Source organism: Phalacrocorax aristotelis, chromosome 2, assembly GCF_949628215.1.
Source record: "Phalacrocorax aristotelis chromosome 2, bGulAri2.1, whole genome shotgun sequence".
Classification (NCBI taxonomy): domain Eukaryota; kingdom Metazoa; phylum Chordata; class Aves; order Suliformes; family Phalacrocoracidae; genus Phalacrocorax; species Phalacrocorax aristotelis.
The window spans coordinates 16,450,883-16,577,580 of NC_134277.1; the positions used below are offsets into that span (position 1 = coordinate 16,450,883).

At 39.3% G+C, this 126,698-nt stretch overlaps 1 protein-coding gene across 8 annotated transcripts; it reads left to right on the forward strand.

The window, feature by feature from the left end:
* The first annotated feature begins 22,415 nt into the window (after positions 1 to 22,415).
* Positions 22,416 to 89,833, forward strand: EPC1 (enhancer of polycomb 1). Of its 8 annotated transcripts, XM_075082495.1 has the most exons (18): positions 22,446 to 22,588; positions 23,340 to 23,443; positions 57,171 to 57,240; positions 66,544 to 66,703; positions 68,087 to 68,232; positions 68,318 to 68,524; positions 68,874 to 69,022; positions 70,366 to 70,522; positions 71,869 to 72,045; positions 72,152 to 72,241; positions 72,327 to 72,475; positions 73,739 to 74,091; positions 79,447 to 79,530; positions 85,983 to 86,101; positions 86,183 to 86,269; positions 86,921 to 87,062; positions 87,178 to 87,544; positions 88,503 to 89,833. In XM_075082495.1, exons 2-18 carry the CDS (start codon positions 23,364 to 23,366, stop codon positions 88,573 to 88,575), a joined length of 2,610 nt encoding a protein of 869 aa, XP_074938596.1. In that variant the 5' UTR covers positions 22,446 to 22,588; positions 23,340 to 23,363; the 3' UTR covers positions 88,576 to 89,833. The 8 variants fall into 8 exon arrangements, 6 of the variants coding, with proteins under 6 accessions (XP_074938600.1, XP_074938596.1, XP_074938599.1 ...); XM_075082499.1 differs by lacking the exon at positions 57,171 to 57,240 and having other exon boundaries at positions 22,416 to 22,588; XM_075082494.1 differs by lacking the exons at positions 22,446 to 22,588; positions 23,340 to 23,443; positions 57,171 to 57,240 and adding an exon at positions 39,566 to 40,018.
* The last annotated feature ends 36,865 nt before the right edge of the window (positions 89,834 to 126,698 follow it).

The following is a 126,698-nucleotide window of genomic DNA, read 5'->3' on the forward strand; positions in this document are numbered from 1 at the left end:
GATAAATTTTTCAATGGTAGAAGAAAAACCACAGCAAAAACTTGACTGTGAATTGTAAGGGTGGCATTTTTCACTGCTGGTGAATGAAGTATTACCCTGAAAGTAGCCAATTTCCATTCTCAGCTGCCTTTGAGCCAAGACAATTACAACAGATCTAGTTTAAATTACAAATGTGCCAACTATGCTCTTTCAGGTTCAAGACATGAAATAATGAGGCTTCTGTATCCCGAAACAACTTTAGACAGATCTCAGCTACCACCGAAGGCATTACAAAACACATGGTCAGGATTCAGAGGAGTTAATCAACATAGCTGGAGAAGGTTCTTTTTCTTCACTGAAAATGCAAGGGCTAGGGTAGTAATTTTAGAGTCTGTGCTGAAGGCAGAAAGCAGAATAGCTAGCAAAAGACAAAGCTCACTAGTGTGAGTGAACAAAGAATGTGTTTCTGTTTTGTTTAGGGAGACAGGAGTACATATTTCTGTAAGTACATAATTCTGTAATCAACGAGATTACAAGATTACAATGAAATTATAACTTAGTAATATTGAATTGTGAGAAGACAAAAAGATCTGAGGAAAGCCAAGGACACAATGAGGACAATAATTTTCTTAATATTTTCAACGTATAAGCAGTTCCTGGAGGAGTACCAGAAGCCAAAAGTGCTTTGGTAAAGCAGACTCACATAGACAGGAACATTTTTATTCTGTGTTGTCAAGAATTGTCCAAAGCAGATGTTTAAAATAAGCAAACAAACAAAACCTCACACCCACACAGCAGTTAATGAAAACTATGCAGAAAAGGGAGGAGAGCCAGAGAAGGAAAGATGTGACTACAACCACATTTCTGGCAGTAATAGCAGCTGTCCCCTGCCACCGCCAAGGTGCACCACGGGTGTATCAGGGTCAGTGCTGTGACTGGCTGAAATGCTTAATGCACCATAAAAGTCCCATAGGAAAATGCAACAAAACTATTTCTAATCCATGCCATTTGAATAAAATGCAGGTTTTGTTGGTTTGGTTGCAGGCAAATTTCTTCATTTTTATTTTGCTTTCATTCAAACCTATCCAAGGATGAATATATTCTCAGATGTGCCTGAGGGCTGTGGAAAACTAAGAAACTTTCACACTCACACACACTGCTAAGGCTGGGAGAGAGAGCTAATTGTGTTAATTATCTTATTCCCCCAAAGCGTCAATGTGATATTGCCTATTTCTGACAACAAATTTGGGTAACAACAGCATGAGGCCGGAATAGTAGACATAGTTAATATCAGTACACCAGTCCAATATAAAAGCAGTGTTTAGACATTGAAAATTATTTTCAGGTAAATGCGTGTACTGCCCACAAATGAGAAAACCCAAAGTCTTCCAAGCTCATTTTTCTTAGCAGCTCTCAGCATATTCTTCTCTTGCCTTAGGCCTCCCTAAACAACTGGCTGATATGCCTTTCCCCTGTAGGTCCCCTGCAGGATGAGGAAGACAGGCAAAATAAACTGCATCCTATTTGCTATTTACCTGGACAACAAATAGCCAATACAGTAAATATCAGTGAGAATGGGGTAGGAATTTACATCAGAATAGGAACTGAAGAGGTTAGAACCAACCTAAATAGAAGATTTCAAATCAAGTGAGCTCGCCAAGATGAGATCGTAACTGCTATACTGAACATAATCACTGCTATGCTAGGTCTTCAGTAACAGCTAGCAGCAAACAACTGAGGAAGAGCACAAAACTGGTACGTATAGAATTTATTCTGACTCATATCTCTACCATCTAGCAAACCTAAACAAAAACTTATACCAAAACCATCATGTTCAACAGCAACTCATAGACCTGTCCTCCAACACGTGCAACCCTATCCAGCTGCTGATACCCCCACATAAACAACTAAACGAGGCTGACTAAGGGTGGGTGCCCACACGGCAAGTGCCCACCTCTGAGCTAGTGACACTGGACTTCCTTTTCAGTCAACAGAAATTCAGTCTGTGCAGCCAGTGCACAGAAGATGGCCTCCACTAGAAAGACACCTACATTTAGTTACATGAATTACCTTTCAAGGCTCCCTATAAAATTAATGGAAAGAGATATGTTTTGTACATATTCTTACCGTTAGCTGGCACATTTCTAGTTTGATTTGTAAGGGAACATTAAACAGAGATTAAATCGGGAAAATCTAATGAAAGGACATTTCATTATGTACACAGTACAAACTGATGTCTCTTTTTTATCTTTGCCGCTGTTGAAAAGTTAAACCCAGCTCTCTGATACAGTATGAAAGAAATCAAGTCATTGTGAGCAATGCGACACTGTGGTATTATTTTTAAACCACATGGAAATACAAAGAAAACATATAAACAAGAAAACATAGTTTTTACTTTTAAGAGCATATATTATTGGTTTTGCAGTAACAATATACCTACAATAATTTAATACAAACACAAAATGAAACATAAAATATTTTATACCTATGAAAAAAAAAATACAATCCAGAAAAGTATGCACTTTTATACAGGTTCAAAATAACTTTTAGCATGTTGAAAAGCAAAATGTTCCACAGCTCTACATAAGGAAGTAATACTTCAACAATAATAAGAAGTGTCTGGTACATTTCAGGATATATACAAATGTTCTACATAGCCAAGCCAAAAATTAGAAGCCAATACACTGTTCCACAATGATCAGACACAAAATGCTGCAGGATGATCACATTTCCTGAAGTGGTAAAACTGAAAGAGCTCTCAGGCTTTGCTAATTCAGTTGGACAACACTGGATTCAGCTGCCTCTGAGCACCATAAAAAACACAGCAACACCTGCATTGGGAGTTTCTGGAGTGTTTCGGTGGCTTCTTGGGTGGTATCTGAAAAGCCAAGAAGAGCAGATCTGTGTAATGTTTTTTGTTTGAGACACCCGGCAGGGGACAGGTTCTGAGCATGGGTGATATGATGGCCACAGGTGCATCCATTTCATTCCCAATTCTCCTGGTCAGAGAATTTGTAATTTGTTGGCATGGGCCATACTGATCCAACTTCTGCGCAGCACCAAGAGCCCCAAAACCCTCCATCATGAGTGTGAGGGAGTCTAATTATCATATTAGCTGCATAATATTTAATGATTACTGTTGAGAAAGCTCTTCCAGGTCTGGAGATGCTGCCAGGTAGGCCAACAGGAAAATTGTGGTTGGGCAGGACTGCCAGAGGAAGGCTGGGAGAGGAAGGAAGGCCGCTGCCTCTCCTCAAGGGCTGCCACCCCCGCGCCTCAGCCCAGCCTTGCCCATCGTGGGTAATGGTTAAAAAGAAAGTGCCACTAAAAAAATAATGATGATGCTAATTATGACAGCAAGCGAACCTGGAGAACGGGGTGCCTTTCTGAGGGATGCGCCTATATATTTAGTACAACAGGACAGCTTTCAACAAAGAAAAGCTAAAATAATGATATTTGATGTGTGTTGCACTGTGTGTGTAGTTTGTCTAGTGTCACAAAATACAGGAAACCCAGGAAACACTAGGGTGTGGTATTCATTAGGCGTGTGTACATGTACAGCCACGCAGCAGTGTGACCGAGGGTGCTTCGGACAACCCCAGCAAGGCCCACGTGATTAAGAAATGAACAATGTAGGATGTCAAAAAGTTAATAAGTAATTTAAAGTTCTTATTGTTACTGGAGCTTTGGGGTCTAATTAAAACAATCCATGATCAAAGCACAACTGTACCTTGCTTCTAATGTCAATAGTTTTCACATAGGCAACAGGTGGTGTATTAACATTGCATGCAAACAAGAACCAGAATTGGTCCCCTCAGGCAGGGGGAAGGGGAATCTCCCTCCTCAGCCTGTACAAAAAAGGGGACTTTGTCAATACATTGGGCTTAATAAACATATAAAGCCCTAAAGAGAATTCTGTTTTAAAATGCGGAGGAGAGGGAGGGTGGTAAGCACACAATGGAACTTTTCTAACAAAAAATTCTCCAATTACAATCAACCTACTTAGATCAAATATAAATTCAAGGTGAAGTTTAACACACAACAATACAGTGCAATAAATTTATTAACTGAAAATTTAAATAGGACTTACTGACTTGCACGTCATTTTCATTATGAATGCCCAGATCTGGTGGGCTAGAAATTATCCCTGAATAAACAAACAGAAACCCCAGCCCCGGTGATAATGTCCACAATAAAACAGAGTAGCATTTACACAATACATTGGGTAAAACAAGAGCAAATAAGAGTAGCTAATGATTTTAAAATACAAAAATATGTAAACTGTGCAACTGCATGTGTATTTTATCAGTTTTCTCTTCATTATACCATATCTTTTCTAAGACACAAATCATGTAACCAGGCAAATAGATGAATGTGATGACTCACTTCAAAAAAGGTAGCTGCTGAACAGCTTGTAAAAACATAGGGACTACGTATTCGTATTTTGTAATTAATACAACAAGGAACACAATCCTGAGCAGATTACTACACTAGACTACAATGTAAGTATTGAATTTGCATATAAACTGCATTTAAATATTTATTGTTGTGTGGTCAAGTACTTGCAGGTTAGGAAATTCCATAACTAAATTTGCACACAACTTTAATTCCTGCTTCTTTGGGCTTTACGTGTCTTAAGGTCTCATGGAAAAAGTAAGGCATTATCATGGACCTGAAATATCTTCACTTTACAGGATGGGAATCCCTAAACCAGAAGCTACTGATAGTTTCATTCTTTTCAAATTGTTGATATGACACAACTTTCAAATTGTGCCTTGGAAATGGATTATTATTTCCTCCTGGTTTTTTCCTCTTTTGTTATGCAGGTCACCACTGTGAGTCCTTTACAAACATGAATTCATGCATTTTCAAAGAGACTTTGTATGATGGATGAGGTCATGGTGCAATTTTATACAGAAGTATAAAGAGACTAGAGTCAGTAGTGGCAACCTATTTTGAAAGTCCAAGGTGAGCTTTGATTTTTCCAGTGTTAGCACTTCATGTGTTCTGATCAGGGTTCCCACCGACTTCACCTACACATATAAGTGGCAAGTCCCACTACACATTGTGGCATTTCCAAATTGTACCTTCCACCACTTTTCCAAATGTTATTGGAGTAACTGGGCCAGGGTCATGCAGAAAGACAGAAATTCAGAAATTCAGTCCTATTGGGGGATTATGCAGCTGCCCTAATCCTTTCTTTTTCTGAGGCATTTTTCTACCTCATTCACTGCACATTCAGACTACATAGTCTGAAAACAAATGATATGGGAATATCACAGACAACACCATTCCCTGAGGATCATGTTTCATGCACTGAAGGGAGCAGAGAACTTGTAGAAAAAGTACTAAGTGACCACCTATTTAAGGCCCATACTCCATCTTGCTTGCAGAAGTTCTCAAAATGAAGGCTGCATACACAACAATTTCTAGAATAAGAAATTTGCAGCTTTAGCACACCTTTAAAATTGGGCTTTGTGTGTTGTGTTTCTTTTGGTTTAGTATGAATATAACTTCTCAAACATTTAAAAAAATAAAAAAGGGAGGAAAATACACATGTACTCTCTCTGTCCTGCCTCTCCAGAAATTTAATCGTGTGGAAACACATTTATGCCACACAGAGTCTGAATAATACTGGACCATTCAGATTGGCAGCATAGACAATATGGCCCAGTAACTTGTTGCTGTCTTCTACATGGAGAAGTCAGAAGAGGTGTCACATACTTTTTCCTGTTTTCAAAGCTATTTGATGATGGCAGATGTGCACATTCACTCCAAGAATTATGGATTAATTCCAGGCTCTCAGAGGAGTTTCTCCTTCTTCTTTAGTCATTCTACTTTTTTTTCTCCTCCTAATCAAGTTCTATTTGTCTTCTTTAATATGCAGCTGCCCAGCAGACTCCAGTCCGTACTCCAGTTTGTACTCCAGTCAGACTGCATCTGCAAGTTCTCCACACATTAGTGGTTGAACAAGGAAAATCTCAGACGTCACCCGTAGTTGTAGTTTGAGCACCACAGCAATTTTCAGTACCAAAACAGAAATGTTAGACGTTCTGCTGAGCTCTGGAGTCCTCAGACTAAGCTACCTCTTTGGCAGCCAGCAGGGAGGCAGAGCTATAGCAACAGCTGTAAGGATCCGATGACCACACTACCTACAAGATGCAGCAGAATAAGAGTCTAAGTAATACATAGGAGCTATGTGGCAATGCAGAACTCTACATACAGATGCAATCTTTCTAAAAATTATAAACCATACAAGATTTGCTTGTAGAAGTAAAACCAATAAATTAGGATAATTTATAGGTAAGAGAAATCTTGTAGTTTTTGCTGAACAGATGGGAATTATTTTTCTGGGCTTATTTGGCAAAAATTTGATGGCAGTCGTAAAAATAGCAAATTCACTTCACTAATATGATTGAGTTTCTGCTGCCAAATTCCAAGTCCCTGCTCCAAAATGTGGCGATGCTAGACCTGATAGTTCTAAAATCTCAGTACCAGGGAAATTAAATGTGAGAAACATGATGCTTTCATAAGGGCTCCCAGGATGATCCTGGGAACTCTGGACCACTGAGACTGAGCTCCATATTGGGAAAACTGGTAGAAACTGTTCTGAGTATAATACTGAAGGACAGATGGATAAATATGGTATACCTAGGGAGGGTGACCCCTCACTTCTGTAAGTATAAAAAAATGTACATTGGGAAAATAAAATGCAATTACATATATATATATAAAAGGATTCCAAGTTTCTATTAATTCCTCCTCCCTCTCCTGAAAAAAATGGAGGTTATTGTGATCAGTTCTCCAAAAAGAATTAGCTCTTAGTTAGTACTAAGTAGATAATATTAAAAACTGTCATCCTGCTCTATGTGTGGATGGTTTGCCCACACCTTGACTGCTCTATCTACCTCTGGCAGTCCTACCTGAGAAAGAATTAAAAAAATAGAGAAAGTGCAGAGAAAGGGGTCAGAGCTAACAAGAGGCATTGAACTGCTTCATTTCAAGTCAAGAACTTGCTTGTAGTTTCCCCCAAAATACAACAGAATCCTTCTTATCCAACAGATCCACTAAAGGTATAGAATTAGGAGTGATTGGAGAATGTGAGTTGGAAATTATTGTACATCATTTCTAAAGTGAAAGGAACTGGGCACTATATTAGAAAATCAATTAGCCATTTACAAATTAAGTCAAACTGGAAATCACTGGATATTACAGAAACTAAAAATATTAATGGCTTTTGAAAATACTGCACAAGTTCCTGGAATGTATGTCCATTAGTAGCTAATGAGCATTGTGAACAAGATGCAAAAACAAGCTTCAGAAATCCCTAACTCACCACCTGTCAGATGCTAAGAGCGTATACCAATGCAAGGATCACTCTATACCTGACCTGTTCCCTATAATCCTCCCTAGGTATCTGCTATCATTAGCAGCAGCAGCCTGACATTTCTTTTCACTCTCTGGCTGTTCTCACTTTCTTACATTACTAAGTGATATTAGCACAGCAAGCCTATGCCAGATAAACAAGGAAAAGCATTCACTGATCTGCATGTGGCCTAGATTCCTGTGCTTTTTCCAGTTTCCAGTAATTGTATATTTGTTATGTTTTCACAACAACGAAAATATTTCACTGATACTGTGAAAACTCTCCTTTTCCCAGTCACTCAGAACTACACTTTTATGGAAGCACCTTTTTCTCTAACATATGTTTAAATTCCACTTTATTATTCTATGTTATCTAAAATTATAATTAGTTGAAACCGTAAGATTATATTTGTCAGAAAATACATTTTATTTCTTAAAGAAATGCAACTAGGCTTCTCACTGATGTCTCCAGTTCCACAAATGGGGTGAAATGCATGTAAGAAAGCATCCATTCCATGCACACCCCTTGGTAGCTCAATATCCTAACCAGACAAATGGACTGCTAACATGGTGATGGAGTCAAAAAAAAGATGTCCCCCCGAATGGATGGCACTTTCTTGAAAAATCCTGTAAGTAATAAAAACTTAAAGATCTGAAAGTAGTGGAATGACAGGAGCAGAGTCTCCACAGTAGAACTTCTTTGTGCACTTTTTAAAAGATTTTCTTCAGCAGGGATATTAATATGGTGTCCCTCTGTTTTAATGAAATTAGTAAGCGATTAATACATTTAAATACATACGTATTATTAGAGGACCTCACAAAACTCTGACTGTGGTTAGACATTTGAATTATACATACAAAAGCAGACTGACATATATACCATTTCTTCCTCTGTCAGATATAATTGAAACTGGCCAGCAGGTTCAAAAATTATTAGGGGTGGACTGCAATACATGACTGCTCAAACTTAATTTCCCCATGAAACCTGCTACAAAGCCCTGTGAGAACTTTAAGGGGAGAGCTGTAGAGAAGGAAAGGAATTCTGGACCCCACGATAATCGAGATGAGCTGAAGTAAAGGGAATAAAAAGACAGTATTAACTGAGTAATGAAAAAGACCACAGAAGTTTTTAAAGAAGCTATTAACTCCAAGGGATATCTCAAAGTGGCATTACTCTGAACTGGAAGGAAATTTTGCTGAAACAACACATTTCTGAAATTCTGAAGTAATTAATACTGTTGCTCAGTTAGCAAGCAACATGTACAATGATGAAACAACGTATTGAAGTATACATCACATGCTGTCCAAATATCAGTCATCTTCAAGGCATAAGGCCTCTGTAAGCACAGACATGTAAGAAAGCTTAGAAAAGAATAATTCTCAATTTACCTGTAGCCATTTAGCAACGATACTTTAACACGTTTGTACACTGAATTACAACACTTAAGTTTGACTTTGATCTTCTTGACGAGTTTGTCAGAAAATAATGAGGTCTTTCATGTCTGTACTGGTCTGGATGACTGCAAAAGGGCTGAAAAATTGCTCTTTATTTCTAAATTTTATCTAATGTTTTTCTTTTCATTTGCATCATTAGAGAAAAAAAAACATATTCTTAGCAATTTTACATCCAAGTATGTCAATAAAGTAAGTATACCAATGAGAAAATGGGCATAAATTGATGTAGGATTGTGCCAATTTGATCTGCAGGTCCTAGATTTTCCTAACTATTCTGCTGCAAAGAACTTGAGCTAGAAAAAGTGTTGACTTAAGGTATTGAAATCGTAAACAATTAGGGTATTGTTAAAAATTCATTAAGTATTTTTAGTTTAAATATAGCTAATCTTTCATTAATTACATAAATATATAGTTTATGTATTACTAGGATCTAATATTATACTTACGCAAAGGACTCTACCTAAAATCTTGTAAGGCAGGTATACAGAATAAAAGTGTTAATGAACTGTCAACATTATTAATCTGAAGTGTTAGGAAGGGGGAACAAATTCATTTATAGGCAAATTCAAAAGTCAATGGAGCCCCAAGAGTAAAACTATACCAAAAATGATCATGTTTTTTAGAATATTTTATCTTATCTAATACCTCCAAAGAAACATTAACAGGTTTAGTATGGGTTTTAAGGCCCATAAAGAAGAATATTCTTAAGATTTTTTAATTCTTTAAGGTTCTTTAAGAATATTCTTAAGCTCTGGAATGCGTTGCCAAGACAGGTAGTGGAGGCCCATCCCTAGAAACATTCAAGGCCAGGTTGGACAGGGCTCTGAGCAACCTGATCTAGTTGAAGATGTCCCTGCTCACTGCAGGGGGGTTGGACTAGATGACCTCTAAAGGTCCCTTCCAACCCAAACCATTCAATGATTCTATGATTTCCAGAAAGCAAACCCTTACTCACAGACTTTTTAAAGCATCTGATTCTTCTTCCATTTTTTATTTAAACCCAGGAGAATTATTGCTACAAAAGTTACACAGGTTCATTTCCTCCTTCCTTTCTTTTCAAGATGTTAAGCTATTAATACTGTTGTAATAAAGCGCATTTCATTTTATGTTGGCTCAATAGTCTCCCAAGTCTATTTGGTGTGTTGTTTGATAAATGAGGAAATTCAATGAAGTGTGAGGTTAACTAGTGATTGATCAAATTATATCCAGTAACTACTGAGAAAAATGTGTTCAGAGTGGGGAGAAGGACTTTTGACTAAGAAAAGTAAGTGAGACTAAAACCAAGGGAACCCAGCTAAGCTGCTTTTTTTCATTGTGACAGAAACATTTATAACTATCCCCTCTGAAAAATGTCTTAAGTCTACCTGAAATAAAGGGCTATGCTAAAGCTTTATAAAAAGCAATGAAGCATGTGGGAACTCAGCTCTACCTTGTGTAAAATAACTGAGTTCAACCCAGTTGCAAGTTCACAGTGCTTGTGAAGTACTTATCATAGAAGTACTACCACTGTTATAAAGTACTTCCAAGCAACATGAACTATCTTAGTTCCTAGTTCACTTTAATACTTCACAACAAGTATGAAGAGACATAAATGATGGTGAAACTACCTGATATTTTTGTGCATAGCTTCATCATCATTATTTCTGCACGTCTAAACAAAAACTGCTGCCTCTCCACTTGCCTCAATTCATGCAACTTTTTGGTTAACAGTAGATGCTAAAGCCTTACTGCTGATTCTCACAGTGTTTCTCCTAACCACACGGAAGTTATCACTCTCTGCGTAAGTGTTCTGGCATTAGTTAGTCCCAGGTATCCCACGTGGCAAATACACAGAAAGTACTTCATTGTTTTTTAACATTTTGTTTTCAAATCAAGTAACTATTGTCTGCACTTGGGTACCATCACCCACTTCCACACAGCTGCAAGGCTGTCGTATGAAAGCTTTCTTTATCATTCACATTTGAGATAACTCTGTTATGTGCTGCTAAATACGGCAGGGTGGACATCAGGGCTCACATTAGAATCTGAGAGCATGAGAAAGCTCCAGTCCAGTTACAAATCAATGGTCAATACTTTGGTCCAGGGATTAAAGCAACCACTGTGGAAACAGGGATGGGAAATGGAAGTTTCAAGGCTGTTGCTCATGATCAATATGTGTGATTCACACATATTGCACCAGGCAATATTTGAACAGGAGATGGGCTGCAGCACTCTTAGCATCTTCAGTAAATGTACAGTTACTGTGATGTATGTCGAAAGAGTACAGAAATTAACTTAGAAGAGAGTATTTCACCAGTCAGTGCTGGAATTAAAAGGTCTGGTGTATGATTTTGTTACAACCTGCGTCAGAAATCAGTTTATTGGGACTGAAGACATACCAGTTCCTTATGAAATACAATGATGTTCTAATGCTCTAGCCATGCTCTCAGTCACTAACTGTCCTAGACACCAAACTGTTCTTCAGCAGATGTAGTTAATCTTGGTGCCAAGCCAGTAGTGCATGGATGGACAAGAACCTAGAACAAGGAAAAAGAAATGTGGCAAAAAGTGGGACCTAACTCAAAGCCAGAGTTCTTATTCTTGAGCTACAGGGTCCTTTTGTTATGGCTAATTGCCAGAAAAGACTAGAAAATCAGGGTATTTTTAATAATTTTGTCAAAGGAGTTTTACCATATGAGGCCTATTACACCAAGCATACATGTGGGCCAGAAAATACAATATTACAGGTTAGAAGACATACCCAGCAATCCCAAGTTTCATTGCTATTCTGGGTTAATAAGACATGATATAATTACAACAAAGTAGATATTCTTTTTATAATTTTTTACAAGACAGGTATTAAAAAGACTTCATACCAGATACTACACTACTGCCTACAGCCAGTCCTTGACAATGTGAAATCATGTGTAGAACTGAATAATGACTTTAAAGCTATTAGGCAACAAAATAGTCTCAAATATATGTAATGCCTTATAGTTTAAAAAGAACCATTGAGTTAAATCCAAAGGTTACTGAGATACTCTTTGGCAAAAAATCTCTAGGTAGATTCTTGAGATTGTTTTGTACATTTGTGCATGCCTACACACATGGAAGAATTTTTAGCTTAATTTTCCCAGGTTTATTGATTTAAACAGTCTGTAGCAAAATGAACAGCTATATAGTGTGGTATCCATTTTCAGGGCTATTTTTCAATCTCCTGCAATCAGATTAACAAGACTCAATGGAAGACTTTTTAAAACAAAATAAAACACAAAAACTAATGCTGTAAAATACCTTTTATTTTTATTTTTGTCTTGATATTTTAGAAGCTGTTGTTCATGGGCCCTTCCTCAGTTTGCCAGCACTATTCCTCACCTCTTTGATTTGAGTTGCACAAAAACCATTATAAGGCTTATTTTGGTGTTTGTTTTTTTCTTTCTATTAAATCTAGTAGTCACAAAGAAAATTGTGTCCCATAAAGTAATTTTCCTTCAAGTTTTGGTGCAGCTACGAAAAAACAGCACTTAAAGGAATTATAAGACTTGGGCTTTTAAACAATAAACTAAGTGGAAACCTACAACATGTAAAATAATAGGCAGAAGTTCCAAACTAAAGACATTGAAATTCAGTTCTTTCTGAGCTGTTTTAGCAAGACTCAAGCTGAAGGGGGGATATGGCTGCTAAGGCCCAATTTGGACAAAGGAGTAAGTTAAAGTAGCTTCAGGGCTGCTCTAGCTGTTTGATGAAGGTTGCTATTACACTGTTGTGCCATCTAGGGATCACAGAGTGCAATACCCAGGGGCATGTTCCAAGAAATTGAAGGCCTGGAAAGTCATGGTTCTATTTTATATGATTCAAGGGTAACTTTAGACAGAAGTCACATCTGCTTTTCTTCCTCCTACTGTTGAGTTACACAAAGAAGAAGGTGGGACCAAGACTGGCCCAAAAATACGTTGTCAATTTAGGGAACATCCTTAGTTACTGTTTGGGGGATGTAATTTCGCTACTCAAGAATAAATGAGAATCCTTCAGAATTAGACTGAAATAGGACACTATGATTTACTTCCCCCTGCCATAACTTGAAGCTCTGAACATAACACTATCCTATGCTTTAGGTCTGCCAAATACAGTTTTAAAATGCTAGTACGCTGCAAGTCTCATCTTTCCAACAGCAGAAAAAGACAAAAAAGGTACAGGCATAGTGTTGCAAATGATAAGAAACAGAAAATTCTTGTGGGGAAAGAACAGAAGACATGCAGCACCTGTGGAACGGGGAGAAAAAGAGCAGTGAAGGTCATGAGAGAAAAAGTAAAATAAAGAGCTATGCAAAAGATTAAAAGAATGGCAAAGCTTCATACAAGAGCATGCAGGGCACACAGCAGCCCTGAGAAGGACTGATAACACAAAAAGAATCTGGCTGACAACAGAAGGATGTTAGGCACTGTTGGAGAGGTAAGGGACATCTGCATCAGCTGATGGATAACAAATGGAGGAATAAGTACCAAAGAGCCTGGGTACATTTGGCATGGGAAAAGGTCTGGAATATTCCTGAAATAAATATGGAACTCAGCTGAGTGAGGACTGGAGACATTTAATTAGTCCTCTGCATATCCACTAAGCACACTGAGGCAGGCCAGCTTAAAGTAATTTTGTCAGGCTAGAGTCAGGAATGGAGACAGGATCACAGTAAAGGTAATCCAGCATTAAAAACCAGTGGATGAACAAGTCTGAAGAGCAAGATGAGAATGTGGTCTATGGCAAGACCAAAAGTCAGGAAGGAAAGGGGTCCCTCATACAAAGTATGGTGGTGGAAGATGTCATAGACTCATAGAACAGCCCAGGTTGGAAGGGACCTTAAAAGATCGTGTGGTCCAAACTTTAATGGAAAAGGGAGTCTAGATGGAATTATCAAGAACCCTGTCCAATTGCACCTTGAAAACCTCCAGAGATGGGGACGCTGTCATGTCCCTGGGGAGGTTGTTCCAGTGAATTATTGCTCTCACTGTAAAAAATTTCTTTCTTATATTAAGATGAGACCTCTCCTGATGCAAGTTGTACCTATTTCCCCTTGTCTTTTCCATGTGGCTCCTTGCGAAGAGTGAGCCTGCACCCTCTTTGTAGCTGCCCTTTAAATACTGGAGTACTGTAATGAGGTTCCCCTGAGCCTTGTCTTCTCCAGGGAGAAAATATCAAACTCCTCTTTCCTCATAGGACAAGTTGTCCAGCTCTTTGATCATCTTTCTTGCCCCCCTTTGGACCATCTCCAGTCTGTCCACATCTTTCTTGAATTGTGGTGACCAGAACTGGACACAATACGCCAGGTGTAGCCCGACAAGCACTGAGTAGAGTGGGATGATCATGTCTCTATCTCTGCCAGTTATGTTCCTGTGGATGCAACCCAGGATGTGATTTGCCTTTCTTGCTGCAGTGGTGCACTGCTGACTCATGTCAGGTCAGGATAGACAGACCTGTCAAAGAGCAGAAATAAAAATTTAGGAGTATATCATAGCCCAGAAGTACATTGAACAGCAAAGGACAGCTATTGCCTAATGCTGACTTGTGGAAAATGTTAAATCACTGCCACTTCCTAGTTGATGGGCCATGTTAGGCCCCCAGTCACTGAAGAGACAGACTGCAAGTAGACTCTTACAGATTTTGCCTGGCCAAAAGAGAAGTAGTCAGTGGCATAACGTTCTCATGGTATATATTTCAGTGTATGCTCAGGTCTCATCTATAAAAGATTCAGTTGCAGTGAGGACCTACTTACATTTTACGTTGCAATATTTTAGTTTAAGAGTTGAATGACAAAAATAGGAACATTTTTAATAGAAGGAGCTTCAGTTCTTAATGAACATGTACTCAGACAGACACCTTTGCTGGCAGTCAATATATTGCCATTTGCTCCCCTTAAAAAATCTAGTCATAAAGCAGCAAATACAGCTGCAAATAACTTTTAAACTATAACAATTGAGGCTAATACCAAATTTTTCAAACTGAACTACTAGCTCTTCCAGGTTTCAATAGTATTCAATTGCAACTAATTAGCCTCTGTTTTCAGAAAATATGTATTCTTAAAAATACACATTTTGATTCTCAAAAATGAATCAATTATAGGCTAAATAATTTTAGGGAAAGTTGCATCAGGAGAAATGTTAGTGGCTATTTACAAGGTAAAAGCTAAGTTTCTATCATCACAAAAGAATTTCCACGCTACTTTTAAAAATTAAGAGGAACCTGAGATTAAATAAGCAGCTATGAAAATAAAGAATATGTTCGTAAACTGTTAAGTTCCCCTTTCTTCCATCTGTGGACTGATAACGTACCTATTTTAAGCTGGCCTATGTGGGTAAGGCAAAACTAAAGGGTTTTTCTGCCTTATACCAGACTGTGAAGCACGTTTCTGTAAGGTTTCATGATCAATGTTGCAAGTGTAGCTCATCACTTGCAGGTGTGTCATTTACAAACCACTGAGAAACATTTGCATTAAGATTTTTGTGTAACAGCCTTAGCCTTGCATGCTGTGCATATTCTCCATCTTTGCTCAGACCAAAAGGTCTCTGGCAATGCTTCTTGGAAATTTACTGTGTAAATAGGGTGTTGTGATCCAGCTGGTAATATGTGTACTAGATCTACCCTGTAGAATATTTCCTTTTGGTCTGATATTTTTTCTTTGTGGAAACTATGGAGCATTTTTGGACAGAAGAGAAAGACTTTCCTTGCCCCTGCTAAGAGATGCTGCTACCATTAGGTCCCGATGAGTGAAAGCAGCAGGGCAAGGAGCACATTTCTTACTGTACATGTCAGGCACAGGAATGAATGTTACTGTTGTCTCTGCAGAACACATAGGGAGGGCAAAACTGGGACCAGTGTAACATAAGATATACAAGACATTACATGAAAAGGCTGCATCCCTGCAACATGGTATGTCTACTAATATAGACTTCCTCTTATTAATTGATCACATTTATAATCAATGAGCTAATTAAGTTTGGTCAGCTTAGTCTTCAGAGCTTTTCCTAACATTAATAAAAAGCTAATAGTAAACACATTGTTGAAACTTAAAAATAGGGAAACTGCCAATAAATGTATACTACAAGTCAGAATCTCTAGAAAGTCGACAAGGATGTGAAAAAGCAAAGAATATTTGATCAGCAAAATTAGGGACAAAAGAAGAAATTTAAGAAAAAATAGGTAAAAACAGGTCGTAAGTATTGTATTTGTTCCTGAGTGGCTTGAAATATTACAGCTGATAATAATAATGCAGGAGAGCAGATATGTCAAATAGGAAATTTCTTATTTGAGAATATGATGGATGATGTAATAATACCAGAGGATGTATACAAACTACTTTGTTTTCCAACAGCAATTAATAATGATATGAAAAAACAGCTACTGTATTCTGATACCTTAAAATAATTAATGCCTTATAATTTGCATCCCGGAATTTCAGAAGAGCTAACCAATTAATGCATTGAGTTTGCTGACCAGAGTTTATGCTGCCTGGTTCTAGTTACTCAGTGAAAGGTACCCAAATTAAAATATTAGCTATAAAAAGACTACAGTTAGTACGAAACAAGGTGAAGAAATTAAAGCTTTTATGACTCCTGTTCATAATCTTGCTGATTCTGGAATTGTAAAGGGCTTTCGTTCAGTCATCTCAGACCTACATATCCTCAAAGTTGTATGCAACTGTAGGCTTTTCTTAAATTCCCCTTGATATACTCTTCCTGTGCTCATCAAGCTTTTGCTGATAACTGGTTTCCATTCACTATGTCACCAGCATCAGAACATTTCAAAAAAGAAAACTGAATTGTGACAGCATTGCCTTTGCCGTACAGATGGTGCATTTGTTTGCAGCAGCAGTAAAAGTGAACACCATGAGTGACTCCGAACAGTTCTGAGACATTTTGAGACATTTTCAACAGTGGTCCTTTATTGCGAGTGACAAATGTGAATTCAGAAAAGAACAGATAAAATCTGTTGAACACATAAACCCGTCAACAGGCAAGTCAGCGGCACACAGATGGACTGCAGCCATTATTCACCTTATCTGAATCCATGGCATTTCTGCTGAAATTTCCTAGGTATAACAAATCACATGGGAAAATGGTCTCCCATAGTAGCTCATCTAATAAAATCCATAAGGGGTCCCCTTAAATGTCAGAAGATGAAAATCTGAGGAAACAACAGAACATATTTAATAAAGAAGAAGCATCAATTGCACGTTCCCTTGTTTTGGCACAACACACTAAACAATTCAACAGCAGTAGCAACAGCTGTATCTTACAGTCTGGGAACAATGCTCGCACAAGAACCATTGTGGACAGAAACGAACAATGTAAGCAAGTGAAAAAGATGCTTTAACAGTTACTTCTGCTTGCAAACATCTCGGTGAATATATATTCAGCATCAATTTTAATACAAGGATGAGGATTCAGTGCTTGGATTCAAAAGCACTGAATAACCTTCCACCTGAAATTCGAAGACCTGGACCAAAGCTGATGTGATTCTCTTTCAAATAGCAGCACATAACAGGGAAAGCACAGACAACAATCCCAATCAAAGAGTTGCCAAATTTAAAAGAAAAGTTTCACAGTAAGCTTTTTTTTCCCCCCAAGTTTCTTTTTTTCTGGCTTTGTTCTGAAATCACACCCAGTATTTCCCCACCAGCTTCAACCAATTAAATATAGACAACTAAAAGTCCAGAATTTTTTTAATAGATCTGTACCAACGTAGAGTGGCTAAAGTATTCTCTTAATAAGTATACTACCAAATAGGACTTTACCTGTGGAGGTAGATTTCATTCTGAAAGGACGTCACATTTTGATTCCTACAACAATTCAACACAAGATCCTTTCCAAAATTCATGAAGACTGTTAATGCATAAAAAGATGCAGGTTATGAGCACCAATGAGTACCAATCTGTACAGTGGATCCAAGTAGATACTTTCAGACCACCATACAAGGATACAACAGAAATAACAGGAGAAAAAGCTATCCTCAGAGATGCGTGGCACACCTTGGCAACCAACAGCAACAGATGTTTTGGAGGTTTATTTCTGTATTTTCAGAAGACTCCCATTCATTTTTGTAACAAAATGCTTTTCCACCTACATTGACTTGGCTCTTTTTCCCCAGCTTTTGCCACTGAACATCACCCCAATACCATCTGAACTGTCACCGGCAGGACTTCTGATGTGAAAAGGATGAATGACATATCAACCTGTGACAATACTGTAATTTAATTCTATTTGGTCTAATCATAAAGTATTTGAAGATGAGGTCCCAACACAAGGAAAGAAATTCAGCAGTGCAGCTTTTGTGTCTGAAACAAAGAAAAACACTGCTTGAAGTAAGATTAATAAGACAAGAAATCCTTACTGATGCTCACAGTACTGTAAAGTTTGAATGAGAGGAAGATAGCAGTGAATGGGTTATTGGTAAAATGCAACTTTGATCAGCTTATTAAGGTGGGCACCAGTACAGCAGCACATATATCTTTGTACAGGTGAAATCAACATTCCAAGAGCAGTGTTAAGTCCTATTGACAGAAGAAGTGAGAAGGTATGACCGAAAAGGGGTTACTACAAAGGATACAGAAATTAACGGGGTAGTTTGCTGAACAGGAGTACCTGTCATGGTAATGCAACAAGAGAGCAAATGAAATTTTGGGATATACAGAAAAAGTATCAGGCGTCACCTTACTTTAGTATGTGGCAAGTAGTGTGACTCTTGGCATATTGCACCTGTTTCTGATGTCCATGATTTGTGAAGCATGAAGGCTGCTGATAAACTGGAGAAGTACTATAGTCACATAACATCCATAACAAAGCATAACTTTTTGTGAGTCTTATATACTCAAGCAAAACTGGAACTTGGACAGAGAGCTGGGATGAGGAGGTTTAATGTTATGAAGCCTGTGATTTAAAGTTGAATTTCAAGTGAGTCAAGTAATCACTGTAACAGATTAGTCAAGATTGTGGTGGATATTTTTATCATGTTACATTTTCAGTCAAGATTGGACACTTTTTAAAAACATCTGTCCTGAGTCAAACAAGAATTAAGCTAGAGAAATCTATGTCCTCCTTTATAATAGTCAGCCATAAATGATCCATTCTTATGCTATAATTTATGAATTTTCCAGCTTACAGCAAATCAGTTTTTTAGATTCTTCAAGAGCAATTATGCAGCTATGTGAATGTTATCTATTGAATAAAAATGCAAAATATTTATGCATTTGGTGATCTTTCAACTGAAAAACATTCAATGCCATTTTTATGAAAACAAATGGTCATTTACATACTGGTTGCAACAGCACTTTGATATCCTTCAGCTATTGCTATCTACCTAATGATTTATACTGACTAAACAGGACTGATAATTCACCTCCTAAAGACATCAGGAAAAGATTGTCAAGAGAAGATCAGTGTACTTTGTTTATGACAAGTGTAGAGACAGAGACCTACTTGGAAAATATGGCAGTAGAGTTAAATCTTTATGGGCAAGATAAAGATTAATGAAAATGAAAGATAAAGACTAATAAAAGCAATTATACTGCAAGCAGAATGTAAAAAGTTCTTTCACTAATTTGAGTAAGATGGTATTTGAATGTTATCAGTTTTTAGCCACTTTTTTTGTCTAAACCCTTAAATATAGCTAGTTTGTTTCTTTGCTCCCATACAGATATTCTATGTCCTTGTTTTTGAGCAAAAGCTCAAGATGAACATTCCCACCAAGCACTGGACAAAGCTTTTTTAAAAAAGAAAAAAAAAAGAAAGTTCAGAATGGATGGTGGTGCTCTTTGGAGTTACTCTGAACAATAAGAAATTTGGGGAAATTTGACATCAAGTCAAGTGAGGGTTGCTCTTAAAGCATGAGAACATATTGTTCAGCTTTTCTTGGAACACTTATTCAGATAAAAGAAGCCACAATGTACATTTCAATCACTATCTCAATTCTCAACATTTAGCACATGATATACACTATTTTCAGTTAAAACCCATGATGAGATCAAACATGAGAGAAAACCCTGGTTTAAACAGTTACCATACATCAGCTCATCTACAGATTAGAAACTTTAAATCAGAAGGAAATTTGGGATAGTTCAGTTTCGTTTAGCCTGTAACAAAAGAATCCAGGCGAATTCTTTCACATTTGCCACACCATAGTATTTCCTCAGACATTCACTAAGGCCTGGCTCATCTGAGGTTATTTACTTTGCAGCATTTAGTCCCAGGTTGTACCACGGCTAGCCACCATACTTAAAGAGTTTGTCACATTGTTGCTGTAGTAAATACAACCTTATCTAAGGTATTTCATGTAAAAGAATTGCAAAGAATCTGCAAATGAGCAGCTGCTACTACTGCAATGCCGCTACTAAATGTGGGAAAGAAAAAGTTTAAAAACCTACAGCAAAAAAAGTTAAAAAACCTACAGCAACATACCATAACAAAGAATGTACCAAGAGGGGTATGAGCCTACAGACCACATCCCTCCTCCAAAGCATAGTTTGCTCTCCTGGGTGTAGCTATGCCCCTAGACAGAGCCATGTGGCCCTTTCCACCTCCCCCACTGCCAGATGCGGGCTGTGTCTGACCTGTGCTAGCACAGGTCAGGTAGTGATGGACACTTCATCTATGATGACATTTCATCTATGATGGACATTTCATCTATGACATTTCATCTGTGGACACTGCAGGGAGATGAGGAGTTCTCAAAAAACAGTCAACAGGACAGGAACCTTCCCAGTGTGCATGGTCATTTTGGTCCCAACCCTCCTGCGTGTTTATCCACTTGTATTAACAAGTTTGAGGTGACCCTTTAGTAAGCAGGTGTTCATATAATAATCGCTGCCACCAGGAGTATAAGTATTATGAATTCCCTAAATATAAGTTAGGAGGGAGGTGCAGATAATTGACACATAGTCCTCAAACTAATGGTTAAGAACAACACTTTTATTCCTATAAATAGCAGGCTACATCTCTTCAGGCCCATATAATTTGAACTACTGTATATCTTTTTTTCTAGGACTTGTTAAGTGCTAGCAGGCCTGGTTTATGATTTTTTCCGTGTCACCCTGCCTTTTGGATCCTTTCATTGCCCCTCCTTTGTCAAACATAAGCTTTGCCTTTGCATCTATGTTTTCAATGCTCTCACAGGCTACTTCCCCACCTTATCTATTTTCTGTCATTATAAAAAAAATTAATGCCAATTTGATTAGACTTCTTCATCTGCTTCTTCATCTGCTGCTTTTTCAAACAAACATCTTTGTGCTATCTTCCATGCTGTCCTTCTTGTTGGAGAAGTTTTCTTTCAACAGCCACAAACCCAACTAATTTTCTTCATCGAATCCTGCCTTATGTCTTCTTCACCACGATGTATACACAGAAACAAGAGTTAGGTTGATGGTGTGTTGCAAACTGTGTGTACAGTCGCATTGTTTCTCTCATCTGTCTATAGCCATCTGCTGTCTTTTTGTCATACTTTTGAGCTCTTCAGGGCAGGAATTATCTTTTTGCCCTATATTTCTATACGGTATACCATCATAATAATAGCCCAGGATTAAGGTTGCTAGATAGCATAATAATACAAACAAAATTATAATGATGACAAAATTTGCTCTAAGTTCTTTGCAGATATTTTTTTTTGAAACCCAAGAAATATGAGGTGGTTCAGGAAGAAAATTCCCAATTTCACTGTTGTTTCAGTACCCCTGAAAAAGGTTTAGAATAGTAGCGGATGGGAATATTAATTGAAGTCTTTTAATGTAGCTCTGGTCAGGCTCAGCAGGTCTGACAGCCTGTCTCCATTGTAACTCCTACTAAAGGCAGTAAAAGGACTCTCACGGGAAATGAATCAGGCCCTACGGAGCCCATGAGGCAGCGTGCAAGAGGAGCCGCGCTATTGCCTGGCAGGACTGGTGGCTCAGGCAGGGGACCACATATTGACATGTTTATGATCAACCCTAGGCATGCCATATTTTGTTATTTATTGTCTTTTGAAGGTGAATGTCAACAAAGTTAAGGGGCTGCAATGCTATCAGGGGTCAAAGAAAGAGAAACAAAAAGATTGTTTCCACAGAAACCGTAATTCAGGCAGACTGCTGTGAACCATGAACGAGAAAATATAAATATTACAAACTGTGTATTTATGTGTGAGAGGCCTAAATTCCGGTGACCACCGGGAATCCTTGTTCCAGCGTCCCGTCTGCGCCGACTTGCTCGCTTACGAGGCTGAGGCATGTGAGGGGGGTCATTTTATCTCGCACTGAACACTGGAAGCGTTCGAATCCGCCTGCCTCTTGGCAGCACAGTTACAGCAGGCACTACCTGACTCAGCTCACAAACTAGAGCCACAGCATCAAATTTCCCAGCCCACTTAATCTGAAAGCCTGCCAAGATAGGTGAAAGACCTTATAAATATGTAAAGCAGGAAGTTCAAATTACACAGTGATGTAAATTCCCAGTGATTGATGCTCTTTTAAAAACAATAAAAATCCTCGAGAAAGTACGACGCGGCGACCGTGCCTCGCTGCCCGCGGAGGCCGGTGGTGCCGCACGGAGTTTGGGCGACGCATTGTACTTTTCGTGCGGATTCTACTTTGGATTTCTACCACTTCCTGGAGGCCGGGGGGAGGCACAGTGGGAGGAACCAAAAAACTCGGTGCCACAGCCATTTTGTTTGTGGGCAGCATGGTAGAATTCTGTCAGTCAGTATAAGGAGGGGTTTTTAAAACAGTATTTATGGAAAAACTATTCCTGCCGTAACGGATGTATCTGTTGAATTTAGTGTTAATTTAGTTCTTTCAAAGGTAGGTATTTATATTTGTAAGTAAATCGACTGTTCGGTGGGATTCAAGCCTCTCCACTTTCCAGGAATCATGGATTTTGTTTCAGGCATGACTGGCTTTTTCAGCCGCGGCTCGGCGGCTGGAGCGCGGCGGGGCCGGGGTGCCGGCCGCGGGGCGGCCCGATGCCGCGGGGAAGGGCGGAGGGATGCGCTGCTCGGCGCAAACTTGCTTCGGGGTCAGGAGTGGGGGCTGGGGCGGGGGGAGGAGGGAAAACGGCGAAGTCTCGGAATTATTTTCTCCAGCTGCCTTTCTTTATTAATTCTCAAGAGGCGGCTGCTTTCATTGAAGGGAGGGATGAGGCGGGGGGGCTGCGTGGAGCCAGCAGTAGTTTTGCAGTGTCACCGAAAACCAGCGCTAGACTTTGGTCCTGTGTGTTTCAAAGGCGGGTGTAAAATGGCACACTGCATTTTTCCAGGCGGCGGCGGTAGCGGGGGTGGGAGCTGGGGGGGGTGGGGGGCGGCGGGGCTGCTGGCCCCGGAGCCCATCGAGCTGCCGCCGGCCTCGGTAAAGTTGTGACCCCGGGGGCGCCGGGCTCCCCCGCCCCGGCCGCGCCAGCATCGCCCCCAGACCCTCGGGGAAGCAGCCTCCTTCCTCGGCCGGCGATCCCGGCGGGGGCGAGGAGAGGAGGGGGTGTGTGGAAGGAAGGAAGGGGAAGAAAAAAAAAAAAAAAAGAAGAAAAGTGTCACTTTTTACATTTGCGAAATATTTTAAGGATGTTCGGGGAGCCCTTTGCAGCATGGAGGTGGCTGGTTGTAGGAGAGCGAGTGTGCAGTCCATATTGTTACAGCCGTTTTGCAAGGACTGCCTTCTCCCAAGGTAAGTTTGCGATTTTAACCAAAAATATTCGTTGCTGCGGTTTTTTTTTGTTGGTTTTTTTTTTTTTTTTTTTCGTGTTTAGTGCTGTGGAGGGTTTTCCTTGTGTTGATGAACAAAACGTAGCCTTGTATTTTTCTCAGCTTTGATCTCCTGTGTATCCCACCCAGCGATGTCTCCTTAATAGCCACAATTACCGAAGTCAGTTTTGTTTCCTCTTTATAATTTTATTCAAGCGAAGCTTAACAGCAATTTAAGTTCAATTTAGGCGTATAAGAACTCAGATATTTTCCAGATGGATTTGGTTTTTCGCTTCTGGCTTTTTGTTTGGGGGGTTTATTACCGGGTAATAAACGGATCGACGACCAGATTTGTCTTTACAAATATAATGCAGCTCTAATACATAAAGAAGCATATTATGTGGCTGCTGTATGGTCTGGTGGTGGCTAAAAGAGTTTACGATGCCATTTGTGATGGCTCTTGATGGATTACTTTGGTCTAAAGTACGGGGGGAATCTGCCCTTGGTATGGTGAAGGTGGAGATTGACATAAGAGGGTTTATATTAAGTTACCTCTCTTACTAAACAGTGACCTTTTTATTTACAAATTAGCGCTCTTGGGGCAATTAGCTTAAAGCATTAGTTATAGAAAGGCTCTTATTTCACCACACTTCATTTAGATGTCTTGGGTTGGGGGGGTAAGGGGTTTGTTTGTGTGTTCTTTTTCCTTCAGGAAGGTACATTTGGGAGACATTTTGTAATTTTTGGCATTTTTCTAGGCGCATTTTTTTTTCCACACGGTGGGAGATCTTTTTTGTTTTGCATCGATCCGTGTTGGCGGCGCTGTGGTGCTCCGGAACGATTTGTGTCCCTGGCTGGGGGGGCCGGGGGGGCCAGGAGAAAGGTGGGGCACGGTTTGATCTATTGTACCTTTTCCTTTTCTCTATCAAGAGTAACCGCCGATTAGTTAGAAAGATGATTAAATTGTATCTCTGAAAAATTGTGATGTTGCATGAACTACGGCCCGGAACAGGCATGACCTCACCCTTTCACCGGTTTGTGTAATGAAGCAGATTTTTATTTATTTTTTTCCAGTCCTGTACCTAGAGATCAGTTTTTTTCAGTAATGAGATTTTCGGCCCCACCCCCAAAATGATTTTACAGTAGCTGCAGATGAAAGGTTTTAAAATGATTTTTCCATACAATATGGAAGGCTTTGGTACACACTTATTGTGCAACTAGTCCATTGTTTGCTTGTTGTGAAGTTAAAGGTTATATTCGCTGCCGGTTATTAAAACTGTGAGGTCCCTCTTGCTTGTGTGCTTGCATATGCAAATTTCTTGATGAGGTCTGAAGGAGTTTGGATTGTGCTTGAAGGCGGGATTGTAAAGCAGGGAAAACCTAACCTAGTCCTTCACATTGTAACAGGATTCACCTGAGGTGGGTGGTTTTTTTCTTTCCTGTTGCTAACTGGAGCATGCGTTTTACATGTATTTAAATAGATATCTATTAATGTGTGTTGTTTTTCTCATGTTACAACCTACATATCACCTTGGTTCTAAGTGCAAATGTTTTAGAAGGCTTTCTGCTGACATCCATATTAGGTGTTTAAGAAAACAAGTGATTAATGCTCTAAGAAGATGGGTGGGAAGACATAGTCAAGCCTGTGATCAGAGCATATATTAGAAAACTCAACAGGTTCAGGAACAAATTTAACATTAAATTTAACACATTTTTAAGGAATCAATGTGCTTATTATTTTGGAGTGATGTGAAGCTGATGATTTTAGATACATTTGCATCTACTTTACTTTTCAATGTCTTCATTGTTTTCAAAGAATAAATTCGACAAATACTGGTCTGCTTGAAAGTTTCTGAACTTCTCATGAGCATTTTAATCTTCAAAAGTGCATTTAGATTTTGTCTTAAAGAAAGTTTGTTCTTTAAGTTATTTAGTTTTATGGAAACTGATTCACAACTTGTAGTAGGTCTCTGTAATGGTCTCTCTGTCTTTTTTTTTTTTTGGAAGGTAAAATTTACTTCTATCTTAGGTAACTACATCTTGTAACCTTCTTCCTGTAAGAGACACTTATATCCAAGAGAGCAGTCAGCTTTCATCATTTCTCTTCTGTCAGACAAGATCTGCTTATTTGAAGTCTTGGCTGGAGAAGAGAGTCCTGTTGGCCTACAACAGTGCAATATGACCATTACATCGTCAGTGTCCTGGTACAACTCTTAGGTCTTGAGGACAAGTATCAGGATATAGACCCTCTTAGAAAGTGTGGATTTTGGACATCTTCCACCTCTGGGACAGATCACTAGTTCACCAGGTTGGCATTTTGGATTATGCCAATGGAAATACAGCCAACTGTTGTTGACACTATTATCATAACTATAAATCTTAGAGAATCACTGGGTTATTTACATCTGAGTAATTCTGACACAACTTTCATTTTCTTTACACTGTATAGACCAATATTCAGTTTGCTCATCCATGGACAATGGTACTGAGCAAATGATAAACTACTGAAGGTAACTTCATGCTTCTGCTCCTCTTGTCATCCTGGACTATGAACATGGTGATTTCTTGTGGCTGCAGCCTGTGCGTGTAGGCCATAAATGAACTTGTTGCTGGTGATATTGCTGCTCAGCGGCAGCTTCTAGCTCAGTGAAGTCAGCGAGAACATGAATGCTGAATAGAAACTCGCTTCACACTTGCTCTTCTTTTCCCCCATTCAGTTGGGTCTACTGTTTAACATTGGTTGTCATTTTGCAACTTTGTTGCTGTATCTGATGAAAGTGTCTGTTCTCACTCCTACCAAGAAGTCATAAGGTGAGAGGAGTGAAGTGCTGGTATTTTGCAATTCAGTGGTTTCCGCTCTTCTGCTTTCTTTCTGAGCCATTGTTGAACAAGAAATAGTTCCCGGCAGATGTGTTGTCAATAAGGAATAAGAATTAAGATTTAGCATCCTCTTGAAGCTAAATAGCAACTAACTTACTGCATCCTGTATATTCTGCAGAAATGCCTGGAAGAGTCATTACTGAGGGGTGGCTCTGTCTTGATTGTGTGTTTTTCCTACCCTGTTCCTTCTGAACTGCCTGTCTGTGGAATACCAGGACCTAAAACATAAGAGATTCTTCTATTTTTTTTTTCTTGGTGGGTTTCTTGATTTTGTCCCCTTTATATTATTGCCTTTCTAAGATGGCAAAACTAATATATTTTTCTCCTAATAGAGTTTCCCTTTTATCTAGAAACTCTATATAGACTCCATACACCTTTCAAAGATATTTGGCTCTCCTGGCTTAAAACTATTTGAAGTATAGCACCCTACTGTAAATGAAATAATATTTTCCAAGATCTTAATTCATTCTGACTGACCAAACTGTTCTGTGTGCCTTCATGACATTCCTCCTATCAATATTACTAGTATTATACTTTCAAATAAGAGGCACAGGGTAAAGATGGCCATCTGTCTCAAATTGCCATAGAAGTGCAGATGTGTAGATCCCAGACAGATTTAACCAGCTTCCAAAGGTAGCCAATAATAATGTGAAGACAGTTCCCCAGGTGTGTGCTAGTGGTATAAAGGAACATCATTTGGGACTCGGTTCAAATAAGGTATAACTCCTGCTTCATTCACTCATATATCACTGTGTTCTCTGTTTTCCTACGGGTGATAACATACCTTGGCAGCTGGGACTTCTGGCTGTTCTAAACTCTTCATTGTTTCCTTGATTCAACACTCAACAGGTTTCAGGAATGGGGGAGAAGGTATCTTTATGTTCTAAATCTTGTGACATAGTCTTGATTCTCACCTTTCTTATTTCATAACTTCGCTATCTGTAGTACTCCACATCATACATGTCAGCGTCGAGTTATAGCAATGAATAATGTTTTTAAAACTTGCTTTAAGGGACACCTGTTTCCCAGCTTCCCTTTGTTTCACCCAACAAAGGATGATAGATTCCTTGCTTGCTTCAAACTTTCATCTTCTAGAAAGTTAGATCCCTCCACACCTTTTTCAGACTGGTATTTGCATGGCTTTTCAGTGTTACGAAATTATCTGCTTTACCTCCTATATGCCAGAGGAAATGGCTTTGGCTAGCACATCTTTCCATCTTTTAGCATTCTTCATATTTCTCCTCTTTTATCAAATAGCTCAAGAAGTTAATTTATATTGTAGTGAAAAGGTCCAAATTCTTAGACGATCCTAGATTTTAAATGCTTTAGTAAATATATGGAGTCAGGGGGAAATATCAGTGCTCTGAAACAGAATTTTTCTGACTTGCTGTTGTGAGCAACAAAGTATGTCTTGGACACACATGCCCACATACCAGTGGCTTCAGCTCCCATGGGCTGCTTTAGATTCTTAGCTAAAGTCATGCTTCCAATGCACCATGTTGCTACTGGACTGTCCTTTGGCCCCAGGAGCAAGATAATACCAACACTACAGATTTCCTTAATAGGAAGTTCTGTTCATAAATTCCCTACTGATAATAGCTAGAGCCTAAAATTGGTGGTCAGAATTTGACCCTTAAAGTAGGTATTGCAGTGCTTAAAAACTAAGTACATTTGCTAAAAACTATTCTTTCTGCTTATCTTTCTGTATAAACAATAGAGAGAGGTGGGAACTGCCAAATAACATGTGAGTACTAGTCTTCATTAGCTGTGCAGGCAGTTGAGATGCTGTTATGGTGGTCCCGCATGGTAAATGGGAAGTTGCTCAGAGGCATACAATACCATACAGCAGAAAACAATAGTTACAGGTGCCATTGTCTGTTGACTGGAGCACCAGTGAAAATAGTAAGAGCTCTAAATGCTAGGCCTTCTGCACTCTGTGGGAATTCAAACCTGGAGCAGGTGGTTTCCAATAGTGGGATGCTGATTCTCCATCTTCTGCTGTTGAAGACCATCTGGATCACTTTTGCTAGGGAAAGGGAAAAGGAGGAGTTAGATGTTTACAATGTATTGAGCACTGGGATTCCCAGAGGAAGAGGGAAAGAGGTGGGCTAGATCTCATCCCTGCTCCCAGGGCTGCTTCATGGATTTTACTCAATAACATTTAAATGTAAAATGTAGGACTCCCTAGGAACAGCGAGCAGCTCCTCCCAGAGCAGTCCTCTTCTTGTCAGATTCCTTTTTGGTTTTTCTCTGGGACCTGTGCTTACAAGTGTATGGTCAGATATTTAGGTAACGAGCCTATAAGGTGGTGTTAACTCATGCTTCAGTGGATTAACAAACAGTAAGCTATGTTTCTGAGTAAATTGGAATCACTGTATCATAAACACTTGATATAGAACTTGCTTTACCTGACTTTAGATGGATGTTGTTAAATCTGTTATCCTAGTCATTGAAAAGAAAAAGGTCAAGCCAATCACCCCAATTAAAAAAACCTCCAGATTTTTGATTCCTGCTGTGATAAGAACCATAATTTAAACTTCACTGATCTCCATCTGCCTATTATGACTAGGTCAGATGTGAACATCTGCACTTAATCAGAAAAATCTCATGCCCCAGTGTTTGCTTATACTGACTTGTGCATGATTTAGGTAATGAAAAGTTAGCTCTTAATCCTCTCTCCCCTTCAGAGGTTTAAGAGACTTGCTAAATGGAAGTAAGACCTCCCTGGCCTCACAGGTGTGTGCATATTGAATATTCATTAACACAAATAAGAGAGTTTTCAATGTTTGTTCAAACAGGTTAAAAGACAAGGTGACTCAGATCTGGGCCTTTCAGCATTATAGGCATCCCTCAGGTTCTGTATCTGTTTACTAGGAATCTTGGTGCTGTCATAACCTTATGACTAAAAGTCTGATTTCTTCAGAGGGTCCTTTTACCTGAGAGCTTTTCATCTGTAATACCAGGCATAGACTGGGCATGCTACCTGGATGAATTAGTTCAGAGAAATTTTTCTTAAGAAAAATTTAAAATGTAATTTCAAATGCTATAATGCAGAGCAGTTGTGTTCTTTCTGATGGTCTTAAAGGTATCCATACAAGACAGAATATCTTGATGCCTTTAGACAATGTGATTGTGTATTCACAATTCAAAAAAAGTGCCACAATCGGCATTTTTTAAGGAGAAGCCATGCTGGATAACAGAGAGGGGGGAAAAAACTTACGTCTGATGACTCTGCATACACATATTCTGTTTGGCCCATACACATTCATAACCACATAATGAATGAAGATTCCGTAAGAAAGTATTCTGATTTTTTTTGTCATCTCTGAATCAATTTCCAAGCTAAAAATTGGATATCGCAGGAATCTGTGGGACTTGGAAGCTTTAGTCAAGCAGACTTTCCAATGAGCTACTTTAATGTGAGCAACTGTTTTCCTTCCCATCTTCTATGTTCTCCCCAGATATTTTTTTTTAAATCAGGTCATGTCCTTTGTGGTAACACCCTTCTTGAGTTGCTTACACATCAGATGAAGTTCAGCAGACTTGGCACTTGTGACCAGCACCTGGCTTGTGCATAGGCCCCTGTGTTAATGACAGTGGTCTGTCTTCTCTTAGATCAACAGCGTCAATCAACTGTAAAACTAACACATTAAATAATAAGAGATCGAGAACAGAGTGACTGTATCAGAGAGGGGTGAGGGGGTCAAAGCCATAACTGCTTGTACTCTAAATGATATGAGAAAACAAATCAAACAAACAAAAAAAACCCCAAAACATCAGAACAGCCTTATCAGATCAGTTTTGTATTCAGATCTAGCCTATTCTGCTAGATATATATATTCAAACTTAGCTCATTAGCTTTTTTTCACTAATACAGCATTATTAATTTGAGTTTTCTGAAGTGTGTATATAAATGTTTGGTTGTAAATATGATCATGACTAGTTTGTATCTCAGAAGACAAACAATACCTTTATAACACACTCTCATGCTGAATTTAGAAATATAAATCAAACTACAGTGTGTAGTGTAAAGGAATCCGCATCTGAGGTTGAAAGACTTCTTTTGTATTTTTGCAAACTAACAACATCAGACTTTTGAAATCCAAAAGCTGAGTTATTTGTGGTTTTTTTCCTGTCTTTGGAAAACTGTATTTACCTTAAGTAAATATGGTATAGCCTGTGTTAGGTACTTAATAACACAATCCTATTAATTTGATCTGGAATTCATTTCATGAGGGTTTAGTCATACTTTTAGGTATGTAGGTAGATCCCACTAACATAAAAAAACCCAACCCAACCAACAACAACAACAAAACACCAAAACCCAACTAACAGCCAAACACTTCCCCCACCCACCCCCCCATACCAAAAAGGCCAATAAAAACCAAAACAGCTGGATGACCCCCCCACCTCCACTCCAATGCGAACATATGCACTAGGGAATGTCTCTTCATTCAAGAAACAAGTCTGTACCACAAGTCTTATGGTACTTTCCTGCACCAAAAGACTTCTGAAGTCTAGCTAATTCCTAATTAGGTGTAGATCAAGGTTTTCCTGAATTGTCTGAGGCAACCCTATATACTACTTTCATTCTGATTCAGGAGCTGCAATTTAAAGCATTTGACATCATAGAGTAGATCATACTATCCAGAAGCTCTGAAGCACTTGCAAGTCGATCTATAAAAATTGTTTCAAGAAATAAATCCTGTCTTGGCAGTGTTTATGTAAATGATTTAAAAACAAAATTTAAAAAGTTAGAGCATATAACCTTAGCTGGATTGAATTTGCTATATATTTGCACATACATTGAGCCATGCAATTAACAGTGTAGTAGTAAACTTTCTAAAGTTACACAAAGAAGCGTAGCTTGCCCCCAGTCTATGTGCTCCTTTACCCCAGGTTAGTGCGTGACCACTGCGGCAGCCCAAGGTTTATATGGCAGTGTGGGGTGGGTGTATGTCTGTGGCAGGGGTTATTTTTGTTCGTTTTTAACTTAATGGTCACTGGAAGGATTCAGGACAGTGTGCATCACTATGCCTACTGTCAGACCTATGTACAACCATAATTTCTCAACTTCTCCACATTTTTAGCCTTTCACCTTATTCTATGCAGAATACCACAGGGATCTATACTTAGCTCTTTGATTAATGAATTAGCATTCTGTTGGAAGGTGGAGCTTTTTTACTTGGTTTGGCGTTTTTTGGTTGGTTGGGCTTTTGTTTGCTGTTCTGTTTTGTTTGAGTTTGGGGTTTTTTGGTTGTTGTTTGGGGTTGGTTTGTTTGTTTGTTGGTTGGTTTTTTTGCAAGGCCAATCCTTTACATTTCCAGCAAGAAAAGGATAAGATTTTTGCTCTTCTACTGGAAATGCATAATCATATGACTAACTTCACTTGACTCAGAAATTATTCGTGTGTTTTAAACCAATGTTTGCAGAAGTCTACGCCTAAGTAAGAGGTGGCTAGCCTATCTGCCCGGGTCAGATTTTATCTACCTCAATGTTTTTAGTAGAGTAATTAGCATGAAAGAAGAATAAATTGTGATTTTAATATTATTATTTTGTATTTCAGAATACAAAATGTTTTGGCTAAAGGTTTTTTAAAAAATGGAGCATAAAGTCAGACATTTGTTGATATTTTTATCCTTTTTCTTTTTTTTTTTTAAACATTGCAAAAGGGTTACATTTTAAAACTTCGTCTGTCTTACTTACTACTTAATCCTAAAAGATTATTTTGTGAAATGAGTTGTTGAAGATGACTAAAGCAAGAATTCAAGGTGTGTCTAGCATAATATTTTGGAGGAAATACATATTATGGAATGGAAGAGTAAAGCAGAAACTCATAAATCACCTTTTAACCTTTACATTTCTCAGGGTAACTATTCTGGATCCAGTAAAACTTAAACAAGGAAAGACATCCTTCAATAGAGAAGAGTCTCAGCGTAATTTTTGTCTTTTTACCACTGCTATATCTAACAGAATAACTGCTTCCACTATTACATGTTTTCCATACACACATAAAAACTTAAGTCTTCTGAAGAAGCTGTATAAAGGAAGCTAATTCCTTTCTGACAGTACTAAAAACCTCCCACAAACCCTTTGCAGAATCATAGAATCATTAAGGTTGGAAAAGATGTCTAGGATCATCAAGTCCAACTGTCAACCCAACACCACCATCCCTCTTAAGCCATGCCCTAAAGTGCCATGTCTACGCATCTTTTAAATACCTCCAGGAATGGTGACTCTACCACCTCTCTGGGCAGGCTGTTCCAATGCCTGACCATTCCTTCAGTAAAGAAATTTTTTCCTAATATCCAATCTAAACCTCCCCTGATGCAGCTTGAGGCCGTTTCCTCTTGTCCTATCACTAGTGACTGAGGAGACCAACACACACCTCACTACAACCTCCTTTCAGGTTGTTGTAGAGCAATAAGGTCTCCCCTCAGCCTCCTCTTCTCCAGGCTAAACAACCCAGTTCCCTCAGCCTCTCCTTGTACGACTTGTTCTCTAGACCCTTCACCAGCTTTGTTGCCCTTCTTTTGACATGCTCCAGCAACTTGATGCCCTTCTTGTACTGAGGGGCCCAAAACTGAACACAATATTCAAGGTGTGGCTTCACCAGTGCCAAGTACAGGGGTACAATCACTTCTCTTGATGCTTTCAGACACATTTTAGGTGAGAGAATGGTAAAATGGGCTCTGCTTGGACAGGTGATGTTGGGACAAACACTGAATCTGTAAAATAATAATCCTAAGTCACTAGCTCCTCTTGCAGTCTTTCTGCTCCTCTTATGGAAGCAACTGCCTCCACAAACTTTAAGAGCTTAGCTATAGCTGCAAAAGTAGAAAAGTGGTAATAGCTTCCACTGCTCCTCTGTTAGCTTTGTTTCTTCTCAGTAAGAGAAGTGATGGCTAGTGGCTTTTCCTCCTCTCTTGGATATAGCTCAGTGGTATAACACCTTTTGGGTTTAGCTTAGTTTCCCTGAGGGTGCTGGACTCCATTTCTGAATGTGTATGGCTGACAATGCATTCCCCATGTAAGATTACGCCATTATATTGGCATCTAACTCCTTTCATGCATGTGGAAAATGTTGCCTGTTATATATGTACTTGAAGCTATAAAACCCCACTCATACACAGTATGTAATCAGTCAAAGAAAATAAGAAATCCTTCATTTATAGACTAGTTTAGACACTAGTCTTATAGGCAAAGGTTTTCAAATATAGCATATGGCAGTGTAGTACTGTTTGGAGTGCATATTAAATTGCACATGCAGTTTTATCATTTTCAGATCCTTTTTGCACAGGTTTTACCATTCCAGGCTACTATATTCTGCAGCCTTCACAAACTGGATCATGTGAAGGAAGAGGGCAGTGGGAACGTAACTTACAACATGGGTCTTTTCAAGTGGCTTTTCTTCTGATTTATGTAGTTCAGGTTTTTTGCTGAGTTGCTAAAGTATCTGATCAGATTCCAGCTTGGTACCCAGTGCAGCTTCATAAGCAACTGTGCTGGTACAAATGAAGGAGCAGTGTAACTATGGTGGAAAAAGAAAAAATGGCAGAGTAAAAAGCAGGACTGCAATATCTTAAACCAATACTGTTAACGAAGGCAACACACAACACAGTGATAGTGTCCTGTGGAGAGCCTGGGAAACTACAGAACTGTTGTTCATTTCAGCCTATCTCGTTTTTGTTAGCATTACCTAATGCAAAACAATGTTGTCTTGTGATTTCCTGCATGAAACCCGTTGATCACATGGCAATTCCTTATCCAGTTTTAAGTATGGCCACTTGCAACAAAGTGTTAAAACTTCGATTCTGTTGCAAGAAAGCCAGCTGCTGTGTGTCTGTTCTGAATGTTAAAGACACAACTACTTTTGTAATGCTGCTTTACTGGTCATTTCTAGCAACATACTGCTCAGGAGAATAACAGTGCTTTTATGGTGGAAAAATCGCACGCTCATGTTTAGCGCTTCCAAGCTTCTTGTTTTACCAGGCTGTTGTTTCTCCAAATTTAAAAACTTTCAGGCAGTTTTAGAATCTAAAGGATTGTGTTTACTTACTAGCTGTTGAACGGTAATAAAAATAGGAGATTACATACAGTATTATCCCTTCACATCTCTGTTTGTTATTCTGCAGTGTAAATTGGAAGTGCTTACAAAAAGTAAAAGGTAACTAAAAATTTTGGGCATGCAGCACATGTATGTATCTGTTCGCTACAGAAGCAAAAATTCATACATATGTAAGACAAATTACTTTCCCCTCATTGAGATGAGAACTGAGGAAGATATTTACTTGGTCACTACTTCAAATTATGATTCAGAAAGAACTTCAAACAAGCTTTGTACCTATTGCATCTCAACCACGAACACCTAAAATAACTAAGTGAACATATGCCATTCTTTGAGGTGCCAAAGCAATGAAATACTGAATTATCTTTCAAAAAAAAAAAAAAAAGGCATAAGCTATCACAAAGGCATTCTATGCCAGTTTTGTACTATGGTGTCTGAACTCTTTAAATATGTTTGACAGTTCCATTATCTCATTTAAAACAGACAGTTGACACTAGCAAATAAGGTGAAATTCACTACAAATTACATCGTTCATTTAAGGTTGAAATCTTCATGCTGTTAAGATAATTTCTATATGCATCTTCTTACTACTGTAATGTGACATTTTATAAAATAATGAAGAACCTCTAGTGTCATATTTGCCTACATTTATCTCATTTTTATCCAAACTCTGGGTAGCTCACTGAGATAATTTAAAAGAATATAGCTATCTGTAATGTTATGAAACATAAGCAAACAAAAAAAAGATAGCTGAGAAGCAAATTTGAACAGAAGCATCACTAGCAAATATAAAATACGAATACATACAGAATCCATGCTAGTTTACTACAGAACAAAAAAAGCCACCTACATCTTTCCAAATATCCCTAAGAGTAAGTCATTCTGGAAAGAAACCTGGGTATGGTAATGTCATAATATGTAATTTCCTAATAATTGATTACTGAAAGGGGGGACGGGGGGATACCAGTGATACTTCTTATCAGTTCAGAGTAGTCAGCATTTACGGAGATAAAAGGCAAAAAACAGGTCAACAAAATTGCTATATAAATAAACAATGAGTTAGTGAGTTCTACAATAGTAGAAGCAGGGTGTAAAGTAGCCCCAGAGTGAGAAAAAATAAAAATTGCAGATATTTATGGATATGCAAGTTGGTGTATAGTTTAGTGTACTCATAATATTCTGCGGTTTATGAAAATATGGTACCATATTCTCTAAGCGAGAACTAATTTTAAATGGCTGGCAAATGAGAAACATGTTTTACCTTTAGCATGTTCTGTTTTTAATTGTCTGCTACAGTTTTAAGTAGGTACAAGAAAAGTATGGCCAGAGAAAACTAATGGACATAAGGGGTCAAATGTGCTTGATTTCTAATCCCACTTTGACTCTGCATTTCAGTGTGTCATTATTTGGGCGGGGGGAGGGGCATGGAGAGGGTGGAGGAAGTAAGTTTAAAAAACAAAAACCAAACAAAAACCCCTCTTCCACTGAGGCTGGAGAGTGTAATGACATCAAATGTTCACTGTTAATACGATGTATTGCGGTGGATATTTATTTTCTCAAATAAACAGATTTTTCTTAAAAGTAGAACAATAGAAAGCTCTCATATGCAATATCAGCCTTTATACTGTCCTTTATTTCAACCTTTAACTCTTTATTTTATACTTGCCTTTATATAATATACTTAAGTGGGGATAAACTCCTAATAAAAAAAAATGAGAATGTTAAAAAAAGAGTTTCCTAGAAGTTGAACTACTGTCTCCTAAAATTTTATGTCCTTAGAATAGAGTTGCTTGATTCCAGAAAGCACCAAAAATGACACACAGTTTAACCTATATGCCCTTTATGCATAGCTATTTTGTGACTAGAACCAATGATTGCTGTTAGAATGGGAGACAATATAAAGCCCATGTTCAGAAGACCACAACTCATGCTTAAAGAAACTACTGAAAGTCTTTGCCTCAGAGAGGTTTTAAGCCACAAAACTAAATAAATACTAAAATTGGTAAAAACTTGTCAAATGGTACATAGAACTTGCAAACCAAAATAGGAAGTTAAGTTTTTGAGCTTCTCACACCTGAGTTAGATGATATCCCTAGAGACCTCTTTCTGTAGCTGTATGGATCAAATTTTTGGATCTTGGCCCTTAATGCCCAGTCTGAATATAGTACTTTTGAATGTATATTGAAATGGTTATATTTACCACCTACATAGCCGTACAAAGTGATTTCATTTTAGTAAAGCTTTTTCTTTTAATTAAGTCTTTTGAGATCATAGAAAGATGGAGCGTTAAAGAAATGCCTCCAATGTTAAAGATTAATCTCAGCGGTTTGTACAAAAAAAGAACAGCAGTTCAAAATGCCGTATTCATTATATTTCAGTTACCTTACAGTTCATTAAATTTTAGTTTTTAAAACAGATGCATAGCATTTTGGTACAACAACTGAGTTTACACTTACTGATCTTTTACTGAGAGCTGGCAAAGAGTATTTTGGTCATTAGTTAATCTAAAATTGGTATGTCTCTCATACTGTCATAGTGCAGCACTGATGTCTACAAATGTAACATAAGCATTTTGGTAAAAGCTACAAAATGGCAAAACTTAAAATACATCTGCATACGGTAACCGAAAGGAAGGTAAAACAGAAACATCAGTGTGTTTATGTTCTATACTTTTACCTGTTATCACCTTTACAGAACAGAAATTAGGGCTGATGTCAGTGTTTTCAAATCTCAGACTGTTCATCTTACTAGAAAATTTATTTAGATAATTTTAAGGACTAATCAACTTCTGCTACAGAATAGGAAATTGCAATCTATCTTACTGGCAAAAAATTAAAAGCTGATGAATCCAAGAGTTTCAGGCCAAAACTCCTTCTTAATGCATACCGTCCTGTTTGTATCCAAATGTTATTGTCCTTTCTGCTTGTCCTGCACTTTTCTCAAGCCTGTGGTACGGTTAGAAATACAAAGGTCAATTAAGGATAAGTTTAAACTTGAATACTTTTTCTTTAGTTCAGGATATTTTCTATGCTTTGCTTTTCATGAGATATCGTTTTTCTTTCATCAGTGGAAGTCAAGAGTTATATTTAATGGCCTTAGTTGTTTTTGCTTAGCTGCCAGGTATTTCATTTTCATTTAGTGTTTTAGGTCAAAGCCAATCTATGATAGTGAATTGCTATGGGGTTTCTTTTGTCATCAGCTTATCTGCCTGTTAATTAGGTAAACTAAATTATTTAGCGGAAAACTGTATTTTATGTGCAATTTGTTTTAGGATTACTATTTCTAGCTAGTGTGCTTTAAGCCTTAGCTAGCATAAAAAGCAATATGCAATTTTAACACTTGGTTCTGATGTAACTACTACTGAAACAAATTAATAGAATGATATTCCTTAGTTCATGCCACTATCCCTTAAAAAAAAATATATATCAACCCGCAAAAAACCAAACCCCCTCCCTAAAAAAAAAAAGTCTCATTCTCCCTAGCAGCTGCCTTCCACCTCATTACCCATTTGCAACACAGAGAGAATTTCCTGTCCCAGAGAGCTTGTAAAGCTAAATGACTTGCAGGTGAAACAATCTGGGAGACCTATGGGGAAGTCAGACACGCCAGTAGTTGGCTTGAAACTGCTGTTAACAACTGCACCTAGCAATGTTTCATCCAGTGGCTAGGAGTTGTTTAAGGTCGAGGATGGTGGTGGTGTTATTAAGGAGGTGATGCAATTAAAAAAATGGCTTTTGCTTTTATTATAGAGGTATCAGATTTTTAAAATTACCAAGCAAACGAAAGCTTTTCTAATCCTTTTGTTACATTCACATCTTACTTCTGAAAGTTCTATTTCCCAGGGCTAATATGTAATAAAGAAGTAGTTCTGTCTACTGATTCTCATATAACAGTAGAAAACTACAATATTTTGCTTTAGAAGTGGAAGGAAACCTAAATTCAAACAAAACACAATTTTCTCGTACTTTTTAGTTAAAGTAAACTAACTTTAAGAAGGTAGCTTTATGATTTAACTATAGAACTGGAATTACACAACTATCTAATGCAAGAATATAACATAAGCATATGAAGTGATCCATAACGAGACAGCTCTAGTGATGGCCTGGGAGAAACAGTTTTTGACATTTTTATGGCTGTGCTGTGGCAAACTGGGGCGCGATGTGGAGACAGTGTTGAGACAAGCGAGGCTCTAGTTTCCTACTCCTTGCTTATAGCAGAAAACTGCATCCATTTAATCAAATCGTTGAGACATAAACTAGCTTACCTAATGAGACATGCTGAAATTAGTTCTGGCCTTTGCCTGTAGCGAGCTCGCTGGAACGGGTAACGGGAAACTGAAATCCAAGCAAGGGTTAAAGCAGTTCACGTGTCTGCACTTCGCTACCGGCCCAAGTTTCTGACAGCCCCAGAGGAACAGGCTGGAAACACTGTGGTGGACGTGACCGGTTCTTACGGTTCCTCACGTTTTCGGGGAGGTGCCCGTTTCTCCCCCATTTAGCACGATCGCCAACTCGGTTCCGCGGTGCGGGGAGGGACGGAGCCGGGCGGGCAGGTGCCGCCGAGGGGGCCGGGGCTGCCGCCTCACTCCGGGAGAGGGGCCGCTGCCGCCCGCCGCGGGGCTCGGGCTGGACCCTGAGGCGAGGAGCGCCTCCCCCGCCCCGAGCGGCCCCTAGGCCGGACCCCCTGCCCGGACATTGCCCCGGGGCGCCGCGCCCCGAGGGAAGCGGGCGGCCCCGCCGCCGCCCGCGTCGGAGTAAGTTCGGCGCTCAGGGCAGGCTGCTTTTCGGCCCGGTGACCGGGAACGCGTGGGCCGGCGCTTTCCTGCTCCCCTTTCCCAGGTCTCCCGTAGCCGGGAGGCTGTCAGGGAAAGGCATTGCTCCTTTTACCTCAAGGAGGCTTACCCTCCGGGGGTGGGGGGAGCTGGGGCCGGCTTACCCCTGCCGCAACTCAGAGGCAGGCGAGCGGAGGACACGGCGTCCCGCCTGCCCCACGCGGGACGGGGCCCCGCGGCGATCGGCTGCGCCGCCACCGCCCGCCCGCAGCGGCCCGTGCCCGCGGCCCAGCAGCTCCGAGCCCTCCCGCGCTCCCGAGCCCGCGCTCTCGTGCCCGCGCCGCGCGCGCTCTCCCCCGGGCGGCGCTGTGCCCGCGCCCCTGCGCGATGCAGTGTGGGAATGGCTGTGGCGCTGGGGTTGGCTGAAAGAGGCGGCCAGTCGAGGTTTAATGTCCGCCATGTTGGCCGTGGCGTATTGAGCGGAGCCGGAGCGGCGGAGGAGAGAAGCCAGCGCCCAGCCCAGCCGCGCCAGCCGGCGCCGCCGGGCCCCGTGTCGGAGTGCGCCCCGCCCCGCCGGGGGAGCCCCGGTCCCTCCATGAGAGCGCTCGGCGGGGTCCGGCTCTCAGCTCGGAGCGCTCTTGCTGTCGCCCCCCCCTCCCCAGCCGGAGCCGCCATCGCCGCCTAACATGAGCAAACTGTCGTTCCGGGCCCGGGCGCTGGACGCGTCCAAGCCGCTGCCCGTCTTCCGCTGCGAGGACCTGCCCGACTTGGCCGAATATGCCTCCATTAACCGGGCCGTGCCGCAGATGCCCACGGGCATGGAGAAGGAAGAGGAGTCGGTACGTGAGACCCCCCCCCCCCCTCGGCCGGGTCCCTCCATCCCCCCCGCACCCGGGGCCCCCACCTTCGCCTCTGCGCAAGCACAAAATGGCCGCCATCTTCTCCCCGCTCTCCCCGCCCGCCGCGGGGGGGGGGCACACACGGGGACCGGGGAGGGAAGGCGCCGAGCCCGGCGACCCGTTACCGCGCCTTCCCCCGCCGCCCGCCCGAGGTCCCCGCTCCCCGCTGCCTGCGCCCCGCCGGAGCTGGTGGCCCTTTCGCCGGACCCCGAAAGGCACAAAGGGGGTCACGTGATACCGCGGGTGGCCGCCATTTTGTCTCTTGGTTCTTGGGCCGGGCCTTGTGCGGCATCGGCGGGGAGACGGGCCTTGGCGGCGCGTTGCCCGCTCTGCCCCACCGGGTGGCGCTGACGAGCCGGTGGCCGCCGGGGCCGCTCGGCGGCGGGCGGCGCGAGGAAGTTGTGGCTGCGGGAGCGCGCTCTGGCCCTGGCCGCCCTCGCTGAGGGAAGCAACGGCAGGGCCAGCTGCGGGCCCCGATACTGATGGGGGAAGCGGGGCTCGGGGCCCCGAGCGCGGGGTGTGAGGAGTCGAGCGGGGCTCGGTGGCGGCTGCTGAAGCGTTGTTTTCTTTGCCGGCATCCCCGCGCACGTGTGGCGGCGGCGGTGTGTCACCTCCTGACGGGCGGTGAGGGCCGGGCTGTCGCTGGGCTGCGTGGCCCCGACGGGGGCTGGGGGCTGCCGCTGGGCTGCTCCGGCGGGAGCTGAGCGCTGTGTTGCTGGTATCATTGGGTTCTTTCTGTTTTGCTGCCAGAGGTAGCAAGTGGAAGGGTTTCAGTTTATTTGAAAACCCTGGAAGTGCCTTCGGATAGGCACGGCGCAAGTAAAATTGTGGTGTGTGCAATGTAGAAACATAAAAGTGGATACTGAAATACTACTCAGAGTTTGGAAGCCAAAAGTCTATCACTTTCTTCTCAGTGTTGCTGTCTTAGTGGAGAATAAAACTTTTGAACTTCAGGATCATTTAATCATTCACTCAACACGTTCCAGGATAGGTGTAACATTCAATAGCTGTTATTGCTGAAGACCCCTACTGAAGTGGATTATTTGTTATTTTCAGTGTTTGTAGGTATTTAATTATTTCCCTAGTACAATCACTTTCCCCTGACTGTACACTTAGCACAGTAAGTGGACAGAAGTGTAGAAATTATGTAAACAAGTGTTGTCACATTTGTTCTTATCACTAAATTTCAATTTCAGTGTCTTGAGTTTTGCTTGCAGTTGGTGTGCTTCGAAGGTGACAGGCTGTGAAGTTCCTCTTTGTATTTCTAGATGTAGCAGGCTTTGAGTTACTTCTATAAAACTTAAAATACACATATCTCTTTTTAAATGTAGTCTTTTCTTTGTGACACTGTTGCTCCAAGTTAACTGATTCTGTGAATTTTTATGGAATGTCTTCAGGCTGAATGATTTCTAGAGAGTAGTATTCTTCACATGTTGTTGTCTCCATTCAGTAACTATTCTTTAAGGCTTTTCTAGTGTAACTGCCTACCTTTTTAGTGTAACTCAATATTTCCAAGTGCTGTGCAAGTCATAAGCTGCATTAAACATCCATTAACATGTATATTGGAAGGTGGTGTGGGGGGGGTATGGTTTTGTTCGGGGGCATGTTTGGGTTTCTTAAATTTTTGTGAAGTGAAGGTGCTTAAAACTTTAGCATGGTATCTGTTTAGTAGTAGTATTTAAGCAGTAGGTAGCAATGATTAGATGATCATGTTTCTTCTGATGCAGCAGATGTATTCTGAATTGATGCCTGTAGATTCCTGAACAAGTACTGTGAGAGGCCGCCCTTAATTTCCACTTGTACCAGAATTTTAAATTCTGTTATATTTGTTATGATACTTGCTTGTCGAGTTTATTTCTCAGTTAAAGTGAGCAAGTGTGCATGCATTCATTTATTTATGTAGAAATGTCAGGTTGCTGTCTGTCTTACTGTTTGCCTGGCAGTTACAAGTCTTCAGGCTAGAAAATAGCATGGCATGGCTATATAGGCTCCATAAACCAAGAGATATATATCCTAGCTAAGGAAAAGTAGTTGTGGTCAAGGGAAAATTGTTAAACGTTAATTAACTTGTTTCTGTGGTTAATGTGATGCTTCTGTTTACTATATCTAGCTTTGAGGGTTAAACTTCAGAGCTGGAGGTGCAAACAGATGCTTTCCACAGTTGGAAGTTTGCTCATACCTTTGTTTTAAATGTATGCGTACTCATACAAACACACCTCCAGGAGAAATTTGTTTGCCATAGGTAAACACAGGTGTCTTCCTGAACCCTTTTCTTATCTTACATAAAATAGTTGATGTTAAACTCTTCCCCCTTCTTGTCTCTGCAAACTTGCTAAATTTCCTTCCTTCCCTCTTGTTGCTCCAAATAGCTTTCTCTTTGATTTTATGTTGGTGTTGACAACAAAGAGACATGGTAGCTGACTAAAGTTTAATATCCTGCTACATTCTGTTTCCCAAACTTCATGTCATGCAGAATTTTGGAAAGTTGGGGGTTGTTGGTATTACATAGCAGTCGAACACTTGATTTAGAGGATTTGTTTTCCTAGTACCTCAAAAATAATGGATATTTTGTATTACCCGTTTCTTTACAAACAGATGGCGAAGTGTCCATTCGAATCTAGTGGGAGGGGGCAGATTCAACTAGTGTGAGCAAGCATTTATAACTATTTTATAAATAGAATTCTAACATTGCCTTGAATTTTGCATAAATGTAACTTTAACACGTATTTGGAGTTAAGAGCGTGCCTCTTGACTAAATAACTTTCCCTAGGGAAAAATGCAATCAAAGATATTTAATATTCAAGCATCAAGTCACAAGATATTTCAATGACTAATTAGTGTTTAGATGCACAAAAAGGAATCTATTTTGCTTCCCTTTCATCTTATCTTTCTCTCATCCTGTTCCTACAAAGGATAAATCTGGATAATAGTACATCTTCATTATTACAACTGGAAACTTCAGTTGAGCAGTGATGTTCTGTAAGAGTATTCTGAAATAAAACTAACCTTGCTAAGCTGATCTGAGTTCTAAAATACGTAATTGATAAGGGGGATAGTTATATTAATTCTGTTAACAAGTAGAATATACCTTTCTGCTTAGTAAGTCATAACTTCAGATAGTGGCTTTGTTCGGAGGTAAAAGACTCTAGTCTTTGGCACACAGACAGGGGTACTTGAAGTTATCAACTGATACTGTGCTCTGACAGTTAGATTCAGCAACAGCCACACTGTGTTTACCCTGGGAACTGAACCAAGAAACTAAAAACTATCAGGAGACATACGTCCCTAAAAAAGAAGGAAAAAAAGCCTTAAAAATGTAATGACACTTCTTATGCAACACTAAACATTCCCTGTATTATCTCAAAATCCTGTTTTTGAGATAATATACACATCCCTAATGCTGTAACTTTGAGAACCAAACAATGGACCACTGTTAATAATATAGTAATGCAGATTTTGCTGACAAGTCCACTTTAATTTGTCACTGCCTGAATAAAGAAGTAACTTTAGTTCTTCGAGCTAAAATGCTTTACTGGAAAAATAAGACAGACTGAAGCTTTCTGAGCATGCTTGGTAACTTATGTTTCTGAAAGAAAGCATGCATAGCTTTACAGCATCCTAGATTTGATGGCCTCCAACCAAACCAAAGAAAACTACATTTCTTTTCCCTTCATTTTTCTGAAAGGAGATGGGACACACACTGTACCCCCAGCCTTCTAGGTTCTCTTAGGTAAAAAATAGAAACTTAAGGTTTTGAAACTTTGTAGAAAATCTAAAACAAAAATTATTCTGGTGGAAAATAATTGTGGATAGAGTTTGGGGGTGGGTTTTGTTTGGTTGTTTTTTGTGGATATTTTTAGAGATTAAAAAAAAAAGCTATGTGTTTGAAGTATCTCATATCAACTTTTACAAGGCATATTTAAAATGTTGGGAAGTGTGAACTTCTTAGCTGAAGCAATGCCTCAACAAAGGTTAGTGTGTTAGCAGAGATACTTTTAATTAAGTGCCCTGGTATATATCACAGAAGTGAATTATCTAAATAGGAAAATGTGGCTATGTTGATGACATTTCTACAGTCAGTAACAGTCTGGGAATTATGTACAGGAATTACCATGGGGTTTAGGTTTTGGTTTTGTTTGTTGGTTTTGGGTTTTTTTTTCCCCCTTCCATTGAGTTTGTTATCCTGATGTAAATGCTGATATTATTGTGGTCATACTAAGGTTTTGGATGTTACATTTCCATTTAGTCTTGCGCATGTTCAGATTTGTATAGATTAGACGCCCATTTTCCATCCATAAAACTTTTTAAAATCCTGGTGTCTCTGTCCTTGGTGTTGAGGCAGGGAAGAGAGTATCAAGTGTTGAGAAGTCCTGTTGCATTATTGTATTACTCTTAACTCCCTCTTCTGACTAAGCTGGTGGTTAGTCTTTGCCCTTGTCTTAACTCTGGATAGCAGCTTGTCTTACTAGATTTCTGTCAGACTCATACACTATGTGGAGTTCTGTTCTTAAGGTTCAGAGTTTAAAATTCAAGCTTGCTTTCTAATTTTAGTTAGTGTTGCAAGTAGCAGGTAGAGGAATTAAGGACTCAGTCTGAAATTATAAACTGTACAGGTGTGTGTTTACTTCTTACTGTTTTCCTTTGCGTATGTGTTAGTTGCATCCTAACAGGTTGCACAGAAGGTGGAATTAAGTCTGAGTGCAGGATTGTCATTTGTAAATACTGTCATACTCTGTTACCTGGTGTTTGAGCAAACTATTGGAAGAGTTTAAGATGTGATGTCAACCTCTCTAAATCCCTGGTTGTAGTTATCTTCCCTGCCCTGGCTTTGGGGATGTTTAAGAAAAGCTAATTTGGTAAAACTTCATTATTAGATGTAACTTTTCCCTCCAATATCAGTGTGACTTGTCAGTATTTGCTAAATGCTATAGAAGAGATAATGAAGATGACCTAATGTTCATCCAAATATTTTGGAACACTTTAAACATATTCTCTAATAGGTTGTGTCTTATTTAGTGAAGTGCTACTTAGTTAATTTCCCATTTTTCCAGTTGGGGTAGGCTCAAGAATCACATCCTGTCCGTAAAACTGCCTTTAGCACAGCTACCATGGGTCTCTTTCAAGCAATGCCTGCACAGAAAATATGCCTTTCTTTTCCCAAATCCATGTTGGAGGCGTTGGGAAGCTACCGTATCCAGATTCTCTTGCTGCTGAAACAGCTGGTTTTAACTTATGAAGGAAAAAAAGCTGGTAAGGAATGTACAAGAAGGGACCTATGTGTCACTATCTAAGCCGTGATGATTTTAAAACTGGGCAGTACGTGTATAGCTGAGGTGTAGAGAGCCAGTGTATGAATGGTCTTGAATTACATAAGTAAACTTCACCGAAGGTCCTATAGTCTTTTTTGTTCACTACATTCTTGCTAGCTTAAACTGCATTTTGTGTGTGCTTCCATAAAAATATGTATTTTCTTCTAGTTAAATGACCGTGTACTTAGCATCTAAGTACTCTTAAAATAACCACTACCTTCCCAATGCACAATTCTCTGATACTAAGTGCTTTAGGATCTTGAAGGGGCAATCAGAATTACATGAATGTAAAATCATAACAGGTAATATAACTGAATCATCAGTTTCAAGTCTGGATTTTTTAGCTTATTAAGAGAAGAGGATCTGTGTCATCCCGTCCTGTGTCGTTCCCCGCCCCCGCTGTAGAAGTCAAGTATAATCCTAAAATGGATCAACTGGGCTCCTTTAGTGGTCTTTTCGTAGACCAGGTGAGCTGAAACATTAAAGAATTTTGAAGTAAATGCAAAAACCCCTGTCTCTGCTCTACCCATACTCTTTGATTCAGGAGTCCTGAAAACTGGAGGAGTGTTGCTTCCTGTTTATGTCATGTTCCCTTCATCCATCTTTTCTGCTCGCTTCTAGTAGGAGACATTAATTTTATGTACTAGTCTAATCTTTTCTGTGTTTAAATCCACTTAACTCATAGATCAGCTTCCTAAGAGCCTATGTGTTTGATAATTTGATAGGAGGGGAACAGAAAAACAAGGGTTTGTTGCGATTTTGTCTAAAGCAACAGCCTACAAACACCTCAGTTCAGATCTGAAAGAGACTTTTCTGTGAGCTTATATAATGGCCTTAATTTTACTTTTTAGTTTGGTATTGAGCTTAGTAACTTGCTTCAGATATACCTGTGTGAAAAAGATCCGAGATCCTGTGCCAGAGAATTTTGAGAGAGAACACATGACAGCTCACTGCAAATGGGGCCAAATTTCAAGTGTAAGAAACTCCCATACTGTGTCAAAATAGGCAGGGGATGAAAAGTGTTTTTCTTTTCCCCTTCTTTCTCTGTGTCCAGCTCCTGACTATTTAGTAATAGCACCAGCGGCTTACTGGATATCTTGCATTCAGTTACACCAAAGCTTTCTGTTCTGTTGTGTTTAATGTTGGAAGGTATTCTGTGCACCTGAACATTAATGCAAGTTAGGAAGTCTGGCTGATGATGAGTAGCTTCTATAGGGAGCAATTTATGCACTGTATCTGACTACCTAAAGAAACTGGTTAATTCTGTGATATGAAGCCCACCTGTACCAACAGTGTTTTCCTTTTGAAATCAGAGAGTTAGTGGTGGCATAGATTTCTATTACAGATTGGTGGAATTTATTTGAGGCTGGAATGAGGTTGACCATTCCAGTTTTAATCAGAAGCAGCAAAACTTAACGCATGCATCCATGAGCAAGAAGCATAGGTCACGCCTGTGGGATTTGACAACTTCTGGGAAGCTAGCAGTTCTGTGTGAAAGTTTAGGAATCATGGTAGATGGCTTGTTATGCCATAGAGAAGTTGGGCACTAATGTGAAGTTGTGAGCAGGGGACTGCCACGAAAACGGTTTGATAATGTGATGTTGGTTCTGTATATGATGTCAGTTAAGCAAGTAATAATGGTGAAGGTGTACATGTCATGCTCTAAAGTAATATTGAAAGTGCGTAAGGTTTCAGAAAATAGCAAGAAGAGTTGGTTGGTCATCGGTGCCTTACACAGATCAGAGGCTTCTCCAGGAGGTGCAGATTCTGTTTTGAAATGCTGGAGGATATGAATTAGCAAACTCACTTTGGAAGAATTTCAAGTCAGGACATTTGTGTTCTAGGTGGAGGATGTTGTTCTTGGTTGTCTATTGCCTATACGAATTACAGATGTGTATAAAAGCAGTTTAATGCCTCCTTAAAAAGATATTCCAGAAAAGCTAAGTGTAGACCAGTCTCAAGGAATTATTTTGATGTATGCATACTCAAATGATCTTTAACCTTTTCTTGACTTCCCAGTAATTGCACAAAGAGAAAGCATGCAACAGCAGTGGCACTATGCATAGCAGAGTTAACTGCAGTGAGATCAATTGTTCATGTTCAGACATAAGGTAAAAAAGGTCAGACTTAGTACTCGTTTGTTTACGATGAGGATGATTAACCATTGGAAGAGATTAAAAACCTCTCTCAAATTATTTACATTAAGGGAGTGGAACCCCCAAAGAGAACGTTTGTTAGCCGTATTCTTAATAGCACAACAAGTAATACAACTGGCAGGTTTGGGGAGTTAAAGGAGAGGAATTTATGTCAGACTAAACTGTAAATCATTTTAAGGCCAGGCATGTACGGAAAGGTTTTACCTTCTGGGAATTTTCATAGCATGTCTTTAAAGAGGAGCCCTATAAGGTAATGTTCCTCACTGTTTTTCAGATTTGATCAATCATATAAGAGATTTCAGCAAAGAATTGGGTATTAATTGTATGCGGTAAAATATCAACAACGTTAATAATGGGAAGGGTCAATAATTCAGTAACTTTAGTGTTTAAGAATCAGGGTGATGTGGCTTTATTTTTTGTTTTAATAGCCAACATCCTGTATGTTGCTCCAGTAAAATGTAGGTTGTTCACAGTAACTTGCCTAATATTAATTTATTTGGAGTAGAAAAAAAAGTGCAATGTCACAAGTCCTTAAATCTGCTAATGTTTTCTCTGAGTAGACCACTTGTAGCTGTCTCAATAGTTGTACCATAATTATACGATCATATTCCTTGCAAATGGATATGCAGTTACTTCAGTATCAATTTGTGAAGAGTATTTGGTGTCAATTTTGAATACCTGTGAGTTAATACGTTACTTTTTTAAGTCTCTGTTTTAAAGGAATATGTGTGGGAGAGTCTGCTCTGCTAGAATAGAATACTGCAATTTTCTGGCCTTAGGTATATATAATAAGTTACTTGTTCTTTTTCCGCTTCATTTCTACTTTGTACTTGTAGGAGGAAAAACTAGCTTTAATATAAAGGAATGCATTCAAATTACTAATTCATCAGAATAAAAATGATGGCTGCTGCTTTTGTTTATATATCCTCTTCCTGTGTAATGAGCTTTTACCTATGCTCTGTTCTGCTGTCTACCAGTGTATGTGTATTCATCTGTATCTGCATTCAAGGACTAACTCTGTTCTGGGAGAATCTTCTGGTTAAACAAATATTTGAAGGTGAATTGCATGAATTGAGGGTGGAATAAAAGTGTGAAAACTTCCTGGTCTGTCAGTCTCTTCAAGCACAGGTAGTTGGAGTGAGAGAGGAAACTATCCTCTTAAGGTTTAAGTACCCCTCTCAATCATTTGTTTCCTTTATATTTAATCAGGTGTTAAGAAATTCATGCTTTTTGAATTGGAAGCTTTCAAGATAGTGTTGTGGGAAAAGATTGATTTCCAACATCTGTTTACATTCAGACGTTTATACCAATTTAATGATTTCAAGGTTGTTGCTTTCTAGTTGTAAATAGAAATTAACTAAAGGTCTTGTAGCCTGTGTGGAAGACTTACCAAGTTTAACCTGAGGAGAGAGATTTGTAGTAAAGTCTGCCCTTGCATATATTATTTCATGCTACTGTCTGTTTTCTGTTATAATTTGAAGAGCAGTAGTTCTCAGATTCTTCACTGATCAGATGTCCATCTCAAAGCATGGCTGCTAGGAAGTCGGTAGCGTAGGCTTCTGTTTCCAGATTTCCCTTTTCAAAACGCAAGGATTTTGTGCAAGGCTGTGTTGTTATGAAAGTGTAATGATCGTGCGTTAAAGATGCAGAACTTGTTTTGAAAGGCAAGAAGGGTGCAGGTTGCTTTGCCAAACAATTGGTCTGTAATGAGTCTCACCCAAAATGCCTTTCTCTGGGGTAGGTATGGAAACACTTAACACGACTTGATTTTAACTCTTCTGCCTGTGTCATGATCATTCCCCGTGTTAGTCTGTCCACATAGCATGTAACATCTCTTCTTCCAGGTGTTTCCCAAGATTTAATTATTTGGAATGTCCTCTTGTGTTTCTAAAGTCTCTAGTTTTGTTCTCCGTGAGTTTCTTTAAACACTGGTGATAAAATTGTATTCCTGGTTTCCCCTGTGCCTTTATGTTTTTGCTTAAGAAATGCAGCTTTTAACTGTGTGGTAAATCTACAGTCCCCCCCATGTGCAATTATTATTTCAGCAGGACATGTCCTGTGTGCCTTTTATATTTGGTGGTTTGTTTTTTTTTTTTTCGCTACTGAAATACAAGAAAGAACTCTGAAAAGTGTGGCAGAAAATAGGAACTGACTTCAGGAGAAGACTTTGCAGTATTGTGATCTGACTTAAAATATCTACAATTCAGTAGTGTAGGTATAATCTCAGAACTTAATTTAAAACAGCAGGGTGGTTTTATTGGGAAGTTTTAGGAGTAAGGCTTACAGGTAGGAGACAACTTGAATTTGAGCCCTGCAAGATTTTTTGTATTTTGTACAGTTACTGGAATCCTTTAAGTGGGTTACTGATACAAAACTCTTGGGTCCTTCAGATGTTTGTGGATAAACTTATGCACTCTCTTCTGTTTCTCAACTTTTTTTTTCTTTCCCGTGTTCTTTGCCAAACATGACCTTGTTTGCCCTTCTCTTGCTATTTATCTTCTGTTTTGTTAGAAGGAAGTAATTAATATTAGTGCACTAGCTCTGCTCTCTGATGACGGTGCTGTGGTCTTAAAGTAGGCCAAGTACTATATGAGACTGTTCAAATATTGGAAATAAAGGTGGTTTAATACTTCCAGTCCATCTTGGGCAACTAATGTATTTCATAGAGTTAGAACTTCAAGTCAATAGGCAAGACTTTATTTTCTTGCTGTTTGTATGAGGGGAAAGAACTTGAGCTACCAAAACTGAAGTGAAACAGCTTCCCTTTTTTTGTCAGTAATGTAAGGTTTGCTCAGTGAGGAAAAAGTATGTGTGGGAAGTTAGTGAAACTCGCCTGTTTACAAAGTCCCTCTGTCAAATCTTTACCAGAGCTGTAGGATAAGTGATAAACAGAAGTTTCTGTTGTGTGTTTGTTCATTCTCTCATCCTTCCTCTGAAGGAGAGATATTTCTTCTGAGGTGTCTTGTCTTGAGAAGATGTTTAGAAATTTGCTTAACGGTAGCTAAATATTGAAAACAAATTTGGCATGTCTTGGGCTGGAACAGAAAGTGGTGTGTTTTTTGGTGATCTTTCAGGGCTTTGTTGGAGGAAGTTGTTGCAGTTATTGCATTAAACCTTATGTCTGGCCTGGTTTTCCATAGCATCTGTATTTTACTGCAGAACCACCTTGACCTGGTAGATGGTAGCTGTTAAATGCTGTCTTTGGGAGCTTTAGCTGGTGCTTTTAGGTAGTTGCAGTGTGGGCTACAGAACATCCTAGAAATAAAGATAAAACCTGGAGAAGCTGGCGATGGAAGAGGAGCTCTGAAGTGCTCCTAATAAGTTTGTTACTGAGTAAAGCGTACCACAAACTGTCTACTAGCTATAATTTTGAAAGTGTTAATGTCATGGGTATGTTGTGGGACTAGTCCAGTCAGAAGATAAGTTTTGTTGCTGTTTGGCAGGATAGTGTGAAGTTCCAAAGCCATCCAGAAGTGATAGGAAAAACAGTCATGGATATTCCCATTGGTAAATAAGAGCCTATCAAAAAAACAGACCTGTAAAACTAAGCCCTCAATTTGTTCATTATTGATTGATTTCAGCAGGTGAAGAATGTCTATGTGCGTGATTTAGTAATGTGATTATTTTTAAATGTATCCAGTGGTTGACTTCACTCTGTAATTTGAAAAATTAAAGAAGTGAGGTGCCTGACATTTTATTTTGGCTTGTATTAAATTTTAATTTAAAATTATTTCTTCCAGAAAATTAGACAATGTTTTCCAATGTTGTTATTCTCATGAGTATCATTGCCCTGTCTCAGCAATGTAAGTTTGACCTCTTACTTGACTTGTGCTCGAGAGAACTCTGGATAAGAACCACTTTTTAGTTCACAGAGATGGGGAAGATTTAGCAATACATTTGCTTGAGAGAGTGTCTTATCCCAGGCTGCTTTGCACTGTGGTCAGGAGCATATGCACCATTCACTTCTATGTTTATTCTGGATGTTTGTCTTGTTTTTGTGGTTTATTCCCACTGGTAATAGGGAGAGTGAGTGTGCATATATGTGTTCGTCTGAAGAGAACTTACACCACAGCCTGTCATAGAAGCTGAATGCTATCTGGGAAGTTTACTCCCTGGATTGTTTCAATACTTTGCTCTTTCACATTTGTTAGATATGAATTATGCATTCATATTACCTGAGAATGTTAGACAGTATTTATTGCAAAGGATTTGAAGGAATTAGGACCACCATTTTAGCAGATGGCACTGTCTACACAGGTAGAATTGGAGTTTAAGGTCCCAAGCCAGCTTTTGGCAGCAGTATCATTTCCAGGGGTGGAGAGAACATCATCTTGCTTTGGCTTACAGTTACTGAACTGACTCTGCAAGGTCAAACCTTTGTCATAGTACTGAATGGATGGAGGAAGTAGGAATGCATTGTCTTGTGGATAGCTAACAGGGCTTGAGAGGGTAGTTCCCTTTAACTTACTGATTGGGAAAGGAATAAAACACCTCCTTAAGCAAAAAGCCATACAATACCATATATTTGAGAACTTCACGTAGTTATCAGAACAAGTGTGCTGTCAGAAATAGCCAAAGATGCAACAGAAAGATTTTTAAAACCTTCTAGGTGTCTTCAAGCTATTATTATAATAAGCTCTGAAGTATTAGTCTTGAAGACTCTGCTTTCTGTATTTCAGGGTTGTCGTGTTGCTAAACCTGAAGGAAACAGCCTTACCGCCACAATGTTGGGGCCTAAGTGTGGTCCTAAGTACCGTAGAGGCTTCTTTGTGGTAGCAAACTGTGGCAAGTACTTTGTCATCTCTGTTAGAATTTCTTGTTAACAACACATTTTACATTTATCCCTAGTTTTTCTCACCTTGCATTATAATGTTGGTATTTCTTTATTGATCAGTTACTATTTGGTCCTTTGTTTTCAGCATGGGGAAAAATGCAGGAGTCATAGAATGATCAAACCATATAATGTGGTGAGCGGTGTGAAACTGAGGCTGTAATTGGTAATGTAAAAGCATAACGTGTTAGGCAGCTCTGAATTTTGCTCTGAGAACACGTGCAGTGTCAAGTTGATGTTTTCAAGATCTGATGTGCTAAATAGTCTTATTTATAAATACACTTGTTAATTACAATATAGCTAAAATAACCCTTGCACAGAAGGGACACAATGAATTAATTTGAAGTACAAAATCTTGCTTGTAGCGTCTGGCAGTTTACATGGCACTAGGTGGTGAGAGGGAGAGGTAGGATGTCTAATGTAAGAGGATATTTCCTGAAGTCCTGTAAATGGGTTTCTCTACTGATATGTGGGCTGTGTTCTTGGACACTGTATTTGAGGAGGGCACAAAGCCATCTCTAAAATGTCTATTACACTTCAGTATATTAATAGATATATATTTTATATAGGAACATTAAATCATGGCTGTTCATACCACTGTAACTTCATTCCCTTGTAGCCAGGAATTGCCCACTTAGAATCAATCTGCAGCTGCACATGTGGTGCAGAAACAGGCAGCTCTGTTATGACCAGCATGATGGGCTTTGACTGTTCTGCCTGTGAGAGGTGGAGGAGCTAACATGTATCTGTTCTTGAGAGATCAAGTGTACTTAATTTGTGTTGTGGGTAGAGGCTTTTACCAATGCAATAGACAAAGCGAGTGAAGACCTAAGGAATGGTGGAGGGTGTGGAGGTTTTGTGTTGGGTGGTTTGTGCTTTGTTTAGTTTGGGGTTTTTTTGGCTTGGTGTTTGTTTTTTTATTAAACGAAGGTCATAAACTGATCGGAATGTTGGGTAGGGTGAAAGGTGTTAAAAACCCACTTCATTTGTAGGGAGAGACATGAACAAAAAAAAAAAAGAAAAAAGGCAAAAAATTGGCTGGGCTAAAATTGACAGTGTGGCCTGAATGAACTGAGGCTGTCTCCTTGTAAATCACATTCAGTAGTCCTATTTTGTCCAAGCCAGACACTGAACTCTTACTGTGTGCACAGAGAGAATAATGATGACAGCTATAATGCATTCCGTTTACAAGCATTAAGGAAATGCTTGTCCTTATAGTGAACATTTCCCATTTGCCTCTGCTCTTCCTCTGCTTCACTGTCTTCAACCTTAGCTGTTCAGTGTTTATTCCAGCCTCATAATTTGATCATAATTGAATGTAAAAAGCCATGAATTAAAAATGCTAGTCTGTCTTGTGTTTTTAAAGGCAATTGAAATAAATTTGGAGATTACAATGCACCAAGAATAGCTAACCTATAAAGAATAATGATTTGGCACCTGACTCCTAGTGCATGTAGTAGTTTGTTATTCAAAACATATTTTCACTGATCAGGAAACTTGGTATTTTGTGTAAGCCTTTCAGTCTAACACAGGGCTCTGCTTTAGGTAGCCTCTCTGTGCATTCAAATGTAGCAGTGTTCATTCTAAGCCAAGAAAAGTGTCTAAACAGGTAGTTTTGCAAACTGAAGGCTGACATCTGCAGCAGGAAATGTATAGGTAAGCTCATCACAGTGGTGCAATCTTTGGAAAATCTATTTTAAGTTATTCAGTACTGCACCTGTCACTGTCACTACTGAAGAAGCGCTTTTCCACCTTTGTGGCATCAGACCTGAAGTTTCGATCTGTTGTGTGTTGTGAATATAGAAGCTAAGACAGTTTAGGTGAAAAATATTGGTGGGTTTTACTTGCATTTTCATGAACATATTTTGACAAAATTTAGTTGACCAAAGCAATTCTATACTAACTGCAAAGTAGGTTTTTTCTTCACTAGGTGCCTTACGCAGCACAACTCCTGAATATATCTCTTCGAGTGGTTGTACTTGGCGGGGGTGTGGTGGTGTTACTTCAGTTTCTCAAATGTCTTAGCAGCTCTCTTGATACCTTGCTGTCTTGGTGCATTAAAGAGCTGCTTCTCTTACTAAGAGTTACAGACAGCACTGCTTCTGCTTTCCCCCCCCACCCCAACAAAAGTTGAAATTTGGAGGAATATGAGATGGCAACTTTGATAGTATTGACACTGACAGTTATTCAAGGGCAAGGTTAGGTATACTCTTTGCCAGCCTGTGCATATTTGCGCAGCTCACGTTTCCGCTCATCACTCTGTGACAGTTTATTTCCATTGTGTGTTATACAGAGGAATAAAATACTTAAAATGCAGATACTGTGGAACCTACAAAACTGTGTGTTTTTAACAGACTAGCTTTTAGTCATTACTATGATTCACCATGTGCTTTCTCTACAGACTTTATTTCTTCAGGGAAGAAATAAAGTGGGTAATGCTAAAAGACTTAGGTTTGTGTGTTTTTTAAAACAGAAATAAGGTTGATATAGTTTAAGGTGATGTTGGAAGCTTGTTCTTTAGCTTGAATTTTTTAACTGAAATGTCGCGTGAGAGCTTTTTATATGGAATGCACATGTAACTTTTTAAAAAGGTGCTTAGATTGATAGCAAACTCTTTGGTTGTCTGACATGAGATGCTGAGCCTTAACTCATGAATGAACAAATTTACATAAATGTTAATACTTTGTTTTCTTGGTAATGGTTTTGATGTTTTGCTGTCCCCACATAACTTGAATACTGTATAATATTCACTATAAATATAAAGTTCTTTTACTATTTAAATGTGAATTACTGCTTGAGGTAATGAACCTGCACTTTACAGAAGAGGAGGTTAAACCTGACAAGAATGTTGTAAATGAGGCAATCTTATGGGAAGGTACAGCTGTTGTAGCTTTGTGTGTTAGGCCCTGTGTAAACCCCGTGGTTCACTCACTGTTTTTTTTGTTGTGGTTTTTTTTTGTTCATTTGCCTTTTTCCCCCAACCAAATATAAGGCTGCATATGTGTTGGGTATCTCTCAAGCTTCTTTATTAACATTGGAGTTTCCTAGTGCCCACTGGAATAAAAAGTTCATAGAAGAAAAAATTATCAGACTCCTAAACACAAAGACTAAAATAAATGTGGCTTGCATTCCCAGCTTCTCATACCCTGTGGCTCAGGGAGAGAACAGCTGTGGAAGCATGGCTGTGTTTTTTGTGCTGTTCTTGCTATTGTCAGTTGGGATGTCCGTGGGCTCTTTTTTGAGATGGTGTTGAGCAAAGTGACACTCTGATAAAATCCACACTTGTCTTGCAGTTTTCAGAAACGTTTCTGTGTTCTTTGAAGAGTTCGGCTACTTGTAGTGCCTAGCACTTAGGTTAGCCTGGTCAACCAGTCTGGACATCTGTTTGTTTAAAGTCCTTGGGTAGTTGCACAATTTGGTGTTTAGAGCTTTGACCTTCGAGCTCCAGGCAATGTTAAGTTCTAGAGTCTTACTGCAGATTCTGAGGGGGGGAAATAGTAGCTCTAGATACTGGTTTTTGAGGTCTGTTTTTAATGCTTTTTAACAAATGAAACAAAAAATATGTTCTTAATTAGGCTTGTTTTTTCCTCAGAATCTTTGAGCACGTGTAGACCTGGGAAGCTGTTGATCTCTGATCTCCGTAGGTTATACAGTCTGGCCTGTGGAAGGGAATGCTTTTAAGCTTTCAGTAGACCAGCATTGGGGAGATAGAGGCATTTCTGAGATGCCTTTACGATTGTTGTGGCTTTATTCCCTTGCCTGGTGTTTTTCTCTGCCTTACCTGTCTTGATTTTATACTGCTGCTGAGTTGATTAATTGATACAGACTGAGGTATGCCTTAATTGCAGAGGAAAAGGGCTTGGTTTAATGGGGACCACTTGAAAACCTGGTCTGAGGAACAACCCCTGTAGGAGGAGTGGTAGATATTTCCTCCCCCCCCCCCCCCCCCCATAGCTGACATATAAAATTTTGAGAGAAATGTAGTATAAGATTTCACCCAACTTAGTTGACTTCTAAGTCCTGTTATCTGCCTAAATGTAGATTTATACCTTTAACTTCACCCAGTGCTGTGTATGGTATTCTACTATGATATGTAACTGGAATAGTTGAGGCGCCCTGTCTGTGTTAGAACACAGAACCCCGTGTGCATCTGCATATTAGTATTGATCAGAAGAGTAGTGAAACAGAAGAGAAACTTGTTTGCTACAAAGTTGGGCGACCATGTTCCTCATTACTCAAATGACAGTGCTATTTTTATCAGTGATCAGTACTGATAACAGCAGTATCAAGTCCCTGTAACTAATAAAAATGCTGGAATCCACGTGTACAGCTTTGGCCATCCAAAATTATTTGAGTTTTTTATGCAGTATTGTTGATGCACAGTTAAGCAAGCAGCAAGATATTGCTGTGTCTGTCTTATAATAGAATTGTATCAAGTTCTCAAGAGTCAACTGATGAAATGATCTTGAAGTTCCATTTTCCCCTTACAAGGGAAAAATAATTTTGCTGTGAAGATTTATTCAGGCTCTCCTAAATGGCTTTATAGCTGAAACCTCTTGAATAAGGAGAGGCTACATTCTAAGGGCTGTTCTCATTCCATTGTAAGCTGTGTCTTGAAAGCTGTATTCTTTTAAACGGTAACAAATCTTAGTTTATTTTGTGTCACAGTCTGATTTCAGCATCGAGGTCATGCCCTGGACTACTTAATACGTTAAAAGCATCTTAATGCATTCTTTTAGAATCCTTTATTTAGGGGAAATTTATTTAGTTATTAAACTATATTCTGTTTAATGTAGATCACTGAAACAACTTCTGAGACTGCAATGCATCAAAACTATGATGATACAGCTGGAACAGCGGCCTGTGGTAAGGAAGTGGGGCTTCGACAGGTTTGCAGTTAAGTCTGGAATCTTGTGAAATGGGCCCGTGTGACTAAGACACATGAGATGGGCTGAGCTGTTTTAACTGTGTTGGTATTGAAAAGAGGCAATTCCACTGTTTTCCTAGAGCTTGCTATGGTCTTTACATTACTTATCTGAAGAGATTTTGCTCACCGCAGAAGACTTACCTAAGGATAACTCCCCTCCCCTCCATGGGTCACAGGGCTGCTTGGGCTGAGGAGTTCCATGAGAACCAAAGTGATAACAGAGGAAAAAATAGGGAATTTTATGGCTGTTGCTAATGCTGAGGAGATGGGATAGCTCCTTCTGCTAGTATTGAGGAGTTAGCAATTCCTAAACAAAATACTTCAAACTGATAGAGTCCTGTGGTTCTGAATGCACATAGTGCAGTGGCAGTTTGGCAAGCAGCTGAGTCACTTCAGTCTTTTTATATAGTTTGAACAGGATCTGTGCCTGGAAAGATGGAGGTGTTAAACTCCATTTGTGAACTATACTGCATAATTAATGTATGTATTAAATACTAGTGTTATTCTCAGGGTTCCTATGTTGTGTACATTATCCTCTCTAGCATGTCTTGAGCCAGTCTCACACATGTCTTCATCTCTGCCTGCCTGTTCTTCACAGTAATTTAAAATATGAAACTAATTTCTTTTCAGTCTTCTGGTAAAAAGATAGCAAATCAGTGTCCATTTCTTCTGGTGTTACTATGGTCTCTCTTACTAATGTTAGACTTCTGGGTCAAATGTGTGTCTTCCACCTCTCTACTATGATTCACTGAACAAGCACAGCAGGTAAAAAAAACTCCCAGAAGTTGTAAGTAATTTGCCACTAGAAGTCCACAAATATGGAAGCAAGATTTTTCCCAAGCGAGGGGCAGACTCCTTGCATACTCTTAAATGTCTGATTTGAACACACGGAAAGTAGTCGGCTACAATGCTCAAGACAGTGTGAATGACCTAATTTCTAACCAGTGTTCCAGATAAAAAGACTAATAATTAGCAAGGTTTCTTCATAGTCTGTTAATTTCAAAACCATGGATTTTTAAAAGTAAATTAGATCACATTTTCACTGAGCAATTGCTATTTAATCCTATGCAGCTATTTTAAGTTGGCATTTGTAGCAGAGATCTAATTATTACCTTGATTATCTAATAATTACAGTGGAATCCTTCTTAATTGACTACTCATGAGACTGACATCAGTTGATTAACAGAAGTGATATCCATAGTTTTCCTCCATGATTGTAATATGAAGGGACAGTTTTAGGCTCTGCTATAATAACACAAAAGCAGTTTTCTCTACTGCATAGAATGATTCAGAGCATTGATAGGTCTTGGTGGCTTCAGAAGGGAAGATCTATAGCCATGCGGTTTGAGTGACTCTTCAGGCAGCTCAAATTGATGTGAGAAGTGTTTACCCTGTGCCATACATACCAGTAGTCATAATACAAATATGGCTTACAATTGCTTGTGGGCCAGACGGGGGGAATGATCTTAAGATCTTCTTCAGGACCCATCATGGGGGCAGGGGCAAGGAATGACATAATGCTGCTTTGTTGGCCCACCACTTCTGTCCTGTTTGGATCCTGTGTACTTATGACCGAATTTAAACTATTGCGAACACATTATATGATATTAATGTACTTGAGGCCAGGAGGGTAGAGGCTGAGTTTATTCTTACCAGCGTAACTTTTGTCTTGCCACTACAAAAGGTCAGATTTTTAAGCTGGTATTCAGGAGCTGGGCATTGCTGTCTCAAAGTCAAGGATCAGTGTAACTCAGGGACCGAACTTGTGCAAGGGTACCTGTTGAAGACTTCTGTGCTCTGCAAGGCAGGATCAGGTTGCTGTCATCAGCATGATTTCAGTCAGATTTCGAGCTCTTCACCAAGCAGCTGTTTGGAAACGGATGCTGTAACAAACTCATAATGTCTGCTGTTCTGCATGTAGTTATGTGTGACTGGATATACGTGTGAGGTAGTAAAAGGAAAAGTGTGTGGTATGTTTCTGTAGTAAGTGCATTTGTAATAAGCTGTGAAGCCTGTTGTTCAGGAAGAACCGAGCATTTTTGTTTTCAGTCATATTAGAATCCACTAGAGTTACTTGCTCCCCTAAAGACAAGAAAAATGCAAAGGGAAGCTGGAGTATCTCTAAACAGTTACAGTGATCTAAAATGGCTATGTTCTGGCTGTGTGTTCTGTACCCTTGCTTCCAGCATTGCTGGTGCTTGCCTGTCCCTGGGTGAGCCCTTTCTGTTGCAGTGGCAGATAACTACCCCCATAGTCCTACAGAAACATGTTTCTGATGCCTGGACTGGCTCTAGGGAGGGGTAAGGAATAATGTGAATGAGGGGTGGCATGAAAAAAAACACCCCATATTCTTTTTATTTTTTTGCATGTAATTCTGAGATGACTCTCCTATGATCCTGCTGATCTTGGATGTGAGTTGTGTCTGATCAGTAAATTGCAGGACAACTAAGATCTGATAACAGGAGGAGAAGGTGAAGAGAATGAGCCACTTCGGTTGTTTTATTCTTTTCTGTCTCCTTTGTGCACAGATTTGTTGTGTTGAATCTATAGACAGATTTCCTTTCGAGTAGATTGACCATTGCTCTTCTGAAAGAGGCCACCTTCCCTGATCATGCAGGTTACCGAGATCCTCATATGGCTGAGAGACAGGGTATGTATCCCATAGCTCACTGAGCCAAGGAACAGGGGAGGTTGGGGAGTGATTTGCATGCAGGGAGTTACAGAAGTGCTTCAGTAGTCCCTACCGTATGTTATGGGATGAGGTAGCCTGAATGGTCGTGCTGTGCAGCTGGGTCTCCTAGCAACTTCGCTGTGTTGTCCTCCACTATCCTTCCACCAATAAAGAGTGCTTATGTGAGATAACATAGGTGTAGGAACACTATTGATCCCTGTATATTTAGCAGCCAAAAATCTTTACCTTATAGCCTGGAAACAGGTTGCTCTTGCATCAGTTCATCATCTTTCAATGACATAATTAACAACTTCTGATTATTTGCCTGCCCCTCTCCCTCCCCTTCCTAATGTTTTCTCATTTAATCTTAATTATAGAGTAATGTGTGTGTGCTTAAGATGAGCTGCGATTTTGTTGAGTTCTTGTGTTTAGTTTTTTTCTAAGTCTTCCAGATCATAAGTTACTAGAGGGCAAAATGTATATGAAAAAGACAAGTCTGTGAGCTTGTATGCCTTTGATTCTGTCTTGGCTGTAATCTGTTTTAGTGTAACTGTTGTGAGCCTAATGCTTCTTGACAACTACCTCTTGAAACTTGGTATCTTTTTTAGTTCTTGTACCTTAAACATTATAGTGTGAGCTGTGAGATGGTAGCTTTGGAAAGCACTTCTGTCAGGCAAGGGATGGATATGAGAGGATTCTCCCCACTCATACTGGTGTAAATCAGCAGGTCTGTGGAGACCAGTGATTTGACGTGGTTCCCAGTAATGACAGAATCAATCGTAGTGTCCTTTTGTATAGTTTTTGTATTTCAGAGGCAGATATGTGATTATGATATGCACAGGCTTGAACTCCTGTGTCCTTTTTATAAGTACTGATAATTTTGAAAACTTTCCATTTGCTGTGTGTGGCTTCCTCCTCCACCCCATCTTTTGCTTCCCCCAACAAAAAGAGCACTCCCTTCCTTAGGGTAGGCTTTGAGAATTCGGAGACTTCCTGCTCTGCTATATGCCCTGGGCTTCAGAGTTGGCTGTTTCGGTCATTTCCTTAAACAAATGTGCCTTAAATAACTATTTCTTTCAAGACCTCTGGAATAATTTGGAGAAATTATTCAAGGAAACATGCAGTCAAATTACAAAGCAGTGGATTCTTTCTTTTATTCTTAAGAAGGTGCACTCATTGCTACTGCAGTAACATTTTTTTAATTGACTTTCTAAAATTATAATATGCATTCTGTCCCTTTAAGTTTATTCAACTGTTGATGACATGAATATGTCACTTAGTCTTTTAATACCTTGTGTTGTGACTATCTTACTTTGAATTTAGTCTCCAAGGTGTGCCACAGAGTAAATATTTCGTGGACACCGCTCTGCTTTGTCAGTGCCAGTTTTCTTTGAGAATCTAACTAACTTGGAGTCCAACAGTAACGTTGGCAAAAACTTATGAAGTATTACCAAAATGTGAAAGGTGGCAAATACTGCTTGCTTTCAGATGCTCTGCTTCTGCTTGTTTTCGCTTGCAGGCAGGAGTGCCTGCTTGTAGTCAGGTTGAACCACAATTATAGTATGCCTTCTTTTGTGTTCTAATTATTGTAATTCAGCTTTTTTAAATGTAATGGGCTAGAAACCATCTGCTTACAGTGTAACATAACTGTGTTACACAGATGCTGAAATAAGTGCAACAAGTGTGCAAGTACTAAACTTCTTTTGAAGAATTACACCCACGTCCTTGTATTATCATTTGAGAGAGGTCCTGTTGCCCCCCAAAGCAGAACGGAACAAAAGTTGCAATTCCTGCAGGCTGCAAGGAGAGCTGCTCTGTTGTGTTCCTGCTTTCCCCACTACCTTTGTTGCTGCCAACTCGAGATTAACTTTTTACTCTTTGTTTTGGAACATGCATGGCAATACTGATAGAATAAGAATGGACACAAGGAACAAACTTGGTGTCTTAAAATAAATAGAAAGGAAGACTTGCAGAATAAAGAAAGGTGTTGAGATATAGTTTTGCTTGGGAAGTTTCCTAAGTAAATCATGCGTTGCTACATTCTGGGTAGTCAGAAGAAGGCTTGCTTTTTTTGGTGGGCTTTTCCTGTAGACTGTCTGGATAAGAGCAGCTGTCAAACTTGTGTTTGTTTAAACAACTAGCAGAGTAATCTGATAAGTGTTGGAATCTTAACTGTCCACGTACTTTGCTGGACAGGAACAGTTTCATGTTCCTGGTTGGGTGTTGCAAGCAAGTGATGAAGCTGCTCTTTTCCTCAGACACCTTCTGTATCTGGGCTGAGTGCTCCTGCTCCATCCCTTTGATTCAGGGATTGTCTGACCACGCGATGAGCGAGCATAGGAAGCTAACCTGATGGAAAACTAACTTGGGAGGGGAAGAGCAAGCAGATTTTTAGGTTTTGGATTAACTCTTTGAGTAGCTCTAAACACAAATTTGGAAGAGCATTGGCACAAGGTAGTGGGGATTAAGTCTGAGGAACAGTAACACCTGGAAGTACTGGATCAACGTAGCATCACAGCATAACCAGCTCCCAGAGCTGTATTTCTGATAGTTTTTTATGTCAGGCAGAGAGCGCAACTGAAGTGGAAAGCTTTTCTGGATGTGAGCCTAAGTAATAGGTTGAAAATAATTAACGTAACAGTGGAAGGCAGCTTCAGTGACAATAAACTACCTGCAATAAGTACGTGCTGTGGAACAGGGTATGTATGAAAGATCCAAGAGAAGCAAGTTGAGAGAGAGATAGGGAAGAAACTGCTAAGTCCTCCTGTGTTCTTCAGTAGTTCGGTCTGAGTTTTTGTAAGACAGCTGCAGCTATTCCAATGTAGTTAGTATGTAAGAAGGGTACCTTAACACAGAAATCTGGATGCACTGGAAGCGGAAACAGATAAATGGGAACAAATAATATGCAAACAATTAATATTTACATGAAAGATTTTACCTCAAAAGGAGGAACAAGGTGAGATCCATCTAGTAATGAATGTACAGAATAAGAAGAGAATATTCTGTAAATATTTGTAGTAAGAGGAAACCTTGATTGTATTTGATACTGAGATGGTTGAAATGTTTATCTGCCATTTCTTTTCATGAGTCTTAATATTTTTTTGCCATTGGTATTAATTTTAAAAAGACATTTTTTAATTTAGTGATACAGCTAAGCCAATTTAAAGAGTATCTGCTGCCAAAGGGCATTGTCTTTCTCTCTTCCTTCCTTTCCCCACTGCCTCCCCTGCCCCCCAGCAGTTCAGGGAGCTGATTGATTTCAGGGGAAATAACAGGAAAGAGATGGCTTTCTGTGGATTTGGTTCCCTAAGCTGTCATCATAGGTTCAGTCTGGCATAAGGCAGTGGTAATATGGCGAGCGACAGCAAGGGGCCCAAGATTGCACCTTGTGGTGGTAGCTGAATGTTAAATGAGTTTCCTTCTAACATGACAAATTATAGCCTTTGAGCTTGAATAACCCACCTAAAACTCATGCTAGGAATTTAAAGAAACAGTTTGAAATAAGTTCTCAAATAGCTGTGAAATTCCGATGGGCAGGTGATGCTCCAGAGAAGGGAAAAGGCACTGCCACAGTGCTTCTTAAAACCAACATAAACCCCACAAAAAACCCTAAACCAAAACCCCATAATAGCCTGTTGGAAATGTAGGAGGTGGAGAGGCTTACAAACAAGCTACATCAGCAGCAGTTCCTGGAGGAATATGGATATTGTAAATTATTTGGCCCAGTAATCACCCAGAATATACTAATCTCTTTGTGAACAACTAATGTGAGTTTTTGAAGAACAAACCCATGTTAATCCAATATAACTTCTTTCTGTGTCAGGGCAAGGGACACAGAAAGAATGGATAGTTGTTGCATGTTGACTTTTTAAAAAAAGGCTTTTCGATACCGCTGTGTTATGTGATGAAGAGAAACAGTATTGTAGAAACTGTTGTATAGTGGAAATCTGTATGATTGGAACACTATATCTGGAAATGGATGAATGGTCAAAGTGAAAAGATTTGGTAAATTTCTGAAGAGGTCTGTCTTTTAAATGCCTGTCGGTATTTTCAGGAGTGACTTGGACTACAGTATCTATGTATTAAATCCGGGTAACAGGAAGGGCAGCCAGCATGTTTGATTAGGATTTGGAATTCAAAATCATTCTGACAAACTGAGGAAACCACTGCATTTTTAAATGGCAGGCTGTGGTTTCAGATGGAGTGAGGTGTTGCATTTGGGTTGGAGTAATCAGATGTGCGATCACAGTGGAGAATGACGGCAAATAGAAACTGTAAGCTGTGGTAGGTTAGTTAACTGTAGATATTTAATATGAAAGCATGTTAAAAATGAGTGCTTCCAGAGTTACCAATTGCACCTGATTATATGTGTATATATATGAGAGAGAAATGTGCTGAGTCACCAGCTGAGATGTTGAAGTTGGGGGCAAAGCTGCTGTTACTGATTTCTGTTCAATTAAGTGAGAACTTGGTGCGTGGGGGTATAAAGGAGACCTTGCCTTGTCTACTTGTTTGTTTAGTGTAGTGGCTCTTGTGTTGAATTGAAACAGATGTGAACAGCAGATGAGCTTACCTGTTTCAGTGGAGGAACTTTTATCCAGTTGTTTTCGTAATCTGTGGGTCTACCAACACTCTCTGCTCAAGTACTGAGTATTTTTGTAATTGGGATTGCAGTTGGACAAAACTGATTTGCGCTTCCGTTTCAAGAATATTGTTAAGATTTCTTTCAAGACTTGTTACAGAAACCTGTTAGGAAATACTAGTACTAACTAGCAGTGCCCATTTCCATATCAGAGATGGATCAGAGAAATTGAAATCTCAGTTTAGTGTCTAATCCCCTTTTTTTCCCGGGAATAAAGCAATTTTATGTGCTTAAAAACACCAGTTGGGGAAAAATGTACCAGGAATCCTTCATATGATTGTAAACACAGTAAGCTTTTGCTGTTATGCAAAACCCATTGCTATTACTATGTATTTGACATAGAATCCTACAGTACTATATGGAAATAAAGCTTAATTATCTGTTCTGCAACAGTTGCAGTTGTTGGCACAAAACCCTGAAGAATTATTACTGTTTGCACAAATTTGAGGTGTTTGGTAGCAGTGCTTCACTAAAAGGTAGAAAATAAATTATTTTGTACCATACCCAAAAAGGGATTTTAGCTGTCACATCTCCTAGGTGATAAGTGTGTCGAAGCTTAACAAATGCTAGAGGATCAAAATCAGTTCAATGAGTTCAGCTCACAACTGTGTGATATGTCATATCCTCACAATTCGTCTGTTTTCGTGAAGAAACATTTTAACAGGGCAGATGTGAAAAAAATCTCTGCAGCTTGTTTGAAGGCAAAGACAGGCTAAAATCCTGTGAATCCTTGCAGCAGAATTGCAGAAGACAACCTTGAAGCAGTTTGGGGTTTTTTTTTTGAGTTTAGGCAGATGATGTTGATTGACTTAAATTTACTTCCTCTTCAGTACAATAAAGGCAGACAGTCAAAGATGTAATAATGAGATCATATAGATGAACGCTGATATAGTTTTATTGCAATATTAAAACCAATTATCCCTGCCACTCTTTTTCTGCCATTCTTGTTTCACGCATTTCAGTAATCTGGTTTATAGCATCTCACTGATAAGGTGTATTGGCACAACTGATGCAGCAGTAGTTTACTGAGCACCTGGGAGGTATATCTGAGCATAGAAATGTATGAAACCAGCATTGGTGCTTGGGGAAAAGTACTGTGTTACATTGTCGGTAAACCATTTATATACATATATACATATATACTTCGTGCTGTGTGGGTTTTTGTTGGTGTCTGTAAGTGGTATCAGCGTAGTTTATACACTGTCTTGACAGCACCACAGGAAGAATGGAATCCATTTGAATAGTAGCATTAGAAAAAAATTGGTAGAATATGTAATGTTAGTGATCTGTTATTTGGGTTGTAGTAAGTAATAAATGTAAATTACTTCTAAGCTTGAAAAACAGTTGCCAATTTCTAAAAGTGAATTGTTACTACCGTCATGGTTTATAGTTTAATAATAAACTTTATTTGACAGATTTGGAGGGGAAAAGGAGGATAAGGGAAAGCATTGCAATAAATGAGAATGTCTTTAGGAATCATTTCTCTGGGTAAAAACAGTTGCTTCTCTTCTTAATGGCAGGCCTCCTCTCTTTTTCTGACATCACTGGCAATAAATGCCTGTAGCAAATACAGAATAATACCAGAGTGAATATCTTTCTGCAGCTACTTGCTATAATCTGTATGTGTAATCAATCTTATTTAAAGATGGATTTATGTAGCTTGGAGCCAAGAACATACAACTTGACTTACTAAGTTTAGTAACTGAAGTGTTCTGTGTATTTGTGTAAGAGGAAGAGCTCCACCTACTGGAAAAACCTTCTGGTTTATGGAGTGCATTTTGAGTCAAGTGTGCAATACCATTGTCTTATGACTGGTCCTAGGGATTTGAAATGAGAGCATTTGCAAAGAAATAGATTTCCTTTGACTTTAAAAAGTTTGAGCTCTGAAATATTTTCTCAGATTTTCATCTTGACTTGTTTTGTTTTCAGGAACATCATCTCCAACGGGCTATCTCAGCACAACAAGTATATGGAGAGAAGAGGGATAACATGGTTATACCGGTTCCAGAAGCAGAAAGTAATATTGCATACTATGAATCTATATATCCTGGAGAATTTAAAATGCCAAAGCAGCTGATTCACATACAGCGTAAGTAAAGTAACTCATTCATCAAAACTCATCAAAGTCTACAAGAAGTTTATTTCCCTAGTAGTTCAACAGGTTACTCTAGAGCTCACATCAAGATGGACTTCTGGGAGTTAACTTTTTCCAGCGTGTAAAGGAATATATGCTTCTTACTGAAGAGATATATTTAGTTCTTGATCAAGAAGTAGGTAGATGTCCTTCTTAAGTCTATGTCTATATGTTAATGCTTTTAATTTAGCAACCTCAAAGGCCTGATTCTGCCCTCTATAACACTAAGTAGTTACAGCTTTCAGGGAAATTTGGGTTTGTTAGCAAGAACAGACACAAATCTACTTGAAGAGGAGTGTATATTGTACATAGTTAAGAAACAGAGTACCTGTCCCCTGAAGCTTAACCAGGATAAAACGATAGTAGAGTGGGTAAGTAGTATCTGTGCTATGCAAATGGATCTCATGCCTCATTAACTTTAGTTAAATGTTAGACCTTTACATCAGACTAACCTTTTTCAGTGGCGGCCTAAAGTATTAGAGCATGCTCTTCTGCTCCTAAGCAAACGGAGAGACTAATACTAGCAGTCTTCCACGCTGATACTAAGGTTTACACTTTTTCATTCTTTTTCTCATCTAGTGGTCTAACATGGTGATTTCAGCTGCATTGTATTCTACCTATTTATTTATTAAAAGTAAGTGGTGCTTTCCAGAATGTGTTTCCAAGTGTGCACTGAGGAAAAAATCTGTGTGTCTTACAAACTAAAACAACTTGAATGAGGCATGAGAACTAGGGAGATCTTGTTTTGAATGCAGAATGTTGCATTTTCATACACTATCGTGGAAAGCAGAACTGCGTTCTGCAAAACATTACCTGTATTTGAAGATACCCTGCTTACGTAGGGTAGATCATGCTGGGCCAGTTTAGTCTGACTCATCTATGTCACAAAAATAATTGATGAGAATGTGTAAGGTCATTGTAATACAGTCTGTACACACTTCTGTAAAATACCTTTAAAGTGTGTTTGGACTGAAGTCTTAATTGTTGATAATATGCTACATAAACCTGCAGAATACTAGAGAGCATTAAAAATTTTGACCAATCTAAAAATTTCTTACTGAAGTTGAAACCTGCTGTCTGGCTTTTGACCGCTGGTAAACTTTTACTGGTTAATAAAAGTGTAGTCAAATAGATACCAACTTTTATTCCTGATTTTTAATGGTGTGTTTCCCCCCCCAAAGAAAAAACTAGATAGAACTTTGAAGTAGCGTTACTACAGCATTCAAATGAATAATTTTGATTCTGTCTTCAGAAGATCTGGTGTGTACTCCAGACACTGCTGTGAGAACAAAACATTTCTGTAGTAAAACTGACTTTAACTTTCACTGTATCATTTAGCTTTTAGTTTGGATGCTGAGCAGCCAGATTACGACTTGGATTCAGAAGATGAGATCTTTGTGAATAAGTTGAAGAAAAGAATGGACATCTCTCCTTTGCAATTTGAGGAGATGATAGACAGACTAGAAAAGGGCAGCGGTCAGCAGGTACAACGGTACTTTGAATAAAGAATTTGAAATACGCACTCTATATACTGCTGTATGAAAGTGACATGCTGGGTTTTACATTTAGCCAGTCAGCCTGCAAGAGGCCAAGCTGTTGCTGAAGGAAGATGATGAATTGATCAGAGAAGTGTATGAGTACTGGATTAAAAAGAGGAAAAACTGTCGAGGCCCCTCTCTTATCCCAGCAGTGAAACAGGAGAAGCGAGATGGCTCCAGCACAAATGATCCTTATGTTGCTTTCAGAAGACGAACAGAAAAGATGCAGACGCGAAAAGTAAGTGGATCGATACCTCCCTCTGCTTTCTTTCTCTTCCTTCTTCTACAAAGAAACAATGCTGGCATGCAGTATAAAACAATAAAATTCGGGGTGTTCTTTTGTTTTTAATATGCAAGGCTAAACATAAAAGAAACTACTTTAGGACACCTATTGAATGAAAGTTTGTATTATTTTTTCACTAAATCTACTGCTAAACCTACTTACAGTGTTGGTAAACTGTATCTCGTTGATAACATCCGCGTGCTGCTTTGTTTTAGCATGTGAGGTTTTCCATATGCATATTTAGAACTTTAATAATCTGAATTAAAATAAATTATGTGGTGAAACATACACTGTGTATCTACAGAATCGAAAAAATGACGAGGCATCTTATGAGAAGATGCTTAAGCTGCGTCGAGATCTGAGTCGTGCAGTAACCATCCTGGAGATGATAAAGAGAAGGGAGAAAAGCAAGAGAGAGTTGCTGCATTTAACACTGGAAATTATGGAAAAGAGGTAATGTTTATTGAAAATTTGCTGCGGAAAGCTTTGGAAAGTACTTTGTATCCTGATTCCCATGAATGCTTAAACAGTGAGAGATTTTTTTAAAGTAAGTATTTAGATTGGACTCTCACGTATGCAGGATCGCATCTTTTCATATATAGCTATGGAGAACAAAATAAAACATTTAGAAGTTGCTTATTATGGAAAAGTGACCCGTTGCAGTAATCTGCATTGTTTAATTACATGTGTACATGCATTCAAATGTTTGTATGTGTCCTGTGTACTGTACAGGAAGAGAGATATAGTTTCAGGTAAACTCATTTGGAAATTTGTGTTAAACTTAAAGGCATAGATTAAAGAAATCCTAGGTAATTTTAAGGCCATTTCCAATCATTACTATTCTTTTTCTTCATTATCGCTGTTCTTTTTTAGCAAACCTTGATCTAATACCCTGTTGAGGAAAACAAATAAGCATTTCCTACAGTATAACATGTTCTGTGAGTCCTCTCCAACTAGTGCTTCTGTTGACATCCTGTTTGTCAGCTGTGCTGAAGACCAAATGCTCTGTCAACTGTCACTTTCCCAATCAACTGAGAATCACATTTGCAATGTGGAGTTGTTCCTTAAAATCTGAAGACTCCTCTAGCTTAAGCATCCATGCTTGTAAACAAATGTTTTTAGTCAGTATTTTAAAGCCCGAAAACTAACTTAGTCTGGTTTCTTAGGGAGACAAGTTGAAGGTCAGCCTGCCCTCTCTACAAGGGGCACTTCTTTCAATTACTGACCGTTTTCAGTAAAAAGAGAGGGGAGAAATCTCAAAGACTTTTCCAGTAGCTTTTTCAAGAAAATAAGCTGTTGAATAGAGGAAGGACTCTAATGCCCCCCTCAGAATGGAAAACTACTCTTCAACTTGGCACTTTCCAGAGGAGTTGAAATGTTGTGTTTCATGAATCTGTGTGCTGGGAAACTATTCCATAACACAAAAGAGGGAGGATTCATTAATACAGCACTCTCCCTCACTATTTAAAATCTTTTGGGTGATGAATGTATATTTTAAAATGGGACCTGTCCCCAAGTGAGGTTGGGGGGGAACCCCCTCCTGTTCTTTGTTATTATCTTTTGGAGATACTTTACAAGGTAGTTATCCTTTTATTTATTTGTCAGCATTAGTTATCACAGTGAAGTTTCCATATTACTAGTCCCCTTTTCTGGAAGAATGCTTTCTGTACTTCTTGTTGTTATCCTGGACATCACTTTACTCCAAGTTGAAAATATTAGCCTGTGTTTCTCTGTGTTGCAGTTTTTTACCAGACATGCATGGTAAATGTTCCAACAAATAAAAATTCTGATTTCAGGTATAATTTGGGTGACTACAATGGAGAGATCATGTCTGAGGTCATGGCACAACGGCAGCTGATTAAACCTACCTATGCTATTCCCATCATTCCTGTGACTAACAGCAGTCCTTTTAAACACCAAGAAGCTATGGAACTGAAAGAGTTTAAAGTTAAAGTGAGTAATGTCAGTAACAGAGTTACTAGTTCATGCTGTTACATATGCAAGATACAGCATTTTAGGACCAGAGGAGCAGGGAAGCTGAAACTGGAAGTACTAGCAAAGCTGCAATTGGAATAAAAATGCTTTGTTGGAGTTATGAGGATAACATACAGTCTACTGGCATTCCTTATGACAGAAATAAAGGCAGTATAGATGACCACATACAGGAGGACGTGCAATTGTATGCTTATTCTGGGGGATACAAACACTTTTCTCTAATGCTGTCCATAAAGTTAGGATATCCTGAACAAAACTGTGTTTCTTACCTAGATATTAGACAGAGGTGGGACTAAGGAGGTAAAACCCGTATCTCGTTTTAAATTCGTGTAGTTATTTTAATCTGGAGGGTTTGTTGGCTGTTGTGGTGGTTTGGTTTTTTTGTTTGTGTGGTGTGTTTCTTGTTTTAGGTTTTTTGTTTGTTTTTTAATATGATCCACTGATATTCCCAGCATGCCATATATCTTTCCCTGGTTTTACATTTAAGTGAAGTATCAAATAACCTTATTTGATTTAGAAAGCTGACCAGCACTTTCTTCCTGCAGGCATTAATTTTGTGTCATACAAAGCATAGTTACAGTGACAACAACTGAGCATGTTAAATAGGTCAGGTAACACAGGACAAATCCTAAGGTATAATTTGAATTTTAAACAAAAACTTAAAACTGAAAAATGTCCTGAGGCTGTTCTGAATCTGACATGGTGGCTTGAAACAGTGAATACTTCCATTGATAGCAGAGTATTGTAGTTGAGATTGCTGCAGTGTACTTACTAGTGATGTTGGGTCAGTGCAGTATCTTATCTGTTTCTTGCAAACTTGGAAAATGCACTCAAACTTGACTTTGCATGCTAGGGGGATGCGTGTTTAATTCTTAGAGGGTTTTCTGAGATTCTAGGTATCTTTGAGAAGTCTAACTTCTACTTTTGCCTTTAAAGTATTGTTTGGTACTTAGTAATTACCTAACACAGCATAAATGCCTGTTAATTTAAAATGTTAGAAAAAAAAGATGCATCATAGAAATCATTGTATATATTTTGGTCTCCAAAGTAGTACTGTTACCTTAACTGCTAGTGTTCTATCTAGCTCAGATGGAGCAAACAGTGCTTGATTCCACCTTGTCTGTTTAAACATCTCAATTACTGGAAATGAAATACAGATACTCATGAAACAACTGCATGTTTGCTATCAAGATGGTGGAGAGATGGGTTCACCTTCTAGCTTGCTTACACAGGAGTTTCTAAAACTCTGGGTTTAATGTAATTTGCTTGTGTATGTAATGTTATGCTGCTTTTTTTTCTTGCAGCAAGATAAACCTGATGTTATTAGACCCAAAAGAAAGTATGAGAAGAAGCCAAAAGTCTTACCTTCATCTGCTGCTGCTACTCCTCAACAGACAAGTCCTGCTGCACTGCCAGTCTTCAATGCTAAAGATATGAATCAGTATGACTTTCCTAGCTCAGATGAAGAACCTCTTTCCCAGGTAGGACCTTTAGAGTTCTGTGTTGCTCTTGAGGAAAGAATAGAAGTAAAATTCGTTAATTTACTAATATCCCTCCTCATACATCTCCCCCATCCCCTCTTTAAAGGTTTTGTCTGGTTCTTCGGAGGCCGAGGAAGAAAATGATCCCGATGGTCCTTTCGCTTTCCGTAGAAAAGCAGGCTGTCAGTACTATGCTGTAAGTAGAATTTCCTTATGTGTAATAAGACAGAGCATCATTTTGGGAAAACATCTTGTGTTTAATTGTGTAAAATTATTTTAAGCCTCATTTAGACCAACCTGGCAACTGGCCATGGAGTAGCCCTAAAGAGGGAAGATTAGGAGATGTACGTTACAGATACTGCTTAACCACCCTCACTGTACCGCAGAGGTGTATTGGGTTTGCACGAAGACGGGTCGGCCGTGGTGGAAGGTAAGTGTTACATAATTGCTGCTGGTTTAAAAATTAAAATAAGCAAAAAAGAAAAAACCCTAAACAAATAGTAAGACATAAAGAGCAAAGTTTTTAAAAAAGCAAACCCCTCAAAAATGGAGATGTCGGAGAGATTGACTTTTTAAGTACTTCCGTTTGATGTAAGTTTCCTTAGCCAGTTAATGTCTCCATTTTTATTTTGGGGTAGTGGAAGCCGCTGTAATACTGTTTTCTTAAGTGTTTCTAGGGGTTTTTTTTATTGCTAGCACTCCCAAGTACTGAGGTAAAAATACATGTATGTTTTGAGTTGTGATTGGTGGTTTGTATTAAAATGATTTGCATAGTTGTCTTCAAATAGTATTTAAAAATAGCAAAAATCACATTTTTTCAGAAGATGCATTTCTGACTTTGGACCATATTTGGCGATTTGCCGTTTCTACAGGAGAATTTTGGTAGGAATACTTAAAAGTGACAGTAACTATTAAATTTCAAACATTGTCAAAGACATCAAAGAATTAAGGACTTTCAGGCATTTTGCTTCTAAGCATCTTTATTGAACACAATTCATAAATTTTTCAGTGCATAAATCCCATTTTAAATATTGTATGATTTCTTTAAGAAAAAAAATGTTATATTGATATTAAATTTCAATTAAAAAAAAGAACGTGATTTGGCTTCCAGACTAATGCTTAGCACCTCTTCACATATTAGCAAGTCAGATTGGCATATCAACAAAAATAGAACAGGACCTGAAGACTCTCACTGGGATTTTGCAAAGGGATTTGGAAGTTAATGTGTGACATCCTTGCTGTGTTGGGATGGCTGTAGATATATTCAGTGTATATGGGAGTAAGGTTTTTGTACAGAAGTTACTTTAGGAGGGCATTTGAATCACTTTTTAGTTACTTTACTTTATTCATCTGGGGTTTTTTCTTTGCATTGTGGAACTCTTATCTTTCGGCCTGATAGTTAAAAAAAAATTATATATTAAAATACCGCAACAACATATATAATATGAACATCAGCTGTTCAAACAGTAAAAGCTAGAATATATGTGCAAAGAGAAGCATAAATGTACTACTTACTGTAAAATAATATATAGTCATGCATTGTGTCTTTTGAGGGTGGGGATGTTGCTTGTCCAGAAGAGTTTTGTGTTCTTTTTTGAATCCCTTTGTCATCCCCAAGCACCCAAGGCAAACTGATTACTTTCTTCGTATTTTCTTCCCATTGTATAATTCTGTGTTGTTTTCCTGTTTTTAGGGTGCTACTAGACAGAGCGCATTCGGACTACGATAACACATTTCATCAGCTGGATTTGGAAACGTTTTCCTCATCACAACACTCCTCAATCAGCCAATTTGCCAATACCTCAGAAACAAATACCTCGGACAAATCTTTCTCGAAAGACCTCAGTCAGATACTAGTCAATATCAAATCATGTAGATGGCGGCATTTTAGGCCTCGGACACCATCCCTACATGACAGTGACAATGATGAACTCTCCTGTAGGAAATCATACAGGGGTATAAATCGAACAGGCACAGCACAACCCGGGACCCAGACATGCAGTACCTCTATACAAAGTAAAAGTAGCAGTGGTTCAGCACATTTTGGTATGTTTGTTTTGACAAACTTGCTTCTAGAAATTTTAAACTTAGCTCAGAAAATACAGAATATCATTAGGTCATCCATACTTTACATCGTGGTCTGTTTTGAGGGTAACAGCCCATCTTCACTTTTATTTGCTATGTAGAATGTTTATTTGTATTTATTGCTAGCAGTAGTGTACTGCACCTCAAATTTCTGCAAATGCTACCTTGGTATGTAATGACAATTTTAGAAATATGAAGGTTTAGAAACCAGTGTTGTATAGGGCTTAAGTTGCTTCTGAAGAACCGGATTTTTAAAATTAAAAATATATTGATTGAAATGTTGGTATAAATATTATGTTCCAAATTTTTTTTTCTAGTACAGGGTGTGGTGGTGGGAAATGTTTAGTTAAAATGTCTGCATTTAAAATCCTGGCATGTTATGAATTCTTATTTGAACTTACATGAAATTAAATGCCATTTCCCCTCTAAAAATACCTAGCCCACCCCCGCTGATGCACCTGCTCCTGCCTGGCAAAACTCTTGGACTAATCACCTCTAGATCTTGTCAGCAAGTGGCAGATTACGTCATATAGAACCTGAATTACAGAATTGAGGGCTTAACTCTAAGAAATTTGACGTGGTGTTAATTGTGTTTTTTTAATTGAAATACTATTGGATAGCATCACTCTCTATATTGAGTTCTTCACACTGGAAGACTTGAATTTACGTAGTTGGAATGTAACTTAACTCTTGAATTTTGATCAGTCAGAACATTAAAGGTCATTGTCTTATAGAAGGTAAAGCGATGTAGTATTTTAGAAAGATGCAACTTTAAAAGTTCACCACCATTTTGTAAGGAGCCTCTAGAATCATGCTTTCCTTGCCATTTTGAATTATGGCTTTGGAAATAAATTAGAAAACCTGGATAATGTAGGAGTGGGATAGGGAGAGATGCATATACCCAACTCCCCAGATTATGGAATGTTTTGGAGATTTGCTCAAACTGAGTGTTACCCTGGTATCAAATTACTTTAATCATTCTGTTTTCCAATATATTTTATACCTTTCCTCCCTGTACCACCTGTTTTTTTGGTGGGTTTTTTTGGTTGGTTGGTAGGTTTGGGGTTTTTTTCCCCTGAAAATTTTTCCTCCTTGCATTTTTAGACTTGGTGGGCAGTTTTGTTCTGCTGCTTTATTTCATGCTGCTTCTCCATGCTGTCCCTAGAGTAGGTTCTTGCCACCACCCCCCATTCTTCTCTTTTATGAGTCGTCTTGATGGAAATGTGTTAAGGCTAAAACTGATGGTTCTTCTGGTTTGTGATGTTGAGTACAGCTTTCGGGGTTTAAATTCTACCCCTCCAGTGTTTTAAATCAGTAAACCAAGTCCAGAACTGAATGAGAGCATCTTCTGTCTAGTGGCCAGTCTGAACTGTGATAAAATGGTAGTCAGGTTACTAGTGTGAAAACAAAACTAATGTATGATGAATAGATTATAAATACACTATAAAGTATTGATGGGCAATGTATTACATCTGAAAATCATGTAGATTTTAAAAATCAGCTGAGTTTAAAGCACGAGTCTCTGTGTGTGTATATAAATAAGCACACGCACCCCCATAGAATCTTTTTTCCTTAAATAGATGATGTAGATAAATATCTTATTGAGGAATTAAATGCAATTGTTATTTATGGTGATAAGTTCTGTACAAGGTCTTAATTGTGTGGTGGTATTTTGAAGCCTGTGGGAAAGTAATACATACATTTAAGTACCTAGCATATTATATTCATTTGTGCTTGGAATTCTATGCAGATGTCTTATTGCCTGTGTAAAATTTAAGTTAGTATTCCGAGCTTTTCTAAATACAGACATTGTGGAATTTAGATTCATATTTTTATTTGGGTTTGATACAGAAATGAACACTCAATTAAAAGGGGGAAAAAAACCCACAACAATGTCTGAATTCATAGATATTCTTTAAATTAGTTACCACAGTCCTTTGGATAATCACTTGTTATTAATATAACCAGGTAGATTTTACCAGTATAATTAATTTATAATCTGAATTGGGATTCTTGTAGCATTGGAGGTGTCTATGAGTTCATGTATATGTGGTGTAATGATGATGGTGTGTTCAGTTGTAGTTATTTGAAAGGAGCATATGGTCTAGTTCATCTTGGTGTCATTCTGTTTTCTAGTGTTCTTTCTTCAGTTTCTTTTAAAGGATTCTTTAAGATACATTGTCTACACAGATTACAGGTCTGTTTGTATGTCTCGTATGTATGAATTCGGCTTCTTCAGAGGCGCGTGTCAGCTGGGGCTGTAGCTGCTGAGTTATGTCTTCCTACTTTCTGTAGCAAATACCATAAAGAACACTAGGTATCTAACATCTGTATTGAAGTTTTTCTAATAGAACTACTGCAGATTTACAACCCTGTAGAGTGTTCCTGTTCCTTTTTTTTTCCTGTCTTTAAAGCAAGCTGGGGGTTTGTTCTGGGTGTGGATTTTTTAGGTTTGTTTCTCTTTGCCTTTCAGGTTTTTGAAGTGGCCGTAGGTCTTTTTATGAGAAACACTTATTCATACTTCTCTGTTTTTAAAAATCATGTTATCTTTCTGCTGCTGCTGTGAGTTGTGGTCAAATCATATTGCTTTCCTTTAAGATGAGCTTAATCCTGAGATTCTGTAGTGGCCAGCAGAAGTGGTCATGTTTTATTCATTGTACACCATCCCATGAAAAGTTCTGTCTGTTTCTATATTCAAGAAGTTTAGAGAACTCTTGAGCTTTTTCTGCCTTGAGTGATCCAGACAACATGCTGCTGACATGGAAAAATTGCGATGGAAAACCTCGCTTTTCAAATCTGTTACACATGGCCAGCACAGGCATGAAGTTGAGATGGTATCTCGGGTCTTCCTGTTAATCAGAGGACATGATACAAAAGTTGTGCTGTGACATACCATTCTCTGGCTACAGGAAGCATTGTTTCTAATCCTGAAGGACAGAGAGGTTTCCTCAAAGAGCCAGGCATTTTATAAACATTTTGAAGTGCCTTTGACCCTGAAGAAATGCAAGTTATTCTGGTCCTGGCTTTCGGAGTGCTCAGCATGAAAGACCTATGGAAGATGAAGTTGTTGCATTGAGTTTTTTGTGTAAACTGATAAGGGAGGTCCTAAAAAAAAAAAAAATATATATCCCTTTAGAAGTTACTTGAAAATGGAGCTTGTGCAGGACTTTGTTGTGTGCTGAAGGATGGACTTCACCAGCAGGATCAAGTGGCCGAGAAAAGTAGCATCATTTTTGAAGAGGGTGGTTCCTTTTCATCTTACTGAAGAATTACAGTAAAGCATCCTTTGCCCTCCTGCAAAAAGCTGATTCAAGGGTTGTCAGGCATATGTTATACAGAACACCACTAAAAAGCAGGCAAAAGTGTAAAAGTATGATTCTCATGGAAGAATAACTTGTTCAGTGGGGAAGCTATTCACTCTGAACAAAATGCAACAAAACTACTTCAGAAAAGGAGCCTGTATTGCTAACAGTCTCATCAAGGTTCTGAATCATAATCTTCAGAGATGGAGCTTGTGTCTGAGGTCTGGAGTGTACAGCAGGCATTGAATATTCATCTGAAGTCCCAGGAATTCAGTGTTCCTTGTTAGATTAATTCATTGATCTAGTTATGCCAGACAAATGGTAGTCTTCGAACTGTGTTACATTATGGAGAGACTGTGCTTTCTGCTAGAGACTTCCTGTTAAATATGTTATGTTAATTGTTTTTGGATGCTCGCATCTAGTAATCAAAAGTTTGAGACATTGAAAACTGCACAGCCTGTATAATTCTGCAGCAGCCTTGTGTTCAGGAGGCAGACCAGAGATATCAGTCACTACTGAAAGATTTGAGCACTGGTTCCCAGGCTCCACAGTAAGACCAGGCAACCGTCTTGCATTCTGTTCCTTTCTGCCTTGTTCATCCAGAAGCCGGGTCACTTTGAAAAGAAAGTCAGCAAGCTGTCAAGACTGAAGGTGCTAGCAGTTAGAGTCTACTCACTAAATTTGTGATTTTTTTCTTTGAGAAGGCACTTCTCAAAGTATTCTAGCAGAAACCTTACTGGAAATTCATAGAGTTATGATGTTTGGGATTGTAGACCTTACCATATATGAAAAACTGCAGGCATCTGCAATATAGTTAAAGAATCTTTAAAGACGCGCTTTTTTTTTTTCATTTTGTAATCTGCTTTTTAAAAGCAAGTTTGCACCCCTGGGGGTCTAGCGGGATGTTTCCATTTCCCAAATGTGCATTTAGTATTTCCATCTCCAAATTTGTAATGTTGGTTGATGGATCTATACCATTTTTTCCTGTCCTCATTAAGGACACCAGACACCCCATCTTCAGGCATCTCTTTCGTGGAAAGAAGCAGGAGGAAGCTCCTCAATCCTTGTGGCAGTTCCTCACAAAAGAGTAGAAGGACTTTTATCTTTTCATTGCTTTCATGCTATCACTGGCTGAGTTTAGGTCTTTTTATTTAACCCTTGTATCTGTAATAGTCTCAATACTATTGTCTGCTGTACTGTGTTCCCTTTTCCAAATGCTTATTTTCACATTGCAGGATCAGCTTGGTCATGCGAAATGCTGACATTTGTAATGGCCATTTTCAGTTATCATTGGGACTTAAGTCTTGGCCCACATGTCGAGAACCTAGTTGAAGAAGCAATGGCCTTGAGAGTAACGGATGTTATAGCCTACCCTAGGCTAGGTTGAAGGAGGAAATCTTAAAAGGAAAAGCCTCTTTAGTCTGGGAAATGTGACTGTGGATGGGGGAAGAGTCAACACTTACTTAAAACATCTGAGCACTTCTGGAGGCTTTGAGACATTGTAGTTATATTAGATTTTCTCATTCAACTTCAACCCAGTTGGAGTAATACTTTGCTGCTCCAAAGAGCTGGATCTTTGGGCTTATGTAAACTGTTCCAGTTTGTTGGCATCCCATGTCTGCAAAGATGGCCATGTTTATAACCGCGGAGAAAACTGTGTGTACCCTAACTGGCCTGTGACGTTTCGGTGGAAACTCATTTTAAGAGTGATTGGCAGACAAATATAAATGCATAGCAGGCATTTCTAGCTTTCATTCAATGGCTAGTAAAAATCCTTATTAATTATTTTCTGTATGTTTTTTCTTCCACTACCAAGTAGGCAGTGCGTATATAGCTCTTGCATCTAATTTATTAACTCTAAGTCTAGAGTTCTGATATTAGGAATTACACACTTAAGTTATGTTGGGCTGAAATATAAAGCTGTTGGAGTAATAATCAAGGGCATAATGATTCATGTTCTCATAGTGTCTAATATGCCATGTTTAAGTAAAATCAATCTTGAACTTCTTTTCAGAAAGTGAAACATCTTTGGGCCTGGTGCATCAAATACTAAATCACACTGATGGCTCTAAGTCTCTCCAATCTTCCGAATTCACTGGTGAGAACTTGCTATACAGTAGAAAATATTTAACCAGGCAATGTAAGCCAGATAACATCTCTCATAAGACAGATAAAAATATGTGATGTTCTGGATTACTTAGTGTTGTGAATGATGTTTGCTTTGCATGCACTTTGGCAGTAGTAACTACTAATTGTTCTCTTGTACACCAGGGATGTGATGCGCTCATGTATTTCCCTTAAGAAAACATTGTAAGGTGACATTTGGTATGGACATCTTTCCACTCTATAGCAGTTCTGTAGTTTATGGGATTTCTCAATTGGAAGCTTTAGTTTGTGATCTTTCTTCTGTTGCCTCATCAAAACTGCCTCTTTAATGGCCATCACCTGAGCTGGAAGGATCAGGGAAGCCAGTACTCTGAATAGATTTTGAGAGGTTCTTTGAACCCAATATAATCTTAATGCTTTGGTTTTCCCGCAGAAATAACACTTCTGCTAGTGAGAACAGATACTTAACTTGATGTTATGAAGAACCTGCTTTTTTAAACTTACTCGAAATATCTAAATCTTTAGATGTGTAACAGGACTGAAGCATTTGCTGGAATATTTAAGCAAGCTGTTTGAGTCCCTCAGTATTACATTTTTTTAAACTTTGCAGGGGGAAGACTTACCTGGATAGGTCATTGTGTTTATTCCACAAAGCTTGCTTAGTTTCCCTGGTAAATCTAGTGAGTGTCTTCTGTTCAGGAAATCAAACGGAATGCTAGTAGAGGACCGGGAGTCTGCACATGCATTTTTTTTTTTTTTTTTTTTTCTGCTTTCCAGGATATGCTTCCTGGTTTTTAGGAAACTGGTTCTTGTGGTGAATATTTTTTTGAGTCTGTATTCTCCTACTTCAGGGAAGCAGAGTAACAACCACTGAGTCACCTCACAGTAAAACTTGCAGCAGTAGTCAGAGGGGAGGCTGTGGCTGTTTACCATACAAACACTAGTCTGTTGATACAGATTCCAAAGCTAGTCCCCTTCCTCACTGGTTCGGCCACTTCTGGAAAGGGCTTGCTTTTTCGCAGAAGCTAAATGTGACAGCATTGTAAGGCTAGTACACATTAACTGTTGTGGTAAAACTAGTTAGCACTGTACAAATAGTTCTATATTGCAGTATAAAACTGCTGAGAACTCTGGATCTTTGAGAAGTCCATTGACAGAACTGCTGTTACTCCATGCTCCAGAAAAACCACCTGTTGAGTATCACCATCCCACAGAATTTGGTAATGTGTAAACAGAATCATCCAATTGAAAGATATTATTCAGTGGCTTAACTTGAGAAAAAAACTGATGTGATTATCCCAAAGATGATAAACATCTTGCTTGACATGTGTCATATACATGATACGCACGTGATGTATATCTGTGCTTATACATGCCATCTAGTCACATGAATGATGGTAGGAAAACATTCATGGTGTAGTGTGTTGTTTAAAAATTGAGTTACTGCACAAGATTCATGGCTAACACTAAGGTGATACTAAGCAGTCATTTAGGCTGTCAGTCAGTCTCAGTAACATACAATATTTCTTTCCTTGTATTCTTGCTGCAAACTCCTGAAGCTTTTTCTTCTACCTTCCATTCCTTTTTGCAGTCCATAAGACAGAAAACATTTATCTTACTTGTTGCCAAAGTATAGCACTAATACAGTTGCAGAATAGGTCCGTGTATTGTCCCGAGCTGCTAAATAAAGAGGATAACAGCATAACATGATGTACCAAGTTAAAATCCTGAAGGTTGTCTCAGCTGAAATGTTACAACTAGATTTGGAATTCCACCAGAAACAATTCAGAAGCATACTGAGTTTTAATTGTTCCAATTCAAAACAGCGTGCTGCAAACAGAAGAAGCATTTATGTAGCTTAGTCTCCCGGTAAAACTTGAGCTGCCCATCCTCTGACAGCCATCATGAGATGCGGATAACTCCGGGTAGGGCTGTGCCTTCAAGCTTCCTAATGTTTCAGGTTAGGAAAGTAGTTGGGTTAGGTTAATTTAAGGAGTCAGGTGATTTGCATAGATTACTGAAAGTGTCTGGGAAAGTATTTAGACGTTTTGGGGAAATGTACGGTTTTTAGCTATGAAAGACAGTTGAGATACTCTGAAATTATAATGTTCTTATTTATAGTATATCGGTAGTGGTGGTTGAGATATTCCCAGCTCCACTCCTCGCAGGATTCTGTGTAGTGAATGAAACTGGATGTTCTGTCACTGTCCAATTCACTAAATTCTGAAGTATTAAATAGCCAGTACTCTATGGTGGAACCATGACCACTGTGGGTGGTTTCTCTGCTTGAGAAACATGTCTAAACATTTCAGTCCTGCCTAGGGCTGCTGAAGGAAGAATCTGTTTTAAAATCTCATGTGTTGTCTTTAACCACAGCATGTTATGTTTTGTCTCTTTTTTTTAACCTGAAGCTGATGTTCAGTTGTCTGTTGCTTTACTGATTTTTTTAAAGCCTTGAAGGTCTCTAATAATATCAGGGATATGTAACTTTGTGTAGCAATACTCTTCTGAGTTACCAGAAACATGGTTGCTGATTTAAGTGTATGGAAGAGGTCTGAGCTTGCTTCTTGCCTGCTGGGTTTTTCTTCCAGGCAGGTAAAGACCAGTGTATGACACAAAAGAAATGACATCATTTTTGCTGCTTCTACATTTACCATCTTCTCTAACACAGATGAAAGATTTTTAGCTGTGCCTTCTTTAGAATAAAAATGAGAAGAGGTAATAAAATTTCTGGAAGAAAGTTCTTAGGGACACAGTTACTATTTTTCTAGAGAAAGTGAATGTTAAGAAGATAAGTTTGGCACCTGTGCAATTGCATCTATGCTAGCTTTGCAGGCAAGAAAAAAAATACTCTCTGCAAGCCACATAAAATACCCATTAAGAGGGCCACATTTTTATGATCTGCAATGCATTGTACTTTAATTTCTTTTTATTTTTAAAAAAAGACACTTGAGCTTGGACTAGCTCTTTGAGAAGTTTAGGACTGTTCCTGCAGATGTAGAGGCACAGGCAGTCAGTACACCCATGATTTCACTGTGCTTGAGCATATGTATGATTTCTCCAGAAGGCCTTCCCCAATTCTAGCCACGGTTGTATGCCACAGAAAATGAATATTCAGGGAAGTACTTTCATGTGAAGTACATACAAGCATCTTTTCCTGCATGGGATTGATAGTTTTCAGAAGCCACTTATATCTTGCAATCGGTACGCTTATTTTTCCAGCTGAAGTATAATGTAGACTACTCTGAGAACTGGAGGGAAAGAAACCTAGTGACAGTGTTAGTGAGCAAAGTACTTGGTGACTTTTAACAGAAGAGGAATAAAGTATTCTGCCCTAGTGTGCAGGTCTTCAGAAGAAATAATGATTTTGGTTTGGGTCGTTCTCAGTAGTAGTTATGTTTTCAGTAAAACCTTCAATGTGATACTACTTTAGCGTGGAGAGGGAAGAGCTGGCTTATGTAATTATGATCTATAACCTCTTCCAGTACGTGAACATATCTGGATATGTGGTGAAATGGAAAAGGAATATCAATCAGATTATTTTAGGAAACCAGCTTGTAGCAGCCCTTTATGGGCAGTGTTGTATTTCTAAACTGGATACAACTGATGAATTCAGAGTATCACAGTAAATTGAAAAACCTGAAATAAATCGTTCTTGAGTGCATTTTCACATATGACAGGAAAATAGCCATTTCCACCACAATTTTGAGGTGGTATTTGTGTGGTTGGATATTTGAGCAGAAGTAGGAGAAGCAGCTTGAATGTAGATGAGGGCAGTGGTCATAGTGGGGTGGTGTTGTCACTTGTTTACTTTGACAGCTGTATAACTGTTTTCATAGTGGTGGGAAACGTAGAGCTGTAAGGGTGACAGACTACTTAAAAAGGAATACACTGATGCACAATTTGAAAAATACAGTACTTCTAAATGTTGTTTCTGGAAGGAAGGGAATGCTCTTAGACTGTCCTAAATAATGGCTATCCTAAACAAACACAGCTTGTCTCAGTAAATGTTGTTTACTGTTTTTCCAAAAGAAAACTATTTTAGAGTTGCTTAAACCAACATAGGTGACTGTGCTTACTAGAACTCTATTTTATAGTTTAAATCTAAAGTATATTTAAGGCTTGAAAACTGAAACTAACTATTAATAAATAAGTAGACAAAAGTGAGGTGGTTATGACCGTGGATATCTTAATTCAGTCAAAGATGGTGGTATAACATACTCTTTTTGCCCGCTTTCCTCTTTGTCAGTCTGCTAGTTGTCTTTATTTACATCACTTACACAACCTATTCCTAAGCAATATATTTAGCGTCATACTGTAGAATACCTTGCCAATACATAGAACCTTCAATATCATTGGCACTATGTTGATTAAACCATACAGACTCTAAAGTTTAGTGTTTTTAAAAAACAATGTCACCACTAACCGATCAATATAAATGAAATATTTATCAGTACCAAAATAGTACATCCATTTTTCTCCCTCTGCTACTCGGCTTTCTACAGGCTAATGTTCCTGTGCAAAAGCTTTTTTTACTCTAACTCCTGCATATGGTGACAAAAAAAATTTACAGGGCTTTTAGTTTATGTAAAGTAGAACTAAAATTTAAACAGCCAACTCCTGAATATTTGGTGTGAATTCTAGTGGGGGTTTTTGGGTGGGGTGTTTTGGGTTTTTTTTGTTAGTAAGGGCATTTATGGCTATTCCCCTAGGAATAACTTTAAAACATTCAAGAAATTAAGACAGTTGAAGTAGGAATATTGGGAAGTAATTTGTCACTTATGGCAATATAAACAAGTGCTGCATCCCTACTTGCTGAAGAATGTTACTTTAAAAAAAAAAAAAAAACAAAAACAAAAAAAACAAACAGAAACTTGAATGGAAGAGCTGAATAAAAATTTTTAATTTTAAGTGCTCAGGTAGGAAAGTGCCTGTAATAATTTAGTGCTATTTCCAGTACATAATAGAAGGATTTGGAACAATGGTTTATGGGGAAAAAAGGGTGGGGAGGGCCAAGACCCCCACACACACACACACGCACACACACTCCCCCCACACACACACCTCCCCCCACACTCACACTTCCCCCTCCCCCCCCCCCCCCCAAAAAAAAAAAAAAAAGCCGCAAACAAAATGCAAATACACTGGAAAAATGCATGCTCTGTTTCCAAATATTCTTATTTGGGATAGTCAGATACCTAACCAATGTATTATTAACTTGTTGTTATACATAAGTACGATTGTTCTTCAGAATCCTGTGGTATCCAGAGGCAGGACGTTATTTTAGATTTGAGAGAAACAGATTTTCTTCAGGCAAGCAAGCCTGGAGGAGTAGATTTAAATAAATAAAAATTTTAAATATTGCGGTTTGTGAATAGGATTCAAGCGTGGTGGTGATTTGTTGCCAAACAGTAGTGAACTTCCCCAAAAGTGCAATTTCCACTGCTTTCTAGAAGTATGACTGCTATTTACAGTACTTACTTGGGAGCATCTGTACAATTCAAAGATAAAATTGAAGGAAAAAATTCTAGTAGTGTAGTTTAGACTGAATTTTCAAGAGAATCCACATTCCAGCCTTGATTCAGTTTTAAATAGAAAACAGACTTCCTTTCATTTTGGAAATGTAAATTTTTTTAAAAAAATTGTAACGGTTTATGAAGTTGATCGATGAACTAATGACTACTCACCCCTGCACCATTGGGCATCCCCTTGTGAGTCTGTATGAATAACACTGGTTTTCATCAATTTTCTACTTATGGGCTAGCTGCATAAAATTCTAGTTGACTTGTGGTGCACTCAGTGCTGGGTCACCTTTCACCGGTTTGAGGGAGAAGGCTGTAGATCTGTCAAACTCTATTGGTGGAGTTGCTTGTATGTGTGTGATAAAAATTGACAAAAATACTGTACTGTGATAGCCTGCACAGCTGTAAGCATGCTCAATTTGATGTTTTCAACTAATCTTAAACATAAATCTTAATTGTAGGTACTCACTATCTTCAAAATGCTACCTGTGAGGGCTGAAAGCATGCACTTCCCAAGTTTTGCATATAAACCTGCTTTACTAATAATGCAGTTGATAATGTAGTTTCACAAAGCGAAAACAGTGATGCCATTGCTACCTGTTATTTCTCTTTAATCAGTTACTCGAGAGTTTTTGGTGTGTTTTGATTCCCTCCTTCCCCTTCCTTTTTGGTATTGTGAGCTAAATGCAGCAGAGCAATTGAGGCCTATAATACTAAAAACAGCTTAAAAAGGGAAGGCTTAATTTGCACAAAAATTTGTAGGAGGATGATAGCCTTTTTGCCGTAAAGGTGCATTAAGGCTCTTAGAAACTTGCTGTGGTGTGTCTTTGGGGTTGTTTTTTTTATTATAAAATAGATGTGTTTATATACACAACATCTACGTATTTTGATGTAGTATTTTCTCGTTTTATATTTTGTTCAGCATTTACAGCCGAACAATACCAGCAACATCAACAGCAACTGGCACTAATGCAGAAACAGCAGCTTGCACAAATTCATCAACAGCAAGCAAATAGTAATTCCTCTGCCAACACATCACAGGTGAGGGATTTGTCTGTGCTATGATTTATCCCTCATTGTTTCCCACCAGGGTTCATCTCTAATTGTCAACTGTTGCCATAGAACCTTGAAACTAACCAACAGGAAAGTGGCTTTCGCCTGAATCTACATCATAGCCATTCTGTAAAGTGTTTAGAAGGGACACTGCAGGTGAGTGTGGCAGGCATTGCCTCTGCTCCCTCTTAACAAAAAAAAAACAAACAGATGGGTCAGTCAATTATTGACATTTTCACAGCCTTAGAGATATGAATTGCAGAGATCTCCAGCCATGTCATTATCCTCTTGATAGTGGGGGATTTTTACAGCAGGATTTTTACTTAATAACTAAAGTTAACTCCTAAATATGTCCTCCATACAGCTGTGGAAGTGTCTAATATTCATAAATGTGTAGTGTTTGCAGTGGTAATGGCCACATGAAAAGGTTCAGAAGTTGGTAGCGATCTGAACCTCTGAGTCTCGGAATTGGGTTTGGAATTTCATGAAAACAAGTTGACCTGTGAAACAATGTTGCGCCATAGAACTTTGGAAATAAGTTTCTTTGTATTTTAAATAGTTGTGGGGATTTTCTTCTGCATTGTTATAATGGAGCTAAAAGTGCATGGAAAAAAAAAAAATCACAGTTCAGATTTTAACTAGTTTTACCAAATGCTGACAGTTCGGTCTGAGAGAATGACTGGGCCACAGTTCTGATTTACATGTATTTGTTTTTGCTTTACTAGTTTGTGTGTAGCTTTAAAATGGGGAGACTACTGACTTTTGGAAGCATCAATCACATATATTTGTCACCATTGTTGTTTTTAGGGTTTTGTTTCCAAGACACTGGATTCTGTTAGTGCTCAATTTGCTGCTTCAGCTTTGGTTACATCAGAACAACTGATGGGATTCAAAATGAAGGATGATGTGGTGCTTGGAATTGGGGTGAATGGCATTCTTCAAGCCTCAGGTATGCAGCTGTTTGACAGAATTTGATTGCATCTTGATATTTTGCAGTAGACACATCTGTCTGGAGTTTAGTATTTTCTGAAAAATTAGCTTACTGCTTTGTTTTTCTTTTGCAGGAGTGTACAAGGGCTTACACCTCAGTAGTACTACACCTACAGCACTTGTCCATACAAGTTCATCATCAACAGCAGGTTCAGCCTTGTTACAGCCTTCAAATATAACGCAGACTTCGAGTTCCCACAGTGCACTGAGTCACCAAGTAACTGCTGCCAATTCTGCAACAACTCAGGTTCTGATTGGGAACAACATTCGATTAACTGTACCCTCATCAGTTGCCACTGTAAACTCTATTACCACGCTCAATGCACGACACATACCTAGGACTTTAAGTGCTGTTCCATCATCTGCCTTAAAGCTGGCTGCAGCAACAAATTGTCAGGTGCCCAAGGTTCCAGCTTCATCCTCTGTGGATGCAGTACCAAGGTAGATTTTTTTTGTATCTGCTTATGTTGTCCAGTCTTTATTTTGCTTAATAAATATATTTATGGCAAATAAGAACAGTTGTATTAGGTCAGGCTGGCTTAAATTAATATTGTGTGCATAATGGTGGTCAGAAAGGGATACCTGGGGAGGAATACAGGAACAGACAGACTTTTTTTTACACTGATAGTTTTCCAGGATGTACTGCTAGCCTCCAGAGGAAAAATAAGTGTTAGCTCAAAAGTGAAATATATGACATGTTAGTACTGTGCCATACAAAAAAATCCCCTCTGAGTACGGTTTTGGGCTCTTATGTTCTACATGAAGGCTGAGCTATTCTAAAATCAAACCTGTGTCTGTCTTGAAAAGTAAGCCTGCCAGGAATGAATGTAGGGTAGAGTTGGTCCAGCTGTGTTCAGATGTTTCTGTAATTAGAGCACTGCAGAAGACTTCAGAGGATGTGTTATATTTTGTGTGTCTCAAAACTTGAGAAAAGTGTCACATTCTTTAGATATAACAACTTTTAATTTCTAAATTACTGTTCTTAATTTCTGTTGTCTTTATTAGTTTAAGATATTTGGCTAGAAGATTAATTAAAATAGGTTAAACAGGAAGTCAGTTCAGTGTTTCCTCAGATAATTCTAGGTTTTTAACTAGTGACTTCATCATCGGCTTCTTTCATTGCACATCTTGTATTACTTCCTCGCAAATATTTATGCTTAGAACACCCTTTTTTGTTTTCTGTATGACACAGTGGTTTATAGGGAGGTTTCACTGCGTGGCAAGCACAAGATAAATACGAAGTGTAAGGCAAAGTGTATTTCATGTCTAGCTCTTTTTGCTTTTCAATTTGATGCCTTTGCTACATTTTAACAGCTCTGCAGTACTGATGAGCAGTTGACTGTGGAATAGTTTTTTCTGTCTTTTTCCACTCTCATGAATTCTTCTATTGTTTCCACAGGGAAAACCATGAAACGGAGAAGCCAGCACTGAACAATATAGCGGACAACACAGTAGCAATGGAGGTGACGTAGTTTCTGTAGGAGTGAAACTGCAGCCTTGGGAACTTGTTTAGGTGCTATGCATCAGTAGCATTTTGAATGCAAGGGATGATGGAATGCCGCACATTGCGTTTCCATGGCAGCTGTGGGGACTTGACAGCAATGCACATCTCTCATGCTTTGGTTTTTCTTTTCTTACTGTTAATAGGAAAGAATCAACACCTGTAAATTAACAATACAGCAATTATCTGTACAGTACTGCTTATTTGTAATACCCTTGTATATATGTTACTTGAATACAAAACTGTTCATTTGTGATGCTTTGCACTTGGGGTGGGGGGTGGGAGGGAAACAAACTGCAACAAAGTAAGAGTGTGAGATGTGAGATTGTATAGAGATGAAAAAGTGTCATCACATCATGTGCATGGTGCGGAACCTGCTGTTTTATCTATTTATTGTGCCGTGTTTACAGTTTTTTGTACACTGTACCTTCATTGGTTCCTGTGCTGTAGTAAATGTGTTAGGTAGCTGTGGACTCCTTGGTATTTTGTAAATGGTATAACATAACTTGGTTCCCCTCTGGGTCCCTGAGTTTTCTGTGTATCATGTGAAAAATGGTGACATACATACAGAATTTTTTAAAAAGGCATCAGTTTAAAAATGGGGAATGTACTGTTCAATGGGGATCTTCCTGTTTGAGTATCGTAAGACAAGTAACAAGCTAATAATGAAGTCTGAATTCTCCCATCCTAGCTTGTCCACAGGCATGTGGGCAGTTTCTGGTACTTAAAAGCACTAAGGTTATGTTGCTGCTCCCCTCGTTAGTCCCATTTCCTTGCACACCAAAAAGTGTTAGTATGCAAATGGAGTCCTTACAACTGGAGTTTTTATGTTGTCTTGCCCTTTTTGAAGACATTGTATTTTTTTATTGTATAACTGTTTTTAAGACTTCATTCTTTACTTGTTCTTAAGAAAAAGGATATAAGGGAGAAGAATGCAGTAATTGCTGTACGTGTATCATCATTCCAGTTTCTAAAACAGCCAGCTTTTTTCCTTTTGAGATTCTCCAGAAGGCTGCAAGGCCAGAACCACAACTATCGGGTGCCTTCCTTTGGAAATATTTGACCTCTCTTCTGTGAAGAGAATGGTACTTAACAGACTACTATTAGTGCTTTGTCAGTACCGAAGTCTGAATGCCCACTCCAATGGCATACATTATCCTTAAGGTTTTTAATCCCACCTGGAAAAATTGTGACAGAACTCTCACAAAATAAACCCAGGGCATTACATGTTGACAAAAAGTGTGGTTGTGTTTTTTTAAATTATAGAACTTTAAATCATTCTTCCTTTATCCAAAGGATTTGGTCTTCTGGGGTAACCATCCTTACAATTTAGAGAGGAAGTGATGGTTATATGGTGGCAGCTTTCATGACTTTTACCCATGATAACACTAAAGACAGTAGAAAAAGTTTTCTTGATACTTGTGTAGAAATTGTCACAGCTGCTAGAATGGTATTATACAAGCGGGAAGGCAGTTACTGGTAAGATATTTTCACAGTACAAGGAAATGTTATTTTATATATGCGTGTCCTACCTGCCACAGAAAAGTGGGAATTTTCTGATACAGAGCATCTCATCCTTCTGATCGGCTTACATGTCATAATAGAAATGAGATTGCTTTTCCACAGAGCAATTATTTCATAACAGCTGTTCTATAAGTTTGATGTCAACTGTCAAGCAGAAGGGGACAATGTAAGTGTTGAAGTCATTTGCCTGCCTTATCTCGAAGAACTTAGACCAGAAAGACCAAAGTAATTTTTTTCCACGCAGTGTTCCGTCAGGGTAAGAGTACACATTTGCAGTGACCTTTTGTAAGGGAGGGCTGCTAGTGCACTGCCTCATTAATTGATACAGAACAGTTCAAATAAGTGCCTCATCTTCTGCAGAAGACTTGAACATACAGGAGAAGAGACTGACAGATAAATGTTATCTTGATTTCAAGAAAAAAAAAAAACCACCCTGTTCCCTACTGATAAAATAGGTCACACTAATGCTTGATCAAAAAGGGGTGTGGGAGGAGGTTATACACCCTAGGCCATCACTGCTGTACTTGCCTTCCTCAGTGGTTAGAGGCCCAATTAAGACCTAAAACCGAAGCCTTGGCATATCTCTTTAAAAATTATTACTTGCGGTTCCTTTCATTTCCTTACAGCCATTTTTTTTCACTGGAAAATGAGGTGCATCTTTTCCTCTATCATCTCCTCCCTTGAAAACGAAAGGAACGGTTGCTGCTGTTCATACTGTGACCAGATGGCCGAAGGAAGGAATGTTGCAGTGGAGAGGACCTTTCCTTGAAGGAAATACAAGGTGAAGGACAGTGCCACCAAGTGCCAGATTCATAGTCTTACCTAGTGATGAGTTGCTGTTGTCTTTGGAAAACTAAGGTTAAGGATTTGGCTGCCATCTGGGTAGTTCCTTAGTGCATTGCTGGAAATAAAATACAAAAATACGTGTCAAAGAAGTTTCCAAACACAACAAAATTGGATTGCTGCATAGTTCTGTGCTAAGAGCAGAAATTCTACATCCATGAGAAAACGAGCTAACTAATGCTGGTTGAAATGTGGAATTTGCATGAAAATGTAACGACTCATAAATGGACTGTCCTAAAGTTGGGGGAGACTTTTCTGAAGACTTACCTGTGAGGTTCCACCAGATGCAGGTGAACAAATGGCAGAACGAGCAACTGGAGAAGTGGATTCCAGAAATACACACTGTCCGCAGCGTATGGCTTAATACAGGTAGATCAGTCAATAGAGAAAAAACCACAAAATACTACCAACAGATGACGAAATCTGGCTGCTTCAGAAAAAGTACTGCTGGAAGCAGGCTGTGTAAGGTCTCAGATGGCTAAAACTGAAAATATGATTGTCCTCTGCTGAAGAGATAACTGAGTCCAAACTGGTGCCAATTACAATTGTGTACTTAGTGATATTTTCACTCAGTATTTTACATTAACATTTTCTACTTGCTTGCATATGATAGCTCACGGGGGGGGGGGGGAGTAGTGAGAAGTTTAACTTTGTTTTCCATGAGTGTGTCTTGGAGTGAGTGTGGCTAGGCTTATCGGTGCTTGAATAGGACTAAAAAATGTGTCGCTTGTTTTATTAGAGAAGATGGTCACAGCAAGATCAGTGATTTTTTTTATGCCCCCTATGTCCCCTAAGGTTCCCAAGAGGTAAATAAATAAAAACCCGGTGGTAGAGAGAATTGAAGTCTGTCTATTAGGGGGAAGTAGTTTACAAGAAGTAATTTCTTCACCAGTAATGGGAGGATGCCAGGACTGAGTGAAGGACCACTGACTGCGTTGATCTGTATCGGAAGGAAGAAGCAAACAAACCTGCCCATGTTTGTTCTGTCTAGATTGCTTTATGAACTGCAGTAGCTAAAGTGAGTAGTTATTTTAAAATAAGTAGTAAGCTTCAGTAATCTACAAGAATGAGGCTGTGGGATAAAAATGTCCTAAGCAATTAGTGAGCTAGGCCTGTTAGTGCTGATCAAGGTCATGCGATTCAATTCTGTAAAACATGAATTAAATAAAAAATAGTCCCTCTGTTGGAAGTACACCAGAGATGCAAAAGTAGAGCAGCTCAACAGTTGGCCTGCTAGTGAGGTGAAACGAGTTGTTCAGAAGGATCACTGGGAAGGGGACAGAAAGGTTTGCTTGTTGCAGAAACCAGCGTATCTGATCCTAGTCTTGGGAAATCTGAACTCTGTAACTATTGAGTCACTAAGTATGCCGCAGCTCTGGTTCTACTGTGATTTCCATTTTCCTAGGGTCTGTTTAACTGTTTAAGCAATTCAGTCCTATGTTTCCAGTCCTGTTCAGCACTAACAGGCCTCCACTCCTCACAGTGCTGAATAAACATGAATAAATTACTTCGGTATCATTCAGCCAGAGGTGATGCTTAGGGTGTTAGGTGTTCATTTTAAATGGGACGCCAGGACCAGAGGCAACAGCACGGACTGGAGCTCAGGAGGTTCTCTCTGAACATCAGGAAACAGTTTTTCACTGTGTGGGTGAGTGAACACTGGCACAGGTTGCCCAGGGAGGTGGTGGAGTCTCCATCCTTGGAGACACATAAAAGCCATCTGGACGTGGTCCTGGGCAGCCTGCTCTAGGGATTGGACCAGATGACCTCCAGAGGTCCCTTCCAATCTCAACTATATGTGATTCCGTGATCTTCCTGGCTTCAGGACCTACTGACAACTCGGAGTAGATCACTGTTCCCTACTCACTTTCTTTAATTTCTTATTCTTGTAAAATCAGCAGCAGTACTGTTTCCCAGCATACTAACATGCATAACAGAGCAGGATTTCATTCTCAAAAGGTTCCACTCCAGCTGCTGACTACCTTCCAAAAACCCCTGTTCCAGTCACATGCTGCTATTGGTTAAGGCTTGAACATATCCTAAGTAGTAGTGGCTGATGAATCCAGCGCACTTTGTGGACAAGTTCCATGTACACCTGATGCTGAGCTTCAGCTATCAAAACTGTGATTTCATTTTCTGTAAACATACTTACATAGCTAATGTATGAAACTTTGTGCCATGAAAAATTTATGCGTAAGCTATACTAGAAAAGTAGAAGGAAATGATACCAGGATGTTGCCTACCTTAACACTAAATGGATTTTGCTTGCCACATATGAACAATTAATGTATGCAGCTGAAAAACAAACAATGTATTACCCTGAGTAAAGATTAAAGTTAAAAATTAATTACTTTTAAAACAAGACTATCAGAATTAGCTTCTTTTAGTGTATATTTAGTCAGAAATCAGAGGTCTTAAGATCTTTTTATGGGTTCCGGTTGTGTTTGTAAGGTTGACCTTTGCTACAAGCCCTCTCATAACAAACCTGATCAAAAATTAAATATGGTTTGAGGCCAGCACAGAATATAAAAATATATTTGTTGTTGATACAAACTCTAATTTTGTCTCATTTTAGAAAGTTATTTACAGCTTAAGGAGAGCTCTGTGTTTAAAATGCCATTTTGCTTAACACTGGGGGAAGGAAGGTGGTCCAGGTCCAAGGTCAGTGCGAGTGGAGTCGTGCAGAGGCAGTGGGACAGGAGCAGCTGATTGTTGAAGGAACAAACCCATGACCCCAGGGAAGGGATTTTACTGTGTTTGGTTTCACCAAGAATTGAAGCTGGGAGGAGCTTTCAGAAGCAAGAGATTATCTGGAAGGCCCAGAGCTTCCTGGCCTTGGCCTGGGAGCTCTTGCTGGCCGTGAAGGCAAGATATAACTTCTAAGGAGGAACAAACCTTGCTAGATTACAGCTTCCTATTAACTCTAGAGCTCACCCTTCAAATCAAATCCAATCCAATTGCATCGCATTGGAATGTCTCTGCCTGCAGAGACCAAGGAAGCATGGTTACTTTCAAACAGTGTGTGCAGACCGGCTTCTGTGGGTTCTTCTGAATGCGTTTCTCTTGGGGCCTATGTCCTTCCCTCTGAGCCATGGAGGTTGCTACATCCAGGTAAGCTGTTTATAAACAAAACAAGCAACTGTCACCCTGTCTCCACTTTTAATATTGTGACTGATGTATGCAGAACATATAGCTGCATAAAATGAAGAACTGCACTTTGGTAAGTGAGAGCCATGAATGGGAGCCAGGATCTTCTGAGCTTCAGTTGAAGGCATCACAAGGTTTCCCTTTGTAGTGCTGGATTGATTCATCACCTCTGCCACATTTAATCTTTCAGTGAAATGAGTGCAGTGGTATTGCTCACATGAGAAAGATAAGTGATGTTAAAATCTAGAAACTGGTGTAGAAACCTAGAAAGTGCTCCCATTTTCAAGCACTGAAGATCTTATTGATTTGGCTGTATGGGTACACTGTAATGAAACCAGTTTTGATTTGCAACTGCGAATTATACTATAAAAGAAATACTTTAACTGGAGCTACCCTGCCAAGAACACCAAACCCTTGGCTGGCCTTGGCAGCTGTCATCCCTGTGTCTCCGTGTGCAATCGCTGTATAAGCAATGGAGAAACCTTGTCATTTTGAACTTCAAATGAAAGCAATCCATATTTACAGTTACACCCAGTGACCATTGTGCACAGGAAGAACATGATTATAAAAATACAGTTAGGACAAGTCTACACATTTTCCCTACCTCACTGTACAGGACACATATTGCCCTCATTGGATTAGATAAACTGCAGCAATGCTCCTGCAGTGATGTAGATCAGACCATACCTTTTTAAAGTTTGTGCAGACTAGAGTTGTCACTTGTGGGGGCGGAGCCATGGTCTTGGGAGCTCTGATGAGCCTCTCTAGATTCTTGTAGGATGCAGAATCTCAGAGGAGAACTCCCCTGGAAGGCCAAGCTGGCTGCCCTAAGACACTCCTCCTGACACTGTATTTAGAGACTTGAATCTCTTCTGCCACGTTGGTCTGACCATTCACTAACCACCCTCCATCCCTCCCTGAGTCTCCTGCAGGTGCTCACTGAGGCAGCAGCAGGCTCGGGCATCGCTATGTCCTGCATGGCCATGAGAAGGGCAGGGTCTGAGTGTGCCTACAAGTGCAGGCGAGGTCAAAGAGGTTGTGGCCTGAGAGGCTGCGATACCTTCACCCAGATGGGTATTTATTTACAGCTTGAGTATACATACAGATGATATGTCCCATGAATGACAGCTACTGGTAAGTAAGGTTTCTTTGCTCCACTGATTAGAGGTGTCTGTCTCTGCGCTAATGAGCCTCTTGCAACAAATTCAAAACCCTCAGTCTTGAAGCCTTGACGCTACGTTGCAGCAGAGAGCTGTAAGTTCAGAGCAAAAAGCACTCACTTCTTTTGTATAAAATATACATAGAGTCAGCAAAAGGACAGTTCCAGATGAGATGCAGGTAGATCCAACTTGTGAGGCAGGACAGTATTTAATCATCAGAACTAGAGCAGAAGACATAACCTCACAGTTATTCAATCAACTGAGACACACATTAAAGGAAATGGCTCCACGAATCCCCCCATCTCTGGCCAGCGCTCTGTAACACATTTGGATTTTTCTAGCCCCTGCTCCAAAGGCAACGTATAGTTTTGCAATATTTTTAAGTAGCATCAAGGACATAATGTTCCAGTTCCACATCCCTGATGTATCAATTAACTTGAGTGACTTGGAAAGCTTACCTTGAAGTTGTGCACGTAAAGTTGACATTAAAAAAAGAAAATGCTGCCAACATTTTCTGAAGTGCCAAAATGAAAGTGCTCTGTTCAGGCTCACCCCAACCGCCTCATTGTTCCCATCCTATCTCACAGGATAATCAGAAAATGTCTGGGCAATTCTCCACCCTTTCCTCACTTTCTCTGCAGGGAAGCATGAGATCAGTAGCCTTCTGTTGTCCATTTTTGTCCTTTGCATGACTGCTATTTGTTTGCATTTATTAGAATTTATTTTCCTAAATAGAAAAAAAATTATGGGCTATAACACAAGGATACCTGCAGCCTAGGGAAGCTCTCTCTGTAGCCAGGTCTACAGAATCATTTAAAGCACTTAAATTTCAGGTTTCTGCTCTGAATTGCACTATAGAAATTTCCTCCTGACTGTACAGGCAGCACAGGGAGATTAAACTGGTGGGGCTAAAGAAAGCCTTTGTGAATACCACTGTAGTGATTAGCAGGTTTATAATTGCTAACTTGGTATTCTAGTATTTAGTGATGTCTCTGGAGGTAAGAGGTGTTAGTGGTATAGAAATGTTTACATATAGCTCCCAGCTAGCTAGTAAATATTCAAAGACCCAAGTCTATTAGTGCCAGGAAATAAATTCCCTGCTTATAACATGTATTTATAAGAAATAAAAATAGCAACCAAAAGTAAGAATTCTGTGGTCTGCAAGATTTGAGGGAGACAATATTTTAATAAAATAGGAAGTGCACAGTCTGCATAACTACATCATTAGTTACTCACTGTAACTAGTGGGACTGTTACTTGCCTATTTTGGAGAGTTTGGTCACCGTTCCACGTCAACTTCTTTTAATCTGTAAATTTTTTGGCAATGCCAAATGACAAACCACATGTATTTATTTCCTCATGTAAAAATCAGGAGTTATATCTTTATCTATCAAAATCCTAAGTATGAGCCATAAGAACCCTTCTTGGTGCAGAATTCCTTTTAGTAAAACTTCCTGTGCTTTACTCAGGCTAATTCTGATGTCTCAGTTGACAATCCCTTGCTTTCCCAGATGTATAGCAAATAGGCTAACAATATAAACTAAATGGGATAAGAGCTTCTGGCCACAAGCTAATTCACCCTGTCCAAGACAAAAGAGTCTAACAAGAAAAGCGCCTGGTAGCCACTGTTCTGGTAGTACAAAGTGTACTTTTAACTACTGGCAGAACAACAAAATGAAAGAACTTGAGGTCAAATCAGTCCCCAGTCATAATTACCAGGCGTTGACTTTAACAACATGTCTTTGGTACATCTAATGGCAGAATGATATAGAGGGTGATATTTCCATTATGATTAATTTTCTCAGCCTCAGAGGTACCTGTCATTGCTACCCTGGATTGCCTTGTTTCACAGATGCCCATTATTTTTTATTTTATTTGCAACCATTTTCTGGAGAATCATGTTTATTATTCTGCCAAAACTGCTAAGGAATATAGCCTGCATATGCAGAGTAATATGGAGAGATTGCAAAAATGACAGATTTCCAACCGTTACAATTTCTGTGTTCATCTTTTAATCTGTACTTTGTTCTACCGTAACAGTTGGCTTCCATTCTCGCCGTTTGATACTCCTTCCTTCCCTCCCTGGTAGGTAGCCACTCTCCACATGGGGGTTTAAGAAGAAAGGGAAGCAAGGCAAGCTTTCAACTCTCTGGTCGTACCAAGGGTTCCTGCGACTGGCAGGGGAGTTGTGTTCTACCCAGCAGTGCGTAGGATTCTCTGCCTATGGGTTTAGTGGATTTCAATTGCACGCCATGAGGGATTACCCTAATCTTCAGGTACATATAGCAGAGGTAATTCACCTTTTAATCCATATTTAGCAAAAGCCTTTCAACACATCTCTGTAGCACAGCTGAATACCTTTAGCATTTTAGTACCAAATACTATAGTGGGTAAAGAATAGTACACTGAAGCTTAGAGCACAGTCATTATGCATGGTACTGATTTCTGTCTCTGTGTTACTGCCCTGGATTGTGAATGGGTGACAGAGAGGGCTGTAAGCAAAATGGGCAAGCAATAAGGAATAAAATAATGGCCTCTAGATAAAAGCTAATTTAATCTACTATGATTGTATCAAAGATAATCTCATAGAAAGTAAGTCTCACTAGAGAAAAGAATAAGAGACATACTTCACTTCTGTGAAAATTCTCCCCGTTGTATACCTGAAGGAGGCAAGGTAACATGATAAAGAACAAGAGCAGCTGGTATAAAAAAAAAAAATCAAAGCATCAGCATCTATTGCTATACAGCTACTGAATTCAGGGTGTGCTCTGCATGAGTTTCTGATGCATCTTCAAGTTCATTTAGACATTTACACTATATATTCTGAAACTAGTAGATTAGAGGCTCTGTAACCCTTCTGGTCAATATTTCTTCCTTTGATTATTTTCCCACATAAATGTGGCTGTAAGATTTAGGGAACACACTCAGATGCAGAGTACCTGATCAATTTGATATGCATCAGTTAGTAATTATGTCAAATTAGGGCCAGATTTTCAAATTCTACATCCAGTTTATATGTGGTTATCTAGCAAAGCAAATTAGGCCTTTATGTGTTTATGCATTTAATTTGCATATGTAATCAAATATGTAAATATTCATGGCCTCAAATGCATTTTCGTTCTTATTCTGATGATATATGGGAGACTGAATTGTTCCCGGTTGAAAATTTCAGCCTTTATTTTGGTCATTTAAACACATCTAGGGCAGCTGTAGCAGATGTGATACGGCAGCTTGATATTAACTTGTACTTTAACCTTACCCAGCACTTCCAACTATGTGATCTCTGTTCAGGTCCCTGCAACTTCAACTACTCGGAGTGATGTTTCTGATGGTAACTATCCATCACAGAGCACAGTTTCTAAACACATTAATACAGCTCAGCACGTTCACCTCAGCCAGGGCCCAAAGAGCAGCTGCTGTGGTCCTCACCCCAGACTGGAAAGCAAAGGAGACTGCTGTAGTTATCTGCGGCCACAATTGGAAGGTCTGTGGGGAACAAGGCAGCCGAGGGATGAGGTGGTGTGTTTCTGTGATCAAGGCAATCAAACAACTCTTCTGGAGAACTGGATTCTGTCATCACATTTGGCGCATTCTTCCTTTTGCTGTGATTCCAGTCATTTAAAACAAACGTTTCAGATGTGTTGACATGTCAATATTTCAAATTTTAATTAACAGATATTCTCAGATGCATGAGCCCACAAACAACAGGAGGGGCATTTGGTGTTTGGCCCCAGCTTTATCAGCTGGAGGTGACAGCCAGTGTCAATACTATGTAACATGGATATTCCTGACAAGCTAATGGAGGGGCCTCCAATTCTTTTTAAAAAAGTCAAAAACACTATAGGAGCTCACCTCGTAGGATAAAATTAATTGTTGTGGATCCTTGTAATGGTATACTCTTCATTGTTTGAGTGTCTGACTTAGGACTTCAGCATCTCATCTACAGAGTTTTAAATACTCTCAACTAAATTAAGAGGAGCAGCACTTCAAATGAAATCTAAAAATCATAAAAATAAATACAAATAATATATATTACACATAGGAAACAATATTTTATGCCAAGAACTCTGAGAAAATGGATTTTCAGATTGTGCCCTCTGAATTAGCAGACACTTCATTTATCTCTTCAGCATCTGCCCCCGGGTAATTCTTGTCTCATAGGGTTTGCAGTAGCACAAATAAAATATTCCCTGTGGCTTCTCAAGCAACAAAGCACAGTGTGCAACACTTGCAACTGACTTGTGACTCTCTCTTGCCAAGGACTGGATGAAGCGTTGTGCTCTCTGGTTATTTAGACCTGCAGGTCAGCCTGTTGTAGGCACAGACCCAGTTATAACTTAAAATGGTATTTCTGAAAAGGAAGCGCAAAGAAGATCAGAATGAGAACAAAGAAACAACAAAAAGCAAGGTGGGAGCAGGAGCAAAGTGTGAAAGCAATGTGAACTTCAAGCTCAAGAAGCTGAGGAGAGTCACACAGGCATTCGTGCCGACCAGCCCAGCCTCAGCAGCCAGGAGGGGGGGGGGGGGCGGGCAAAAAAATGGGTTAGCATCCATATCTCCCTCTTGCTGAGCATGGGGGGTAAGCATTGATTGCTGGCACCACCACAGGACTATCAGCTCACACGGATGTGCAGGGTGGTGCTGAGGAGCTTCTCCCTGCCCTGGACTGGCCCACAATCAACATGGCACAAGGGCTGGTACTTCCTGCCACAGCCTTCCTGGCTTCTGCTGCACCTCCATGGCCAAATATAGAATCATAGAATCGTTAAGGTTGGAAAAGACCCTTAAGATCATTGAGTCCAACTGCTAACCTATCACTGCCAAGTCCACCACTAAACCATATCCTCAAGCACCTCATCTACCCTTCTTTTAAATACCTCCAGGGATGGAGACTCAACCACCTCCCTGGGCAGCCTGTTCCAATGCCTGACAACCTTTTCAGTGAAGAAGTTTTTCCTAATATCCAACCTAAACTTCCCCTGGAGCAGCTTGAGGCCATTTCCTCTCATCCTATTGCTTGTTACTAGGGAGAAGAGACCAACCCCTGCCTTGCTACAACCTCCTTTCAGGTAGTTGTAGAGAGCGATAAGGTCTCCCCTCAGCCTCCTCTTCTCCAGACTGAACAACTCCAGCTCCATCAGCTGCTCCTCATAAGACTTGTTCTCCAGACCCTTCACCAGCTTCGTTGCCCTTCTCTGGACATGCTCCAGCACCTCAATGTCCTTCTTGTACTGAGGGGCCCAAAACCGAACACAGTACTTGAGGTGCGGCCTCACCAGTGCTGAGTACAGGGACACGATCACTGCCCTGCTCCTGCTGGCCACGCTATTCCTGATACAAGCCAGGATGCTGTTGGCCTTCTTGGCCGCCTGGGCACACTGCTGGCTCATGTTCAGCCGGCTGTCAACCAACACCCCCAGGTCCTTTTCCTCCAGGTAGCTCTCCAGCCACTCCCCCCCAAGCCTGTAGCGTTGAATGGGGTTGTTGTGACCCAAGTGCAGGATCCAGCACTTGGCCTTGTTGAATCTCATACTGTTGGCTCTGACCCAACGATCCAGCCTGTCCAGGTCCCTCTGTAGGGCCTTCCTGCCCTCCAGCAGATTGACACTTCCACCCAGCTTGGTGTCATCTGCAAACTTACCGAGGCTGCACTCAATCCCCTCATCCAGATCATCAGTGAAAATATTGAACAGGACTGGCCCCAACACTGGGCCCTGGGGAACACCACTCCTGACTGGCCGTCAACCGGATTTGACTCCATTCACCACCACTCTCTGGGCTCGGCCGCCCAGCCAGTTTTTAACCCAGCGCAGAGCGCACTTGTCCAAGCTGTGAGCAGCCAGCTTCTCCAGGGGAATGCTGTGGGAGACAGTGTCAAAGGCCTTACTGAAGTCCAAGTAGACAATGTCCACAGCCTTCCCCTTATCCACTAAGTGGGTCACCTTATCATAGAAGGAGACCAGGTTAGTGAGGCAGGACCACCCTTTCATAAACCCATGCTGGCTGAGCCCGATCCCCTGGTTGTCCCACACGTGCTGTATAATGGCATTCAAGATGATCTGCTCCATGACCTTTCCTGGCACCGAGGTCAGCCTGACAGGCCTGTAGTTCCCCGGATCCTCCTTCCGACCCTTCTTGTAGAGGGGCGTCACATTCGCTGGTTTCCAGTCATCTGGGACCTCCCCGGTTGACCAGGACTCCTGATAAATGATGGAGAGTGGCTTGGTGAGCTCCTCCGCCAGGTCCCTCAGTACCCTTGGGTGGATCCCATCCGGCCCCATGGACTTGTGAACAACCAGGTGAAGCAGCTGGTCAGTGACTGCCACCTCTTCAACAACTGGGACTTCATTCTGCATACTGTCTCCATCTCCCAGCACAGGGGCCTGACAACCCTGAGGATGACCAGTCTGACTATTAAAGACTGAGGCAAAGAAAGCATTAAATACCTCAGCCTTCTCCTCATCTTTCGTGGCAAGGTTACCTTCCACATCCAACAAAGGAAGGAGACTCTTCCTGGCCCTCCTTTTGTCACTGAGGTATTTATAAAAACATTATCTTTAACAGTGGTGGCCAGTTTAAGTGCCAGCTGGGCCTTCGCCTTCCTAATCTTTTCCCTGCATAACCTCACAACATCCTTGTAGTCCTCCTGAGTCACCTGCCCCTTCCGCCAAAGGCGGTAAGCTCTCCTTTTTTTCTTGAGTTCCAGCCAAAGCTCACTATTCAGCCAAGCTGGTCTTCTCCCCCGCCTGCTCGACTTACGGCACATGGGGACGGCCTGCTCCTGCGCCTTTGAGACTTCCTTCTTTAATAACATCCAGCCTTCCTGGACGTGGCCTTTCCCTTTCCTGGTGCAGACAGGACTGCATTTCTGTGTCTAAAAAACAGCTGATGAGACAGGGTTCACTATGACTTTCTAGCAAAAATGGGGTAGCTGGAAAAAATAGGTATGAAGTAAACATTTCAGAGCTACACATGTGTAATATAAATATAATAATAATATAAAGATGTTTAGATATGTGCTATTCTTTGTTCCTATATTAACAAGTTAATATCTTCATATAATTCTTAGTATTACTTGCTGCACACTTTGGGAAAAAATAGCTTTCCTAACCTACCTTACCCATCTAGCTGTCACAGTATTCTAGTCCCCTGTAATTGCAAACGTTCTTAGTCCTGAAGTTGCTCCATTGCTGCTTTTTATTTGGCCTTGCCTCTTACTGTTATGTGCTCAAATCACAGTAGAATAATTGGTCTCAGTACCAAGCATGAAAAACAGTATCTTAGCAAATTAATGCATCCACTACTGCAGGTATAGTCCTCTAATGAAATTATGGACTGGAAGCTCATGTTCTTGTAGCTAACCTTAATCAACAACATAAAGGTTCATTAAGGAACAGGGCATAAATTCAGCTTTTCATTCAGCTGAGTCTGTAGCTTTGAACAAATTACTTCCAAAATGGACTCCTTTGACCGCAAAAGTGAAAGGTAACTGAAAAGGCATTCAGAAAACAAGATGTATTTTAATTGTCAAATTAAGAAGCCAATTTTTAGTATTTTAAGCTTAGTGGGGCAGATATTGCTCTTAGAGACCTATAAAATTATTAAGTTAATTTGGTTAAGTTGAATCAGCTCAGAAACTAGAAGTTTCATACAAGTTTAGATATTTTTAAAAAGTTAAGAATACTAACGATAATACGATTTCTTAGCTATTTTAATAATAAGTGTGCTTTGCTTGGATGAGGACTATCTCTGTCACATGCATCTGGCAGCGCAACGTGCAAAGGAATTACTGACCTGACTGCAGGGTTCACTTTCATTTAAGGGGAAGCTGAGTGGGTCTTTTCAGTAGGTGACCATAAAGTACAGTGAAAAACCCAGGTTCCCTTCTTTTCTCATTTTAAGTCCTGACAAGATAAACATACTGTCTTAGAAAATAACATATGCACTAGGTCTCAGTAGATAAGTACCAGTTATGAAGGGAACAACTGTAATACCACCAGAAAGGGAAGGATTAACTTAGGGGCATGGAAGGCCCCACAGTGGTGGTTCAGGCTGGTGTGGGTGCAAAGGAGTCAAAGCTTCTTGGAGGCAAAAGAGAGGATTTCTCAATCACTGGATCAAAACCACTCTGGTCACTGTCACTGAAGCTAATTTCTCGTACTGCTTACAGCAATGTGGTTTTTACTGGAACTTCAGATGTGAGTGCTAGTGCCTATCTGTCTGAGATGCAGACCTGTGAAAACACTGGTTGTAAATAATCTTGGTAAGATTTTAAAGTAAATTTCACTGAATATATGATCTAAAATCTTAACAGTCTGGCTCTGATGGATGTAATCAAAGAGAACAACCTTTCTTAGGTAAAATTAATGCTCTACAGGGCACGAGCACAAGGTCCAGGGGTCAGAACAAACCTTGGTTTGTTCTAACCTCTGAGAAAGTGGTTAGTCTCCCTGCAAGTCTGACATGATGTCATATAGGCAAATAGACCAGGATCATGGCTTTTTCATGGCAATAGAGCAAATTGGTGCACTAGGTTACCCCTCTCTGCAGACACCAACAACCATACTGCCAACCATTCCCCAGCACTGCAACATAAGACATCATTGTCCAGTTTGTTGAGAGTGTGTTAGAAATCATGCTTTCTAAATTCCCCTTCTGTTTTATTAAGTCTCTGGGATAAACTGAGTTTTTATCAATAAAGAATTTAAGCTGAAAAAAGAAACAATTGGTTTAATGTGTATAATTGTGTAATTGAAACTATGGACAAAATGGGATCATATCACCTAAACAAATGCACTTCCATGTTCAATAATATTTTCTAAGCATTAAGATGGCATCATCTAAGGAGCAATATTAGTTTTAGAGAGGTCATTAGTTTTAGAGATTTCATAAGGCTTGAAAGTTTGCATTCTGTTTATAATTGCATATTTTGGTATGATAATCCTCTCAAAGTATGCTTATACACAGGTAAAGTAAACCAGCCACATCAAAAATCAGAACAGAGATAATATAGCATAGCTAAATCTGAAGTTTGGCATCTCTTGTAAGTTCAAAGCTTGTTTTATTCTTTAAAGTATTTCATTTGTGGTCCACTGATGTCGTCAGTACAGCAGGCATAACTTTCAGTTTTGAAAAATGCCCTATTTAAAGCTTAAACCTTTTGGATCTTTACTTGAGGTATAGCTGTTGCTTTAGTGTAAGATATTGCCACGTAGAGTTGAATACAGCGGTGTCTTTTAGTATTGTTGACAATATGGTCAAAATGAAGAATTTCAGAAGGAAAACTTCCTGAGTTTTTTTGACTTAACATTTTGCTTATGCTGTAGAGATAATTAGTATCATTTGCATCTTGGAAAGTAAAGTGTATGCTAAGGCTTAGGGAGGGCATTAACGTGTGCCCTTCAGGAAATCATATATTCCACTCTTTATTTCCACAAACAGCCTCCTTATTTATATGACCTGGCTGGAGGGGACTAATGCATCAGCGAAAACTTCTGTATGTTTGTGTGGGTAAGCACTAGCACAGCCTTGATGGCCACAATAACCACCACCCCTCAGGGTCAAGGCTGGCAAAGGATAGAATATAGAGTACTTTCTGCAGAAGGCTTGTGTCACTGTATGTGGGTTGGGGACTGGGAGGGTTGGGTAGGAGGAGAAGATTGCCCCAGGATGAGGAGACGAATGTGAATAAACACTGAGTAAACCTTGAGACAGAAAATTAACAGCCTCTATTGCAGTTTCCTTGGCGCCAATGGTCTTCCTGCTGGAGCACAGCCTTTGGCAAGTGCCTGGGATAAGCGCTTTGTCAGACTGCTTGTCCTGGTGCTCTGGAGCAATGCCTGACTGTGGCTGGTGACGGCAATCAGATGCCATCAGCCAAACCCACTTCCAGGCATTTTTATATCTAGCATATCAAACTGTTTGTCCTTGTTTGTCTCCCAGTGTATGGTTCATAGATCTGTTCTCCCAAGCTGCTCGCCAATCATTGACTCTTTTCATCCTGCCGTTCCTCTAGGTTTTTCCACTGGTCCAGGTTGCTTATTGTCCTTCTGCTTTACCTTGTTGTTTCTCTTGATATAGACAAAATTGGTATAGTTAATGTGTCTGGTTTAAAGACTTCTGAAGGCTCAAAAGCATTGCAATAGGGTACAGATCCTTGCCTTGAGGATATTTGTCTGCTTGCAGCACAGGCAAGAGCTTAACAAAGGACATCTTTTAGCTGTTTGGTAACAAAAAAGTGCACAGTTGGTCTCAAGCCAGGTCCTGACAGACATGGATCATATTATCATTAAATCAATCACCACAAATGCAGTTAATTTGAACGTCTGTAAGCAGACCCATGAGGTCTGGTAGATGATACAGTCTCAGCCCTGAAAAAAATAACAAAAATGTGCTTCAATGCTCTGCACTGAAGATCAGGTTTTTAACAGAGCCAACACAGGATGTAGCAGGTCCCTTTCAACAGGAATCTGCATTTTCATTTCCCACCTTAGATTTAGTGGTACTTAATTGATCCTGCGCCTTTGCATCAAGTAGGTGTAGGAAAAAAATTAAGTGCTTTACATAAGTAAAGGCACAAAAAAGGTGGGTTAGATAATATACTGAATCCAGCTATGTAATCACCTCCTTGCTGATGATCTCAAAAAAAACTTTCCACATGGTAAGTCAAGTGATGACAAACATGATTTCTCAGGGACGTAACACCTTCTTTCATTCCTTGTAGATCACAGTGACAAGAGAATTATATGGAATTCTGCATAGAGAAGTTGTGGTCTCAGCAGAGATCCACAGAAAGAGGCAAGAAACAAGACTAAGCAGTAAGGGAAACAACGTGCACAAAAACTCTACCTAATGTTGAAGTACCAGAAAATGAAATGATGTAATTGGGATTAAGACCCACTTTGCATATGACATTCCATGCTGAATTTGTAACAAGAATAGGAGAAATCTTGCTTACACTGCTACCAATGATGATCCCAGTGTAGACCATCCTGAAAGAACTTGCACATCTGTGTCAAATCTTGTACACAGAGTCATGTCTCAGCTGCAAGAACGATTTGGCCGGAGGTGCTGAATGGCTTCACATCCTGCCTTTTCTAACAAGACTTCTACATTAACCTGGAATTTTCAGGGAGACATCCCACAATCTGTCTTTCTATAATATATACAGCTCTACCAGATCAGCTGAACAAACAACCTTCAGTGATGAGATTATTGCTATAAAAACACCATTAAGATTGTACTCACTAGTGTAAGGAAACCTGTCAAGGCTTTGTGCCTTTTTATATACAGACTGTTTCAATATAAAATATGACACAATATATGGCCTCTTTCTCAATTGCTAGAGAGTTTTGTGGATACTGGGAAAATTTACCTTTCAGTTATGCTTGGTCTATTAGATATTATGATGACAATATTTGACTTGGATTAGATGCAGAAGAGAACCCAGCTGGTAACTTTCCTTCTTGTCAAGAACATGAAGCCCATTCCTTGAAATAAATTGCTTGTTCAGTTTCATATGTCTGCTGGGGCTAAACACCCTGTTACAGTAAGATGGAAAAAGACAGATTCATCAGCAACCACAGAGACCAGGCCCAAAATAATTCAGGACAGATTAGGCCTTGAGCTGGCACAGTGCCTGGGACTGAATTACATCCATGCCACTGGACTTAGTGGCCTTTCTCATATGGCCCTTACTATCTATTCCTACAGTGACTCAGTATCTAGCTCCATTTATTTACTTTTTTCCTCAAATATCTTCAAAATACCAATACCGTAACTATTAGATTTCTAGCAATGACATGTTTGGCACCCAAAAGCCTCATCTCTCTAACTTAGTTTGGCTTTTATGCCTCTCTCTGCTAGTCATTTTGGATTCATTTTACTGTTCTTTGTCTTTCCCACTCCATTTCTTGATACAAATTTCTGTCAATTCACTGTAAACATGGCTGTCTGACCAGCTCTCAGGCTTGAGGAGACTGCAGTGAAAGTACAGGAAAAGGAATTCTACTCACAGAATCCCAGGTTGGAAGGGACCTCAGGGATCATCCAGTCCAACCTTTCTACGAAGAGCACAGTCTAGACAAGATGGCCCAGCACCCTGTCCAGACAACCTGTGAAGGTGTTCAACATAGCTGAGTCAACCACTTCCCTGGGAAGATTATTCCAATGGTGACTGTCCTCAGTGTGAAAAATTTTCTGCTTGTGTCCAATCAGAATCTCAGAAAAGTACAAAGATTATGAGAGAAAATATTCAGAACAGAACTCCTGACTTTCTGCCAGAAGATTGACTTTACACTGGTCAGCAATAGAGCTCCACTGTTTGACAGCAGCTATCACTCCATGGAAAGAAAAGGACTGGTCATCATCCAGGATGTGTAGCAGTCCTTCATGGGTTATCATTCTCTATTAGACACATGGGATATCAGGCCACTTCAAACAGAGGAGCTATTGCGTGGGGTAGCGGCACTGAACTCTGTAACTTAGTATTTGTTCAGAGACCATAGCTGTCTTACTAGTAACAGGCAGCACTGAACTAGGTTGTTTTCAGCACTGGTGAAATATCTCGTGTACCTTTTTTTTTTTTTTTGATCTTCAGCTTGAAGGCTTTTATTCAGGATACGGCAAATGGAATCGTTGTGACCTCAGCTCAGCTCCACCTGCTGATAGAGCTGTTGGTTTTGGCCATAATATCATTATTGATTTAAATAATTCAGGCTGAAAACCTTCAGGATGAATTTCACATGGAGATGCCTTCAGTGGAAATCATAATGCTTCCTGTAGCATCCTGCTCTGGGATAATGTCTAGAAGGAAGATGAAAACCTGAGCTCAGCTCTCCCTCCCTCCTGCACATAAGGAAAGGCTGTGCGTGGCTTCTTGAGAAAATCAGCTCCTGTCTGCAATGTATTACAGGTTTCTGAGCTACCTTCAGATTAGCTGGCTAGGACCCCAATAGAAATCAAGCTTTAGTGCATGGGTCTCAGTAGATAGGCTTGTCCTGTCACAGTGGCCATTCTGCTGCTGTAATGTGAGACACAAAGTGGTTTCAAGCTACTGAGGGCATGTGTTCAGGGGAGAAAAAAAGCAGAGAAAGGAGGCAGGGCAGCACAGAGATGTAAAGCTTACAGGAACCAGACCAGGCATCTTTAAATCTGCTTCCTGCTTAAGTTAACTTGCAATGCATTTGAAGAATAGATCTTACCATATACTTCTATTGGTTCAGTCCTTAGGCTGAACCCAAGTAATCAAAAGAATCATGGCAGGCTGAAGAGAAATAAAAACCCCACAGGCTGTGCCCTTTGGCTCTGAGCCAGTAAAGTCTACACTCAGCAGTCTTTCAAAGACTTGAGGAATGCTGCTTAGCAAAAAAATCCCTGAAAGTGAAAATTCCCACATAACTGTCAGACTCCAAGAATCATGGTTGGAAAAAAACCACTGGTGTTGCAAATCTTGCTGTAAACTGGGGGCAGCTGACAACGTTCATATTGCAGAAACCCAGGACCCTGTTGAGACTGGACTGTTTTGCTTATTCGTGCTACGGACAATGACCACTAAAGCCAATGCCTAGCCCATCTCCATCCATCCAAAATATATCATGACTGCTGTTATAAGGCAGTAATGGTGGGTTTCTGTGACAGTTTATAGATAGGTCTCTTGAAAGACAGCTGGTTGTCTTTTGGACAACAGCGAGTGCTCCCTGAAAGGACTGTACAGTTTCTTGGTGAAATGGCTTAGGAGGTTGCCTATCCTGTTGTCAGTGCGTGTTGCCCTCATCACTGAATGCATGACCACATTGGCAGTATAACTAAGTTTCAAAAGAAAAAGACTGAAAGGCTATGGACTCCAAATTCACATCCCATCCTTGGAAATTATTTCTGACTAGCAAAGCTGGAAATAAGAGTTGTGAAGTGCATTGATGAAGAGGGCTGCACAGCTGCTACCCATATTAAACATTGCAGTGGAGGAAACCTCACTCTATAAAAGTCACTCATGCCCTAAGCAACTTTTTCGATGAGGAACTCTCACCAAAATTGCTGGAGAGGAAAGCACAGCCTTGATTAAGACAAGGGATATATGTTTATTGGAAGTAATCCTAGATCCACTGAAATGACTTGCAGATTTTAATTTATTTCAATAGCATAGGATCTTGGCCACTTTTGATGGAGAGACGATGAACTCCATTGGATGGTAAGTCATTTAACTTTTCATATGCTTTGGTGCAGGAATTTGAAGAAGGACTTCCTTCATAACATGCATGTAGTGAAGCGTAGTCACTGTTCTACTGTTCCCAGCCTCTCTGTTCTACTGTTCCCAGCCTCTCTCTATAAATTAGGCAGAAATCTCAGCTGCTATCTGATGTCACATGTTGTCTTTGATACCCAAGTTGTATTACGTTACTGAAGAATTCAAACTCATTAAGAATTAGAAATGAATTAGCACAGATACAATTTAACATAAAGCAATTAGGGTATATGTCAGTCTACAAACATCTTCATGTTAAGTTTCAAATATCCCAAATGTCTGTCCACAGGAACATGTCTGGAGAGCTCAGTTTTTGCTCTCACCAGTGACAGCTTACAGAGCTGGATCCCCATCCTGGGCCTGGTCATTCTTCCTAAGCAGATTTCTTCACCTATCCCATGCCTTTCTGAAGTCAGCAGGCCTCCATATGTACACCAGCAACTGTCATCTTAGCCTCAACTGCAAAACTGAGCCCAAAGAAAGAAAAAAGGAAAGAAAACACTTCATTTCTGATAAATCAAATAGCTTAATCAAATATAGTGAGGAAAGGCCCTCCAGGAATATATTTATAACACACAGGATGTTAAAACAAACAAGTCATTGATAGAGGGAGAATGACTCGAGCAAGTTAAGTGTTGAAATAATGCATCAGGCTTTGAGTTGGCAAAACCGCGACAGAACCAGATTGTAGGCTGTGAATCAGCAGCTCTGGAATGCCAGCACAGAAAGAATGGTAGTAATGATCCAAGGGGACACAGCGGCATGCAGAAACTGTTCCAAGACCATTTTAGCAAAGCACATGTTTCTAATAGATATATATTCCTGTGATGGTAAAGTAATGTCTCAAACACTTAATAGCTTAGCTCCTTAAAGCATTAATTGAGGTCCAAAAGAGTTCCTGAGATCTCAAATGGATGAAATCTGCTAACCAGACACTAAGGCAAAATTTAAAATAAAAACCCCCATGCTTTAGAAAGACCTCTTTGTTGGAGGGTGGAGGCAAAATGCTGAATTACTGCTGCTTAGTTTCCAAAATGTGAATTCCATCGGCTGACCTGCTCTGGCTGGCACTACCGTGGGCTGATGGACAAGCAGATGGGAGCGATCCTGTGCTCCCGGCAATCTGGTGCCAAGCACAGGATTCCTTTCAGTGGGTGGGGATAAAAGACATGCTGTGGGCAAGAGCAGCATTTGTCCCCATCTAACTTTGGATGTTTGCTAAATAGTCACAATAGATGCGGGTCCAGCGGGAGGGCTTGGCATGTATCCCCACCCTCACCCTGCTGATTGCACTCTCTCCTTGGAGATGGGGGATGCAGGATTATTGCAGTACCCAGACTTCATTACTGAAGATCTTTTGGACTCTGTGAAAAGACACTTGTACAGGTCAGTGAGTCTCCTTTTGCCCTTTCCTTTTTGGCAGTGTCACTCATTTCTTCACTCCTGTGAGAGGTGAGGGATACCGAAACCTGTTTGGCCTCCCTTGTCCATTTGAATTCATGGCCTCTGTGCAATCCTGAGAAAAATTAGATTGCATTCACTAGAGAAAGTAAATGAAGCTTCTGTTTCTAGAAAGAGGAAAAGCACATGGTACCGCTGGAAGAATTACCTTTCTCTTCATGGATTAAGCCATACTTCAGGAAATTCTGCAGGGGTTAGAATATATCTAATTAATTTCAAACGTCACTTACTGATTTTATGATTAATTTTACTTTTCTTTCCTTTTTTATAGTGAATATATAGCAAAAATAAATTATTTATAAAATTCTAACAATAACCTTTCCTCCAGCTTTCAACCCAGAAAAAACTTTAAAGCAATTTCTCTTGGTTACGCCTATCAGCTGACTGACTGAGAGTATACCCTGTTCTGCTCAGCATACAAAGAGACCATTGTCAATATTCAGAAAACACCCTGACGCTTCATACAGAAATCACATGAGAGTACCTTCATGGTGACCAGATGGGTCAGTTGGCAAGAGGAAGACTGACAGAGTTGAGAAGCTTACTCTCTGTGTGTTTATAAATACCACGCAGGCTGCTCAGGATATTTTTACTTCTTTTTTCTTGCAGCTCTGCTGCCAGCAAAGTTAAAGATTTATGGCTCCCATAATCTACCCAAAGACGCATTTTCCTTGAAATCCATTTCAGCATTATGAGGGAGGAGTAATCCTATCACCAAGGAAGCAGTAATTGTTTTTTTTAAATTCAAAATTAGTTCTAGCTTTGACTAGTTCCCCAAATTACTTTGGTCTAGTTCAGGATAGCAATGCTGAGTTCTTTTCAGAGAGCAGGATAGTAACTCCTTTTTTGATTATGCTAGTGATATCTCTGGATGTAAATTGGGTGAAGACAGGACAGGAAAAAAATGAAATATGATGAGAATTTCTAGTGTTCCATTCTGCTTCTCAGCTGAAAAATCCCATCCAAGATGGTAATGCACTCTACCATGGGTTGTGGTCAGGAGGAGAACATTGTTTTCAGAGGACAATTGCAAAAGCACCATTCCTTAGACTGGCGCTATCCTGTGCTCTAAGGCATACAGTTAAATTACATTCTTTTCAGTCCCACTCTCCCCAGACTAAGACTTAAGGGAAATTTAATAATAGTCTGTGTGGGCCTTCTGCACTTATTGCAAGTATAGCTGCAATTGTGTGACTGAAGGGAGCAGCAGTGGCAGTTTTCTCCCACTGCTAATGTATCTCTGTCCTAACTTGAAAAGACTACTTGTAGGATGAGAAACTGATGTCATTCCTCCGTTCATCCATCACCCGCTGCTGCCCAGATTGCTTACATGTGGGACAAAAATGGCAGTTTGAGCAAGGAGGACACCTCTGTGCTGGGAACTGGCCTATTGCTCCTTGCAGACCACCAAGCAGATACCTGGCAGTAATGCGCTGCTGGTGATGGAAGAGTTGACCTGAACTGTTCCTTAGAAACATAAGGTTATGCCTCCGATTGCAAAGCACTTGGGCATTTTAGAAATTTGGAAGGGTTTTTTTGTACTCTTTAAGCACAAAAGGAAACTGCTCAAACCTTTGCCTTTTTTTGTTCCAGTCACTGAATGAGGAGCCTAATCTTGGCCTTACCATGTAAAAACAAAAGCTGGTTCTTGCTCAACACCTCTCCTCTGATAAAATTCTTGAAATAATGTAAATCAAAATAAATAAGTCAGAATAAAGAACTGCCACATGTATTTCACATGCAGCTGGCCTGCTATGCCCTCTAGATACATACAGATGGTGTGTGATCTTCTTTCAATTCATCACTTGTTTAGGTAGTACAGATATTTTGCTTTCCAAAGTAAAAGGCAGAAAAGATGAAGTAAAACAAAACATCAAAAACCCCCAATTAAATCTATGCCTAATGGCTTGTCTTTGCAGATCAAATAAAGCAGAACTGTTTGCAACTGTTTCTGAAAAGCTTATCATTTGGATATTATCTCACTTCGCAGAAAATCACGCAGAAAGGAAAAATTAAGAAAGAATTCATCTGTAAAAATATGAGACCTCAATAAATGGATTAAAATAAGATGATCTCTGTCTTCAACTAGAAATCAGGGGTAAGGCTCTATGTTTGGTTCTTTGCCAGTTGTGCCACTGGGACTTTGTCTTTGCACTTGTAACCGAGGCAGAGAAATGGCATGCAAGGGGAAAAAGTGCTGGAAAGGCTCATTAACGCCTATGTAAATAGCAGTTCTTGCCTTGCATGGACACTGGGAATGCTTTTTTACAAAGATTCAGTGAATACTCAAGCAGCCTCAACACTGAAGGACCCTATATTGCTTTCCAAACTTTATACGAGCGTACAAGTTAAGACTAAAATGCATCTGCAAAATAGCTCGGACTGATCTGCAGCTGGGATTACCCTATTAATTAACATTTTGATATTGAAAGGGTTTTTTTATGGGTGTCCCAAGCTAACTGCTAACTGTAAAATGCCAATACTTGGGGTCTCTTTGTACAGAATACAGTGGATGCAGAACAAACATGATGATTATGAGTTTGGCTGAGTCTCCATATTCTTTCTGCAATTTTACCTGGTTACATTCCCAACCTGAATTGCAATATCATAGACGACAATGATAATTTCACATTGAGAAGTAAAAATACATGCTCTAAGAAAAGGAGTTTGTACTTTCCAAAATGAATGAAGACGTTTTCTGCACAAATTCACAATAGTTTATGCAGAATTACATAGATTGTCAGACAGCAGGCAATCAGTGTACTGTGAAAACAATATTATACAGTCAGTTTACAGACCTAATGTTTGTGATTTAAAATTATATAGCTTGCTAGAGCAAATGTTTCAAGTTTTGTCAATGATATATTTGTTCCTCTGACAAAATAATTAAGCATTCTGTTGAAAGGATATCAAAACATTTAAGATAGACACCCATTACATTAATTTGCACAGTTGAAAGGCAAATCATCTGTCATCTGATTGATTACCTCTGTGACAGCCCTGAAGCTCCATTAACAGTATTTGAAAACATAAGCAAGTGTAATACAAAGAGTTTGAATTTTGGCAGTGTGTCATCATATACATGCAATATTAAGAGATTATACTTATTCTTCAGTCATCAATTTGACTCTTCTAAAACCACAATATGGCAAAGCAGAAAAAATCAAAAGGAAAATCATTCAGTCAAAATAATTCTTTCATATTTTGATTTCAACAAATAAAACTTGTATAGTCTTATTCATCAACTTTCTCCGATTCTTTAGGAAATCATAAACATTGCTGGAGGGTTAAAACCGGACAAAAAATAATATGGATTGTTTGAATGAGGACTACTGCATATAGATGAATCAGTCTGTGAGCACTTGCTTCAGGAGTCTGGTATTGGAATGCTAAAGCATTTCCTATCTTAAAATCCTACATCTTGAATGATGTAGAATTCGTTATTTTCACTTACAACCCAATTGCAACAGTGAAAACTTTATCTTACTTGGAAAAATGAATGAAAAGACTGCAGATATTTTCAAAATATTGATACTGTTCTCTTTAAATTTAATTTTCATTGCACATGCTGAGAGTTTTATGACTTGATTCTAAATTATTGAAATACATTAAATGATAATAAGGGCCATTTCATAAGCTTTCATAAGCTGGAGCTTCTGAAAACAAGCTCTGTATTTAGAGACAGAAAGAAAATAGCAAAAATGTCCCCAAACATAATGTATGGTAGCTTATTTTTCATGTGATTGTCTTTATTGTCCCTTAAAAAAAAATGATCATTCTGGTACATAAACAATATATAAATTAAAAGGAAAATTGTATGCTGTGCTCTGCCAGTGGAACGTCTGGTTTCGATCATTGCAAAGTGTCAATTAAGTACATATACACCAGTAGGTCAAATTTTTTAACCCTGTGTGGGCAGATAACTTCACTACACAATTCTGTTTTTTAGGGTTTGTTTTCATTCAATTTGACATGCATAACAATGTTTCTGTTCTCACCTGGTGGGAAAAGCACACAGTCATCCATTACTGGCAGGCCGTTTAGTCAATATGTAAAGGATTCATTTTGGAACCGATTGTTCCTCACTTTTCTTTCAAATATACCACAGGCATTTGCCAAATTTGCCTCTCTGACATAAAAGTAAAATGTTTCTTCAGAACATTTTAAAAGCCACTTTCAATTTGGTTTTTTTTAAAGACAGGAGGTGCAGTAATAGGGAGGACAGAACAATTGAGAAGTCATGCACAGGGGGAGGAGGGGAGGAGATGTACGTACATGCATGCCAGAAGTGCAGTTATCATAGAATCATAGACTAGGTGAAGTTGGAGGTGAGCTCTGGAGATCACCTCATCCTACCCCCCTGCTAATGTCCTACGCCTTTCACTGTGTACACAAATACCATTTGGTAGCTTCTATATGCTCATAACTCATGTCAGAGTCTAATCAGCCCTTTCAGAGGGCTAATGACAGATTTCTCACAGAGAGTACTTCAGCACAAAGTTTGAATCAATAACACTTTAATGGATTCTATTTGATCTTTGTACAATACAGACAGAGAACCACTCTGATTCTACGCCATTTGAACACTTTTCTTCAAATAAGCAGCAAATACAGCCTCTGCTTTGGAAAAAAAACTGTTCTAGAAAGCGTACTAAATATGTGCAGCACATCTGAGACTACCATGTAGTTAAAAAGGATGTTCTGAGACTGAGGCATTGCTGCTATAGGCAGTTTTCTGGAAATCTCCTTAAGGTGGATTTAAATCTACATTTAAGAGCTCCATGAGCAAATTTAAGCATCTGAATAAAATCACCCTACTGAGGAGTCCAACTCAGTATTCATCTACCTAAGCTTTAGGCACCTAGGATTTGGCTGTCCAAAGCTAAGGTAGTTTACTTGGGCTCTTTTCGAGTCAACAGAAGGTACATCAGCCTCTCCAAAGGACAATTTATCTGTCCTATCTTACAGTGACATAAGTCATCTTCTGGGGTATTTAAATTTGTCCATAAACTATAAGAGGAGACTAGGAAGACTAGACTAGGTTCTAGATGCTTATGATAGGTTAGGTGAAATAATCTGTAGGTTTTAACTGTTCTGGTTGTTTAACACTCTATGAAGCCTCCTGCCCCAGGCAAGATAAAAAACCAGAATGTAACACCTCTCTGGCAGACCCGACTTCAGCTTTCCCAGTCAAAATGCTGAAGAGACTCTCCTGTACACCAGCCAGACTACAGACCATGAATACCAAGGTTCCTATATACTATGGTACACAATGTTTCCTTAGACAATGTTTTCTCTTGATATTTCTCCAGAAACCAGTTATTAGTAGAAAGACAGTGTCCCCAGAGATAAAAGATTACTATTTTGGCAGTCTTTTCTTTGTGGGAGCAAAGTAGTCTGGAAAAATTAATATTCAATTAACCATTTGACAGCAACTTTAAAGTCTTGTTTATATGATTTTGTTTATTTTAATGTTGAACCTTGAGGAGCGATCAAAGCCATGAACATGGGTAATCTCATGGGAAGCCTGCCTGAAACACATGAAACCTTTGCCCCTTTTTCAGTGTTCTCATTAAGTTACATAAATACACTTGCTAGCAATGCAGTACATTCTGTTGACCAGGTATAAAAAGGAACAGAATTCAGCTTATTACCTAATACCTAACTACCATGTCAAACAAGAATAAAAAACAAAGCAAAATTATTTTTGTCACTTCTGTGTGCAGATAAAATCCCTACAAACAAAGAAATGGATTTTCTAAGTAAAAATATGTCATGTTAATATGATTTTTTTACTCGGAACAGAAATGCTATTTAAAGAAAAAGCTTGTGCATCAGACACACTGGTGTGAGGACTCTGCTATACTTTCATTAATACATATGAGATTTTTCTGAAAGGGTTTCCTCTACAATCTTGTATATCTCATAAAGCCTTCAGTGATCTCAGTAAAGATTTATATGACATAGGATTTTTTAGTTAATTCTAAAGTGATGCAACCAGCATGCTATTACTTGTCTTTTTTAAAGACCAAGTCATGCTGTTGAGCTGTACAAGAAAGTAAGGGAATGCCTGCCTCCCAGGGAAAGAGCTGTGCCACTTCCCACATCTATATGCAAATAGGAGAAAACAAAAATGTACTTCGTACTCGGAGCAAAAACGGGCTCATCTTACACATTCAACATCCACAAAATGCTCAGTTGGGATTTCTCAGGAAATCTTTTATTTGGCCAAGAAAGAAGAGTCCTAAGCATTTCAGAGTTGCAAATTGCCAGCCTTCCAAGCTTAGAAGCACTGCTTCTCATTCTCTGGATTCAGATCTTAGCACAGTCTAGAATATAGCAGCAGAGGACTGAAAAAGACTACTTAGGTCACTGCATCTGAATCAGGTCCCAGGCAACCCATGAACCTCTGCAAGAGATACTTTCTCTTAAAAGAGCCATACAGCTACTCCATGAACAACCCCATAGCTGAATGCAATGAACAACCCTCCCATGAACAACCCCATAGCTCAGAGTGCACACAACTCCTGATTACCTGTAGACCCAAGACACAGAGAAAAAGGACAAAATCTGTACCTCTGGTGTACCATAAGAAGAAAGCAGGAGTGATCAGTTCCCAACATCCTTACAGCAGTAAGAACTGGAAGTAAATTGAAAGATGCTAAGACGTTCCAAGAGCTTCTAACACCAGAAGCAACAGCAGTGAATGTCACCAAGTTCTAAGCTCTCCTGCCCCTGCCTAACTGCCATAGCTAAGCAACAGAAGTCCTGTAATGGGAGGCTAAAACACACAGAATCTCCTCTCTAACACGCATTTGGGTACCAGTCCTACTAATTAATTGGCTACAAAAGAATAGTTATCTTAAGCTTTAATTCTAACTTCATAGTCATTCTCATCTTGTTTTGTGATCCCCATCCATAAACTTATAAAACTCCATCTTAAAACACTTTGAGTTTCTTATAACAATGTACCTTTGTTGTCTAGCTTTTCCCAGGGAAACCCAGCTGTGGGGAATACAACAGGAATCTAATGCATTTTCTCTATTAAAACAACAAGAACTTGTGTGTTAACCCTCACATTACTCTGCTAAATATTACATGCCTAAAATAATAGCAACCAGTGCTGCTTCCTGTAGAGCAGGCTGTACTTTCCAGCAATGGAAGTAGGACGGATGTATCTGTAATCAGCATAATCTGTAATCCTTACACAGAAAGGACAGCTGCTCCAGATAGCCAATTCATCATAAAAAACCAATACAATTAACCTTGCAAATCCTAGATTAAACACAAAACACATATATGCATAAGATTTTCTAAGCATACTAGGCCTGGTACTCACCTATGCCACTGTGAACCATGAGATGCTGATAATGTTAGAGAGGGAAGATCTCCAGAAATTGTGACGGGATTAAAGAAGTATTCTTTCCTCTACCATTTTAAATGAATTTGGGGAATTATATTGGCTCTGGGTATTTGATCATCAGTACTTACTTTTATTAACTGTGAGAATATATATATGATTTCAATATTGCTCATAAAATACTGATAGTATATTTACAAAGTAAATAAATACAGACTGTTTACTTTTGAATAATGACATGCAGATGACAATAAAAGTGGAAATTTTCTGCACTAAAATTACTTCAGCATATTGTTAATGCTGTTAACGATATCCCTGAAAATAGGAGGAATTAAACTGTTGAAAATGGAAAACACAAATATTACTGACTTGGAAGTAAAAAGAAAGATTACGCTGATGAGGTTTAAATTAGCAGGTAAACAAAGGTGGGATTTTATACAGAAACATAGAAGGTTCTGTTCCGGGGAAAACACTTGATATCCATACAGATATTTGTTACAAGGCTGCTAACTCTGACCAGCATTAAGAACAATGTAAACAGGGCCTACAGCATACAAGGACTGTCGATGTCTCACACTAGAAGTTTGACATGAGCTCAATTAATTTTAAATACATTTTCACTTCAGAAAATACTCCGAAGAACTTAAAGTCTATCTATGAAACTACAAGTTATTATAAAAGAATTTCACTGATTATGATAAGTCAAAGTAACTCCATGAAAGTTTCATTTAAGTTTTTTCCAAACATTTTAAATTTACCAGTGTCAAGACACTCCTCCGTCCCTTTGGGAGCTAATATCAACACAAGGTATCAGTATTTGAAGGAAAAAACCCCATGATACTCCTTATGCAAATGAACTTCTCACCGTAAGACTTTAATTTCTGAACAGGCTACAAAACCAGTGCTCACCTGTGCTACACTGCATATTCTGAGTATGCATATGTACACACACCCCCACACACACCCCCACACACACCCTCAAGTATGTGAACAGTAGCTAACTTGGATACCTCTAGTGATCTCAGTGTGACAGCATGAGGTCCATGCAGACTAACTCTCCTGCTGAGCCGTGACCAGGTAGAGGACCAGTGGATGAGATAAGAGGAACTGAAGGCCACACAAGGCTTCACATCTACAGTGGCTTTAATAACCTTTTACAGGCTGATCTGCCCAGTTGCAATGGCCAATGAACCATGTGCTTCAGCTTCCTCATTCTTGGCCCCCAACCCTCTTTTTTCTTTCCTAATCCTCACATACTCTTCAAGGTAAACCTTTAATCCCACATCATTCAACCATATTCAGAGGAATGTAGAGATCCATCACCCATGTGTGGTGCTTGTTAAACACCTGGCCAGCACAAAGGGGATATAGAAAATTCTGATTTTGCTTACTTTATGCTATGTAAGTTCCAGCTACAACAAGGGGCACTGTTTCCCATTTTTAAAGACATAAATGTTATTGAAAACCTCATTATGTTTCCTTCCCTTTTAGTTGGTGGCAAGTCTAATGCTTTCTGGGGGTTCAAAAAATGGAATCCCCATTTTTGGAGACTATGCCAAGTGAGAATTAATTTACTTATTTTTCTATCTAAGTACAAACCTTGTCTTCACAGCTGTAACCAAGGAAGGAAGCATTCTTTGCCAGGAATGTTGATACTATTTTTTCTGAAGGAGGTGCATATGGACTAATCAGAGTACTATTACTTATGAGGCATGGGAATCACAAAGGCAATTTCAGTTCCACGATTCCATTTTTTCTCTTTATTTCAGCAATGTTCTCCAAACAATTAGGAAAACAACAAGGTCACTGAGGTCTAGTGAAGAAGAAGAACTTAGAAGTACCATGGTCAAAAGGATGAATAACTTTGAAGATGAATCCATGTCTTCTTAATATCAGAAATAAAAGGGGGTTCATAAATTTTTCTCACTGTTCTTTTGCCTTTGCCCATATTATTCACCATTTTGGTAGGCATCATGAGAGAAGTGATTCTTCCAGGCGATTTGATAGCTGGAGTGATGCAGTAAAAAGGATTGTGGCAACTCTGGGGGAAAGAGAAAACCTGTATCCTGTCATTACTACCAGAGCAAAGAGGACAGGAAATCCATGAGCAGAGGCAAGGACAGATAAACAAACAGTGGCAAAGTCATACAAATCATGGAATGGAAAACCAATGATCTTTAATGCTCTGAAGGTACTTAAGGAAGAGAGAATAGAATATAATTAAAGCAAGGGGCCAAAAACTTTAGATTAGTAGGTATGCTTCTTTTGAACTGCGTGGGATGCCTACCGGACATTGGGAGAGCAACAAATATATCAGGGAAAATCATTACAGTGCTGGACAGACAGGGTAGGGCTATATAAAAGCTGAAAACTGACCACCTACATAAATGAAATATGGATGTGATGGAGGTTTACTTAGGATGACAAAAGCGCTTTAGATGTTGCCAGAAAGTGATTAGTACCTGTCTCATCCCTTACCTGATTTTCTTTTCTTTACTCAGCCACTCCTTAGTGTGCTAAATCAGCACTTTAATACCAAAGCTTCTGAATAACCATCAAGAACTGCTGCTTTCCCACATAGTAACTCCATGTTGTAAGATCTGGCAGATATCCAGACTAAAAGAAAATGAGAGACTTTTACTAAACATCTTGAAAAGCTGCTGAAACCTCTCTGCTCTATCCTGTGGACAGAACAGTAAATGAGCTTCATGAAAATACGACTCTGAGATGATGGAGAAAATGTTATGAATTGCACTATGACAAATACATGTGCATGCATGCACACACACACACCACTCCCTTCACTTAGGGCAGCTCTCCAGCTAATGAAGACTCTTTAACTTTTCTGCATGCGAGGCACACATCCATTTATGGGAAGATTAGAAGTCAGAATGGTGAGTCTGTGTGAGGTCAACAGGAACTTAATATAAAAGTTTGATTTTGAAGCACAGTTGTCTCACCCTCTCACCCCCTGTGAGTGGTTTGTGAGCATTGCCAGAGAAATTTCTTCAGCATACCACTTGAAAAAGTGCTTTCAGCCAAGAAATTTCAAACTGGACTCTCAAAGTCAGCTCTGTTCTGCACATCTCATGTGCTGTCACAAACAATAAACGGCAGAATTGAGATAATTCTGTTGATAAAAGAAATAGGAAAAGGTTTGGGTTCCTCTCCTCCAGCATTATTTCTGCAGAGCTTATAAAGTAGACATCCATAAAATATACGTTTGTCAATAGATTTCAGACATAATTCTGAGTATAAGCATGTTTCAAATTTTCTGAGTAAAAAGCTGTGTATAGTCATCTTTCTAAACAGAATGACACTTAAAAAATAAATATGGATTTTACAATCACTTTGTGTGTGTGTGTGTGTGTGTCTAGACAGGTATACTTTTTTGGAACATCAGTAGGAAGCAAACCCCATACATCCTAAACTGATTCTGTCTTTAATTTTCACTGGCTGATAGAAAAAGCGTGATAAACTCGGCCAGTTAGCCACAAGAATTAATAAACAAGAAAGGAGGCAAGATGCTATCTCTGCTCAAGCAAGATTTTTACATCCTTCCCTAAGAAACCAACTAGGCCTTCCCAAATACTAATATCTTCTGAGCTTTAGATTTTGAAGAAACATATGAAAAATGGGATTTGAACTGCTACATTTAGGGTTTTTTATTATTATTATTCCTTTGCTACCTGTAAATTCAAATTCAGAAAAACACATTAATTTAGACATTTTTTTGCAAGTGCCTGATGAAATACTCTTAATCACAGTGGAGGCAAAAGTGTCAAAGACTCCATGAGCTCCATCAAGAGTTTTTTTGAATCACTGAAAATAAGATCTTGCTGAATCACCTGCACAATCTCAAGAAAGACAGAAACTCTCAAAAAAAAAAAGATCCAAGTATTTGTTCCTCCACAGTCAAGACAGGGCATTGCGTACAGTTTCTGACACCCTTATAGCCAGCTATACGAGACCACTGGAGACACTGTGATGTGCTTTAAAGTACACAAGGTATATGACACTAATGTATTTTGATAGATAATACATATAATATATGATCGTAATACCTAGCTTGACATTTCCTTATCATTCAACCTATGTTCCATTCTCTGCTTTCTCTGAGTCTGGGGTCTGAAGGAAGAAAATTAGCTATGGCCTAACCAGGATTATATTAGAGTGGTGGGATTTCGCACATAAAAACACTTAGATTAATAAGCAAGGTGATCTATATATCATATCAGTGAGGAGATGTGACTGACACTTTAAAAAACGCACAATCTCTGGAACTACTATTAGTTGTAAAGTTCACAATGTAACTTGTGTCCCCTAAATTTTTTTTTGCTATTTACAAGTGAAGGAATAAGCAGGCAACTCTCAAATGGGGACAAAGAAAAATGTTGCATTTGGAATACACTGGTGTTACATAGTTAGGACTGACCTCTGTTTTGCACTTGAGGCAAGGATCTAGTCTCTGCTTCCTGTGAAATGCTAGTTTCACCACCAGCTAAGTACGTGGCAGAATGATGATCTCAGTGGGATTTCTTGTTGTTACTGGATGCAACTTGAGATGCAATGTAATGATGTTCACAGCCACCAGTGGTTTGAAATCAGGCTATTGGGAGACCACCACTCCTGACAATACCATATCTTTATGGTTGGATCAGCCAAGAGCAAGTTTGTGTCCTTTTTAAACATTTGGATGCTGATCTTTGCAAAGCTTGTCTAGTGCATAGTTTCCTTGTCTTTTAATAAGCTTGGAAAATTCTCTATAGTACACCATACTGGCATCAATTTTGTTCTGCAGCACCTGACCCAACTCTTTTCTGGAGTACCTCAGCTACCACACAGACACTCTGATAATTGCACTTAGGTCCATTGCCCCTGCCCCTTTCACTAAGAAAGCATATGGTAGCTATAGGGTGGTATCCCTCTGCTTGTGCAAAGCTTCACCTGCTTTGCTGAAGGGTTCCACATCTGTTTGCTGCCTGTAGAAAGTGAGGGATCCTATTCTCGATGCTGAAGATGCTCCTGCAGCAACCACAGACTTTTCTGCTTGGTACTTCTATGTCTGTGAACTTGGCTCTTCCACTTTGCCTCTTCTATCCCAACTACTTTTCTCAATTCCATCTGTGAATAAAGCATCTTTCTTCTTCTTGAATTCAAGAAAGTCATGCTCCTTGCCTTCAGCTCCAGCTCCCAGGTCAAACAGATAGAATGCAGAAGGAAAGCCTGCTAAACCCCTGTTGCCTAGGCATGGAGCAAGTTCATTTGTTCAGTGATTTGTATATGTACATCAGTCACAGACAGTAGCTGTAAAGGGATGGAAGTTTTACCTCTAGTAAAAGCTTCATCAGGACTCTAAAGTATATGTTCATATGAGGTTTTTTTTCCCTAAGGTCCATCTTCAGTAGTATTAATTAATCAAAAGCAGAGCCCTGACATGGGTTTCCCCACAAAATTTGATCCTCAGGTTCTCTACTATAACTCCCACATGAAATGTTTACAAGAGTTTTCCTTTAGCAACAATGGCAAACAATGCATGTCTAATCTCACTCTTTGAAACAGCTAAACCATTTTTGCCCCAACTATAAAAAAATTGCTTCAGGCAGGTACCCAGCAAGCTAAGACACAATCCAGTGGTGAGTTTAGTAAGGGTTACAAACAATGAAAAGCGACTGAGAATAGGGATTTATGATGGGATGTTTCAGACGATAGATGCTGGATATTTTTAATGCTTAAAAATATAAATGAGGTCCAAAAGTGTGTTCCTTCTTTAAAGGAATTCGAAGTCAATGATTTAGGTAGCAAGCTGACAAAATGTTTGCATGAATTTGCAGATTAGCAGAAATAAACATCTGAAATGTAATATTATTCCCAGAGCTTGCTTTTGCTTTTAATTAGTCTAATACTATTAGAAATAATTAAATATGATCTTGGTGATTGGAAACAAAGAGGAGGTTTTTCTGGGTCTTATGCATTTCCACTTAAAAAGTAAAAATAAAATGGATTTTTAGTATTACTCATATTTTTGTCAAGAAGAAGTTAACGTTCATCAGCAGATGCATCATCAAAGTATGTTTCATCCTCCTAGTTCACATAAAAGCCTAAACCTGATGGGGACAGGAGGTACATTTCACATCATATTGGTTGCTGGAGTGAAAAAGAAGCTTTAGAATTTTGTAACTGAGTGAGAGCTTCAGATAATCTAGTTGGACTCCAACAGTATCTTAGGCCGCTAAACTCCACCTGCCAACACGCTAATCTCAGTAATTTACTTAGTTATTGAGTTCATCAAGCTGAGTTGACCAGACACAATGTATTGGCAAAGAGACTTTAAAATGTATTTGAGTAAGCTGTCTGAAGCATAAAATTTTGTTACTTTTAATTATGCTTTTCCACTGTCAGGCAATGCTGCTAGACTTCATAAATCATCTTAAGAGCCTTTATTTACAGAGTGTGTTACAAGCAACAAAGAATTTTGTTTGAGGTACACCATATCTGGCAATTAATCACTCTTTTGTCCTACAAATGGACTTGCAAATTTGGAATAAATTTGACCTGGAATACACCTTAAATTCTCATAAGTCCTGTGCTATAATTTCCCAGCACATTGCAAATTAAAATGAGAAGAGCACTTGTGTTTGCATTAGGAACACTGAATGTCAACAAGCACTGTCAACTGATGAATCTCAGAATTTAATTCTTTAAAGGGCAGGAGGAAGCAGCTTTATTTTGCTTCTCCACAAACACCTGGTTTAAAGATTTATTCAAATATGTAATATTCTTTCAAGACCAAATCAAGATCACTTTTATTCTGTTGGAACAATTTTGATGGCTAATTACATCATTATGCAGATATAGCTTCCCTGTAAGGCTCAGGTTTGCCAACTCCCTTTGCTTAACATGCTTTTATTGCTGGGAAAGACTGGAGATCTAAAGGAGCTGTAAATCGTAAGGGAATTTCTAGACATTTATTGCACAGATCATAAATGGAAAGAAACATGGTTAGTGAACTAACAAATGCAAATTCATTTGATAAATTACTTTTAATAAAATGCATTGGTCTTTACTGAGAGACTTTACCAAACTTATTCACCAGATAAAGAAAACTTATTTGATTTATATGGTCATACTAGGCTTAAACACCAAACAGAAAGATTCACTTTTTATGACAACTAATACATAATTTTTTTGTCATTACAATAGATTAACTTTTAAACAGTCTTTTGTCCTAAACGACAAAAAATGTATGCTACAGACATCACATAAAAATAGAGAAGACAGTAAATTCATTTCCAATTAGCAAAGAAGGAGTATTCTGTAACCGTGACAAAAGGGGAAACTTACCGGGATGTTTGGTCTCTGCCCTGTTTTCAGGAGAGTGACGCCGCATCTTTAAACCCAAGTCCTCAGGACTGCTGTTTTGATATACGTCAGTGCCAATAGAGATAACACACTGCCCTCGTCGAGCACACTGCATCCTTGTGTCAGACTTTAAGTAGGTCATGTGAAAGAACGGTTGCTCAGTATTTTGAACAGCAGATCAGAGAAGAGAAACTTCATGACGGAATCCCTGAAATGGATATGAGAGCACACATGTTCAGTTCAGGAGATCTCATTTAGTAAGGGCTTCCGCAGCCAGTATGACCAAGATACCATCAGCCAGTTCTCCTATGAGTCTGCACAGGACCAACAGCTTTGAAGCAGGCAGTTTCTTTCTACGTAGTTCACACATGCTGGCGTTTTTTGTTTCAACATAGTTAAAATGAGTAATTACCTATGCATGTGTCTATGTTGTCTTTGTGGAGTGTCTGCCATGTGAAACATTGAAAAGGTAAGGAAGACCAAGCATCTACTTTCTTGAGAGTCATGTTCTTATGAAGTTTCTTCCTTTACTGAGATGTTCTTATGCTGAGTCCTATATGTCAACAAGCGTAAGCTTTGCTTATGGATAATGAGAACTAGAAGTGTCTTAAATAGATTGTGGTGAAGGGTATCTCAACAGCTGAAACTTTTACTTCTGGGAGTAATAATCATGAAGTTGTTCATTTTGCAGCTTACATTTCTTTTTCCTCATGTATGAAAGCAAATTAATTGAAAAGGTAGTAAATAATTTACACACCTTTCATAAAAGTAATAACCTCCTATCAGAGGAAATCTGTGAAGATCCAGCAGCTGTATAAGAACATCCCTAGCCATAAACGTGTGAATTATCCCAGAAAAAGTTGAGTTAGATGCATTAATGTCTTGCTGTGATATAAATTTGTAATTTCTAAAATAGCAATCAACAAAAATAGGCTTTCTGACACGTAAAGGCTAATAACAATGATGTTTAAAGCATTTTATTGAGAACACAAACA

Coding starts and splice junctions, on each gene's coding strand:
- EPC1 (XM_075082494.1), top strand. CDS start 39,866: ATGAGCAAACTGTCGTTCCGGGCCCGGGCGCTGGACGCGTCCAAGCCG. Junction 69,023..70,365: donor CTGGAAATTATGGAAAAGAG/GTAATGTTTATT, acceptor TTCTGATTTCAG/GTATAATTTGGGTGACTACA. Junction 72,242..72,326: donor CAGGCTGTCAGTACTATGCT/GTAAGTAGAATT, acceptor AATTATTTTAAG/CCTCATTTAGACCAACCTGG.